This window comes from Sander lucioperca, chromosome 13 (genome assembly GCF_008315115.2).
Source record: "Sander lucioperca isolate FBNREF2018 chromosome 13, SLUC_FBN_1.2, whole genome shotgun sequence".
Lineage (NCBI taxonomy): Eukaryota > Metazoa > Chordata > Actinopteri > Perciformes > Percidae > Sander > Sander lucioperca.
Window position 1 is genome coordinate 23,262,272 of NC_050185.1, and position 138,331 is coordinate 23,400,602.

Genomic DNA, 138,331 nt, shown 5'->3' on the forward strand with positions numbered 1-138,331 from the left:
CCAGGCAAGCACAGAGAATATGGTCTGATCTATCTTTATTCTCCATGCTCCAAATGCTCCAAAATCTAAACCCCAATTTCATAGGGTACCCAGGAAACCAAGTAGGAAGTAGATTGGATGAACATGTTGAAAATGCAGCTATAGACATTAAAAGTAGGCGGGGCTATGTGGCAGCTGTGGTGTATTTATAAAGAGAGAAGAGGAAGGAGGCAGTTCCCTAAAACAGTCACAAGTACAAACACAGAGAGCTACACTGTAGTAGAGGAGGAAAGAGGGACAGAGAGAGTAAACGGACAGACGGAGAGTGAAGGATTTGGAAATCCAGGAGCTGGGCGAGAGGAAAGATCTGCTGCATTCTTGCAAAAGAGTAAGTGAGGGAGACATGACATGAGGAAGACCTAGAGGTGTGACAGAGGGGAAAAAAAGATAAAGGGAACTAAAAGAGATCCTTTGATGGTTGACAAAATAAGAAATTGCAGAAGAATTGTAACAGCAACAGCTAGCACTGATTCAGGTCAGTGCTTCCTGTTTCTGTCACAGGGGGAAGGAAGAAAAGCAACCAGCAGTTAACAAGTGATGGACAGAAAAGAAAAAAAAGATTTCTTTGAGATCATACATACATCATATGTACATTTCTTCTCTTTTAGGTATCACTGTTGTAGTAGAAAGCTTTAGTACTTTGAATAGAGGGAGTGGGGAGAGAGGGAGAGGGAGACACACACCAAAAAAGGTCTGGAGTCAGAGCTGGAGATATTGCAGGCTTGACAGATACTGCACAGCTTTGGGGAGAGGAGAATAAGGAGAGACAGACAGACATAGAGGAGGGGACACACACAACACAGGAAACAAATGTACGTGACAGTTAACTAGAAACTAGTGTGGTGGGGATAGTAAAAGTGTGGTGTTAATGTAAATGTGATTCTGTGGTTCTCAAGAGACCAAGCAGAGCAACTGTAAACCCAGAGGAAGAAGAAGAAGCTCTTCTCACTGAATCCAATACACCATGGACACTAGGGTTTCACCGCAGTTCTAAACCAAACGCATCAGGAGCCATGTCAACAGGCCCTGGCCTTTGTGCACCTGACCTGGTCGAGGGCCCCCAGACCACCGGACCCGTTGGGCTCCAGACCTTGTTGGACCTACTGGTGGGCGTCTACCAGGAGTTCTACTCCTCGTCCTTTGCAAGGGAGAAGTATGTCTCTGGTTTCCTGCAATGGGGTGAGTGTCTTCCTCTTATTTCTAGGTGTGTGTGTATGTGTGTGTGTGTGTGTGTGTGTGTGTGTACATTTTTTCCATTTAGATATTAACATGCTGACCTAAATTACTCATCCTGTTACTCAGTACATGTTAGTAACAGTACACGTTACTTAGCGACGACTTTGGTTTGTTTGTTGGTTTTCCTGATCAAGGACAATCAACTGATGCATTACCCAGAACTCACCAAACATAACATCATGTGTGACTAAGAAAACTGTTTATGTTTCTGCTGTTCAAGAGCTACATTCCTGGGCAATCCATGAACCCCATGAATTTATTTATTATTCAATTACTAGTCACTATCTTAGAGTTAACACAAGGAGTCCACTAATTCCAATATGTGTAATATAACTTGCCCATTTTGTGTAGCAGTTCAAGAACTGGACTCCTAGGCAGAAGAGCAGCATTTAAAAAGAAAGTCACAATCATGTCACTTCTAGTCAGAGATGTTCACAAGTCATTTTTTGGAAGTCCAAGTCGAGTCTCAAGTCTTTGAGCTTGAGTCCAAGTCAAGTCTCAAGTCTTTGAGGGGCAAGTACAAGTCAAGTCTCAAGTCTTTTGCCACGAGTCCAAGTCAAGTCTCTGGCCATCTGATCTGTCCCTAACACTGTATTGTTAAATCTTATGAATTCAAAGCATGTCCTGTAGCTACCATCCATACAGTACAGTAGCAAAATCAGTTGTGGGATGGGGTCTATTTAACACATCCCTCTAGCCCTCGGACCTGGTGAAATATTAACCTAAGTCTGTCACATCATATGGATACAACTATAAAGATACAATGTGCCTGTTCCCAGCATTAGCACAACACTTTGCAATGGTTAGCTTGTTACCTGTGGTGATGCTAAATGTAACGTCTCTTTCACTCAAAAAAATTTCTAATGTCGAAGTGGAAATCAAGAGAATAGTGGCAGCACCACACCAGTTACAGAAAAACATGCATCTCAGTGTCAGTCCAAATTACGCACAATAAGCAGTTTGAACTCACTGATGTAATGCCATTTATTTTCTAAGTGTTAGTAGGCTCAGTGAAACTGAGTCCAGCGCCATGGAGATCCGACTCAGAAGAGAGGTTAGTGAGGCCAGCGTCTCCGCAGCATGGATCAGTGCGCACGGATCCGCTGCGCCACGCATGGATGAAATAATGAAATAGTAAATAGGACTACAGTAACAGAAATATGTGCAGAATTAAGACAGTCAAGACGGCCCAGTGTTTGGTGGACCGGGTACACCTTGTTCACTTAATAGCCTACAAATCAACCACGGGATCAATTACACATCACATGAGTTTGCCCACCCGACACAGCGTTTGTTCCTGGGGAGATGGATCCGTGCATCTCTGTTTCTAGTGTATAAATGAAGTAGCTACGGCAGCCTGTGAATTTTGAACGGCCTGCTATATATGAATTATGTTCATATTTGATGATTCTGCAGACTGTGGGGAGTTGGCTAAACTAACGTTAACATTTTATGTTAGCTGACTCTGTGCGGGTAGCATGGATTTATTATGTTAACGGTGGGTAGACATTAACCATGGTAACTGCTTAAGCGGTGTAAGTTAATGTTATTTTTGCCTGGTTATTAAACAAAATGACTTGCGGTTTTCAAAGCAGTAGCAATACTGTTAAAATACTTAAGCAGTAACGTTAGCACACACTTATGGTATAAGCTAATGTTATGTGGGCAAGGCGGTAACATTAATGTAACGTTACAAGGATGAAAACCAGACGTTATCTAAAATAGTGGAGTAGCAATGTACTACATTGTGCCTTTATTTTAATCAGGCTACACTGCCCCTTTTCAGTTTATGCTCTCCTATTGTCTTCCTATCATCTCAGCACAAGCAGGCGGAACACAAATACCCACCATGTAGATATTGTATATTCAGTTGTTGTCTCCATAATCTATTAGGGCTGGGACGGTTACCGCAATACCGCGGCCACTTGATGCCTACCGCGGGTCTGAGCTCGTCACCGTCATCACCGCAAAAACACCATTGGCCTGCACATGTGTGCACGTTGTGTCTAATGACATGGATTCATTGATTCTAATGACATGGATTCAATGATTCTAATGACATGGATTCATTGATTCTAATGACATGGATTCAATGATTCTAATGACATGGATTGTGTCTGATGACATTGTGTCTTACATGGATTCAAGGTTTTCTAAACAAAACTTATCAAAAGATGGAGCAAATCCGACCTTTCACGAGTTGGGGAGTGCAATGTTCCATGACACATAATAACATTCCATTTGTGTTGACTATTAGGCCTATATGCGAGAGTACCTGTATAATGTCTTGTATCGGCGAAATGTCTTTGCCTTTCCTACCGTGTATTACAGTAGGAAAGGCAAAGACATCCATTCTAAGCTGAGGTAGACACATTAACGTTACAGCTGCAGTGTTTTTAGCCTAGCAGCTAGCGGAGTTTCCTTCTGTTTATAGCTTTATCTCGATAAAACGGCACGGTTGAATTTCAGCCTGCATGCACGGTTCGTAGCCTAAAACAGAGCGGCTTAAATATTGGTAGAGAGAGCAACAAGTTAGCGAACTGCCGAGTCGCCCTCTCTGCTCTCTGTCTGCTTAGCTGCTAGACGGGCTGCACTCGGCAATGTTGGCAAACTATTTTGTTTTTTTGACAAAAGAGCTTTCTGAACTGTCACTCTGACATTGAGCTGAAATGGAAACACTGTGATGCAATCTTTGTATACAGTCTATGGCTGCAAAATATGTTGTAAGGTTTAAGCCAATGTTTTTTCGGGGTAACGCCATTCACATTACCGGCAGTATTGAGAAGCTCTAGCTTGTTGTTTTATTGTTCACTTTTAACTCACTTTACATCATCTTTGCTATCTCTTTTTCCTCTCGCTTTTCCTCACAGCGGCATTCATACGCTACTCCCCGTTACCGCTTGCTCTCCTTGCGTGACCACACGGCACTGACGTCACTCACTTAAGGCACCCTGCCATTCTCACTCTAACTTACGCTACTCTCGTATACCACTCTACCACGGGAATTTCTTGCTTTTCAACCACGGTAAGAAAAAATCCATACCGTCCCAGCCCTATAATCTATAGCAGTGGTTCTTAACCTTTTCGAGTCGCGAGCCCCCAGAATAATGAGGTTGGTGCTGCAAAGCGGTGTAAACAGCTGTTTCTACGCTACTCCCCCTGCTGATTTGACTGATTATTGTATATGCTCTGATTACAGTAATACATGTAAACATATAATGCTTTTCCTTTTGACAGTTTACTTTTAGCAGCTAGCACCTAGCCTTGTCCAATGTGCTCAGGGCTCTGTGGATTCTTTGTTTGACTTTTTCTCAAACAACAGCACGCTTTCTGTGTTCCAGGACCTCCTGATTTACAAATGAAGCTCTGAATATAACATATGAAATGTACCAAACTTTACACATTAATGTAAAAAACATTCCCCAGTCTAAAATGGTTTTTTCTTCTCCCTAACCATCTGGCGAGAAATTATCTCGTGACTCCCTTGGGGGTGCCGACTCTCTGAAAATTCTTCAGTGACGTACAGCGTACAGAAGAGCACTGGAGTTATTATTTCATCCTGTTGGCACAGCCGTCAAATGAGACTAAATGATTTATACGGTAATGTAGTGTAATTATAAGAAGGTCAGTGATCTGAATGACATCATCATCTATTTCTATGTGGCCACAGTCACAGGGTTCCGTGTCTGTTTCTGTCACATGGCTGGCTCAGTCTACTGACCCAGGGTGACAGTATCTGTTTTCAGTAGATAAAGAATTATTGTTATAGGATTGTCCTATTCCTTCAGGAAACTTTTAGGTCTGAGGCAACAGTGTGTGCCTAAAGTTGTTCTCTCCTGAATTCCTCGGAGGGTGTGAGGAGGTGGGTAATGAAAATAAAAATAAAGGACTGGAAAACTTGACACAACATATAAATATATATATACTATTTTTAGCTGCACAGAACATCTCCAATTCAGGCAGTTACCTTGTTGAAGAGAAACTCCCTTATTGGCAAAGATACTCTTCTGTTCAGCTGAAAGGACACAGAGCAGCACATTGTATGTTTGTGATTTGTCAAGCAGTAAAACATGAGAATCAGGTTAAATGTTGTACTGAATATTCATTCATTCATTCAACCTTTATTTTGACTCAAAAGATCATTGAGGTGTAGTCCTTATTTGAAATGACATTGACAAAACAACACAGACAAGGATACACCATCATGATAGATAAAAAGACAATATAGACACTAGTGAAATCTAATCATGACCATCTCTCTCACCCTCTATACACTGCCTGTCTCGTACTCCTCTCTTGTCTCTCCTGCCGAAGTATATAAAAATAATTTAGTATACACACCTTTATTTTATATTTGTTTGCATTATTTTTATTTGAATTATAAAAATGTGTCTCAACCACTGTACATAATCATAAGCAAAATGTGTTATACAATAATATATTTTTACAATACTACTATATTATTACAAAAGTATGCTAGGTTTTTCTATTGTTGTTAAATTGAGCCGTAATTACTGTAATTACCAAAGAACATATTGGCCTGTATCTCTGTATAACCACACATTGTTTGAAATGCATCAGTTTGGTTTTTGTTTGTGGTTCATCATGCTAATCCTTTCCTGGGCACATTGGGCAGTACCTTCTCTTCCTCTCTCTTCTCCATCACCTTTTCTTTTTCTTTTTCTCTCAGTCTCCTCATCTTGTCCCTTGTCTCTTCCCTGCTGAGTTGAGCTTTGATTGATGGAGTCTTTTAATTTTCTGCCTCAGTGAACATTCGGGAAGAGTGACCATGCGGCCATCTTGATCAAAGATTGTAAACAAATTATGGCGCATGCCTCCATTGACGTGTGAGCTCATGGTCAAGCCAATCAGAGCCCCCCCTACAGTCTGCACTACATGTGCAGTCTGGAGCTTGTTCCAGGACACCACTGCCAACGTCACTGATATCAACGGATTCACTGAGTCTGTGGTAAATTTAATTTGTAAAACAACAATTATCAGGATGGAAAAGCAGCAGTTTTGCATGGGTTACAGAAAGCGCAATGAAGTAACCAAAGCTGTTTCTTTGTCCAGAGGTTGAGGGGAGTTACTTAGAAATGAGAGAAGTTGAGGAAGCCTGTCTTATTAAAGAGAAATGATGGAATTCAACCATGTTTGAGGTTTTCTCTTGGAGCCTTAAAGAGGCTTAGTGAAGAAAATGTTATATGAAAAAAAACTTGTAGATAAGTGTTATTATATGTCAAGGTTTGTTTTGTTAATGCGGGAGGTCTGTCAAGGCACAATCTTTCCTAGTGGATTGCTAGGCTGAGGTGGGTGACAGGTAGGCCCATTTTACTTCACCTTAGACTAGCAGTTGAACGTTTATTTGAGAAGATTCATAGATGGGCAGCCAAACTTTGGAATCCCCTAGACACAATGATTATATCAAGTTTTCCCAGAATTGTGGTTATGCCATGACACCTATGCCCAAGTAAACCAAACCAGCCTGCCTGAATGACTACCGCCTAGTGACACTTACCTCTGTAGTGATGACATGCTTTGAACGATTGGTCATGGATTACATTTGCTCTTCACTACCCAGCAGAGATGTTCACAAGTCATTTTTTGCAAGTCCAAGTCAAGTCTCAAGTCTTTTGCCATGAGTCCAAGTCAAGTCCAAGTCAAGTCTCAAGTCTCTGGCCATCTGATCTGTCCCTAACACTGTATTGTTAAATCTTAACAATTCAAAGCATGTCCTGTAGCTGTCACATCATATGGATACAACTATAAAGATACAATTTGCATGTTCCCAGCATTAGCACAACACTTTGCAATGGTTAGCTTGTTACCTGTGATGATATGTGCTAAATGTAATGTCTCTTTTACTCAAAAAAATGTCGAAGTGGAAATCAAGAGAAAAGTGGCAGCGCCACACCAGTTACAGAACAACATGCATCTCAGTGTCAGTCCAAATTACGCACAATAAGCAGTTTGAACTCACTGATGTAATGCCATTTATTTTCAAGGTGTTAGTACGCTCAGTGAAACTGAGTCCAGCGCGAGGGAGACCCGACTCAGAGGAGGAGAGGTTAGTGAGGCCAGCGTCTCCATGGCAGGTGACAGTGCGCACGGATCCGCTGCGCCACGCATGGATGAAATAATGAAATAGTAAATAGGACTACAGTAACAGAAATATGTGCAGAATTAAGACAGTCAAGACGGCCCAGTGTTTGGTGGACCGGGTACACCTTGTTCACTTAATAGCCTACATATCATCCACGGGATCAATTACGCATCACCTGAGTTTGCCCACCCGACACAGCGTTTGTTCCTGGGGAGATGGATCTGTGCATCCCGCCTCCTGTGCGCCATGGATTTCTTAGCCTCAGTGACTACTAACTATAAAATACTATTTGCCTGTTCCCAGCATTAGCACAACACTTTGCGATGGTTAGCTTGTTACCTGTGACGATATATGCTAAATGTAACGTCTCCTTCACGTTAGTGTGTGAGTGACTGACCTATTTGGATGTGTTTTGAGACGCCTGATGAAGTCCGACGTTGTTGATCCGGCATCGTTTATCTTGGTGCCACACACCTTGCATGTAGCTGCTCGCTTACTGCCACTGTTTACCAAGTTATTGAAAGCAAAACTAATGCAAAAGGCACAACTCCAGGAGGACTTGGTGTCGCCATCTGCAATGCATTTTTTGATATGTGCGCGCACATAGGCGCATGCGTTACGTTGCACATTATGGCAAAGGGCAGGGGACATACAGCTTGTCATACGTTTCCCTGTATATGCGCCAATAAAAGAAAATAGAAATACATTAATACATTTAGATTTAAAAAGCAATAATTGTATGAAAACAGGTTGTTGACGAGTCTCGAAGCTCGAGTCCGAGTCAAATCTGAAGTCTTTTGGATCGAGTCGCAAGTCAAGTCTGAAGTCTTTTGGGTCGAGTCCGAGTCAAGTCTGAAGTCAGCTGTTTGTGCGACTTAAGTGCGACTCGAGTCCGAGTCTCAGACTCGAGTCCCCATCTCTGCTGCCCAGCACAGTGGACCCATTACAGTCTCCCTACTGTCTCAACCGATCAACAGAAGACATACATCCTCCACACCACCCTATCTCACCTGGAAAAGAACAACAACCTTCTCATCATAATTCAGTCAAGACTAAAGACCAATTTACGGACCGTACGCTGGACCCTAAGCTGGACCCTAGGCCGGACCCTAGGCCGAACCCTAGGCCGGACCCTACACCGTAGTCTGACATGCACCTCTCAAAAAATGCAACTACACGTCGCGGCGACGCAGACCGCAACAACTGTGATTTGTCCACTTGGTAGCATTGCCTTTCCCCCTAATAATTTCCTTGTTCTCCTTCACCATAAACAACATGAAATCAAGGAGAGGGCTAACTTTTCCTGCTGCAGCCCTATGACCATGGTCAGAAAGCACAGGGGAGACTTTGTTTCTCCCACTACGCCTCTAGAGTCAGTACTCGCTCCGAAGCTTATCCCCATCAGTCTCTTTTACTCGCTCTGCCACATCCTTCCCACACATACACACATGCCTGCTATGCTATTCTCTTAAAGAGATACGCTAGAATGACGCAGACACCAACGCACAGGTATAAACCTCAGGCCAATTATGTAGGCTACGGCGAAGGCTCTGCGTAAGCCCTCGCAGAAGCATAAATCTGCCTTAAAGATATTATAGAGGGAAGGAAATACGCCCTCTTACTATCAATGGGTCCTCACTGGAGAGGGTGGACAGCTTCAAGTATCATTGAGGGTCTGACCTATCATGATGGATGGCCACTGTTTAACGTAGTGCGACCGCACAGGAGCAATTCTGCAGATGAATGGGGGATGAATGGCATTGAACTAAACTCTCTAGATGCCTGTATCAGGCTTTGCATTGATTCAGCAGACCTGTCCGGTTTTCTGAAGTTGTTGACATAATTAAAGAACCACTGTGTTGAGTAAAGAATTCATTCCACCCCACCAACCGCCTCACCAACACACACACACAAGCAGTGACAGCGATCACATGAGCAAGTCAATAATCTTGCCGTGTAGGCTACAATCTCTTTGACACCACAATCAAGTTATTTTCACAAATTATTTCACGACTTTTTAGCCTACACCTTGGAGAAAATACTGAGGTCTGGACCTAGGCGACCTCAATTATGGGTACAGGCATGTTCACAATCTCTCTCTTTGCTCCTCGAATCACAGCTGAGCCCCTGGTGAGGCAGGTGAGAAGAACTCGAATCAAAAGAGAAGACTTTAACATTCTGAAGGTCATCGGCCGAGGCACATTCAGTGAGGTGAGCTGGAATTATAAGGAATAACAAATTCTCTTTTAAATGAGCAATGGCATAGTGTTTTGTTAAAGGGGTGATAGAATGCAAAACCGATTTTACTTTGTCATAGTTGAATAATGACAGTTTAGTGGGTAACTAGGACAAACATAGAACCTCAAAATCTCATTGACACCTCTTTCCTCTGCAAATCTCACAATTTGAAACTGCCTCTGAAAACGGGCAAATCTCAACTAACCACCGAGTTAACTCGGTGGCTCCTCCTTATTTCCTTCTGATACTTTTTTATGCGAGAAATCAACGATGTAGAGGTCAAATATGGGCCGTTTTACGAAAATTGATGGCTAATTGCAAATTTTGTCCGACTGTGTGTCGGAGTTCAGCAGCCTGTGCTGCCTGGGTTGCTGCCTTGCCGCCCGGCCTGTCTTCCTTCACAGACCCCGGCCTGCTGTGAGCTAGATGGAGCTCCGTCACGGCTGGCAGCCCACGGTGCTCGATACCCGCGCAAAGTCACCGTTTCTGGGTTAGTGGACTACCAAACGCAGCTGCCCTGACAGAGCTCCAGGGCCTGCAGCTCCCCACTTCCTGCTAAATGGCCGGTGTGTGTGTGTGTGAGAGTGCGGTCAGCGAGCTTGTTACGCCCACAATCTCTTACCACGTGTTCCAGTTAATGTTATAATGGATATGTGTGTTGAGTTATTTAAAAAAACAATCGGGGAATTAAACGCCTTTTGTCCGCGAGTCTCACTGATAGAGCCCGCGGCTGGATGGAGCTCTATCAATGAGAGCTAGCTAGCCTCCTCCTAGACCTCTGAAATTCACAAAAATGCATTAAATTGAAATCGGACACAATTTGTTAGCTTTATAAGACCTTGGTGTAGCTGTAATATAAGTGGCGTGATGAAATTCAAATTGTAAATATACTCTAGTTATGCCGGCAGCTGGCAGCCCGAGCCCCAGTAGTCCAGTAACGGTGACTTTCATTGGGTATGGAGGTTGCCGCTTTCTCGTCAGACTGTGTGGAGCTCCTAAAGTCTGATACGTCTTACCAAATTTGCAATTAGCCATCAGTTTTCGTAAAACGGCCCATATTTGAGCTTTATATAGTTGATTTCTCGCATAAAAGTCTCAGAAGTGAATTTAATAACGAAATAGTAGACAAACAATGCATAACTTTGCAGTGTCTGAAATATGAGACCTGCTGTCTTGTCTCCAATGTGTTTGTATGTGGTTCGCTCAAACCAATTCAGCGTGCTCATCTAAATATTCATGAGCATACCATATTTGGAAGAAAAGCTCTTTTGTACAAATAGGGCCATATTCACAGGGTAGTTAAGGGCCCATAAAATAGCAATCAGGCAATTTTCAGCCCAACCAATATTACATACCCTATTAGGAGAACAGTGTGAAATACCCTATATAATCATTCTATCACCCCTTTAATAATTTGCAACCCGACCTGACTACATTGGAACTGCACTTTATATTTTAAAAAAAACATGGTACCAAAGTACTTATACCTATTACTTACCAAAGTAATTATTTTTCACGACTAGGAGATAATCATTTTTACCATCATCATATCACATTACAAGAGGTAGCTTGTCCATAGTGCAACAGTACAGTTTAATAATCTGCCCACAAATCTGAAACTTGGTGTTTGACAGAGCATGTTTACAGTGGCCTTAAAGCCTTTTTTTTTCAACCTGGACCCCATTTGACCCCATTTCCCCCAACAGACTACCAGAACCTTTTTCCCGACTCGCGTTCCACTCTTCACATCGCTATCTTTGGACAAGAAGTTACCTTGTGAGGTCGATAATGTTGTCAGTAAATTTTAATAACAATCTCAGTGTGACGGTGAGCAGGGGAAAGAGGACCCAAACGCAGGGAGAGGCAGGCAGGCAGGAGATGGTTTGAGCTTGAGGATTTATTTAAAAACCACAAAAATCAACCAAGGGAGTCCTGGGAGTAACGGCAGGCAAAAACCAAGTCCAAAAAATGAAGACAAAAGACATCCAAAAAGCAAGGGAGTAAAAAACCAGGAACAAACAAAAACTGACACAAACTAACCAGACAAGAACATGAACACATGCAGGCTGGCAGGGAACAGACACAAACGGACGCAGAACGGACACAAAACAATCTGACGAGAGACAAGGGAAACACAAGGGCTAAAAACACTGGGTAATGAGGTAACGAGGGGCAGGTGACACAGCAGGTGAGACACATTAGGAGAGACAGGGTAATCAACAAAGGCGGGAAAACACAGGAAGTAAAACTAGACAAGACAGAAAACCAGACTATCAAAGTAAAACAGGAAACAGAAATACACAATACACAGAACACAGTCAAAACAGGGTAAACAGAAACCCACACAATGAACAGGGAAATAAGTAAACAGAAATATACACAATAGAAATATACAAAACAGGATACATACAGAAATCTACAAACAAGACAACAGAAATGGAACAAAATACAAGGCAAAACACCGAAACCATAACAGTCAGCCTGTTAGTAGCAACAACAAAAAAACTTTTAGTGGACAGAAATCAAGGGTGCACAATTGCCCCATTAAGATACATTGCAGCTCGGTCTGCCCGGCCCATCCCTGTTATCTTGCTCTATACTGGACCAATTTCAAAGATTTTTGGTCACATCACTCTATTAGACACAAATGCATGGGTAAATGGGGACCAGGTTGAAAAAAAACTAAATGACCCTTTAAAGTGTAACTTTGCTTTTAACTTTGGTAACAGTGCTTGTTTTGCCACTTTTGGCAAAATAACTGCAATAATATCATTGTAAAATACACCATTCAAAGTCGACAGAAACAAAATCAAACTATCAAAAGCTGTCTTGGTCCGTCTACTCATGGTTCCAACAATCACTACTCTAGTTTGGTTGAAATAAACACTTAATTCAACCATTTACATGTGAACATAATGCTGGCTCTTTACACGCTAAAAGTATTATAAAATTAGGAGTTTGGTGAATTTGGAGCCGTTTTTGGTTAAACAAAAAGGATCTTACTCTTCAACAAAAAAGGTCTATCTCTGTAGGGATCCTTCTCATAATGTTATGAGTTATTATGTTATGTTATGTTGTCAGACACTTGGAATAGTAATCTGAGCCTGTCAGCGGCAGAAACAACACTTTTGGTGGACGGAAATTGATGATGCACATTTGCCCAATATGATTACATTGCAGCCTGGTTCACAGCTGCCGGTTACAGCATTCTCGCTCAATACTGGACTATTTTCAAGATTCTTCTTCACATTAGTCACTTAGTGTAGACACCAATGCATGGGTCAAGGTTGAAAAAACAAACAAATTACCCTTTAAAGAAATGGTTACAAAGTACCAGGGCTCTAGACTAACTTTTTTTACTAGGAGCACTTTAGCCCCTAACTAATTTAAAACAATCTTAAATCGACCTGCAATGCAATTTTTCACATTTCCCCCATTTTAACTGTATTACTGATAAATGCTTTGGTAATAAATACAGAAACTACAATCTGCTGTCTTATTTTAGTTCACAGTCACATTTTAATTAAATAGTGCGTAAAAAAGTATTATTATTGTCAATGTACTGTAATATTGCTTCATGCAGGCTCTCCATCCTTCCACTCTGTCTTTTTTGTGTTAACACTGAAATAGCAATCATATCTTAAGTGATTAAACTTCCATGAAAAGGGGAGTATCTTACTATCTAACACCCAGTGTGGGAAATATTAAGTGATGAGGGAGCCAGAGAGAGATGAGCTCATGACACTCACACAAGCACTATTTGTTTTTATGAAGTAAATAGTTATACATTTAGCAGCCTATATGTATTTACTTTTCATAGAAGCAAGTCTCCGCTCTCTGCTGTCACATCTTTATCTCTCTCACCCAAGTGAGGGAGCAGTACCGCAGTGTGTAGCAAATGTCAGAGCTGACATTAGCATTGATGTATAAATGTAAATAAATCAGTGAATGCACACGCAATTAATTGATATCCCGCAGTTGTGGTGTTGAAATAAAATCCTGTTCTTTTTGTGACGAGACCGAATACAACACTGTTGAGGTCTTTCAACACAGCTCCGCCAACTGGAAGTGCACGCAAGCCGGTTAAGACCGTAAACAAAGTGGGATGAAGAGAGGATGGCTAACGTTAGGCTAAGGCTAACTATTTATCGGCTATTACTACACAGCATTTTCCTCACCAATGTACTGTCTATAGCAAACAAAATGGATGAACTTCGGCTGCGGATCACCACTTGTAAATGGATTATGTACTGCAACTTCCACGAAAAACACCACGAAAGCGAGACACAAGTGTAGATCACAGCGTTCCTTTATTTGAATGGGGTGTGCATAAGACTGACATAACACCTGTGATGGACATGAAGGAGTCTTTTTGAATATTCACAACTGTTGTCATTAAGTGTCATTCAGTAAATTATGACACTTGTAATGCAAAGTTAGCGTTGCAAACTGTCCAAATTGTTTCAGTTTACTTGAGGTCCACAAAAAATATTCATGACACATGGTCACGACAGCCAATGTAAAAACCAACCACTAATGACAGTTTATTGTAATGTTTTCTTGGGGCTTTTCTGCCTTTAATTTGACAGGACAGCTTAAGTGAGAAAGGGGGGGAAGACATGCAGGAAATTGTCACAGGTTGGATTTGAACCGTGGACCTCTGCATTGAGGCATAAACCTCTCAGTATATGTGTGCCTGCGCTACCCACTGAGCCAACCCAGCCACAGTTTATTGTAATGTTAACACATAAAGCTAAATATTTTCTTGTCATAACAAAGACATTGACAGGTTATATTGTCTTGCTTATTGTCAAGTTGTCATAACACAGAGATTGTTGTCTTTGTTAATGTCAAGTTCTCATAACACAAACATCTCGAACAATGCTAACTTTGCTTTAAAAGTGTCATAATTTACTGAATGACTTAATGACAACAGTCATGAACATTTATAAAGACTCCATGTTCATGACAGGTGTCATGTAATAATTATGACGTGTCATCATGTCAGTCTTATGCACACCCCTTCAAATAAAGTGTTACCAAAGAAAGAGCATGTTGACATAACTAACCCTCCGTCTGCTATTGATATGTTGATTGTATTGTCTGCACCTGTTGTCTTGTTGATGTGCTGTTTTATCTTGTGGTGTGTTTTTCTAGAAGACCACAATGGAAATAAGACTTCAGGCTTCATTGATTTTATTTCTGTGATTTTTAATGTATGCAATGACTGCTGTGCAGTGTTATTATTGTGTTTTAATCATTAATTTAAATCAATCAATCTATCAATCCTCACTACACAAGTCATCACTGTTTCAGGTTGCTGTGGCAAGGATGCGAAGCACACAACAAGTGTACGCTCTGAAGATTATGAATAAATGGGACATGCTGAGGCGAGGCGAGGTACACCCACACAAACCTGTGCTCATATTCATAAACAAAAAGACAACGAAAATGGTAGGAGGTAGAAGGTTTTCTTTATGCAAATGCTGGGCTAAGATGGAAGAAAAAAGGAAAGTCAAATTGAGGCACGTGCTCTTTGATGTAAGCTGGTTGCCCTTCAGTTGTCTGTGGCTCCATCTTTCTTTCTACTTGTGGCTTTTTATCCAGTTTTCTTTGTGTTTGTGTCTTACACAGACAGCATGTTACCAGGAGGAGAGGGAGGTTTTACTGAAGGGTGACAGACGTTGGATCACAGAGTTACACTATTCCTTTCAGGATAACAACTATCTAGTGCGTATGAACACAGCCAATCAATTATGTCAAGTAAATGTTTCGTACAAATATGTCCTGCTAGTCTATAGCATATGCTGTATTTAACTAAAATTTCAGAAGATCTGCCATTTCCCCCACCCTCCCCCCCCCTCCCTCAGTACCTGGTGATGGATTACTATGTAGGGGGCGACCTGCTGACTCTGCTCAGTAAGTTTGGAGACCGGATCCCTGAGGACATGGCTAAGTTCTACTTAGCTGAGATGGTCATGGCCATTGACTCTGTCCACAGACTGGGTTATGTACACAGGTAGAATATTCTCCTCTTTGAAAAATGGTGCTCATACTGTTTTCATTTACATGTTAGTTTCAGACTGCGGACGCATACAGTTTCAAGATAAATTGTAACTTTAGTATTACCATTGCTTTTCAAATGGTTTAAGTATGACTTTTCTGAGTAATAAGCTCAACAAAGCTCACCACAAAAACCTTCCTTTAACTGTGATATGGATAGAAAACACTGAAAACAACCTACGTATGATATGTTCCATCTGATTATTGAAATCTGATGTTTCTTCCACAGAGACATCAAACCTGACAACATCCTGCTGACAGCTGATGGACACATCAGACTTGGTGACTTTGGTTCCTGTCTGAGGCTCCAAGAGGATGGGATGGTGAGAGGTGACAGAGGATACTCTTTGAGAGGGAAAAAAAATCCAGACAAAACAAACACACAACTGAACAAACATTAGAAATGCGAGTCCTGACCTTTCAAATACGTTAAAAAAAAATCCATCAGCCTACCAATTTTATTTCAGGTTCACTCATCCTTAGCAGTTGGAACCCCTGACTACTTGTCTCCAGAAATTTTAAAGGCAGTAGAAGGAGGCGGAGGTTATGGTTCTGAATGTGACTGGTGGGCTCTGGGTATCTGTGCCTATGAGATGGTGCTGGGGACCACGCCCTTCTACGCAGAGTCCATCTCTGAAACATATGCCAAGATCATCCACTTTCAGGTGTGAAAACACAGACAATGTCTTTCAGAATTCGAAGGACACTTTAAACACTGGCATATATATATATATATATATATATATATATATATATATATATATATATATATATATATGTTTTTGGTAGTGGTTTTAGCAGTATGAATGGGACTGCCCATTGGGAAACCCCAGACATTTAAATATTTTTTCTTTTTTTTTAATCCCCAGGAGTATTTTGAGTTCCCTCCTTCTGGCCCTGAGATTTCAGACAGGGCTCGTTCCTTCATCACTGGGCTCGTCTGTGAAAGGGAAGTCCGTCTGGGGAGGAACGGCTCTAGTGACTTCAGGAGCCATCCCTTCTTCTGTGGATTAGACTGGGGTTCCCTGCATAAACTCCCTGCCCCCTTCCTGCCTGAAGTATTTAGTTCAACTGACACCTCCAACTTTGACATTCTGGATGACTGTCTCAGTGAAATGGTAATGTCTTTTGAGAATCTTACTTTCCATGTCATGCACGTATGATGTAACCTAGGTTGTGTCTGAAAGAAAATGTAATATTTAATAACTGTGAGCAACTTAGTTAATAGTCCTCACTTGTCTACAGAGTCAAATTTTATGTAGCCATCTTAAACTCTATGGCCAAAGGTGTGTAACGATATCTTCATCACCACTGTCGTCGGGGTGGTCATCGTCTGTTACCATGGCGGCAGAGCCTGCACCAGGTGCTTCCATGACACTATCAATCATTATGCTTCCTCTTCTTCTTTAGTTTTGGCCTATGGTTTTTTTTTTTTGCCCCTTGGCAACAAATAGGCATTAGGTCACGAACTGGAATGGAGGGTGCATTATCTTGGCAATTTAGGAGCAATGATTCGCCATCCTGCTTTTTTCCAGTGTAACAAATCTGATTTTATTTTGTAGTAACGAGTAACTAAGATGCTTGGGGAAAGTGGAGTAAAAGTATACATTTTATTTAGGAAATGTAGTGCAGTAAAAGTAAAAGTTTCCGGAAATATAAATAACAAAGTAAACAGATACGTGAAAATTAAGTACAGTAACAAAGTATTTGAACTTCGTTACATTACAACACTGGTCAGACGCATTTTGTACTCGCACGTCTAACACAACAGGCTCTCATTTTAATCTATGCAGCTGTCTGCATCTGCTCCGTCAGACTCGCGTCTCAGCCCTGTCTCAAGGGTGTAAAACACAACCTGAAGCGTTTATTAACAATTCAAGTCTGTGTTTTTTTTAACTATGTGAGTTACCTCGAGGTTGATAACCATAAAAATAATCTTAAAAAAAAAGGGCCTAAACATTTTGTCACCTAGGCTGAGTGGAGGTGCTGTGTCTCTGTATAGACCCAGAGAGGTTTATAATCCCACAGACTCTCCCTTCACTTTTGTGAACTTTATAGAATCTCGCCTCAGTGTCACATGAATGCTTCCAGCAAGCCGGGTAACTTCTGGTGGTTACTGGTATCTGTTTTGTGTTGTTTGTTCTGTAGGAGACGCTGTCTGACGTAATGGACAGAGCTCCAATAGGAGTGCACTTGGCTTTTGTTGGATACTCTTACACCGCTACCTGGTAAACTTGAATTCGTTTATGCTTTATTTACATTTAAGAACTCTAACTGGCTTTTTTATTATGTCACTTGGGCATTGTTTAATTGGTCTCTCTTTTATAGTCAGACAGGTGCCATTGACCGCAGTCAAGACATCATGATGAAGATTGACCACACAAGGCTAAGGGACTGTAAGAATCTTTACACACTGGAGAAACTGGTGAGACATTATCAACTTAAAGTCTGTACATGTTAGAACTTCCATTTGTCCTTTGGTCAGGTTGCAACAGTTACCTTACAGATACAGCCACCTAGAATTTCCCCTCCCAACCTGCCTTTCAGCCTAGCCACTGGGAGTCTCCCCCCATCCCTTTATTTCCTGAAAGTGCATATCTAGATTCCACTGTAAACGCGCATATTCATTCAATTGCAGGGTCTCACCAGGAGATTGATCGTCCTTCACGGAAACACATGAACCAACATGTGAAGTACGCTGAAGAATTATGTTTTGTTGTTTAACACCATGGTTTGCACAGAATATTTCCCAAACTTACAGTACAGTATAGTAGTTAAAGGACAATTCCGGCGCAAAACGAACCTAAGGGTTATTAACTGTTGTGTACCTACTCTGTCGCTCTCTGGGACATGTTTTCATGCTAATCGAATGAGATTGGAGCTTTAACGAGGCTACCGCGGACCGCTGGTTAGCTTACAATGCTAGTATATAGGGCATGGGGAGACTCAAATTAAATCGCTATTTAATACCACTAAAAAGGCTCGAAACATCACCACACTTTAACGTTAGCATAATTAGGGTCCCTAAATGTGAACCGAAGCATTGACAACATTGTAAGTGTACAGATAGTTTATTAAAAACATAGATTATAAAGTAGACATCTTGAAAACCAGTCATGACTAGTTGAACGCCGTGCAACGTGGAACTTCCATAGACATTATGGGAATTCCACGTTGCACAGCGTTCGACTAGTCATGACTGGTTTTCAAGATGGCTCCCGCAAGTAAACATGAACGCGACTGTCTTTATAATCTATGTTTTTAATAAACTTACAACGTTGTCGATGCTTTGGTTCACATTTAGGGACCCTAATGATGCTAACGTTAAAGTGTGGTGATGTTTCGAGCCTTTTTAGTGGTATTAAATAGCGATTTAATTTGAGTGTCCCCATGCCCTACATACTAGCATTGTAAGCTAACCAGCGGTCCGCGGTAGCCTCGTTAAAGCTCCAAACTCATTTGATTAGCATGAAAACATGTCCCAGAGAGCGACAGAGTAGGTACACAACAGTTAATAACCCCTAGGTTCGTTTTGCACCGGAATTGTCCTTTAAACAATATAAACCCTGAATGCAACTCAAGTACTGTAAGCACAATGTTCAGGGTACTTGTACTTTACTTTTGTACTGTATTTCCATTTTAATACTATTAATACTACTATACTTCTACTCCACTACATCTCAGAGGCAAAACGTTTTACTTCACTACATTACTACATTATTAACTACATTGTTCAATACAATATAGAGCTTTACTAAAGTGTGGTGTATATTTTGTATCAATAATCTAAATTTAATAGATTAGGTTAGATAAACTTTTTTTGATCCCAAATTGGGAAATTTCAGTGCTTCAGCAGCAAAATATCAGACACACAGCACACATACAGAATATATATGAAATAATAAATAGGATAGAGTACAAGAACAAATACTTAAAAAAAAAAGAATTAAAAAAAATAGAAATTAAAGAATGTACAAACATATTTACAAGTTGGGAATAACAATGTACAACTACTAAAATAGTATTCATGAAGATGTAAGTTAAACCTATGTCTGTGCAAGTTGCACTTAGTGCAGTATTGTGATGAGTCTTATCTAACACTTAGTGATGAAGTGTTAAAAAGTTTTATTGCCTGTGGTAGGAATGATTTCTTGTAGCGGTCAGTGCGACACCAAAGCTGTAAGAGCCTCTTGGAGAAAGTTCTCCGCTGTTGGACCAGTGCGGGGTGGAGAGGGTGGTCGAGGTAATCCATAATAGATAACAGTTTGTTCAGTCACCTACTCTCCACCATAGCTTCAAATGTCACCTGTTTGCAGCCAAAGTGACATGACTCTGAGTTGTACTGAAAGTTTGTGGTGTATAAGGTAAAAAACAGGAAAGGAGACAGCACAGTCCCCTGTCGAGGCCCTGTACCACTCACCACCACATCAGACAAAACACAATCTAGACGGACAAACTGTGGTCTGCCTGTCAGGTAGCTGTCTCCTCACCTGGCCAGGTGTGATTGAAAAGCAGGGGGGCAGCTTGAAGTGTCTGAGGGGGGAGATGAGATGTGCTGCAGTGGTGGGGGAGTTGGGTCCAATGGGCTCATCGCAGGGGAGTCAGGGGGGAGGTGTGTGATCAAGGGAGGGAGGGGAGGAGGCAGTGAGGAGGTGTGGGGGTTTGGGGTGTGGTAGAGGAGGCAGGGGATGGCTGTGAGCTAAATGTGTTACAAAAGTAACAGTTTAGCTCATTTGCTCTCTCATGGCTGCCTGGTGTCTGTCTTCTTCTACCCCCACACTAGCGGGTGACACGGGAATCAATTGTCGCTCCCATCCCATCCCGAGCCCACGAAAATACTCCTGTCATATCCCGATCACGTGACTGTCCCCCGTCCTACAAAATCCTGAGAGAAAGACTCCCGAATCCCACCCCGCTCCTGTTTCGTTCCCTATGTTGTCTATAGTTATCAGACTCTGTTGCCCCCCTGTAGCATGTTTGGTTAATCGCGGTCAATTCACTGAAGTTGATTTGGAAATTTTGGCTACACTATACATGCATTACCTGCAGGCCTAGGGGATTTTATTACGTAATTTCTAACGGAGAGCTTCTCACACTCAAAACACACATTTATTGATTTAGGGTAGGTTAGAAGAATCACTGCCTTCTGCATACTAAGTAGCCTAGGAATGCCGCGCAATCTTTGGGCACACAATTTTTTAATTTAATCTCTGGCTCCGCCCCGCTCCCGTTGATTTCTATGCTCTATTCCGTCCCTATCATGTTACCAACAGTGAGATTGACTCCCGAAAAATTGTTACCCTCTACCCCACACCTGTGATCTCTTTCATCCCCGTACACACCTCCCTCACATTTTTCTGTTGTAGTCTGGCCTCCATCTTCCTCCTGTAGGAGTCTTTACACGCAGTTCGTGCTGTACTTTCCTTAGTTCCTGTCTGTCCCATGACCTAAAAGCTTACTTCTTCTCATTCAGAAGAACCTTTAGGTCACTGGTGATCCATGGCTTGTGATTTGGAAAGCAGCGTACAGTCCGGGAGAGCATGGTGATGTTTTCACAGAAATGTATGTACTCTGTGATGCAGTCTGTCAGGTTATTGATATTAATAAACCTAAATACCAAAAAGTGACTAAAAACACACACAAAATACACATACACATCAGGAGCTGCTGCAACAGGCTACCGCACCACAGCGCCATTTTGCAATTTTTTTAAATATAAAATAGTTACGCACTAAAGCTTTAAGCCACCCAGCAGTATATAAAGTCATTAAAATGAGCTCCACAACATACAGTATCTTGTCAGCTTGTTTCTAATAATTGGGCTATACTGTATGTTAACACTGAGTGAAAAACTTGTTTGTATGTCTACACTATTCCAGCTGTCCACTATTATGGATTCATAGGTTTGATTGATTTTCTATGACAGATTCTGAACTTTAAACTCATGGTGCTTTTAAAACCCTCCACGGTCTGCATGGTGTTCAGTGACAAACAGCAACTTTACTTAGAGGGAGCAGGGAGACCTGTGGATGACACATTGAAGGCCCATTAAATGCGAATAAAATGTTACACTGTAAAGGCTCACACTAGAAAAAGCGTTATGTCAATTCACCGTGGGTTTGTGCGGCAATGGGAGTGTCACCTAAATGGCCCATTTGTGTGACTTCCTGTTGTGTTATTTAACCCCCCAATGTAACAAAAGTAGACTTTATATTTTTACATTTGTTGTTTTCCATCAGATTGTTTATAATTCAACATTTCCGACTGCACTTGAAGGCAGCTTCATTTCACGAAGAAAGAGAAAAAGAAAAGAGACAGAGGGACTGGGGAAACAGCTGTTCGACAAACTCCAGTGTTTGGTGTTTTAAAACTTTCTTGTAGCAGCAATAGAGGCAGTGATGTTTCCTGTTTCCTGTTTGGGACTCGCACAACGCCTCAAAACACACTGACAAGTCCGATCGCTGATTCCATGATTGACCACGGCAGGGTGACGTTGGGTTGCGATTCTCCAAAAGTTGAATCGCTTGCAACTTTTGGCCGCTGCAGGGTTTTTTTCCGGCTCCCCCCTGTGGCCCCCCACCGCTGCAGCCTAAACCTATTCAAAATGAATGGAAAGACCTGCTCTCTCTCTTGCTCGCTCGACCACACTTAATAGGTTAAGCCTCATAACCAGGATACATATGTCCATGTAAACACATATCTTTGCGTTGTGTAGTTATCTGAGCTGTTATGTTAATTATGTTACACTACATTTATAAAAGACAATTTTATCGACGGTAAATATGTAAAAGTTAACTAATACAATAACCAGCAACTATAATTTGATCCTTTAGAGATCAGGCGGAGAAAGTCCCCAGACTCCATTAAAAATCACGCCATTTTGCAAGGGGGAAACTTTATACTACTATAATACTTTGTTTAACGCTGTCTTCATAAATGTTCATAATGAAATCTGAATGATCATTCTTCATTGCAGATAAAGTCAGCTGCTCAGATGAGTGCCGCACACGCAGTTATTTCTTACTCATATCATTTATTTCCCTCCGGTTTTGCTTTCATTTTAATGCAGTTATGTTGAATAACACATTTCTTAGAGCTTTTATGGACATAACAGAAGTTACTATCAGTAACTTGAGGCATGCCTCCTTCAGCAGTCTCGCTACCTGCTGAAGGTGATGGCCTAGTGAAGCCTCATGAAGCATCATGAATCCTTTTCTTTATTTTCTGAGCCCACTAGATGACATGCTCTGTTCAAAAGGGTTAAAAGCACAATTAATTTCCGTTTCTTTAGCCTTTTTCTTTAAACCCATAGCAATATCTAGTGGGCTTAGAAAATAAAGAAAATGGTTCACGAAGCTTCACAAAGCTTCATTTGGCCATCAATATATATATATATTATGCATTTACAGAAACATTCAGCATAATATTTTCATGACTTTAAGATATGATAATAATCATTAAAGGTATGTTCTGTGTTGGAAGCACACTTGCTCATACACATCAAATATAATTCAGTCCGTCCTGTGTACACTATGATCTAATTTCAGCCAAGGACCCAGGAAGGCCAGCCAAAAATTCTAGGTGGCTCAATCTATATGCAGCATTTATAAGACAGCTATGTATGTCATATAATGATTACACATGTTGTTCAGTGGGTTTTTCTTGTTGTGCTGGGCCTAATCTACCCATGGTTTGAATCCAGAGCCAGCGGTGGCAGCTCACAGACACTGTACCAGATTACCTGCCTGCATTGCTGGAGCTCCCGCTCACTCTGGAGCAAGGTCCTACTGCATCCACCCACACTACCACTGAGGAGGAGAAGACTGATCAAATATCAGGACTCGATGAAGACTTACAGAGGTATCAATTGACACTAAAACCACCTTTAACCAATCCATGGACTTTATTAGTTGGAGCGGGCCCATGCTGAGTACCAATTATTTTTTATCAGTATCTTTCATTTTACATATCACAATAGGGTTCATTGTCTTTCTTTGGATGACAAGTCCTGACATGCTCAGTTAGGTTTTATATATGTTCTGAAGCTTCTTGTAACTTGTTGCTCCTGATAGGCTCCACTACAACTCCCGGGAAGTCCCTACTTACTACACCAACCCGTTCTCACTCCAAACTCCCAACAAATACTGACGTATGGTCAGTGGCTCTCAGCGTCAAATACTGACGCAAAAGGCACCGTTTAGCACCTGCATGGGACGCACCTGGCAGCTTGACCACGCTGCTGTGAGATGGAACCACAGAAACCATAGAAAGTTTGGGTAAAATATGTGTACTCTCCGGTCCAATTCCAACCATGAAATGGGGATGTGAATGGTTCAGCCGCCTTTTCAGTTTGGACAGTTGGTTGGAGAATCAGAATCAGAATCAGAATCAGAAAGGGCTCTATTGCCAAGTACGTTGCACATACGAGGAATTTGTCATGGTGTTGTTGGAGCATGTCACACATACAAATATAAGAAGGATAAAAAGAATATAAACAATATAAGTATAAACATGATGAAAACAATAAAGGCAACAGAAATGAACAAACTGGTAACAGAAATATCCCTAAACCGTAACAAAACATATACACACAGTATGTATTAATAACGATAAAATAAAATTAAATAAATAGTAAAATAAGTTAAACCTCTGTGCTTTAACTGGCTACACTTTTATTATACAATTTGACTCATTGAGGGACCTCCTCAGGAAAGACAACCTGGACCTAAATAGGAGGGGTACGAGCCTTTTAAAAGCCAACTTTAGTGTCCACTTACAGAAACTTGAAATCTGATAATTGACAAAAAGATGAAAAAACACTAAATATTAATCACAGGCCCTACAACCCATCCTACAACCCACCCTACATATTTGCCAATCATACCTTTGTAATTCTGATCAGTGCCAGCCCAATTTAATTTTAATTCAATTTTATTTATCAAATCATAACAAGAGTTATCTCAAGACACTTTACAGATAGAGTAGGCCTAGACCACACTCTATAAGTTACAAAGACCCAACAATTCCAATAATTCCCCCAAAAGCAAGAATTCACTGCCTATCCCTAGCCCCACGCCCCTCCCCTTTTCATCTGTGCCTGAATCTTGTTAGGGCCCGAGCGCCGACAGCGGCGAAGGCCGTATTGAAACTGAAGGAATTATTATTATTAGGGCCCGAGCGCCGACAGCGGCGAAGGCCCTATTGAAACTGAAGGAATTATTATTATTAGGGCCCGAGCGCCGACAGCGGCGAAGGCCCTATTGAAACTGAAGGAATTATTAGGGCCCGAGCGCCGATAGGGGCGAAGGCCCTATTGAAACTGAAGGAATTATTATTAGGGCCTGAGCGCCGACAGTGGCGAAGGCCCTATTGAAACTGAAGGAATTATTAGGGCCCGAGCGCCAACAGTGGCGAAGGCCCTTTTGAAACTGAAGGAATTATTATTAGGGCCCGAGCGCCGACAGCGGCGAAGGCCCTATTGAAACTGAAGGAATTATTATTAGGGCCCGAGCGCCGACAGCGGCGAAGGCCCTATTGAAACTGAAGGAATTATTAGGGCCCGAGCGCCGACAGCGGCGAAGGCCCTATTGAAACTGAAGGAATTATTATTTTCCCGGCAAATGAATTGGCTTTTTGAGGGGCTTAACATATTTAAAAACTCACCAAATTTGGCGGTCGCATCAAGTCTGGTGAAAATTTACGTATTTTAAGGGTTTCGGGAATAGGCGCGCAAAAATGGCTCGCTAGCGCCCCCTACAATGTTAAAAAAATTGAGCCCCTGCAGTGCGTTTAACGTAGACTCACGAAACTTGGTACACATATGTAACATGTCAAGATGTACAAAAAACGTCATTGAAGCCATACCCTAAGCCCAACAGGAAGTCCGCCATTTTGATTTCAAAGTTCGAAATTAGTGCGATTTTGGCCATTTCCACATGTCGTACTTTAACGAACTCCTCCTAGAGATTTCATCCGATCAACTTCAAATTCGGTCTGTGCCATCTTAAGACATTAAAGACGAAAAGTTGTTAAAAGAAAAACTTTTCGTCATAGGGCGTGGCCGTGGCGGGGCGGCCATTTTGTGCGTTTCGCCGCCGAAACAGGAAGTCGGTGTAACTCAAGTGTACATTGTCCAATTGGCTCGAAACTTCAGGATTCATAAGAGTCCAACCCTGAGGACAAATAAAGGCCGATATTTACTTAAAATCATAGCGCCCCCTAGTGGCAACAGGAAGTAGGCCTAAAAGTCAAGCTGCTATACTTTAACGAACTCCTCCTAGAGATTTCATCCGATGTACTTCAAACTTGGTCTCTATCATCCCAACACCTTAAAGATGAAAAGTTATTAAAAGAAAAACTTTTCGTCTGACGGTGTGGGCGTGGCGTGGCGGCCATTTTGAGTGTTTAGCGATGAAAGAAGAATTTGTTGTAACTTGAGTGTACGTTGTCGTATCTGCCCGAAAATTCTCACGATTGACAAGGGTCCAGGCCTGAGGACACCTACAGGCCATATTTGACTTTTGGTCATATCGCCCCCCGCTGGCAACAGGAAATGCGCCTTATATGACAAACATCATCCGATTTACATGAAATTTAGAATGTGTGGTCTACATGTTATACTGAGCCGGCCCCTATAATATAACCACGCCCACTTACTCAGGGCACGCCCCCTTTCATAACATTTGTACCGTTTAAGGTTGACCATTGTGTGAGGTGTCATTGAACTCAGCAGAGAGTTGCTTCTTCATTAGTGATGGTTTGGCCCGCCCCCTATGCTTAAGCCACGCCCCCTTTCATAACATTTGAACGATTTAAGGTTGACCATTGTGTGAGGTATCAGTGAACTCAGCAGAGAGTTGCTTCTTCATTGGTGATGGTTTGGCCCGCCCCCTATGCTTAATCCACGCCCCCTTTCATAACATTTGAACCAATTAAGGTAGACCCTTGTGTGAGGTATCATTGAACTCAGCAGAGACTTCCTTTTTAATTGGTGATGGGTTGACCCGGCCCCTATAATTTAGCCACGCCCCTTTTTATAACTGGTGACCCATTTAAGGAAGAGTCTTGTGTGAGGTGTCATTGAACTCAGCAGAGATTTGCTTCTTCATTGGTGATGGTTTGGCCCGCCCCCTATGCTTAAGCCACGCCCCCTTTCATAACATTTGAACCATTTAAGGTAGGGTCTTGTGTGAGGTGTCATTGAACTCAGCAGAGAGTTGCTTCTTCATTGGTGATGGTTTGGCCCGCCCCCTATGCTTAAGCCACGCCCCCTTTCATAACATTTGAACGATTTAAGGTTGACCATTGTGTGAGGTATCAATGAACTTAGCAGAGTTACTTCTTCATTGGTGATGGTTTGGCCCGCCCCCTATGTTCAAGCCACGCCCCCTTTCATAAATGCTGAACCATCTAAGGTAGAGTCTTGTGTGAGGTATCATTGAACGCAGCAGGGAGTTCCCTTTTCATTGGTGACGATTTGTGGTGTCTGAGTGCCGCGCAAATGCACGGTCGCAAGGAGCGGCGACCGCCGGTGACCCTGACGCGCGCAGAGGAGTGAGGGCCCGTCCATCGCTGCTTGTAGCTTTAATTATTATTATTCTTTTTCCCGGCAAATGAATTGGCTTTTTGAGGGGCTTAACATATTTAAAAACTCACCAAATTTGGCGGTCGCATCAAGTCTGGTGAAAATTTACGTATTTTAAGGGTTTCGGGAATAGGCGCGCAAAAATGGCTCGCTAGCGCCCCCTACAATGTTAAAAAAATTTAGCCCCTGCAGTGCGTTTAACGTAGACTCACGAAACTTGGTACACATATGTATCATGTCAAGATGTACAAGAAACGTCATTGAAGCCATACCCTAAACCCAACAGGAAGTCCGCCATTTTGATTTCAAAGTTCGAAATTAGTGCGATTTTGGCCATTTCCACATGTCGTACTTTAACGAACTCCTCCTAGAGATTTCATCCGATCAACTTCAAATTCGGTCTGTGCCATCTTAAGACATTAAAGATGAAAAGTTGTTAAAAGAAAAACTTTTCGTCATAGGGCATGGCCGTGGCGGGGCGGCCATTTTGTGCGTTTCGCCGCTGAAACAGGAAGTGGGTGTAACTCGAGTGTACATTGTCCGATTGGCTCGAAACTTTTCAGGATTCATAAGAGTCCAACCCTGAGGACAAATAAAGGCCGAGATTTACTTAAAGTCATAGCGCCCCCTAGTGGCAACAGGAAGTAGGCCTAAAAGTCAAGGTGCTATACTTTAACGAACTCCTCCTAGAGATTTCATCCGATGTACTTCAAACTTGGTCTCTATCATCCCAACACCTTAAAGATGAAAAGTTATTAAAAGAAAAACTTTTCGTCTGACTGTGTGGGCGTGGCGTGGCGGCCATTTCGAGTGTTGAGCGATGAACAAATAAATTGTTGTAACTTGAGTGTACGTTGTCGTATCTGCCCGAAAAAGGGTCCAGGCCTGAGGACACCTACAGGCCATATTTGACTTTTGGTCATAGCGCGGGGCACGGTGACCCCGACGCACGCAGAGGAGCGAGGGCCCGTCCATCGCTGCTTGCAGCTTTAATCATTATTATTATTATTATTATTATTATTTAGTGCAACAGTGACAAGGAAAAACTTCCTTTTAGGCAGGCTCTTGGTGGGCGGGCGTCTGCCCGTGCTGTTTGGGGGTATGATGAACAGTGGGAATTATAGTAACAATAAAGATAATGGAACTTTGACTATACATATTAGTTGTACTAGTTCAGGGCACTGCAGGGCATAGCAGGGCACCGAGCAGGACCACGGCGGCAGCTACAACCATGATTTAGGTGCCACCCTAATCCAAGGCAAACTGCGAGGCGAGAAACATAAGGACTCCGGGGAATAAGCTCCCCAGAGCTAAATTAGTAACACTAATTGTGGGACATGCATGCACACAGATGGAAAGAGAGAGGAGCTTAGTGTGTCAAAGTAAGTCCCCTGGCAGTCTAAAACTAGGCATAACTAAGAGCTGGTACAAGGCAAACCTGAGCCAGCTCTATAAGGGTTGGTAGATGAATGTGATGACTATGAAGATAAGCAGAGAAAAGAAGGGGTGCTGTGTCTGAATACACCCTCCCCTGCCGGTCTAGGCGAACGGCACAATTTAGCACATCACCCTCCTCCTTTGCCCATCCACTTTAGCCTCCTTAATGTATGGGTATTAGGGAACAAAATTGTATTTGCAATAATTGTATAACTGCCTACAGTTGACTTTTTTATGATTACTGATTCTTGGTTGGCAACAGATGACATTGTGTTACTAGTTAAAGTGTCACCTCCTGGCTACTCTTATTTAAACAGTGTATTATACAACCCTGAGCCCAAACAAACCCCACAATTCAAATGTCAACAAATGAGTCCTTTTCCTCAACACAAAAAAAACAGTTCTCTTCAGGATAAATGAGTATTTCCTCTCAAAATCAAAACAAATCTCTTCTCTATCTATCTATCTATCCTAGCAACCCCCAAACAAAAGAGAACAGTCAAGTTCCCCGCGGGACACCAAAAACTAACCACTAACCACTATTTTAAATTCAAAATGTACTAATTCTGGACACGAGTTAGAAAACCCAAAACCACGCCTTATCCCCAGTTAACTATGACGTTTGGTCTCTCGAAGGACAGCCTCTGAGACAGGTCTGAGGAACAGCCTTGCTGTACTGTCCCTGACCATCTTCACTTCAATCTTCCTTACCTTCCCATCATCGCTGGGAAAGGTTTTTGTAACTATCCTGACAGGCCAGTGGTTTCTCATGACTTGGTTGTCCCGCAGCAGGACAAATCCCCTGCATTTTAGGCCTTTTGTTTCTCTATATACATCGTCTTTATCGATCACGATGTACTCCTTTTTCCACCGTTCCCAGAATAGGTTGGCCAGACTCTGGACTAGTCGCCGCTGACGCCTGAAGAGGTCGCTGTCATCAAACTGACCTGGAGATAAAGGATGTGTGCTTCTGGGTAAGGACAGTGGCAGGAGTGAGAATGACTGAGTGTTTTGGATCTGTGGATACTGAGGTTAGTGGCCTGGCATTAACAATCGCTTGGACCTCTGCCATGAGAGTCGTCAGAACAGTTCGAGGTTTATGACCCCGATCATTCGTTCGCAGCTGCTGCCCATATTAAACTTGTGCAAAACATGTGCATACTTGCTCTGTCAGGTAGGTCTGAATCTAATTGTTGTGACAGCCTTTGGAGTTATTTGCAGCTCCAACAAAGCAGTCTTACCTGAACTGCTTCACAGGGCCCCTGATGGCAAGGAAGTACCTTTAGCATTTGAGCATTAATGAAAATCATATGTGTGAGGATGACTTCCCACTGGTTGCTATTTGCTTGACCTCCATTTGTTCGTTGTGAAGTGACTAACCAAGGGCCTAACAAGTCAAGCCGTACATAAGTGAAGAGCAGGTCATCTTCTGCTCTTCTTGTTTGCAATGCAGCTTGTGACAGGTCACACAGTTGTAGATTGTGCTGCTGATAGATTGTTTTCCTCCAACAACCCAAAATCCAGCTGCCCTTACTGCTCCTTTGGTGAAGTGTCGGCCTGTGATGAACTTGCTCATGAAAGTGTCTGATTAGAAATGTGACGACACAATGTCTGCCAGGAACAAGTACTGGGTGACATTTATCTGACGTTATTTGTGCCTTTGCCAGATGACCTCCAACCCTGAGGAACGTACCTCATCTAGAGAATGTGTGACGTGCACCAACAACACCAAAACAAATTCCTTGTATGTGTTAAAAAACGTACTTGGCAATAAAACCCTTTCTGATTCTGATTCTGATTGAGGTACTCACGTACCTCAATCAGAATCAGAATCAGAATCAGAATGAGGGGGCAGAGTTTGCTGAGTGGGCTATGAGAACAGGCTTCCCATTCTAGATGCAGCTAATCTCTTCATAGACCTTACAGTGAGAAAGATTTTAACTTTTGCCTGGTCGAGGTGCTCTTTGGCAAGAGGTTTATTGCAGGTATGCCAGCCATGGCAAGCACTGTTTTTGGAAACTCTGTTCCCGAAACAATGGGGTCAGGTTTCTTTGTATTGTTGACTTAGTTGAGAATCAGTGAGGAAAGCAGGTCCTGTTAGCCAGGAGGATAGAGCAAGCTGACTAGCTGGGTGGCTTTTGTAGCATGATCAGCTGGGTTTAGATCAGTAGGAATGTAGAATGTTATGGATATAGATGTAGAATCGCCTTAATTTATTTGCCAAGAACCACATTGCTATCAGAGAAGAGTCATCCAATTCAGTGTCCAGCTCCTCTAGGATGGCAACTGCAATCTTGACCGCCAGCACAGCTGCGCCAAGCTCAAGCCTAGGAATGGTAAGGTCAGACTTTGGCGCAAAGTTCGCCTTACCTAAGATGAACCCCACTTCACTCTCTCCTTCTGTATTTGTCACTTTTAGGTATGCAACAGCACAGATTGCCTTGATGGAAGCAGTAACATCAGTTGTAACAGCCTAGGAATCTTGAACCCCTGAAGAGCTTGCAACGAGTTCTGCCATCTTATCAACTCCTACAATTTGTCTGTGGCACATCCTATTCACAGGTATCAGTGGTAAGCTCTCTCAGAATAGTACAGCCTTGAATGCTGACAGGCGCAGCAAATCTCAGTGGGTCAAACAAACTGTTAATGGTCGACAATACACCACGTCGTGTGAAAAGCTTTTTGCTGGCTGCCACGCGAAAAGTTTCTGTTGACAGGTCCCATCTAAGCCCCAGAATGTGTTGCATTGGAGGTGAATCTTGGCTGATGTTGAGGTCTTTTAAGCTTTTAGTGAGGTCTTAATCCAGGAAAGCTCTCATGACCTCAGTGTTAGACGCAATGTTGTGCAGTCTGAGGTTGGACTCAGCCAACATACCTTAAGCCTTCTTCAGCATGTCAATGGCCTCTATTGCACTGGAGAATTATCTAAACTCGTCGACATAGAAGGACCGCACCACAAACTGTCTTGCTTCAGCACCAAACTCCTTCTCTTCTCTACTTCCATGGCGGTCCTCTTCAGCCCATAGATGGCCACAGCTTTTGTCAGCAGGACAATTGCTGAACACATGGACCTTCATGCGGAACTCCACAACCTCGTTTTCAAGCTGGTGCTCACAGGAAACAAAGTTATTCGTGGTGATCTGCTCTGGAACATCTGCTGGATGTGGGACACAACTGCAACCAGCTCAGTCCTGAAGCGAACAAGGACCTTAAGGAGACTGTTGTTGTGATCTGGACCCCAAAGAAGCACTTGAATCAAACACAACTCTGATTTGTCCCAGTTTCTGTGTGTGGTAAGTGCCAGCGCTCTTGGTGCTTTTTCAGTGTGGGAGCTGGTTATGTGTATCCAGTGCTGAAGACTTTCTTCATGAAGTCCACAAAGTGGTCCTTCATTTCAGGTTTCTTTATCAAAATCCAGTGTGACATGAGGTGGTTGAGTGCATGCCCCTGATTGTTGGGTAGATGTTAGAATTTGTTGAGTGGTGGAATTTTGAAAGTTACTATTTTCAGGTCTCTGGTGTAGGAATTTCTTCCCTTATTAGGGATGAGGTTACAACCAATGAGGGTAGGTAGTTGGAGGGGTACTCCGACGTTAACTGACCCCACCATAAAGCCGCTGGCACTTCTCCCAGTGTTGCCAGAGCATGTCTTGATGGTATAAAGAGAAGCATTTCAATGAATGCCAATAAGTTGCTCTGGTCGTCTTACATCACATACATTTTCTTCTTCTTATCAGGATGTCCCTTCGGATAGACTTTGACCAGAGTTATCTTGGAACAGGATTTACCTTGGAGGCCTTCCCCACAGACCGCAGTGCAATTTGAAGTGGCTATCTCTGAGGCCTCTTCATCTTTCTCCCCGCCATGCTCTCACATGGCAGGTGTGTTGGACCGTGTTGCTGTCAAGGTGGGTGGACCAGCGTGAAGAGCTGAGATGTGACGATTACTGTTACACTCTGAACAGTTGATGTCAGCTTTGCAGTCTTTAGCTTGATGGGTCATTAAGGCGCAGCATTTAAAGCATATGAAATGCTCTTTTAGAAAGCCCTTTTGGTCTTCAAGCGGCTTATTCCTGAAGCTCCTGCAATTTCTGAGGGAATGTGGCTTTTTGTGGATTGGGCATTGGTTGTCTAGGCCCTTAAGAGGCTTGTTTTTAGGGTCTGGGGAGGAAGAGCTCCCAACTTCTGTTTTGCTGACCGAGGGGTTCTGAGTTATCCACTGCTTTGCTGGAAGTCTCTCAGCGCTAGAGGCTTGTAAGGCAAAGCTGTTTTCATTTCGGCATGAGTTTGCACAAACTTAACAAAGAATGAGAAAGGTGGGTATGAAATTTGATGTTCTTTATCGTATCGAGACTATCTCTCCACAGAGTTACATATTCCATGTGTATGGGGGACTGACCCACTGGGGCAGTTGACGTGGATACCACTTTAAGACTACACCACTACGTAGGGGTGGAACGGTACACAGAAGTCACGGATGTCTGAACCGAGGTTCATGCCTCGGTTCAGACATCACGGTACAATGGAGGGAAAAGCAACAAAAATGCAGAAGGCAATTTTTTTTTATTGTGCATGTCTCAGGCTGTACCACCTACAGTAGTGTCATACAGTCTATCCCCTGAGCTAGCTGCAACAGCCTGAAGTGTGTAAACAAAAGAAGACAATCAGCTATAAAACTATAAATACAGCATCTCTTATTTATGAAAGTGCAAATTACATAGAATAAACAAACAAAAAATATGTGGACGGGATGGCATGTTGTAACGAGGTTCGAGTACATATAGCAAATATGAGTGAATACGGGTGCATTGAAGATGATGTAAATGATGTAAATTCTGAATGCTTCAGTGGTTTTTTTTGGCCCTATGTGTATCTAAAGGCTGGTTAATCACTGTAGGGAGGAGAAGTTGGACAGTTTTTGTTGTGTTGTTCAGTGATTGGCACATCTGGCTGATAGCATCGGATATGTGATAGCATGTTAGATGTATTTCCACTCACATACCCGACAACTGCTGAACAACTCCGACACAGTCCTCGTCTTATCCACCACTCTCTCATCTGTACTACTTTAACTGACCCGAAGACCGAAGTTTTCGAGGCGGGAACGGCACCAGGCGGGATGTCATGAGACACGGGAGGCTCCAGGCTGCAGCCATACAGTCTTGAAGTTTTCCCAAACTTGCGATCTTAAGAGGCCGGCGGGGAACTCTTGTGGGTTGCCACCACTCGCCATTCTCGTCCTTTAGTGCTGCTATCTCTGACTCACTCACTGGACCGTCAACCTGAAAAAAAAACTGCATACATAGGCGGAGCTCGGCTAGCTTCAGAGCTAAGGCGGGGCTACAGATTATGTGTCCCCAGAACCCTTCCTCACTTGTATTGATGATTAAAGACAGAGAGGGGTACCGTACAGCGTATTGCATGATATACTCTGCTAATGAGCCCAGTACAGCCTGCTGCCAAAGCTGACATAGTCTGCAGGTGCAGGGAGGCATCCCTCTTCCTTGGGGAATCGCGAGGTGGGTCGTCTGGTGCACGCATCCTTGCATTCTCCTTTGTGTGTTGAACAGCAAAGCACATTTTCCGCTATCGAAAATGACCTTGTCGGTGAGTATAGCGGGACTCTAGGAGCGCTACAGTAGTTAGCAGCTGCTGCTACAAACATTTCATTTCCGGCCATGTGTTGATGGTGTCCATCAACACGTGTCTCCATGTGTGGGAGTGATGAATAAAGTTGGAGACAGCTGCTAAGGAGCTGACACCAATGTTTAAGGAGCAGGCCTGAGTGTTCGCCTAGCTGTTAGCGCAAAGCTGATCTACCACACGGCTCGGATTTGAGTTGATGTGAATAGACAGCAGATAAAAGACGCCCATGCCAATGCTAACTCAGTTTAACAGACAGCGGGCGCGTGTTGCTTCTCTCATTTAACACTTTCGAGAAAATTAATTATTCAAAAGGCTGCTAGTCGTGTTAGCACACAAAGCTATTAGCCTCTCACAGCTCAGTGTGAACAAGGAAGTAGAACGGAAGGAGAGTGATTGCTTTGCCCGTCCCTGCTCCCTCCAATCCCACAATGCTTTGGTTTTTTATATGGAAAGCCAACAGGGACATAATTAGGTGAGCTGTGGTGTTTCTGTCATAAGATGGCCATGACCAATGTGTATTGTGTTTGAGGCATAAACATCCAATATTGACCCTACAACCCTTAATCGTGCATGTATGGTTTTATATTGCCAGCTCATACTAGAGAGGCCCGTTACTGCTTTTCTGAAAGCTGGTCCTTCTCTTTCTGAGGGGCCCCTGTCAATAATTAAATCAATTAAATTAAAAAACAATAATCTAAAACTAAAAGAAGGGAGTGGTCGGGTCCTGGCAGGCTTTCACTTCCTCCCTCTAGTCTTAGGCCTTCGGAAAGCAGCCTCCTTGTTGTGGAGGCTGAGTGTTCCCCTTTCCAGGGTCTTACATGCAGTCATGTGCTGCTTTGCGGGGTTCGGGCTGATTGCAGACATAAAGTCCACTAACAGGCTTAAAAGACATCCCTGGTGGGCCTGTTTCTCGGCCCTCCTCCTCTCCCCACTTTGGTGTTGGAGAAGGAGGGAGATTCAGATGTGGATTTGGGAACTGTGCTCTCGTCTGAGGAGGGTGAAGTGCCCTGTGGGCAGAATGTGACTGTAAATGAAGGCAGCCCAATTGTTGATAATTTAATTTACTTCTCGGCAGGGCAGCCACAGCTGTGGATATTGCCCTTCCTGAAACCTGTCAGCGCCTCCCTCTCGGTCTATGAGAGTGCAAAGGTCCACTTCACATTGGTGCAGGTTGTACTCTGCCTGATTTTAAATATCAGGCAGGTCTAGATCCTAGAGGGTTGGGAGCATGTGGCCTTTGGCCGCTCCCTCCGGTGGATCGAGCCCTCTCTCCTCTATTTCTCCATCCATCTCAGTGCTTGGCAGGGCTGATTGCCCACAGCAGAGTTTGTGGGTGGGCCTGCTTGTTAACTGCATAGAGCTATGGCTACGCAGACCTGTTTCGGTTATTGTGGAGCCATTATGTCTCTCTACGCCACCTGGCTTGTGTAAAGAGAAAACAGGTGCCGGAAGGTTCTGTTAGTTCAGGCATAAATAACAAATAACTAAACTAAAAACTTTCTTGTGCCTACCTCTTTCAGGGGCACAGGGAAGCCGCCGCTGCACACGGGAGATTTCTGGTGGCCTTTTTAGGCATGCCAGGGGCTCTAATGGATTTAGAAACTGAACACCGGAGGTTTGCGGCAGCATTAAGACCAGGAGACCACAGGTCACGGCTTGGAGCTGTGTGTGGGTGCTATTGGCTTACCAATAAGCCGAAATATAAAGTAAATATAACCTGCACTGTGAACCGCACAATAAGCCGTGCATTGGTTGCGCAATAAGCTGCGCAATAGGTTGCTTAATCGGCCACATGATAAATTGCACAATAAACTGTGCATAATCATTGGCGGAATAAGCCGGGTATTCGGCTGGTCCACAAACCTCTTAAAAAAGCAGTTTACTAGAAGATCTCTTGTGGCAAGGTTTCCCACCTTTACCCAAAGTTGTGGATGACCCTCGTCACATGGATATCCACCCTCTTGACCAATGCAGCCATTCGAGTGGACTCTGGGGATCTGCAGGCTGGGGATCTGCAGGCTGGGGATCTGCAGGCTGGGCTATTTCTTGGTCCCCAAGCGGGACGGCGCAGTTAGTCCTATTATGAATCTCAGGGGGCTCAGGCAAATGCCTCCCTGAGATGCAAGATGCTGATGGTACAAACCTTCTCGGCAGGGGATTGGTTTGTGTAGTGGAAAGTTTTTATCTGTCATACCTATGTGTGATATTTCTTTCATATGTTATCCATCACTGCATGTTTTTTATATTCTCATCACTTTGTGAAGTATTTACTTTTATACTATATATTTACTCTGTTTTCTATATGATATCAGTTATAGGGATTCATTATAGTACTCTATAATTTTAAAAGGCAAATCGTAGCTCCTTCTGTATCCGTCATGTGAGGCCCTCCGTCTTTCTCTCATGTAGACTCCACACGGAATAGCACCTGAGAGCGAGCCAACTTCAATGTCCTGAAGCAGTCTTCTCTAAAAAAAAGCTCAAACTCAGCAGTAAAAGCTATAAAAACTCTGTGAAATCCTTTTGTCTTCGACACACTCTCACAGACTGCTTTTCACTCTGTCAGACTGTCTCCTTCTTTTGCAAAAGAATAAAGAAAATAACTTAGAGAACTCCAGCATGTCAGCCAATCTTATTTTCCAGCTTCATCACCCAACACCAATGAGATTTTCCATAACATTTGCCATCATCTACTTCGGGGATGTTTATTTTCAGATACCAAGCTGGCAAGTTCTCAGGTTTGGATTTGAGGGCCAGATAATGAGTCTCAGGTTCTGCCTTTGGGCATTTCACTTGCTCTCTGGACCTCACTCGCTGTATGATGCAGTCATTGCACTCATAATCAGCAAGGACCTTTCGCTAGGGGTTGCTGCAGCACTCTCCGCACCCCTAGTTTCCGTGGCCATGCATCATAATACAATTTTCATGTCAATATATATTTAGCATTTTGACTTCTTCTATCAAGGACTTCTTTAACTAAACTGAAATCCTCAGGTAAGCTTTGCAAAGCTGGATAACTGGACTCTTGAATGCAGAGGCTCAAACACCTCTGTTGACTAACCTTGACTTTAAAGGGTAACTTCGGGTTTTTTCAACCCTATTTTCCCATGTTTTGTTGTCTAAATGACAATCTTTGACATTGGTCCAGTATTAAGCAAGATCGCTGCAGTCGGCGGAGGGTGAAAGAAGCTACAATGTAAGTTATAGGGCAATTGCACACCTTTATTTAAGTCCACAAAAGTACTTGCTTTGCCACTGATTATTATTCTAAGTGTCTGACAACATTATGGAAAGTATTTCTAAGGAGGTCAACCTTTCGGTTAAAGAGTAAGATCCTTTTTTTAAACATAAAAACATCCGCAAAATTGCTATTGCACCAGAATCCATGTAAATAAACAGTTATTTTATCATTGTAAAATACACTTCATTCAAAGACAGACACAAAATAAAAACGATTTACAGGTGAAAATATGTTGGCTCCATACACGCTAGAGCTGTCAGTCTTCCTCTATAATACCATTTTAATTTCATTTGTTTTTTTTTTAATCGAATAATATTCAAATATTTAATGCTCATCGTTAGAAATATGTACTACACTACTCAGGCTTATGTATTGTCAATGCCACTACAAGCATGTGGTTGTTGTTCCACGTTCTGTCCACTAGAGGGACTTCCAACATCAGCCTGGCCTTGAAAGGGATCTACATAATGGCGCATTGCATTTCTGGCACGCTGCTCTCTGTTTACATTATTTTCCACCACGCACACAGCGACAAACACAAATCAACACAGAACTCTGTAATGAAACATCTAACAAGTGTATTGAACCGGCTTTGTTGTAAAGGCTAACATTGCTTGGTTAGCACAATGACATCATGTTAGAAAGCACAGCCGAAACGATTTGTCATAAGTAACAATAGTGTTAGCCACGATGCTAATGGCATTGATAACAAAGCCAAACGGTGCTGCCACTACTATTTAAGTGATTTAAAAGCAACCTGTTTCTTGCAGATTGTCACGTTAATGAGAATACAGCTGTTAGAAGGTAATATATGAAGTCAAAGCTAACTCTGACAGCAGTAGGGCAGCTAACATTAAATTTAGCTGTCTCCATGAAGCTCCCAGCTAAGCTCCTATAACTTGCGACGCAGTTAGGAAACCAGAACGAGCTAACTATTGATAACATAAGTATTTTGGCTCAGTGTATGTCAATTTTAAAGTAATGTTAAAATTATTTCCCATCCTTCTTCCGATTTCCAGCCGCAGCCTGTTACTCCCCCTGTACTAACGTTACACGGTACGTTACGTTAGCTCACAATGCCTTGTGTTTCTCACTCCCGTAACTTATTGTTCATCAGACGTGACATGAGAAGAGGGATATTAGCTAACGTTAGCCAACCTATTTACAAAAGAAATCACATTTGAATAGTAATTTCAGCATTCGAATAGTATTGATTTTTTTACTATTCGAATTATATTTGACTTTCTGAATTCATTCCAACAGCCCTAATACACGCGAAAAGTATGTTTTTTGTTTTAAACAGAGTTTGGTGGATTAAGCGATAGCGATTTCTGAGCTGTTTCTGGTTAAACAAGGAGGACTTTCCTGTTTTAAAAAAGGTCTGTCTCTGTAGGGATCCTTTCCAGAATGTTGTTGACTCTTCTGCCCACTTTACACACGCACTGAGCTATCTTAAAGGAGCCACAGCACCATTTTACAGGAAATGCTTTATCACGCTGATGTGACCGAGCCCGACCTGAACCCGGCCATAATTTCTAAATATCTGTCCGAACCCGGCCCGGCCCGTCGGGCACCGTCGGGACCCGTCGGGACCTGTCAGGACCTGTTGTGACCCGTTGTGACCCGTCGGGCTCGGTTCAGGTAACCATGCCTTAGTAGCAGGGCGTAGCAGGACGTAGCAGGGTACTGCAGGGCACTGCAGAGCATAGCAGGGTGTAGCAGGACATAGCAGGGCGCACAGCAGGACCACGGCGACAGCTGCAACCATGATTTAGGTGCCACCCTAATCCAAGGAAACGTGCTGGGTGAACAGATACACACATAGTAGATCACTCGTAATGCCCTTTTCTGAAGACAAAAAACAGGGACAAGTTTAGTGGGATGAGTACTTCTCCATACAGAGTTAGTATAGTAGTAGATGTAAGGATAAACCAAAGAATAATATAAAAGCATGTAAACCTCTGTGTTTATCATGGAACGGACTTTTCCCAAGATTCCAACTCTTTTTGCAATTTTAGTTGTGGCTGTGCTAATTTGCTTTTTCAAGAAAGAGACTTATCAAGTTGTACACCAAGAAATCTTGTAGACTGAACACTATCTATAGTAGTATTGTTTATATGTATATTTGAAGACTGATCAGCATTTCCTGGTTGACCACCAAAGAAAACAAAATGATTTCGTAATATTAAGAGATCATTTGTTACAGTTAAACCAATCAATTAACTTAACAAGTTCTTGATTTAATACTGTCACTATTTCATCCGGGTATTTATGTGATTAAAAAATAGTTGTGTCATCAGCAAATAAAACCTTATACAATATGTTACATAGATCATTAATATAGATTAAAAATAACAATGGTCCGAGAACCGATCCTTGAGGTACACCACAAGTGACATTGCGCAGTAGTTTGAAAAACGCTGAGCGTCACAAAAAAAATTGGAAAATCTTGTCCGTGTACACAAATCAATAGATTAAATTACGTGAATATTTCACCATCTGCCATGAGACTGGGTTGTGTATTTCCTGGATCCAGTTAAAAGCCTTGACATGATGTGAGAAGTTGTGGAGGCAAGGATTAGAATGCACTGCAGTGAACCAAAGACAAAACTGTGATCTTTGTAACACTATCTGGGTATGTGTGCATGAGAACCGACTTGAATATTCCTCAACTGGGAAAAGTACAGGTATAGGTGAATTATATATCTTTTATATCATGGTCTGGGTGAATACTTGATTCTAATTGGCTGCAGGGTGTTCATAAAAAAGTGTTATAGGACACCTACTAAAGTAGTTCCAGTGAAACTGACTGTTTACTGTTCTAAATTAATGTGCTACATTAAAACAAAAAGGAAATGTGAATCTGTCATTTCCAACACTGTGGTGCTTCAGTGCCTCGTCCTCTGAACACCACAGGATGGCGCTAACACACAAGCTGCAAGAAGTAACTCACACTACTCCTCTGAACTGACTTTGTTTCACAGCGAATAACGTTATCTCACATCTCGTTCACTGTTCAGGCCGCTACTTCAGGCTGCGGCCGACAGTAACATTACACTTTGCAGATAAAATTGTTTGTAAGTCGTTATATTGTTTTGGGGACAATGACATGGCTGGATAGCTAGTTTGTCTTGATGTTAAACATACTGTCAAATTATTTTTACTGATTGCCAACTGTACACAATGTTATTGACTTTGGAGCTTGCTAGCATAGCGTTAGCTTTCTTGCTCGTAGCTGAGCTGAAGGGTTCTACGAGCTGAGCGGACTATAAATATCTCCCATTGCTAAGAGTGGCAAGTCGTATCTAAGGTCTGTTTTACTGCATTGCATAAGAATCTTATGGGATGGGAATGATTGCTCCGGGAATTAGTTAAACCTTCACGCATAGCCAGGGAAACAGAGTTATTGTTTGGAAAAACTTTAGATTTCGATTGTGAAACATATTAAAATATGAATTTATGTTTAAAAAAAATAATTAAAAAAAATAAATATATATATATATTTAATTTATTTATTTATATATATATATATATATATATATATATATATATATATATATATATATATATATACACACACATTATAAGTGACCATGGTATAAATGGGTTAATGCCCATTGAGGTGTCCATTGTCAGGTATTAATGGACGACGGCGAACCGTCCGACGCACAGTTGAACCTTTACTTAAACTTTAAATAATACAGTGACATTACATCATCCCAGCCTAGAAAGACGATGAAATTTGAAAAAGTCATAATGTTTCTTTCTTTTTCAACCAGACGTTTACAAGAAGCAGAGAGGAGATATTGTGAGCTGGAGAAAGAAATGGAGAGATTGAAGAGGGAGATGCAGGACTGGAGAGCCTCCAAGGAGACAGGCAAGGGATCAACACCCTGCTTCCTTATCACGCCTTCATCTTATCTTCTTTTTCATTTAATCATGTAATTTAATTTAAACAGGGACAGGGTTTACAATTAAACGTTAAAGGGGTGATAGAATGCAAAACCGATTTTACCTTGTCATAGTTGAAAAACGACAGTTTGGAGGGTAAATAGGACATACATAAAACCTCAAAATTCCATTGACACCTCTTTCCTCTTCAAATCTCCCAATTTGAAACTGCTGCTGAAAACGGGCGAATCTCAACAAAGCTAAAAGTTGACGTCAACTCCTCAACTCCTACCTTATTTGGCTCTAGTCTCTAGTCTTTGTCACGCCCCAACATTTACATAGGCTACACCACTCACCTGAGGTCAGCTTAGTCTTCTGAATCTAGGTCACGCAAATCTCATAAATTTTATACATTGTTCGTCTGCTATTTAATTACTAAATTCACTTCTGAGACTTTTTTATGCGAGAAATCAACTATGTAGAGGTCAAATATGGGCTAACAAACGATCTGGGAAATAAACGCCTCTTGTCCGCGAGTGAGCTGGATGGAGCTCAATCAATGAGAGCTAGCTTGCTTCCTCCTAACAAGACCTCTAAAATTCATAAAAATGCATTCAATTGAAATTGGACAAAAGCGTTAGCTAAGCTTTATAAGACCTTAGGGTAGCTGTGATATACATGCCGTGACGAAATTCAAAGTGTAAATATACTATAGTTATGCCGAAAGTGTAGCGGCGATCTTTTCCCATAGGATTAAATGGGACAAATAGCCTAGCTAGCAGCTCCTCCTAAGGAGACCTCTCAAATTCACAAAAATGACTTAAATTGAAATCGGACAAAAGCGTTAACTTTGTAAGACCTTAGGGTATCTGTGATATACATGCCGTGATGAAATTCAAAATGTAAATATACGATAGTTATGCCGGAGCCCTGAGCCCCGATAGTCCAGTAACCCAGAAACGGTGACTTTCCCCTGGGTATGGAGCCCAGCGGGCTGCTGCTTTCTCGTCAGACTGTGTGCAGCTTCTGAAGTCAGACACATCTTACCAAATTTGCTGTCTCGTCTCCAATGTATGTGTATGCAGCTCATCTAAATATTCATGAGCATACCATATTTGGAAGAAAAGCTGTTGTTCCAAATAGAGACATTCCACAGGGATGCATAAGGGCCCAAAGAATAGCACCTGGGACATTTTCAGCCCAACCAATGTTACATACCCTATTAGGAGACCTTAAGGAACAGTGTGAAATAACCTATATAATCATTCTATCACCCCTTTAACCTTGTGGTACCTTGTGTAAGAACAAGGAGAGATGCATTGTATAGTTCAAGTTCAATAGTATTGTATAGCTAATCATAGGGGTGTTTTACTGAAACAACTACCACATATCCATGCAGCTGTTGATGAAATACAATGGAACTTTAAAAGTCAAGGCCATATAGAGGTAGAAATGTGGCTTTTGTTTTCATTTTGTGGAAATGTACCCAATCTTCTAAGGCCGTTTTAAGAATGCCATGTATTATAGTAACATTATCTTATCACACAGTCCCCTATGGGGTGCCGTTTGTAAAGCGGCTCACGCTGAAAATAACAGCAACATTTTGTCACATTTAGCTTCAAGCAATGTTTAAAAAACTGGTATGAATTTTTGAGGGTCACTTTTTTGCACATTTACAACAATATTTGTCAACTTAGAGATATTTTAAATAGTTAAATCCAAATATTAAATGTTACACCTAAATGTTCTAAATGTTAAATCTAAATATTAAATCTAGATCTAAATGTTAAATCTAAATCTAAATGGTAAATCTAAATCTAATTGTTAAATCTAAATGTTAAATGTAAATGTTAAATCTAAATGTAAATGTTAAATCTAAATGTTAAATCTAAATGTTAAATGTTAAATCTAAAGTCTACTTTCGAGATGCATTTTGAATGTGGATATTAGTTAAATATTTAGTTTCACCCGAAACATTTAGATTTAACATTTAACATTTAGATTCAACATTAAATTTAGATTTAGATTTAACATTTAGATTTAACAATTAGATTTTAGATTTAGCATTTAGATTTAGATTTAACATTTAGATTTAACATTCAAATTTAGATTTAGATTTAATATTTAGATTTAACATTTAGATTTAGATTTAAATTTAACATTTAGATTTAGCATTTAGATTTAACATTTAACATTTAGGTGTAACATTTAATATTTGGATTTAACTATTTAAAATATCTCTAAGTTGACAAATATTGTTTTAAATGTGCAAAAAAGTGACCCTCAAAAATTCATACCAGTTTTTTAAACATTGTTTGAAGCTAAATGTGACAAAATGTTGCCGTTATTTTCAGCATGAGCCGCTTTACAAACGGCACCTCATAGTCCTCAGTCTCTTAAGAACAACATAAATAGGAAATGGAATGAGTTTCAGACAATATGAGCCACTCATAATAAACACAGTGCTGCACAGTCCTGGCAGCATATGCTTATAATGGAAGCCTCATTCAGAACATGGTGATAAATACCCACTCTAAGAATAGCCTTGGTATGCAGGAACTTGGAAGTCTCTATAAATTAGTAGTGTCATGAGCTTTTTAAAGTGGCAGTAATGAGGGTTTTCCTGCTGCTGGATGGATGGATGACAGTTATAAATAATGACCACAATTCCAACCATGTGGAGAAAAAGCAAGTACCTTTCTGTAATGATACAAACCCTACGGTCAATGGCTTATTTCACTCCAGTCACTGTTTTCTCCATTGCTTCTTCTCTTCCTCCTTTCACACTCACACCTTCATCTCTTTCATCATCACAAATATGTACTGTTTTTGTTTTGTTCTATATCTTTGCGTTATAACAAATCGTGCTGGCCAGCAGTGCACCCAAAGGCTGAATGCCTGCAGCAGCGCTGCCGCACATCATGGGCTCTGATGTTCCTCTCTCTCCTCCAATCACAGCACTGAGTATCTGCCCAGCAACTCTTGCTCTGCCTGCCTACTGTGTGGACACACCAGGGGATGTAAGCCTATCTTTAATATACTTTCATAATCTCTTTCTCTGACTGACATGGAAAACAAAAACAGCATGTTTTATTATCAATTAATTAAATTAAAATTAATTAATTAAAAGCTCTGCAGTTGTTCCACAAGTAACTAATGCCAGGCTTGCTAATAGGTAGGCAGAGAGTATTCTGGATCACATGAAATGCCAAAGCTCTTATTCAACAGCCAAACCTATATCATTTATGTTTCACTGTTCACTGGTCTGACTTGCATGTGTTACAGAGGGAGAGTGCGCCCCCAGCCTGTCATTACCCCCTGGTGATTCCTCTTCACCGCCACTTGCTCCTATTCCACAGGGTATGGGCAAAATGCTCATTATTTTTTTGTTATTTAGGATTCAACTGATTTAGGGTTTTGAATGCAATACTAACATGTGTATGCCATTGCTATGTTTTGTAGTTGTATGTGGGAGATTATTTCATCAGTGATAGAAGTATTCTGTTTTTTTACTTATTTAGATAATATAGAAAGACAATATAGAAACACTACAGTGTTGCATTTAATTATAGAGTATTTGTCTCTTCTTAGTGTTCAGAATTAGAATCAACAAAGGGTTTATTGCCACATTAAGTTACAGCTACGTGGAATTTGCCTTGGTGAATGGTGCATACATACATAAACAAACATATTAAACATAAATATGAAATAAACAATAAATATAGAAACAGAAACAAATATATACAAAAAAGCTATTTAGCATAAGAAAAACGAGGCTGAATGGGTTGATTGCAGAATGCAAAAAATATATAGTATGTGCAATGGGCATTACTGTGTATGCAGCATTTTAATTTTGCAGGGTGTAACTAATCTTGACGCAGAATCTTGGCAGTTGAATATAATCATTTCATTCAACCCCGTTGCTCAAAGGAATGCTACAGGAAATCATTCCTGCCTGCTGCCATTAAACTCTGTAACTCATCATTAATTACTTGTATTTGTATCCCTCCTTTTTAAGTTTGATTCCTTCTCTCTCACTTGTGATTGGCTCACCCGATGCAACAACTGCATGCTAGTGGTTGCCATGACAACATGCTGGCTGTAGAGCTGTGTTGGAATGGACATGTCATAACAGTAGAGAATGTTGGACCCATAGATATAGAACAATAGATATGACATGTAATTCTGACTTGCCATTCCAGGATGGAACCACTTGGCGGCCATCTTACCAGGGTTAAGTTTTAGAATTGCTTCAATTGGAATCAATGGGGAAAGAGGCTCATGTTGTCTTTATAATCCTTATATTTTTCTACCAATACATCAATAGTGGTTTTAATTCAAAGTAATGACTGTAAGACAACTGTGCCTTTCTAGAAAGAAACAAAAAATAGAGATTTGGGTGGAATTTTGACTGATATAGCTCCAAGAGAACAAGTAATTTGTTCGATTATAAAGATAATCTCATAATTTTGCATTTATACTGCAGGTAATTTAATATTTTCAATTTTGCCTGAACTTAATATGTAAAAACTGTCTTTCGTATTCTGAATGGCTAATATACATTAAACAATATTTTTTAACATAGAAATCCTAAACAGATTCAGTATTATGGTCTATAGAGCGGTAGTTACGATAAGACACATGAGAGAAACATCCAACTGTAATTTATTAATACATTTATTTATGTGTGTAGCTTTTATCTCAACTATAAGACCACATTTCCCATCAACCCCGCTATTACCTGTTTAGCGTTTTTTTTCTTCCTGTCAACCGGCCGGCATGGAGTTAGTTTTGACGATGAGTGGAGTAGTTGAAGAGCCTCGCTAGCTTCAATGAGTTTTTGTTGATAAAGACTATAATGACTTCACCAGAACTGCTGATGGACTTGTCGCAATTTTCATTACGCTAACGTTATGGAAATTACATTTATGCGGAGACTTTGCTGCTGAAGTAGGAATCCTTTCTGGATTGAAGTTACTTTACCTCATCAAGACATGGATTATTAACTTTTAATTTGCTTTACTGAAAGGAAAATCGTGTAAAGGCATGAGGTAAGCTGACAACACTAGATGTTAATATATGATGAGTGACAGCAGGATTCAACATGGCTAATGTTTGGGGAGCTAACGTTAGCTGGTGAAAATGTAACGTTAAGTGCGGCTGGTCGGTTAGGGCTCCGTGTTGCTGGATGTGGCTAATGTTGATTTGTGTAACGTAACTTTACTCTATGTGTAACGTTACATTTTAACGTACCGTTAGCTTGCTGGATTTGTCTTGAGATATTATAAAATAGCTCCACCATCAGCCACAGTGAAACAGATTTTCTTTAAACTATTGTTTTAATGAATCAATCCGGTATATAATTTAATATAATCCAAAATAATAACCTTTTTATGTCCTGATTGTCTGTCCTCCAGGTTCACCTGCCACAGGTGAAGAGTGAGTCATACCTGCTGGTGTGTGCAGAAGGGGGGGCGCTCCAAGCCTGGAAGAGACAGTGTTATACTGAGCTCTCCTGAATGCGCTTTAAAAATGGCACATGCTGAGTTCTTCCACTATAAGAAGACAAAGGACTGAGCCCCTGATTTACGATTACTCCCTGCGCCACGACTCAGCCTCCTAAACTATCAAAATTAAGTTTTCCATCTGATATATAACGAGAAAGACAGGCCAGGCTACTGGGAGCTAATAAGGAAGGAATGATATCTTGTGAACTACCTTGCCTGCTTACTAGATTGAAAGTCACGATAGAGATGCACTGAGTGCAGAGCACACTGAGAAAAACACTCAACTTACTTTGATGTGTGATAATAATGATGTTTGAGTGACACAGAGAGTGGTCAGAATATTGTGTATCGTGTCTCTGCACCTTGCTCTTGTGTTGCACTACAATAGGCATGTTTTTGCTGTGCCTGTTTTAGTATTCAAATGGTTACTAATAATGACCATGATCTGTAGATTAACTTGGACCATACCACCACAGGTTCTGACAGTGTGAAAGGTGTGCCTCATAAATAAAGGCAAACAGTTGTGGAGTTAGGGTGGAAAGTGATATAAAGTCAGATATGAATCATAATTCAGGCAGAACAGTAAAGTCACACTTGTATAAGCTGATTGTTTCACAATGACTGACTAATTCACAGCTGTATGGCTACCAGCTGACTAGTAACATCCAATCATCCTTATGCAAGTGTACAGTGATACATTAAGACACATCCAAAAGATGTTATTTTTGTCAACCTGGAATGAAAGCTTTTGTGACGTCTTTTGCAAATGTTTTTTTAATGTTGTCATTAGTGAACATGTCCCTTTTAAACGGTGACTTGTTATGTCCAGGCATAGTCCATATAAATGGAGTGGGCGTAGCCACTGTGACGCCACCATTGGTTTGTGGATTTTGACTTAAGTTTGGCATTTGGCAAAAATGTAGTCATTTAAAATTACTGTTGACACACACACACACACACACACGGACACTGGGGAAAGGGGATGGAGGGGGGGGATAAGTAGAATTGTAATAAATAAAGGAATTAAGTAATAATAAATGATTCATAAAATCTTGTGATTATTGACCAACATTAAGCTCTTAAAGGCGGCAACAATACTGTGTTATAACCTCCGGATGGAGCTCCAGACTCAGTGATAACCTCTGGATGGAGCTCCAGACTCAGTGATAACCTCTGGATGGAGCTCCAGAATGGCATGTTGTATGATTTCTGACCGACGTTAAGCTCTTAAAAGCTGCCACAGTACTGCGTAATGGCAATTAAGTAATGCTTTACATTAAAAGACAAAATATGAAAATATAAGCATAGACATTATAACAAAGCATAATCAACAGAAATAAGAATACAATATAAGCACAAGACCTCGGACAGACCCAGGCTCTTGGTAGGTGGTGTCTGACGGTGCTGGTTGGGGGTGTGATGAACAGTGGCAATAATAGTCACAGTAATGATAATGGAACAGTGACTAAAATAGTAGTTGTAGTAATTCATGGCATAGCAGGGCACTGCAGGGCGTTACAGGACCGAGCAGGGCACAGCAGAGCATAGCAGGACGTACCAGGACCTAGCAGGACGTAGCAGGGCACTGCAGAGCATAGCAGGGTGTAACAGGACATAGCTGCAACATAGCAATAGCTTGCTATGTAGAAAGTCACATAACTGATTAGCGACTACCTTCTCAAGGATCTTGGAGAGAAAGGGAAGGTTAGATATAGGTCTATAGTTGGCTAAGACCTCAGGATCGAGGGTGGGTTTTTTTCAGAAAAGGTTTTATCATTATTAAATGACTGCAGTACATAACCTGTTAATAAAGACATACTGATTAAATCTAGTAATGAAGTCTTAACCACGGGTAATGCATCTTTAAGTAGCCTCGTTGGGATGGGGTCTAAGAGACAGGTAGATGGCTTAGCTGAAGAGATCTTTAACATTAATTGTTGAAGGTCTATAGGATAAAAGCAGTCTAAGTATGTCAGGTCTTGTCGTTCTTTCTAGCGGTCCTGCGTTTAAAGATGAACCACTAGAAGTTGAGGGCAAGAGGTGATCAAGTTTTCGCAAGGTTTGTTTTAATTTGCGAGTTATACCAAGGTGCTAGTTTCCTTTGCTTAATCATCTTTTTGAGAGGAGCAACAGAGTCTAAAGTAGTCCGTAGCACCATCTACAAAATGATCAATTTGGGAGGGACTAAAGTTAACATTTAACAATAACAACGGCATTGAATTAAATGCTGTTGGAATATCTGGTAGCACTTTATAATAACTACACATAAATCATTTATTAAGCATTAGTTACCTATTAGTTAATGTTTGTTCATTATTAATTTTTGTTCATACATAATTCATCATCAGTAAAGCGTTTGCTCACAGTTATAAATGGTTTGTTCATAGTAAATGAGCCTATCTAGAAAAATACGTTTGTAAGTACATGATTTATACTTAATAGGTAATGAAACAACCATTTATAAATGAAATAATTCCCATTATAAACCAGTTGTAAACTATTACTAAATGCTTTGTTCATCATTTGTAAAGCATTGCTCCTATGTTAATTCTCATAAAGCATTTGTATACACACTCAAATGGTTTGTTCATAGTAAATAAGGCTCTCGAAAATTATGTTTATAAATAGAAGTTTGACACTTAAGTATTGCGAAAACCATTGGTAAATTTAATAATTTTCCCTTTATAAACTATTTGTAATTTCTTTGTTTATCATTTGTAAAGCATAGTTCCTACATTCATTCTATTCAGTAAAGCATTTGTAAATACAGTTAGTAAATGGTTGGTCCATAGTAAGTAAGCCCATGTAAAACGTTTGAGTTGATGTTTTTAATAATTCATAAATGATGCATTAACCATTTGTAAATTAAGTAATTTTACCATTATTAACAAGCTACTCAGGAATGTATAAGGTCGGTTAAAACTAGGAAGTTAATGATTAACAGACTATCTAGACCTACATTGGTTCATGCCTTAAATGAAATGTTATGATTTAGAAATAGGCCTAAACTAATAGCTGGGGTGTTAAAACATCTGTTACAAATACCAATAATTTAATCCATGACTAATTCAGGAGTTACTGCTGGTTAGTTAAGTATATTGTGTAAGCCCATCTAAAGTGAGCACTTTCTATGCTTTACAAAGCATTTATAAATGAGTTGCAAAGGCTAACAGAACCTGGACACACATGTATTGTTCTATTGGACATGCCTTCAGAAATATGCCTACGGATAGTTAGTGTGTTAATGCATCTTTACCAAGCACTTACCAACACATCAATTCATGATTAACTCATGAGTTACTACTCATTAGTTGACTACATGGCGTGAGCCCATCTAAAGTGAGGACTTGCTATGCTTTACAAAGCATTTGTAAATGTTGATGTTGCAAATGAAATGAAATGCGAGTTGCAAAGGCTAGCAGATACAAAGAGACACAAGTAAAAAAAGTATTTGTAACCCTTATTACGATGTGGTAAGAATGTACATTTATGAAATAGCTCATAGTAGTGTTATGTAGTTGATCAGTGTGAATTTGGACCAGAACCAGAAGAAAACTAGATTGTTAAGAGCCAGAGAATTGAACATCAATAAAGAGACTAGAAACCAGGATAGTTTGAGAAGTGTATTAATATACACCGAAACATGGCATACATACAGATAAACACAGGTATGAAAAATAACTAAAATAATAAAGTGCACACATAACAGAAACCCTTTTCAGTTCTATGAGCTCAATTGTTCCTTGATGACAAGAGTACAGAGATGTTCAACGTTGGAGCCCATATGAGTTTGGTTTCTGTTTGCCCTACCACCATGAAGAAGGAATCCAGGGCAATCCGTCCAAGTTCAGAGTCTCGATCCTGTATCTCGCCACCCAGCCAACTGAACTGGGAATCTCTAAACCCTGGAAGTCTCTGGGATCTGAAGAGTCGATGTGATCCAATATCCCTCTGTGGACTGGACCTCCCCTGCGTAGCGTTTCTCAAATCTCCACCTGTAGATAAGGCCAAATAATTTCTCTCAATTACTATTCAGTAATAAAATCAATTGCTTAGGCTACAATGAAAATAAAATGAGGTAATATCTAAATCTCTATTCAGTTGTAAAACCGTTATTAAATGTCTTCTCTTATGTATCAAAAGTATATAAATCCCTTTCAGGTATCAAAAGCACATTTATATTAATAGGCAACCTTTACACAAAAAATTAATTTCTAATTCAAGTTTTATGGAACCTACCTTAGTAACATTAACACTATCCTAGGGCTGGGCGATATGGACCAAAAGTCATATCCCGATATATTTAGGCTGAATATCGATATACATCCCGATATTTTTTCCGCAAAGTGAGAGCAAATGTTCAGTCAAAGTCAAAGCCAAATATGACATGTACAGGGTGGGAAATTAGCACCCGCCACCAGCCAATGGTGGGTATTTTTTCAAAGTGGCGGGTGACTTTGCCTTGTATACCAGCCACAGTGGCGGGTGGATTGTAAAACATTCCTTTTAACGGATTGGACAGCTTTTGTCAAAGAATGCTGTTGCTAAGTAACAATGCACAATTCTTGGGAGTCACGTTACTGCTAATGAATGCCGAACATTTCCGGATGTTGCTGCTTCATAATAAAAACATTCAAATACCAAAATAACTTTTATTGTGAAGAACTTACAGGAAATGAAACCGTTCACAGCCGGGGGCTTGTCCACGCAATATTTCCGTCAACTCCAGACTTTTGTCGAGTAGTTATACCACCATTATAGTAGCTACACCACTTGTCACTTTTCTTTTCATACGGCACATTTAAGTTAAGGAAAATTAAGTTTGCAGTGAGCTTTGTTTCGGGGCTGGAGCTTTTTCGGGTTGTCGATGGCTTGCAGCTGGGGCTTCTGCAGCGCGCAGTTTGCCACTGTTTTAGGTAGTGAAAAAGATTTGTAGTGCTTCCACCCCTGGCTGTAACTTGTTTATGGCACTTCCTACATATAACGTGATTTTTTTGCTCATTTGATACTTTGAATCCAAACCATCTCCAAATTACTGAGCCACTGCTTTTTCTTTTACTAACGAATTCCTCTAATCTCCAATCTCCTCCGCACGCTCCGCAGACGTTGTTGCTTCCTCTATGTTTGTTGAAGAGTGGCTGAGTGTCTGTTCCTGCCCAGTGCCCCTCCCCCCTCTGTGCATGAAAGAGAAGGGGCGAGGCGCAGGGAGCAGTGCAGAGAGCTCCGGGTCAGCAGCTTGCTTGGAGCAAGGATCACAGCGCAAATTTGAACTATATCGATATATATATGGTCTAATTCCATATCACGTTTAAAAATGTATCGATATAATTGTTAATATCGATATATCGCCCAGCCCTACACTATCCTAAATAAAATTGCATAAATTGCATGTAAAAATCTCTCAAATTGTATTATTTTCCCATAACTTAAGCTACAGTGTTGTAATTTAGAGGCATTAAGACATGCATGCTTATTTATCCCTCCCTGTACTGGTAACAGTAGAAAGAATGCACTAAAAATTAGCCTCTTTGATTTACTTCACCATAAACTCCAGTTAAACAATTAAATTCACAATTTGTACTAGCATTCATTCAACAAAATACCCACAGCTAGCAATAGTGTTGAAAAGCAACATTACTTTCCATAACCAATAGACAGTCTCATTAGCCTTTTCACAGGCAATATGCAGTAGTCCGCTAGCCTTTTGTGGCTAATTACCCTATTAGCATATGAATACAGCACCTTAGCTAACCCGTTAGCACTATTAGCACTGATTAGCATGGATGCTAGCGAACTCAAGGCCTAGCTAGTGCTAAGGAGATATCAGTAGATATCAGTAGTAGTAGATAGGAATATTTTAAATTTAAGGTGAGGGAGCTTTCAATAAATTTTAGTAAATCGAAATGTAGATAACAGAGAGAGTATGAAGTCCGATTGGTACAGGATTATAAATGATTGCTGTAGTAAGACTTTAATATCTGATCTTGATAAAAACAACTTTATTAGCCTACAGGCCAAGCTAGATAATCTATATCTCAAGAAAGCACAAGGTGCTTACATTAGGTCTCGAGCTAAATGGATTGAGGAAGGGGAAAAAAAATACATCTTATTTCAGTGGATTAGAAAAAAAGATGACAGGAGAAAAAAGGCAATTAACTCATTACTGATCAATGATGTTGAATGTACAGATCATAGAGTAATATCTGAAGAGATATAGATTCTGATCTAAACTTTATTCATCAGAATATTCTGTTAATTATTCGAGCACCATTTTGGAAAGTGTAAAATCACACATCTAAGATAGATTTGGCATTTAAAGATTATTGTGAGTCTGAGATTCAAATAGCAGAATTAGAGAATGCAGTTAAGAGAATAGCTGTGGGAAAGGCTCCAGGACAAGATGGACTGACTTCAAATTTCTACACATTTTTTTGGGAGGATAAATAAGGATTTTTATTTGATGCTATAAATGACATAAGGAAAAGGACACTAACACCTACAATAAAACAGGGATTAATAACTTATACCTAAACATGGTAAAGATAATATTAACAATCTATGCTCTACTGAACACTGACTATAAACTGTTTACACGTGATTGCTGACAGGTTAAAGGATGGCATGGCACAGATTATAAGTGATACTCAGCCTGGTTTTCTTAGGGATAGATGTATAGATCTATCCCATGCTATAAATCTATACAACAATTTAAGATTGGTAATAGATTTATTAGATTATAGGCATTTGATTGAAGACGGGGTTATTTTGTTTGACATAGTTGAACAGCCATTCATTTAAAAAACATTGGAACATTTTGGATTCGGGGAAAAGTTTGTAAGGTTAATTGAAATGCCATATGAAGATATTAATAGTTTGGTTTTTCTGCCATTTGGAACATCAAAGCGTTTTGATGTTAAACGAGGTATTCGTCAAGGTTGCCCAAGCTCACCTTTATTATTCATTATTGTGGCTGAATTATTAGCGATCCTTATGAAAAACAGTCAAAACATTCAGCCACTAAATGTTAGTGGAAGTTCATTTGTCATTAGTCAGATAGCTGACGACACAGCACAGATTGCGACTGTACTGAATGAGATCTCTCTATTGTATAAAGCTTCTGGTTTACGTTTAAATATGAAAAAAATGTGAGATATTGGCTATTCATGATCACCCTCTGATTAATGTATATAATATCCCAGTAAAGAATGAAGTTAAATATTTAGAGGCAAAGGATAAGAATATCAGGGAAACATCTAATGTTAAAAAATAATATACAGAACAGGAAAACTATCCTAAATAGTTGGCTTCAGGGGGATCTTTGGACGCATTTTACGTACAAAGATGGAGTTTATCTAGACTTATATATCCAGCTTAATCATTGGATATTTCTGATCAATCAATAAATTATATGTTTAAATATGTTGAGAAAGGGAGTCTGAATGCAATTGACTTTAATCCGTGAACGGTACCATCAAATTAAAATGGTTACAGTGTTTCCTTAAAGGTGAAAGCTTTTGGTTTGATTTTCCATCAAAGATCTTCAGAAATTTTGGATGTATAGATTTTTTATTAAGATGCGACTTTGGCATTTCTAAATTACCTGTCAAGTTATCTGCTAGTCATCAACAAGTCCTCCATTAATGGAAACTATACAGCATAATTTCTCCCAACACACGGTCCCAATTTGGAATAATATTAATAAAGAGGAAATCCTTCTTTTACAAAGAACGGATGAGAGAGCTATCTGGTCCATCATACATTTATTAGACAATTCTGCTAATGTTTTAACATATAATGCTTTCACTGAAAAATACAATCTTGGTGGTACTATTGGGCAATTTAACACAGTAATAAAGGCAATCCCACAAGCAATGATTCTTTTAATGATGACTTATTCTGTGGTTATTCCAGAAATGCCTTATTAGTCATCGATGGATGTAGTTTTTTTAGACAAAAATCTACCTCAATTTGTTTCCCATTAACCTTGAAGAGAAAACACGTTCCAAGACTTTACTAATACCTCTGTAGTTAAGATAAGAACTAGTAACCTCTCTTTTCCAGTTCCACCTAAGGCTAAAGAAGTTTACTTTAAAAGTAAGGAGATTTACCCGTGTAATGACTTCTTGCGTCAAAGGTCTTGGATTTGAATGTTTGTACTTTCTGTAACTCAGACATTGAAACCATGGAACATCTTATTTTCTCAATCTACAAGATAAAATATATAAATTATGTTGTCCAACGGGAGGAAAAGGAAGTCCTTTTTTGTGTGTTTCTCTGTTGGTCCTGCCTCTCCCTGTGCTTTCCCTCCTCCTGTCTGCCCCTGCCAGCTGATCATGCACATCTGTTCCTCATTCCATCATCACTACTCTCCCGCCACGAGTTAGACAAGCTGTACACTTCATACTTTACATTGTAGCAAAGTAATTTCTTCAGTGTTGTCCCATTAAAAGATATAATGAAATATTTACTAAAATGTGAGGGGTGTACTCACTTGTGAGATACTGTACATATAGCAACACAGCCACACACATACAGCTACACATGACACACAAAAAAGTCCGTTCATTCGCAGATCTTTGACTGGGCAAATAAAACACACACACGGCGGATAGTGTAAACAACTGCTACCGTGAGTTGCTGAAAACCTTTTAAGTAGCTAAACTCTGGGTACACAACCAATGTTGTCAATGCTTTGGTTAAGGTGTAAAGCCCCTGGTGAAAGTCTCATGTAGCAAAATAGCTATTTTGAGGCTAGCATAAAAGTGCCCCTAGCACTCCCATTCAAAAGGCCCCAAAACGAAGATACGGTAAATCTTAAAAATTCCGTCCTAAATATGCTTTTAAACGAAAGTTTGACTCGGATAAATTCACAAAAAGACCCTAGGTTGCATTTTGGCGAGAGTTACGCTTTAACATATACAAAAAGGAACCAAATTAAAACATGCTATAGCTAGCTAGCTAACGCTAGCGTGATAAGAGGTAACAATGGACCTCATGTTAACTAGGTAACGTTCAAGTCCGGTAACACAACCAACGCATTTACAATTTAAAGTAAACTTACCTTAGTAAGACAAGTAGTTAAACTTATAGAAAAGCTCTGTAGTTCTGTGAAAAAAAATCCACTGTAACCGACAAATACTGTAGATCTCAAAACCCACGTCTGTACACTACCGTCGTGTTTCAACAGTGAGTATCGCTCAAAGGCGAAGTCACGTTATAAGAACATCACGGTCGTGACGTAATTCCATTTCCGGGACAGAAAACACGATTGATTTTTGTAGTAACAATTTTAAACCTCTTAACGTTCACTGTGCCGTCTACAGTACAGCTTGTGGCTGTGGCGTCACTGTAACCTCCATTCATAAACGTTTTTATAACTTTAAAGCATTAGCTAAATCTTCAAAATATACAGCCATGACACACCAATTGAAAGCTTAGACTCTCAGTATTCCATTAAGCCCACACACAAAACATAAGATGATTTATAGCAGTTACACAACTGCTACAAAGTTATAGAAAATTAAATAATACAGCGTAAACAGCGCAGCCCGTGTGTAGTGCATTCATACCTTTTTCCTTGTCTCTTTAGCCACTGCAGGGATTTTTTGCCCAAAACTTTGTTTTCTTAAATCCCCAAGAGTCCAAGGAAATGGAATATCCAAGCCATTATATCCAAAACGAGCTGTTCGCCTCACAATCTTGACGTTTCTGGGCGAATCACAACGGAAAATCGCTAAACTGTTTTAATTTCCGTATTTGTACTGCTTCCTCGCGTCTCTCCTGAGGCTCCTAGCAACTTGATGTGGGTGTCACTGCATTCTCTGACTTCTAAGGTTTCCATAGAGACCTGGTATAAGCCAATCGGTGCAGGTTTGCCTGTGATACACCAATAAGAAAGCTGAAGACTCCTCTGACGCGATGTGAGCACCACGTGTAATCGAGCGACATTTGCTCGGACCAGTTAGATTTAAATGCTCTAAGACCCGTCTACATTTTTAGCCAATGAGCAGACAAATCGATAGAGACCACATTTGCCCCTGAAATTTTAACCCTGTAATGGCTGGATCTGTGTCAAAGCAAAAACAGGGCCTCATATAATCATTTCACACCCTGTGCAATGTATAATTACTTATTTCTATATATTTATGTATATAGTTATTTCAAGTATGTGTATGATTGATGTGGATGTGTTTGTGTATTTGAGAAGTGTTTTATTTTGTACTTTATTGACTTTTTTCTTTGCATTTTTCAAATGGAAATCAGAAAAACGCACAGACATATATGTAGAAAAAAATTCATATATCTTTGAGTCTTTTGGCTTCTGGATTTTTTCTGTAGTAAGGTGAGACATGTGGCTCAGCCTAGTTTAAAAAAAAAACATAACTCTCCTTAACTTATGGTAAAAAAACTACACTACCCACAATTAACAATACATTGCCATGTCCTTACTGTGTGACGCCTAAGACAGAGCTACAGGGAGACAGGAAGCACAGCTGGTCATCCTCGCAGTGGCAGACCACGTGTAACAACACCTGCATAGGATCAATACATCTGAATATCACACCTGGGCCCCGTTTCAGAAAGCAGGATTAGTGAAAACTGAGTTTGTTAACCCTGAGATGAGGGAAACTCTGGGTTTTCGGTTTCAGAAAGAGAGGTAACTTCACCTCAGAGTCAGTTACTATGGTAACTGAGCCTGTGAACCTAACCTGGTCGGGAGCAGGTTTTCTTCAATAAACCTCGAGTTTCTCTCAGTCTCCTCCCTCTGACACAACAGTCTCTCATTTCCTTATTCATTCAGTCAGTCTGTATCAGGCGCATTTTAGACCAGTTTGTTATCAGCATGAATAAAAAACATTGTGTTGGTTTATTAACCATGTTAGGCAGACTATAAAACGTTTTTTTTTTTCTAAAAACATGGCATTTCCTTGTGTCGATGATCTTGTTGATGAAGAAGCTGCTTTACTTTGCAGGGTGTTATATGTCAAGAGATGATATTAAAGCCCCGACATTTTAATTTTCAGATAACTTCCTATCTCAGCGGTATCGTTTTTCTTCCCAGTCTGTTCCCAGTCCCAATCTTATCCGTCCTCATTTCACTAACGTCACCCATCTTGGGCATGCTTTACATCCCAATAGATCATTTGTGTCACATTAATTTTTTTTTGTTGAAAACAGCAGTTTTCTTTACAACATTGATGATGTGGAGCATTTTAGTAAAGCTTCATTACCATTATACAATTTTTTCCTTCCCTATGATTTCTCTATCATGTTTATAACTATAGTTTTTAGTTGTGCTTTTTAAATATCCCTCAATATCAGCTGCAGCAGGATAACTGCGTGGTTGGAAACAATTACAGTTACTGATATTCTTGTCTATTTTATATTTAATATATCACGTTACAATATATTTTTGTTTTCTAATTCATAACTTTGACAAACATGTATGCTATATACAGTAAGTAAACAATACACTACTTAACCACTTAATTTAAAACAGTTAAGTAACTAATGACATATTTTAAAAACATCAGGTCATCATATTTATCAGGTTCTCTTAGCGTGTGTGTGTGTGTGTGTGTGTGTGTGTGTGTGTGTGTGTGTGTGTGTGTGTGTGTGTGTGATTGTGTGTGTGTGTGTGTGTGTGTGTGTGTGTGTGTGTGTGTGTGTGTGTGCGCGCGCGTCAGTCGCGGGGGAAACGGAGCAGCCCCGCCTGCTGCAGAGAGCCGACAGATTGAAACAGTAGCCGCTGACTTCTGAGTGAAAAAAGGTTACAGCGTACATTGATGTTAAAATGTATACAGGTTGGCAGGACGGTCTGAAATGTTTTGCACGGTCTTTCGCTGTATATTTTGCTGGTAAATGTGAGATGTTCGGGTCACACACACGTCTCGTCTTCATATCAGAAACTAGAAAATGAATTTGACCCGTTCTCACTCCCGCTTGGTCAGTGGCTGCCATAGACTGTATATAAGAATTACTCTAAGTAGGCTACAATAAAACCTTTGTGAGTAAAAAGTCAATACTTATCAATGCAGTCACCTGTATAGACAGGCATAAACATGTAGAAAGCAATATTTCAATCTGCAAATAGCGCATTTTTACAAACACGCTAAAACAAAAGCTGTCGGTTTGTAGTCTAACTGTTTATCTTAGTTTGCCAGGAATCTTGAAATTTGGACAAATTCTTCTAAACTTAACAGCTGGCTGAACAAACCAAACTCTCTGCTGGAGCGGTAAAACTATGGAGGTATTATAAGACCAAAACAGACAAAATAAAAAAAAAAAAAAAAGAATAGGCATATTTGGTATAAATTCATTTTATTTTCTTTATTTGAAAGTCCGGCCTCCAGAGTGTCTGCTTAGAAAAATTCTGGCCCTTGGAAAAATGCAGTTGATGACCCCTGATGTAAACTGTTTTTTTTTTTACACTTTATAAAAATCAAATATGTTGTATGTGAGACTTGAAACCTGTCCCATCATAAAACCATTTTGTCGCATTCAGGGACAATCAGAATTTTGAGAATACGACAAACAATCATTTTTTTCAGCATCTTTCTAAAGTTACAAAAACTTTTCCTCTTTACGAATTGTATAATTTAAATGACAACACTAAGGGCCAAAACACATCTACATCGATTATAGCGCCCCCTAATGGCCGATCTTTGCTAAATTTGGTAGAGAGCCTCCGAGCGGCATGCCGAACTAGCATCACAAGTTTCGTGTTGATTGCATTTATTGTGGCAGAGATATTGCAATTGCAAATTCCCCATTCAAAAGCATTGAGTTATTGGCCAAAACAAATAAACGTTGCTTATAGCGCCCCCTAAAGGCCAATCATCGCCAAATTTGGTACAGAGCATCGTAGTGGGATATTGAACAAAGATCTCAAGCTCTTAACATTTAATTTGGGCGAGATATGATATGATACGTGTATGGTAGCTAGATAGGAAAATTAGTTTGGTCGTCAAATGCGCATACTTTAACATAGCAAAATTCCTTGGGTAGCTTTTGGTCACGTCTATCTGGAGATGCTACGTACCAGGTTTCGTGCTGATCCGTCGCACGGCCTAGGACGAGTTCGAAAAAGTTGGTTTTGCACATTGCCCGATATTGCGGAAAAAACTTTGAGCGGCAATGGGCGTGGCCTATATCATGTGATTCAGCTTGATTGAAGGAAGACGTGGATGTAAGTTATTTTTATGTGCGATGTATAATGTGGGAGTTAAAGGCAAAAAAAAACATAGCGCCACCTAGTGGTCCACATGTGTAGTTTTTGGTAGGTGTGGTCCATGGCCAATTGTCTATCTACACTGTAAATTTAAAGTTGTTCACGTTAGTGTAAGTAGTAAATTTAGACGTGGGTCCCATAGGCCATGCCCACTTTGACTCCTCAGTACCCCACTCTAGGGTTGGCCTCACGATTGGCCCTAGATGGTACCCAACAAATTTTGTAAAAATGAGAAGAGCGGTTCATGAGATATAAACTTTTTGTACTTGTAGCGCCCCCTAGTGACTCATTTTCGTAAAACGCATGAGCGACCTCCAGAGGGTCACTAGAAACATGAATCTAAAGTTTGGCGTTGATAGCATTTATTTTGGCTGAGATATGGCAAAGTTAGTGTTTTCATAGTTAGCTACACAAATTTGTTTGTGCGTAATATGCGCAATTTTTATCCTATCAAAATTCTTTTTATTAACTTTTTGTCAGGCCCATCTGGAAATGCTACCTGCAAAATTTCGTGCCAATCGGTCGCACGGTCTAGGAGGAGTTCTAAAAAGTAGGTTTTTGATAAATCGCGATTTTTCACGCATAAAAGTTTAGGCGGAAATGGGCGTGGCCTATATCACGTGATTCAGTTGGATCCAGGGAACGCGTGGATATATGGTTTTTAAATGTCCGGTGTACGGTGTGGGAGTTGTACAGGGTATATGCAGGAATCTTGAAGTTAATTTTAATACCTTTTCAAGACTTTTTCAAGAACTTCTCAATATTTTTTAATACCTCACCGCCACTTCAAGCTGTAACCATTTACATACTTTTAACTTAACAGTTTTAGTTTGTGATAAAGACTATAGACCACTCTCCAAAATCAAATAGGCTGGGATAGTAAATCAAAGCAAAGTTTATTAAAAAACAAAACAAAACTTTGCTCCACCCTCAACAACAATCATGCTGACATGTGCCTCAGTTCTTCTGATTTTGTTCTCAGCAGCTTCTCAGTTTGGACCAATTCGTTCCGTTTTTCTTTACTACGTCTTCTGAGGATGTTGGACTTCGTGATCAGTTGTGCCATTAATGTCCCAGCATTTCAGTTTTGCAACAAACTTCAAATTCGGTCTGTGCCATCTTAAGACATTAAAGATGAAAAGTTGTTAAAAGAAAAACTTTTCGTCATAGGGCGTGGCCGTGGCGGGGTGGCCATTTCGTGCGTTTCGCCGCCGAAACAGGAAGTGGGTGTAACTCGAGTGTACATTGTCCGATTGGCTCGAAACTTTTCAGGATTCATAAGAGTCCAACCCTGAGGACAAATAAAGGCCGATATTTACTTAAAGTCATAGCGCCCCCTAGTGGCAACAGGAAGTAGGCCTAAAAGTCAAGGTGCTATACTTTAACGAACTCCTCCTAGAGATTTCATCCGATGTACTTCAAACTTGGTCTCTATCATCCCAACACCTTAAAGATGAAAATTTATTAAAAGAAAAACTTTTCGTCTGGGCGTGGCGGCCATTTTGAGTGTTGAGCGATGAACAAATAAATTGTTGTAACTTGAGTGTACGTTGTCGTATCTGCCCGAAAATTCTCACGATTGACAAGGATCCAGGCCTGAGGACACGTACAGGCCATATTTGACTTTTGGTCATAGCGCCCCCCGCTAGCAACAGGAAATGCGCCTTATATGACAAACATCATCCGATTTACATGAAACTTAGAATGTGTGGTCTACATGTGATAATGAGCCGGCCCCTATAATATAACCACGCCCACTTACTCAGGCCACGCCCCCTTTCATAACATTTGTACCGTTTAAGGTAGAGTCTTGTGTGAGGTGTCATTGAACTCAGCAGAGAGTTGCTTCTTCATTGGTGATGGTTTGGCCCGCCCCCTATGCTTAAGCCACGCCCCCTTTCATGAATGCTGATCCATCTAAGGTAGAGTCTTGTGTGAGGCGTCCGCCGGTAACCCCGACGTGCCGAGGCGCGAGGGCCCGTCCATCGCTGCTTGCAGCTTTAATTTTTATTGTTATTGTTTAAAATGGGTTGTTAACATTATTGTTTAAAATGAGTTGTTGATGTTATTAATGTTATGTTATAATGTAAATGTTCATTTTAAAGTTTATTTGATCATTGTTTAAAATAAAATTGTTAAAAAATAAAAGCCTTTAATCTTTTTTAAATGTTTGAATTTGTGTTTTCTTGTTTTCCTGCTAAAATGTCGAAGTTTCTGGACCACCGAGTCTCAGCCAGATCTGTCTTACAGTGTCTGGGCCAGAACTGGGCCAAAATAAAACAATACAAGTCACTTTACAGTGTCTGGGCCAGAATTGGGCCACATAAACAAAACAAATCATTTTACAGGGTGTGGGCCTCATCTGGGCCGGAGGGACTGTTTTTGTGTCTATTTTCCATGTGTGGACCAGTTTTGGGCCGGGGTCCCAGCCAGAACTGGGCCAGAATTGTAGCAAGGATGTGGCCCTGTGGTGGGCCAGACAAATTTTGCTATGTGGGCACTTTGGTGTACACCAGTTTTGTTTGTTCTTAGAAAAAAGGAATAAATAAAGATTTTTTTTTAAAGATTTACTTAAAACACACCATAAAAAGTACAACAAATACAATGAACACTTCAAATGTAAAAACTATTCACAGTAAGCAGAAATCAATTATCAACACTATTTGAAACTATTTATAATACAACTATTATTACAACTACTATTTACAGTACATGTACATGATTATTTGGAGAACTTTTTTCTCATTTCCTCCAGCCCCTGAGGTTTTGTAAGAGTCTCTTACTTTGGACACTCTGCCACGGTAATGACTGTGTCCAGTGTCTGCAGTGCGGAACTAGCCACACTTCTACAGTGCTTTATGGCCTTTTTGTAGTGGCTCCAGCGTCCGCCGTGGTGGTAGTTTCACTGGTTTGTGGCATGGCGCTCTGAACCACAGACATGGGAATGGCTACTGGTACTAGCTGTACAGTTTGTCCTGCTGGTGTGAGGGTCAGAGGTGTGAGCAAGCTTGGCACTGGTGAATGTTGCAGAGTCTTATAAAAATGTTGTCCACTAACCTACAGCACTGAGCAGGTGCGCTGCTTGCACCTAGCAGATAACGGGTGGTGCTCTCCACACCAGGCGTTTTTGAGGGCTTCTTGGGTGTTCTGAAGCGACCACTCAAAAGTCTCTCCTGGTGTCGTGCAGCAAAAACGATCCACTGTTTGTCTCCATCAGCCAGGCTCAACCACAGTGTTAGAATTTGGCTTGCCTGCTGGTTGCTGAGACACAGAGAAGTCTGGTTTCGCAGCTCCACCAAGTACTCTCCAAGTTTGTCCATGTGCTGGTACCCCGGAATATTTCTATCATCAACAGCCTGTGCAAATGATGAAACAGTTTAGAAAATAGCAATGTAAAACCTTTACTGACACAGAGCTCTGATGACATGTTATTGATGCTGTGGATTTAATAAAATATGTGTGCATATGTACTCAAAAATAGCAAAGAGCTAAGCTCATATACATATCTAAATTTATTTCACTGACACTTATCATATATTCATGCATTGACTCCAGCCTCAGAGGATGAACTAGAGGGCAGAATTGATGCACCGGAGGCCATTGCAGATGTGCCAAGGTGGATGCGGTGGAGGAAGAAGCCTGGGTGGATGTGGTGGAGGAAGTAGCCTGGGTGGATGTGGCGGAGGAAGAAGCCTGGGTGGATGTGGTGGAGGAAGAAGCCAGGGTGGATGTGGCGGAGGAAGAAGCCAGGGTGGATGTGGCGGAAGCCAGGGTGGATGTGGCGGAGGAAGAAGCCTGGGTGGATGTGGTGGAGGAAGAAGCCAGGGTGGATGTGGCGGAGGAAGAAGCCTGGGTGGATGTGGTGGAGGAAGAAGCCAGGGTGGATGTGGCGGAGGAAGAAGCCTGGGTGGATGTGGTGGAGGAGGAAGCCAGGGTGGATGTGGTGGAGGAAGAAGCCTGGGTAGATGTGGTGGAGGAGGAAGAGGCTGAAGCCTGAACCTCCAGTACCAGCACTGTGGGGTCATCTGTGACATCAGAGAAGCCCTCCTCCTCCTCCAGGTTGTCCTCCATGTTGTGCTCCTCGACTATCTGAGCAGTCTCCTCTGAATCAGGGTGCATATCCTGCAGGGCCTGACCAGTCTGCCGGAACAGATACTGTATCCCAATAAGCTGTCCTGAAACAATAGAGCATGCATTATTGTCAGAAGTTTAAACTTAATTTCTGACACATATGTCCAAATCAGTTAATAAATAATAAAATAAATACAAACATTTCAGACATACTTACCAGTGTAACGGGAAGGTGGACAGAAATCTGGGACCATCTTCCTACTGAACAGCTTCTCGAAATTTTGGTTGACGCAGTGAAGCAGGTCACTTGAGTAGCTGCGTAAAGCAGATGGTCCAGTAGACAGGGCAGCACTACCACGGTCCTGGTTCCACCTGTGCAGTCCTTCCAGCATGTACACCTGGAAATAGAGGCTGTTGGCACTGGTCCCTAGAAATTTATTATTAAATATTAAATTATGAAATATTCTTGGACTATGCGACACATGAATCAACATGTCTGATAGACACAAACCTGGTGTGAAGCGGTTGAGGTGTAGATGGAAAGACTAACGATGTAGAGCCTCTGGCACATCTGAACATGGGCAACCGCACACCTCCCTTTGTGAGCTCCCCTGTCCTGATGTATAGAGAAACACCTGGTGGATCCTGGATGCACTTGATGTGCTTTCTCTGGTCCCTATGAGCTGCTGCAGCAGCTCCTCCAGCAGCCGAGTGGTGGTCTCCTCCGACAATGGAGAGCCAGCTCCTCCCTGGATAGATGTCTACTGATGTCATCAGTATGGCTTGTGAGGCCCTGGGAAAGAAGATGTTTTTTGGCATTGCGCAACAGAGCTGAATCAGCTGCATCCCACTCGAATATGCATGCAGACAGGCGGGACATAAAGATTGGGTACAACTGACGAGCGTCTGTTGTGCATCCCAGGGCAAGTTGGCGCATGAAGTGCCATATATCCAGTCTTATGGTGAGGTCTGGCCACCCGCTGAATCTCGCCTGCAGCTTGGTCTCCCCTACCTCAGTACAGCAGCCACAGTCCACATATAAGGCAACAGGGGGATCCACACCAGCCTGCTGTCATCATGTCCAGGCCAGCTCCCTCCTGAACGGTCAGCACACTGACAGGTGAGCCAGAGTGCTGGCCCCTTGGCTGTTCCAGCAAGCTTCTTGGTGATCTGTAGCACACAAAATGTACAGTATAGGGCGTCTGTTAGCATGATTCCGAAATACAGGCAGTAGTTCATAATATCACTAGCCTATTTTAAAAGATAAAAAGATTGTTTAACCTTTTTGGTTGAATTCATTTTTAGAATGGTGCCATAGGTAGATGTTATTCTGGCCTTGATGTCCTCCACTCTTGTTAAAATGTCCTGGCTGTAAACAGAGAGGAGCCACTTACAGCTGGGCACCACAGCTGGCTCTGGAGGCTCAGGAAATGCCATGGGCAACAGTCCGGGGCGTCGGAGGAAGTCCACACACTCTGTGGTATACCTCGCTCCGCGATGCAGCCAATCCTCTGTGTGGTTCTCTCGCAGCTGCTTTAAAACCCACGTTGGGCTGTCACCGAGGCCTCTTTCCCACAGAAGACGGAACAGATATATCAATTACAATGTTTTTAGACAATTTTGTTTGACAAGGCACGAGAGAAAAGTTACTCACTTTTGTGTCAGGATGACCAGAAATTCAGATCTGTGAGCCAAGTCCAGTTGTTTCAGGACAGTCTGGCTCCACGACACATGGGTGGATCTACATTTGGTGCAGGTTAGAGTCTCTGTCACCATATTGTAGATCCTGTCCACATCCAGGACCTATCATGCCCTCTTGTGCAGTCCGGCTCCTGTGAGTTGATGCTGTCCACAGACAGGGTTGGGACAGACCACCTTCACTTTCCACAACTTGTAGGGCATCCAGTGGATGTGCAAAAAAGCGGTCGGGAGCAGAAGTCTGGTGGTAGCCCTCTGGCTTGGGGGAAAGAACTAGAGCTACAGGTGGTCTTGAGGCTGCAGTTTTCCCTTGGGCCCCACCTTCTTTAAAATCCATTTGTGGTCTTCAGGGGGCAAGCCCTCTGACCACAAACGGGGCAGCAATGTTACAGATTCGGGTGTCTCTGTCCTGGAGTCAGCAGTCTTTGCAATAACAAAATAATACACAAACATAATTAACACTAGTAAAATACTATGCTGATGCTCTACAAAGTATTAAATATAATGTTAGATTACTTACTTACTGACACAGTGGCACACACTGCTACTGGACTGAGGACAGGCGCTGAAGCTGGAACTGTCTGAGACTCACTGAGACAGCAATGTTGGCTGAAGAACTGGCCCTTTCGTCGGTGGGGTCGTTGACTTGGGTCTGTAAAACATTCAGTCTAAGTAACTTGTATTTATAACACAATTCAAACACTCACTATTTGACTCTAATTACCTGGGTTTCTATTCTGGGCCTGGCTTTACTTAGATTTGGCTTTGCCGCATCAAGATGAGCCCCACCAAATCTTGGCTTTGTAAACTAAAAGGCAATAAAACAAATAGTCAAACTATCATTAAGTCAACAAAATGTCAAATATTCATGGTCAATTTATGAGTGTCAATAACTGCCCAATTACAATTGACAAAGTGAATGATGGTCGCTGCTTATGGCCCACTGCCCCCGGCACTCCTAGTCCCAGTGCTGCACTCTGCTGCCCCACAGTCGCTTGGACCAGACCCACTGCTGCAGTGTGTTGGGCCACAATGCCTTGCACTGGACTTGGTGCTGCAGTCAGCACCAAATTGGCTTGTTGTTTCATGGAAGAGTAGATACATCACTGATTAGTTTGTGTATTGATATGCACACACACACACACACACACACACACACACACACACACAACATTTGACTCTTACATATACCAGTGTTACCTTCTGAGTATGGAATCCACACAGACACTTCCTCACTTTACATTACATAAACACAGATACAAAAACTGATTTTCATTTGTGTAGTGACAGAGAGACCTGATGTAAATGATTTGCTCATTACATTTTTATTAACTCATTGTTATTTTTATAATTGTCATACCTGCCCAGGGACTACAGGTGGAAATTAGCAATTGTTACTATAACCTGGCCCAAGACATATTCCATTGATTTACAAGTTTAATGTCTATTTGTGCATTGTCCCTGTTTCAAATAAATACATTTCCAATTCCAATTGGATCCAAGCCTTGTATTATATTTGACACAAGTTATATTGAGCAAAATGTCTTAAGAGTAAATAACGATTAATATACTGTTCCATGAATATACTCATACCCTTACAGCTCGTACCACTTTGTCTGCCTGGGGGCTGGCCTGTTTCCCTCACCTGCAGGCCAGGCCCCCGTGCTGGCAAACTTTCTCAGGCGTGTCATCCACTCCGAGTCTCCTTTGTGTGATTTTGCCTAGTTTGATGACATCAATACACAAAAACAACTTAAGTGCTGGGACATGAAAGTCAGACCATGGGCCTTGTTATATTGTAATAATCATATGAAAGGCTATATTGTGTATATTGTGTTTGAAACACAGTTCATGAATTAACCAGATTCCCATTATAAATATGTATTCTTAGTGTGTACTGATAAATATCATTAATTAGAAAGCTAATTGTATATTTTTTAGGCAGATAGTCAGAAGACAAAACTGAGTGTTAATAGGATAGCCACAATATTTATAATCTAATGAATAATCTGGCGTTACATATAATGGATATAATATCGACATTGTCATTAACTTGTCATACTAGGCCTACATTTATGTCATCTATTCTCAGAAGAGTTAGAAAGGCCACAATATTGTAAATAACACCCTGCTTTAAAACTTGAACAGTGTACATACTAAACTAAACAGCATAAAAGTGTTAACGTTAACCGTATTGTCTCACTTCCGGTGTTCCCGTGTTACGACGCTAGTTTGCTGCTCCAGCAAAAACTTACTCAACTCTGCTTTATTGTTTAAATTAGCCGCTATTTGCCTGGATTGCATTTAAACTACATTAGTTATACTCAAGCACTTCTCTTCTCCTACAGCGACTGCCTCGCTGATCTCACAATTGTTAAAACAGTGTTAGCTACTTTAGCTTAGCTATTAGCTAAAACATTGCTAAAACATTCCTGTTTTAAAAGACCACACAATCACAAGTGTTCAATGTTATAATAAGCATTTATTATGGAGTGGAAAACATTCCTAAACCAGAGGTCGATTGATTGAAACTTCCTCTGCTCATTATTGAATTTGATCACATTGCCATGTTTTAGAAGATTATCCATTGACACAAGTTTGTCCTAAGTGTCTTTGTAACCCACCCCAAATTGTCTGGTTGTGTTTAAAGTTTTAAGCAGGGATGATATGATTTGTATGATCAATAATTGTCATCATAATAGGACATTTTGTACATTCATCCAAGCTAATTAGAACTGAAGCTAAAATATTCCTTCAGATATAATACACGAGTAAAAAACAAAGTATGAGTTTCCTATTTTTTTTTTTCACTTATTAATCAGACACAAATAGCTGAGGTTATGCCACTTTGTTTTAATCGAGTCATTTTAATTCTCAACACTTTTCAGCAGTGGCAAACACTTTGCGGTAATGCCCACTAGGTGGCAGCTGCGCAGCGCTGGTGTCGTTCTTTCCTTAGCCTGTTACAGAGGGAGAAACGGCAAACATTTAGCTCTGCAAGAAAAATAAGGAAATAACATCCTGAAAAGGGATTTATTTATTTTTTTCTTTCTTTTGATTTTGGTGTCTGAAAACTTTTATCTGTTGACATAGGTAAGTTCATATACTGCGTTTATTCCTAACTGTTATGTTGTACAAGTTTAAAACTACGATGTTACCGTACAGTTGAAATGAGGGAGACACGGTCACAATGGCCGCTTTACTAGTTCTGGAGGAAGCATGGGTTTTGTTTTCAATGTCAAAGTATTTGCTAAACTGTTATTAGTGTTTATGCATATTAGTTAAGACTGACAACTTATGTGGCCAATGTTAAATTCTATCTGCCGTGCTGAGTTTTGATTTTTAGCTCATAATGTGCCTGTGTGGTGTCGTTTTTTTTTTTTTCCTTAGCCTGTTACAGAGGGAGAAACAGCGAACATTTAGCTCTGCAAGAAAAATAAGGAAATAACATCCTGAAAAGGGATTTTTTTTTTTTTCTTTCTTTTGATTTTAGTATCTGAAAACTTTTATCTGTTGACATAGCTGTACTGTGGGACTGTGTGGTGGACTGTGAGAGCGACAGCGCGGTGCGACGGAGGAGCGGTGCGTTTCCACTCTGCTAGCCGTAACAGGAGAGAGCGTGGTGGACAGCGGACTGGACTCTGAACTTCAGGCCTGAGTTTGGATTTCCAATTCTGCTATCTCACCAGTAAGGTCTTTCTCTCCTGTGGATTTGGAGGATCGTGTCGGATACAATTTTTTTTTAGACTGAGCTCAAACAGGTACTGGGTTGTGCACAGCTAAATTAAAGAGACTATTGCTGCAGCAAAACTTAAAATGTGGTTTCTGGCTAGAACATATTTTGTTGATGAATGTATTTTGGGGTGGGGAATGGGAGTGTAATATGCGTTGTTGGACATTTTGAACAATACTATTTTCTTGAAAAGAGTTACTATGTGTTTGTGTTTTCATTCTCTGTGTGAAGTCAATAATCATCTACAGCCAAAGACAAATTAGTATTAAGTGTCAGTTAATTTGATATCTATCTTATCTTTATCCCTCGAACCAGGACATTACTAAAAGTATTGAAGTAGTGATCTCAGGCCTTGAGGTGTTTTTGCAGGTAATGTTGAAGGCTGATTAGAACCTGGTTACATCTTCACTATTTATTTTATTGTTGCTCGACCAAAAATCAAATAATGTTCCCATAGATGAGCGGAGATGAAATAATTGTGACTGATCTTACTTTGTGAATCACTGTCATCATGGCATGTCATCGTATCTTATCTTAGGGTTGCTAACATGGCTAGCTAACGTCAGTTAAGGAGTTAACTTACCCGAAATAAAGTGTTCATTGCACAGTCTGGAGTGTTCTGTGGGAGTTGAAGGATATATTTTTGTGAGAATAAGGTGAGAGGCTTTAGAGTTCATAAGCTGACCTTGCCATCTCTGCTTCTCTGGGTTATGAGAGGCCATCTGGTTTTTTAAAGTGATAAGATATTATAAAGGGAGTACGGGATATTGGCACCCAAAAAGGTCTCCTCTGACCACGGCAAGCAGAGATAACAAGGAGCAGTATTTCGCAAGCGGAGAAGTGTAGCGCAGGTTATGAAAATGTCCTTGGCTCTCACGCAACTCCCTAGAAGATTAAGACACAGATATTCAGTAATATGAACATCGTAAAACATTTTGTAACCGATGTATACTTTTGGTAAACGAAATGCAACGTAGCAAATCCCAAACAATAACAGCTTGTCTCTTTTGACCTGGGAATGGGAGAAGCCAAGGTAACATTTTCATACATTGTGCTACATCGTAGGAGCCGGCTGGAGCCGAGAAGCTCTGGACTGTATCCAAACTGATGACAGCACCGCCAGAAGATGAGACAGAAATGGATAAAAAGACAGGTTTTTAACTGGACGACATCAGATGCTGGGGAGACGCTGTTAGTTTTGTTAGGAGAGATAGACTTGTCAATATCTGATCCGTGTACACATACTTGTATTATTGCAATATCATTCTTCACTAAAGTTTGTTATAATTTTAAACAGATCAGAAATAATACTCAGGATTCGTTCAGTTTAAAATTATAACAAACTTCGTTCAACCAGTCAACGAACACTAGAAATTTGAGGGTGTAAGGTATAGTGATCTAAGTGGAGTCAGATAGGTTATTTTGGCCTTTTTTGGCCAGACCGGTCACCGGTCGCAATATCTCAAATTTCAACTACAGAGTCCAGTAATCCCTTTTAATGGCAGCTAACCACTTATGTCTCCTTTCAGTGTTTTTAGGAACATTATAAAACGTACGTCCCATTTTTTTGACTTGCTGTTATCACAGCCCCCGGCACAGCAGATAGAAGGCATATTTACTGTTTACCTCCGGTCCCTGGGCGGTCCTAAAGATGGCGCCGGCTTTAATGTGTGACGTCACATGATACCCAAGTATACGGGCACTGTGTGTATCTTGCAGTAGCGTCTCTTCTTCTTATCGCCTTGGTTACATATGTGCGGCAGAGAGCACTCTCTCTTCCTATTGGTCAATGTCCAGGAACATGTTGTAGAACATGTCACACTCAGCGGAAAAAGACAGAAAGTTCTGACATGCTAGACTTTCTGTGTTGTGGTTGTGAAGCGTCACCGATGTTAGATCGCTAATCTTTGATGATGTCACACTACAAGAGGTAAAGAAACACGTTTGTTGGTCCCGACCCTCATTATCGGGCATGACTCTGATCATTTGTCTGCGACGTGTCTGTCGGGTCAAAATCAGGCTGAATTTGTGTAGTCTGAACCTGGCATAACATAAAAGCAGAACTTTAAACTCCCTTTTTACAAAAATTATACTTGTATGTATACGTCTTGAGCTCAGATTTTAAGGTGATCACAGAGAAACTTTTTACAATTAGTGTTTTTGTCATTAAAGGCTGTGTTCAGATGGACAGCAGTGTGAAAAACCAGACAGAAGCTCTTACACTTACATAAACTTTGTTTAACATGTACTATATAAATAATCAAGTCAAGTCAACTTTATTGTCAATTCTGCAATATGTGCCATACATACAGAGCAAACAATTGTGATTATAAAAGATACAGATATAACGTGTCACAATGGAACATGTAAACCATTGACTACAAATTTACGGTGGCCCTGAGAGCTCAATGAAATGCAACCCAAGAAAACATGCAAATGAAACACTGCAAAGTTTGTAAGTTTATTTGATTAGGACAATGCACATTAATCAACATTTCTGTAAATGCGCCAGTGTTAGCCAGTTGGCTAATTTTCAACTGTAGTCCTAATTACCTAGCATGCATGTCTTTATGGTGGGAAGAAACCAGAGCACCCGGAGGAAACCCACGCAGACACGGGGAGAACATGCAAACTCCACACAGAAAGGCCCAGAACGTCCTGGATTTGAACCCAGAACCTTGTTGTTGTGAGGCAGAAGTGCCACTGAGCCACCGTGCTGCCAAAGAAAGCAAAGAAATAACCATCCATCCATCCATCCATCTTCTTCCGCTTATCTGGTAACGGGTCGCGGGGGTAGCAGCTCCAGCAGGGGACCCCAAACTTCCCTTTCCCGAGCCACATTAACCAGCTCCGACTGGGGGATCCCGAGGCGTTCCCAGGCCAGGTTGGAGATATAATCCCTCCACCTAGTCCTGGGTCTTCCCCGAGGCCTCCTCCCAGCTGGACGTGCCTGGAAAACCTCCCTAGGGAGGCGCCCAGGGGGCATCCTTACCAGATGCCCGAACCACCTCAACTGGCTCCTTTCGACGCGAAGGAGCAGCGGCTCTACTCCGAGCTCCTCACGGATGACTGAGCTTCTCACCCTATCTCTAAGGGAGACGCCAGCCACCCTACTGAGGAAACCCATTTCGGCCGCTTGTACCCCCTGGATCTCGTTCTTTCGGTCATGACCCAGCCTTCATGACCATAGGTGAGGGTAGGAACGAAAACTGACCGGTAGATTGAGAGCTTTGCCTTCTGGCTCAGCTCTCTTTTCGTCACAAAGGTGCGACAAATTGAGTGTAATACCGCACCCGCTGCGCCGATTCTCCGACCAATCTCCCGCTCCATTGTTCCCTCACTCGCGAACAAGACTCCAAGGTACTTGAACTCCTTCACTTGGGGTAAAGACTCATTCCCTACCTGGAGAAGGCACTCCATTGGTTTCCTGCTGAGAACCATGGCCTCAGATTTAGAGGTGCTGATCCTCATCCCAGCCGCTTCACACTTGGCTGCGAACCGATCCAGTGAGTGCTGAAGGTCACAGGCCGACGATGCCATCAGGACCACATCTGCAAAAAGCAGCGATGAGATCCGGACACAGCTCTCGCTTTGGTCGTACAGAGATTGGATGGCCCTGAGAAGGGACCCCTCACCCCATACTCCGCAGCACCTCCCACAGTGTCTCCCGGGGGACCGGTCATACGCCTTCTCCAGATCCACAAAGCACATGTAGACCGGTTGGGCATACCCAGGCTCCCTCCAGGATCCTTGCGAGAGTAAAGATCTGGTCCGTTGTTCCACGACCAGGACGGAATCCGCATTGTTCCAAAGAAATAACACACCGGCAAAATGAAAACCCATTCTCCAATTTGACAACAAACACATGACATAAAGAAATATACTTCCAACACAGACCACTGAGTACAAAGTGGACTCTTGAGGCACAGTAACAAAATCCCGGTCATTTGTGTTGTGTGTGTGAGAGTGTAGAGTATGTCTGGTTGGGATCTCTGCTGGCTGGATCAATGCTCTGGTAGGTGGAGTCTTCCGTGGTGGAGACTGAAGGATAGTTCTCATAGTGGCAGTCTGGGGCAACCTGAGGAAAACAAACCACCATAAAACACAGTTATCGCCCTTGAAGGGACTTTTTTGGAGGCAGGAAATGAAAAACAACAAGCTTTTGAGAGCTTTGTGCAAGAGGGGGGAGGCCGAAGTTGTATACTTACTGTAGCTACCTTTTGAAGAACATTTGAGTGATGGACTGTGCAGAAAGAGGTTTGGGTTCTGTTGCCATTTTGACTACTTGAGTCGATTGTAACTGCTTTTATTTTCTGTAAACTAACTTACTATTTTAATTTCTACTCTTGTTATATTATTAGTCCTACGATAAAGATGTTTTACTTAGGGACTGTTCGTTATTTATTTCAGAGGCCACCTAAGGAGTTTTGGGACCTTTAGTCAAAATAGACCTGACCCTCCCTTCACCAGCAATACATTTTGGATGACCCTCCAAAATGATATGTAAAAAAAGAGATGACCCTCCCCAACAATGTATTGATGCCTTCTGTACTGGTTCGCACTTGGCATACCAGACATACAGATAGTCATTGTTTTTTTACAGCCATGACATCCATGATAAAATCTCTGCATTCTCATCTTATACATCACACTCCTCTGTTATGGTGTGAGGGCCATTTCAGTAGATTTACTCACTAACATAGTTGTGGAAACTAAGGATGGGCATTAGATTAAATTTTCTTAGTCGATCGTCGGGAGAATTAACGATCGACGATCGATTAATCATTAATATTTTGATATTAAAATTAATTATTTATTTAACTTTTTATAAGTTAAAAATGCAATGAAAATACAAAAATACAGCGTGTTTTTCCTCGATGAGATCTTAATTACAAGAAGAACAACTTGTGGCAGTTAAACTGGAGGTTATAGATATAGATATAGATTATAGATATATGAGCTGCGATGCGGTGCTCGGAAGCAGCAGAACCTGCAGCTGCGTGCCGGCGTTCTTAAACAGAGACTGTCGTTTGTTCCAAAATAATAAATAAAAAGAATCATGTTAAATAATAACTTAACAAAGACATATTAATACTAGATCTGACAGGTTTTGTCAAAATGTAACTCAAAACTATCCAAGGCACGGACAAAGCCTAATAACAAAATAACCAGTAGGCTAACTCAGATCCAACTTCTGCACCAGTCTACTGATTTTTGTTGTGAAAGATAAGCATGTTGACATGATCTGGGGTCAGACGCGACTGACGACCTGGTGACCACCAGGTGGTGACCGTCAGTCCAGCTGCCGAAAACAGCCGCGTTGCCGGGATGCACAGGTACCTCCGCGCTAACTTGGCCAACCCGGGGAATCTTATTCCGTTCTTTGTAGTGAGTTTCTACCAGTCTGGTGACGGAATGTGATATGCTGGTTCTAATATCCATGTCAATGAACTTGCAGGTCCCTTGGGTAACTTTCTCTGCTCGTTGTGCATCGCAGCTCCTTCATGCTAACGCTGAGTTTATGCTAGGTTGAGACTGAGAGCAGGATGCACCGCGGCCGCCACCGACATTAACAGGCTCGGATACACTTTGTTTAGTGGTAGGCTACATCATTTGAGTCGTGGCCGTGTTGTACTTATACACGGCATCTCAGTGTTTGCAGTGAACTAAGTCGTTTTTTTTTATCAAAATGGTCCCACGACACACTTAGCTGTGTCCTCTTCATGATTACTTTTGAAATCAAAACATTAACTCGCAGCCAGGTAACTGAGTATGGAGTCAAATATTGCCCCCGAGTGGTAAAGTGTTTAATTGCTGCCACACTATGAAATTCAGTTCATTGCTTCAAGACTCACACCACGCAACGCAACTGGCATTAGTTTAATCGATGACAAATTAACGTGATTTTTTCATCAGATAATTGTTCATCAGTTACAACACGATGGAGCTACCAAAGCAGTTTTGTGTTTATATGTGCGAGCGGGATTTATTCAGTTTGGGAAGTCCCACAGTCTCTAAGCTACAATTCAAATTGTCTGGCTGACTAAATAGGGAGTGACCCATCTGCTAGCAATAGGGGCCGAGACTGAGAGAGCTACATGGAGCTACATGGATAAATATGCACCAAACAAGCCACTTTGAAATGTTGCTGTTCTCATGAATACAAAAGTTGGGTGACCCTCCCCCCAGACTAAAAAAAATTGCATGACCCTCCCATCAACAAAGAATAAAAAGACATGACCCTCCCCTTTTTTCCTCTGGTGGTCCATTCCATAAACACCGGTCCCTTACTCTGTGTCTGAACTAATTTCTGTCCTTGTGCTACTGACATCTGTGGCAAGCTGCTCAATCCAGATACTGAAGGCCCTGTTTCTAAACTATTTAGTTTATGAGCTTAAATAATAGATATTTTCAGCATGAGATCTGGTTATTTTTTGCAGGTAACCAGTGCTCGAAGTGGGCCGGTACTCACAGTACAGGCACTTCGACATTTTACTCGTAAGCGTACCTGCACTTTTTCTTGCGTACCACTGCTTCTCGCATGTAGCCGGTACTCTACCACTGACAGAGAAAGCGTCAGTGTCAGAGAGATTGACCCTAACGTTACATAAACTACACTACCCAGAGGGCACTACGTGACTTACCTCAGTTTGGAAAAGCTGTCTGATGCCTGCAGCCTGACCGTAACTGATTTAACCAGATTTTTCACTGCTGAAAACCTAAAAACTAAAAAGAGGTGTGTCGAGTTTGCTTCGGACACCACACACACTGTGTACAACACTTCAACTTATTCCACCAACTCTGCTCTGGTCGCATCTACACGTCTGCTTCTTCTCTATTTCTCCTCTGCCCCCTTCCCACACACACACACACACACACACCCCCACATGCACGGAGCTCTCTTAAAAGGAGCCGCAGCACCATTTTACAACAGCTGTCAAGAGAATGACACACACACACACACACACACACACACACACACACACGACTTGTTTAAATAAATACATAAATTTATGTTGTTAATAAATAATAAAAAAATGTTGTTAATAAATAACAATAAATTGTTGTTGTACAAATATCTCCAAGTTTTGTTTTTCATTCTAGAAATCTCAAATGTCATAATGATTTGCCAATGCAAGAGAGTACCGGCACCTTTTTTTTCCCACTTCAAGCACTGCAGGTAACAATCTATCACAGTACGCCCAGATTGGCCCTGACACAAATCCTCATCTGAAATGATGATCATCCACTGATACATCTTAGCCAACGAGAGGAAACAAAGACTTAAAGAAAGTCACCTCCATGTTTATGCCATCTGAGTTTCCTCCGGCGTTCAAACCTGTGGAACAGATATTATGATAAAGAGATATGGTTTAAAAGATTTTGGGGGCATTTTAAAATCACAGCTTAAGACAGTAAATGACATGCAGCAAAGGTCTGCAAGCTACCCAGGGGCCCCTCCCCTAGTCTCTCTAGTGACTATTAGCACATTGTAGCCAGATAGTCATTTCACCTTGCAATCTAAACAAATCCTGATAGTTGATAAAACCTGCAAACAGCAGGAAACTACGTTTTTCCCCCTGAAATGTCCTTCCACCTCCCCACCTTCATCGTGGATTAACATTTAGTTGTTTGTGAATGTTGCATGTTTCTTTAACACGTGTTAACTGTCAGTGCTGTCAGTCCGGTCTCGGACTCAAGACGTTTTTTATTGTCTCGGACATGTTAGTATTTGCACTTGGCCATTGGTCCCAAATATTGTAGTTGGTCTCGACCGAGTCCAGCAATAAATGTTTTTTTTCTAAAGTAACTTCCTCCTTTAAAACAAAACCATTGATGAACTGTACCATACCGAGACCACTTTATCAGGTCTCGGTACGCTTGTTTGGTCCACTTTTGGTGCGCATCAGAGTGTCATTGCCACGTTCTTACCTGCCCAAATAAACTGTGCCACCTAGTGCGATTCCACCGAACTAAAGAAGCAGGTGTGAAAGCGCTGAAAATCCTGAGTCAGACTTGGTCAGCTGTGAGATGTTCACATACAGAAATCCTTTCGACGGAAATCCTTGTACATTTCTGATGCTGTATCTGTCTCTTTGCTCTGTGTAAGCAGTTGTTTGAACGAGAATGTCTTTGTCTTCACATTCTTCCTTGCAGAAGTACTTCTTTCTCTCAAAGAGAGGAAAGGAAGAAAAGTAGCATGCAACGATGAGATTATCTCCAGTTGTTTTATGGAAGGTTGTTTCTTCAGGAGGATTTCCTTTCAGTAGTGCTGTTGAAAAGATGAACAGTTGGTAGTTACTGTCTGTACTCCAGATAATGATCCACACTAACACTGGGAGCTGCTCAGTTCAACCATGTTGACTATACTGTAAGTGTTTACTGCTTCCATCATCTCACCATCTGCTCATAATCTCATTACATTGGATTCAAAGAATGAAACACTTAAGTAGCTTTGTGACTGTAGATAATGAAAATAATGAAACTTTCACCTGTTAATAGCCTCTTTGCATAATAAATACGATTGTTTTATATACAGCATATTGTTATACATAGTTGGTGTTGGCAGGTAAACACCTGGGAACTAGAAAATTGCCATACTGTACCCATTAATGTAAACTTTCCTTCAGAAGTACAATGTTTTATTAGTTTGTAGTGCTGGTTTAAATGAGCATTTATCAGAGTTCAGTTACGAAAAATATAAAGAACAAAGTCAGCTGTCAGTGAACAAAGACACTTTTCAGACTTTCAGTAGAATCTCACCATCTACAACAATGATTTCAAAGTCGCTGGATAAAGATCCCACACCACACCTGTACCATCCTGAGTCAGACTTGGTCAGCAGTGAGACGCTGACAAAAACATATTCTCCATTATAATCAATGCTGTATCTGCCACTCTGATTTCTGGCAGCATTTGTTTCAACGAGAAGGTCTTCTTTTGTACATTCATTCTTACAGAAGAACTTCCTGCTTTCGGACGAATATATAAGGCATATAACTCCTATATCTCCTCCTTCAGTTGCAGTATAGACCCAGATTTGGGCTTTGACGAGCCCAGAGTTTTCATCCTGCAGAGCTGTTGAAAAGATAAACAATCATTAGTTCCTCTTCAAACCCTAACAGAAAACCAATAAAATAGAGAACTATGAAATACTGAAATAATATCGAGAGTCTAGACTTCAGCCACAAACCACAACAGCTCAGAGTGACTTCTAACATGATCTTCTGTTCCTGTTTATCAGAACAAAGGACTGACTATACTCTAATCTACATTCAGATATAAAAAAACAGTGGATAAATATAAAACAGGCAGCAGACTTTTAGTTATAGTGGCCCTCATTTATGAAAAGTGCTTACGACATAAAACAGGCGTAGGACGGGCGTACACCAATTCCTACGCAAAGCAAGGCATTTATCAATTTGAACGTGAGCGTAGGCTGCGATAAAATCTCACGTCTGGTCTGAAGGAGGACACGCGCTCTCCCTCTCAGCTGTTGCCTGGCTCTGACTCATGAAAAAAACACGAGAAAAGTAAAATGACAGAGATAACTTCCAGGAAGTTGTGTATAAATCAGAGTGTACACCACAGCCCCGGGCGGGAACCGGCGATGTGTCCGCCTGTCTTTGTCAGCATTACAGTTTGCATTTTTTATTTAAAAGGAACTACATAAAGTACTTAATACATAACTTTTAGTAACGTTACACAAACAATTAAAAACACATGCAATATGGAAACGTGAGCATTCAAAATAGTGTACATGATAGCTGAATACAAATTTTCCTCCTTTTTCTGCATGTTCACTTTTCAGCAAGCAAGATGGCGGCGTTTGTCTTTTAATGTAATGTAACGTAACGTTAGGCTGAGGACGGTGACAGTTGCCTGTGAAAAAAGCTTTTGCCGCCCATTTTTACACTTCTAAATTAAAATATCCAAAAATAATTTACCATCGGCAATGTCCGTACGTTACTAACGGTCGGTGGATTAGCTAACGTTAGTAACGTTTTATTCATAAACCTCTCGCTAAATCAACGTTAGCTACGTTTTAGCATACTAACATTTGTCGTAGCATTAACCTAGCTAGCTAGCCAGCCAATGTAGCATACGATGACCCAGATATATCTTAATAAAAAAGAAAACCGATAACTTATTAGATAACATAAATTTGAACAACGATACGGCCTTGAAATGTCTCCATTAACGACTCCTTAATGGACTTCCGACATGGCGCCTTTGTTTGGCTTCGCTGCTGCCGCTGGTTGCTCGTTCCGACTCGTTTTTTTGTTTCCTGTGCTATATTGCTAAGTTTGTCAACAAATGTTGCTGATCCAATCCTCCATGGGGGAGTGTGGTGACGGATGTACCTGGAGCGGTACGAGTGAGTTTGCAACCCTGTTCGTATGTCCGTCTGCAACTGCTGTCTGTGTGCAGCATGGAGAGGACCTAATACGACCTACGAAAAAACAGCGGAGAAAGCGAGGAAAAAGGGCAGGGAGGCAGGTTCATCTGAAAAAACTCCGGAAGCTGCGGTTCTTTGACTGCAACTCCAGACCTTCATGTCTTCCCTGACGTCCTCAGGGCTCTGGTCCCGGTGCCCTGGAAAAAACCTACGACGGGTTGCGGTGTGTGTTCCGTGCATCTGAGGTCGCTGCTGCGAGCCTCTTTCTCTGCTTCAGGTGCTCCTGCACTGCCCAGGATGGGTTGAATAAATGCCTTTTCAATTGCAAACAAGTCTCTTTTACTCAGTGATTTATTTGCTTCCAAAAACATGGACTTCATGTTGCTCACAGAGACATGGCAACGGGATTTGGAATACTATCACTTGAATGAGCTCTGTCCTGTGGATTGTACTTTTATCAGCACGCCAAGACTCATGGGCCGTGGTGGAGGTCTTGCTGTGGTTTTTAAAAAACATTTTATCTGCCAGTCAATGAGCGCTGGCACATACTGTTCTTTCGAACTACAGATTACTAAAGTTGGTCGGTCAAATACATTTTATAGTATTTTAGTTTACCGGCCACCTGGGCCAGCGGCCTCTTTTCTTATTGATTTTTCTGATTTCTTATCATCCATCATCAAGTGATCATTGTTGGCAATTTTTATATTCATGTGGATGATGATACTTGCAAAAATGGTCTTGAATTTATAAATATCACTGAATCTTGTAATTTTACTCAGCGTGTCTCTGGTCCTACGCACAGCAAGGGACATGCACTTGATCTTGTTTTTTTTCATGGTTTAAATATTAATAATGTTTGCATCGAAGATGTATTCGTTAGTGATCACAAATGCATCTTATTTGATCTTGTTTGAAATGACCATCTTCTGCCTGTTAAACGAGCGTCCTGCTCACGTTTGATTAACCAGCTTACTGTTGAGAAATTTTCAGCCGCATTTGACTCAAGCTCGGTTCTTATTTCGAATGATGTGGACGCCTGTGCACAGGCGTTTAATGATCATTGCACACTGCTGTTGGACAAAGTGGCGCCTCTTAAAATTACAGAAATTCCCCCATTCGCAGCTTGAGGCGTGTCTGTCGGAGACCTAAGCGTTTATGGAAAGCGACTCAGCTCCAAATCCATCGCCTGCATCTTAAAGAGCTCTTTATAGACCTAAATGAAATGATCAAAGGTGCTAGAGCCTCTTATTTTACTAATCTGATATCTGCCTGCAAAAACAATTCTAAAGCTCTGTTTGAGACCATTAACAACATTGTTTCCCCTGCTGAATGTATTGTCCCTGTGTTTTCAAATGTTGACTGCAACCACTTTTTGTCTCATTTAGAGCTGTCAGGGCAGGCATTGTACCTTCGATAAACCTCCATATAGTTACCCATCAGAGGCTTTCAGTACTGGATTCCTTATGCCCCATTTCCCTGAATGATATCATTAAAGCGTAACTCTCGCCAAAATGCAACCTAGGGTCTTTTTGTGAATGTACCCGAGTCAAACTTTAGTTTAAAAGCATATTTAGGATGGAATCACCACTTTTAAGATTTACCGTATTTTCGTTTTTCGGTCAAATGGCCTTTTGAACGGGAGTCCTAGGGGCACTTTATGCTAGCCTCAACATAGCTATTTTTAAAACACTAAGAAGGCTCAACAACATGAAACTTTGCTTGAAGTATCGCCAGGGGCTCTACACCTTAACGAAAGCATTGACAACATTGTTAGTGTTCACAGAGTTTACTAAAAACAAAGGTTTTGAAAGTGTAGACAATAGGAATGCAAACTATATCAGTCACTGTCGTGCAGTAGATCATGCAACAACTTGGCAATGTCATCCCAATCAGTCCGTGACTTGTATTAACCTGTCCCAGTCGGTATCAATGACCCTGCAATAAGATGTTCGCGGGTGAAACGCATCATATCTGTGTCGTGTGGGCAATACCCTCTTCAGATCGTTTGGTCAATGTGTTAATCCGAGACTCAAGTGTATTAATTTTGCTGTTACAATCGATACCTGGACCTATAAGTAGAGTTGAGTATATGAGAATATTCGTACTCAGCAAAAGTGCTTTTTCCGTACCGGATACTCGTTTCAGCCGAGTATCCGGTACGGAAAAAGCACTTTTGCTGAGTACGAATATTATACGAGTAATACGAGTCAATATCTGTGCTCGGATTGAATAAAAATCCTCATTGGGTAGCTGACTGTGTCTGCGTTCTGTGATAGGCTAGTCGTCACAGCGCCCCTCCCCTACACACATACAGATTTATTGTGTTGCTCACACAGAACAGCTCTCTCTCTCTCTGTCTCTCCCTCAGTCACTCAGGTTTGCGGGTCTTTTCCGTTAACGTTAAGGGTTTCTTCAGCTTCAGGTTTGTTTTTTACTTCGGTTTGTAGTACTTACTTATTAACCAGTAGAGTTCTGGTAAACGTGGGGTTTGTTCAGACGTGGTGCTTGGTAGAATGCGACTCGTGTTGCGTCTCTGCCCGTCAGAGATTTTTTTTCTTTTTTAAACCGTCAGCTGGCTCTAAACAGATCTGAAAAACAGCGTCGGACTATTTGATCCGTAGAACACAGTCCCCCCCGCCCCCCTCTCTCTCTTTCTCTTTCTCTCTCTCTCTGTCTCTCTCTTACTCACTCTCACACACACACACACACACACACATACCTGGTGTGGAAATAAAAAAAAAATAAATAAATAAAATCACACTGATCATAAAAAAATAAAAAGTTAAAAAAAGAAAGTTATGTTGAGTATGAAAACTCTTGTTCATTACATTTTACTTCATAATTGCAAACGCATGTGTTGTATTCATTGTTGCAAAACTTGTTCTGTATATAGTTTATTTGTTATCGTGATCAAAACCATTGATCTGAAGCTCAATGCTGATGCTGTCATGTAAATAGTTTTCTAATCAGCAATAAATATAACAATTTCTGATCAACCCATATCAATTGCATGCTTAAAATAACATACCAGTTAAAGCCCCGCCCATTTCAAGACAACCCAACCAACTTCCGGGTTAAATCCCGCCCACTTCCGGGTTAGGCCCCGCCCAGTCCGAGTACAGATACAGATACAGATAATTCATATGGTTAACAGATACAGATACAGATAATGCTGTACTCGCTCATCCCTACCTATAAGGTCAACTAAACGTTGCAAATTAGTGTCTTATTTTGCCACATCATCATTAACAGCCTGCCGGATCACTCTAAATAATATAGGCTGGGTGGATTCAACAATATCGTCACCGGCACCAGAGGAAACCGGTGTAGACTGCAATCTACCAGGTTTCGTACACCTTCTCCGGCGCAACATTTTTTTTTAAATAACACAGTAAAGAAATGTTGCTTAAGGTTGCTTAGAAAGGAATGCAAGTAATAAAATACGTGCGTGTACTGTGTGTTACTGACAATAAAGTTATTAGCCAGGCTCCTTAGAGAAAAAATGTGTGTGGAAGCAGTGCAGAGTCAGTAGACACCTCCCCACAGCAGCGCAGACCACACCCCGTTTCTAGGTCAGTGTGAAATTTGAGTCACTTCAGTCACTAGCTGCTGTGCAAGTCAGAACACACAGGAGACTGTCCACTGTGCTCAGTAATAAAGTATTCCCCACAGCAATGAAGTAGTCATTTAGCACAACGAGAAGAAGAGAAAAAAATGTACAATCCAGAGTGTCACAAGCTGTTGCTGGAGCAGATCATCTTCAACAAAAGCACAGAAAATCAGCAAACTGTGTCACTTGTCTTTAAGGAAGTGACAGGGTTTATGTACGTCAATTTGTGGTTATAAAAACACCTTATTGAATTTTTAACCTAAGCGTTAACTATGGTGTCTTATATGGGAAGGACACCTTATATCAGCTAAATAATGTATATAAATAACAGTATAAATGAAAGTAAGGTAGTAAGTAAATGGGTACTATGGTGTTTATAGGATTTAAACTTACACAATTTCACCAGTGTCACTTTTATGTTTCAAGAGCAAGGAGAGAATTTATTAAGATGACACAACAGCACACTCCGCTGTACAACACCACGTCAGAAAACACCCAGTGAAATAAGTATGTAGTTGGAAGTCAATGATAAGAAAAAGTAGATAAGTCGAACGGCGATATACTGAGCTGATACGGAGAGTTTGCAACCTCTCCTCAGAGTAGCGAGCTCAGCATACTGAAAAACTGCAAAACTTCACACATACAAAAAACCAGCAAAACAAAACAGCTTAAGTTCTCACATTCAGCACACGTAAAACAAAGAACTATCACCATCAAACAACAGACCATTGAAAATAACACACAGTCGCCCATATCACAACAAAGCAAACACACAAACCGGTAGCTCATGCACCATGATACAAAACCCCTGGCATGCAGTGGGACACACACAATAAAATCACAGAGGATGTAACAACTCTCCTAATTGTAATTTAGCGGTACCAGTTGAATTAGAGTTTACTATAGAATGTGCACAAAGCTCTGTTGTCAGATATAAAGCTTGTCCGGAATCGGAGACCGTCCTTTATATCTCAAGGAATCAAGGAACGTATATCAAACGTTTTAAACTGTCTTTATCACTCAAAGATCCAAGTAACATTTATCAGTCAAACGTGTAGACCGTCCTTATCACTCAAGGAATCAATTAACCATCCGTATCACTCAAGGAATCAATTAACCATCCTTATCACTCAAGGAATCAATTAACCATCCGTATCACTCACAGAATCAGTTAACCATCCGTACCACTCACGGAATCAATAAACCATCCTTATCACTCAAGGAATCAAGTGTTTGTTTACTGGTAGATCAGAAATAAAACTCAATGATTCGTTCAGTTAAAATATAACAAGCTTTAGTGACAAACCTAACACTATACCTTTTAAAAGCGAGGAATAATATCCTGTCTCCTTGGTAAAGCCCCCAGTTGGGGCTGTGCTGGACACTGGTCTCTGGGCATCGGGTCATCTAGCTCTATCACTACATTTATGGCACCCTGTTTTCCTGAGCAATGTTGTGCAGAACCCCACAGGCTAAATCTATGTTGCAGACTTTTTCTTATTAGACTTTTTTCTAACCCTAACCTGAGTTCAGACCAGACATGAGATTTGACCATAGCCTCCGTTCACGTCCATATTGATAAATGCCGAGCTTTGCGTGGAAATGACTGTACGCCGGTTTTACGCGTTTTCTGTCGTACGTTCGTTTCGTAAATGAGTGCCTATGTCTTTAATTACAACCCTGCTGTCCCACAGTTTTTTGTCCAGCCTTCCCATGTTTTGTACATTCCTGAAAGAGATACGTAGATGACTAAACAAACAATAACAAAGCCCAAACAGAAATGCAAAACGTCAGCAGCGGTGAAATTCAACAACGTGCTGTGTGAAAGGATACAGCAGGAAATTACATGAAGTCATTCTCGCGATATGGAATGACAACTGATTTTTTCTTTCATGTCTTCATTCAGCTCCTGAGATCCTGAATTATGAGCCAATCACAACAGCCACTGACCTATGGTGAGTCCATTCTGGCCAAACTGGCAGTGACAGAAAATGTGTCGTCTGGACCATCATTTCTATCATCTGAACTCTAAACTAAATCCTTTATTTACTTTATCCCATATCTATCAAGATGGCCGAGGTGGCGTTGGTGTGAGCACTTGCTTAAGACTCAGTCTGCATCATAAATTAGTAATTCTTGGCCTTTAAGACCCAATCGTCTGTTTTTGGATCCTATTCATTTCATACTGTTATTTTTTCTGTCCGTAACGGACTAATTTGTTATATCAAAGTTTTTTCTCATTTTTGTTTGGCGCTCTGATCCCTTTGTCCCTTGCCATGGACAAACCACCTGTCTCCAACAACAGTATCTGGGACGCAATACAACAACTGAAGTCGGATATGGTGCTACATTTCGACTCAAAAATGGACAAGATTCAAACGAGCTTAAATGCAATACATTGTTCTCTTTCAACACTTGGAGAGCAAGTTTCGGAGCTTGAACACAGAGTCGGCTCAAACGAGGATAATATAGCAGATCTGGGAAATCGCATAAAATCACTGGAGAAGGATAATGCCTACCTGAAAGACAAAGTGGAGGAAGCAGAGAACAGAAGTTGGGCCTCTAACCTGCGCTTCCTGCATGTCCCTGAACAAGCCGAAGGCCATGACACGGTGGGCTTCATCAATCAGCTAGTACCGCTGCTTCTTGGGAAAGAAAAGTTTCCAACTCCGCTAATCATTGAACGGGCACACCGTTCTCCCACTGTGTGCCGACCGGAGTCAAGAGCCTCTCCAAGGCCAATTCTGGTCAAATTTCTTAATTTTCAGAATAAACTGAAGATTCTTCGACTCACACAGGAGAAAAAGGAGCTCATGTTCAAGGGTGATCGAGTCCATATCTACCCGGATTTCAGTGCTGGGCTACTCCAGAAACGCCGGCTGTATGATCCAATTAAAAAAAAGTTCTGAGATATGGATATAAAATATTCCTTGTTATATCCTGCTAGGCTAAGAGTGATTTCTGACGGCAAACCAGCACTGTTTCGCTGCCCTGATGAGGCGGAGGAATTCCTCCGTAATATGAAGTCTCCATAACTTCTTCGGTGATATATTGTCTCTTATTCTTCTCCGAAGATCTTTTTCATTTGTTCTGTCACAGACTATTATGACGGCACAGCATGCATTTGAATTACCGGGACTTATAAATGATTTCTTAAAAGAATATACGGCTTGTTGTTGACTAAAGCTCATGCTGTGTGCTTTTGTTTGCCGTAAATTAAATTGTGACGTAAAACATCAGGACGTACTCTGTCGTACAGTCACACTGTGAATTTTGCGACAGTTGATAATTTCAAATGGTTAATTCTGTACTATAACAGGAATTTAGGCCTAATTTAATTTAATGAGAAGGGAATGACAGATTATTTTGTTTATTTATCTATTTATTTATTTATTTATTTATTTTTTCTCTCCCTTTTGTGGTCACAGTATTTAAATTGTTTTATAACTGATATATGCACAATTATAGTAAAGCGTTTCCACCTATAGGGTACTTTCAGTTTGATATTACATTTATATTACCCCTTCTAAAATTGCAAACTGAGCATTTTTGTTTTGTTTAGCTAGCTTGTATAATGTTTTTTGCTTGTTTTTTTTGCGTATGAGTGTATGTGTGTCTATGTGTGTGTGTGTCTGTATGGCTCCCTTGCAAACTGGTCCTTGCCTTCTGCCCCTCTCTTCTCTGTATACTGTGACACATCCTAACGATGCATTCTACTGTTTTATTGCCATGTCTGTGCAATGAGTACTGCTAAAGGTTTATATGTTATCCGTCTGAATATTAGGAGTCTTCCATCTAAGATTGATTTTTTAAGAGCTTGGCTTGCTTATAACAAACCTAGTGTGATTACAATTTCAGAGACGTGGTTGAATAGCAATATTTCAGATAATGAGATGAAACTTGATAATTATGTCTTGTACAGAGCTGATAGAGGCTCCAGAGGAGGAGGAGTAGCTACATATGTTTCTTCAAATTTGACCTCTGAGCTTGTTATCCCTAATGAAAACCCAAAGTATTTCGAATGTCTCTTTATTAAAATAATTTTTCATGAAAACAAAGATTTGACTATAGGTAATATTTATAGACCTCCAAATGTTTCTTCAGAATCGACAAAATGTATTCTGTCTACCATTAACTCTTTAGGTCGCCAGAATGAGCTTTTAATACTAGGCGACTTTAATAGTAATTGGCTAGGTCGTTCTTCCCTTAATGACAAGAACCTAGTTGGTAGTATTAATTTGACTCTACTTATAAATGAGCCTACTAGAGTTGATCGCAAGTCCAAGTCTTTGCTAGACTGGATTCTTGTCACCCACCCTGACAGAATCCTAAAATCAGGGGTGTTACCAGACAAAATTAAGGTACCTCGTTTTCCACCAAGATGCATTACAGTAAGACAATTTAGAAATTTGAATAGTGAGCGTTTTATTCAAGATTTAATTTCTATAAAATGGGACAGGTTTCAGCTAAGGGACCGTTCGGTATTTATGGAATGGACCACCAGAAGAAAATAGGGGAGGGTCATGTCTTTTTATATTTTGCTGAGAGGAGGGTCATCCAACATTTTTTAGTCTGGGTGGGGGGGTCACCCAACTTTTTTATTCATGAAAAGAGCAAAATTTCAAAGTGGCTTGTTTGGTGCATATTTATCCATGTAGCTCTCAGTTTCGGCCCCCTAGCAGATGGTCTGACCGCATAGCGGAGTTTGCTGGGGGGGCAGGAGGAGCACTGCCCCCTGGTGGCTCAAACGGGTAATTGTATTGTTTAAAAAATTAGTGGAATAATTACATCTGGCATGACCAGATATTAAATAAATATCTTAAATAACACTAAACAACTAAATGGTGGTAGGTAATACATCAGAGTTCATATACTGCTTTAGTAAAAAAATATTACCTGGCTGACGATGGGAGCAGCAGGACGCAAAAAAACGAAACTTACTGTTGCACTAGTCTGGACATCTTGCCGTGGCAACCTTGCAATAAAGGTTCCCTAAATGCCATGTATATAAATGTGATGTCAGCTTACTAATTGATTGCGGGTTTTGTGTAGATTTGGACTTTTATATGCTTATTCCACTTTGTTTAAACAGCGAAGTGGAGAGGCCTCGTATGTGATGCTCATATCGGCCTTGCTGGATACACCGTGTCATTTACCTTTTTGTGGATCTACTGATCGCTGTGGATTACTTTTTTTTTGTCATTGGATTACGGCAAAATACTTTTTTCTCAACGTGTCTTAACGTTTCATGGTGTGACTGCGCTTGGTTTCTGCGTTTGGAGAGGCATCTCAACAGCCTGTAGGTCGAACACTGATTGTTCACTGTTACATTTTAGTTGAATTTAAGCGTCTGTCTATCGCGTTCCAAAACAGCCGTGCCGCGATTGGATTTCATAAGGGCGAATTGTTAAATTGTTACAATGTAACTTAAAAACTTTAAAAAATAAACATATGTGTTTTGGAATATAATGTTCAGCTTCGGCAGCTTTACCTATGTGCTAAAATATACAATGACGATAGTGACAAGTCCATAGCAACCAGTGTTGAATTGGTTATATCCCAGCGTCCTTTGCTGAATGGTCTCAATGTTTTATCGTTTTATTTCCTATGAATACTAGTTTACTAGAGGAGTAACTTAGTATTTGAAGTAATGCAGTAATGCATGAAGTGTGCATTTAGTTTCCATGCTTATTGTGTTTCCACAACAATGTTAGTAAGTAAATCTACTGAAATGGCCACCACACCATAACAGAGGAATGTGATGTGTAAGATGAGAATGCAGAGGTTAACGCCTGTATTTCATGGCTGTAAAAATTAAATGCTATCTGTACTTCTTTGTTAAGTGCAAGCTTGCATGCGAGGGGCGGGTCATTCCTTTTTTTCAAATCGTTTTGGAGGGTCATAGGAAAATTATTACTGACGAGGGGAGGGTCACATCTCAACTCCTCCGGTGGCCCCTTAATTAAATAACGAACAGTCCCTAATACCCACTGTTGAAGATACTTGGAATTTTTTTTATACTGAGCTAAATTATGTAATTAATAGACATGCTCCTTGGAAATCAATTAAGGTAAAGGGTAGACACTTACCATGGATTAATGGTGATGTTATTAGTCTTTTTAGACAGAGAGACAAGGCCTGGGGAATATATCGCTTATCAAAGGACTCTGACGACTTGATTTCATATAAACTCTTACGGAATACATGTACAACTAAAACTAGAAATGCTAAATCTAAGTATTATAAAGACTGTTTAAATAATGATTTTAATAACCCCAAACAGTTTTGGAATAAAATTAACAGTCTAACTAATAAACCCACTAAAAATTCATTTTCTCATATTAGACTCAATAATGAAAATCTCACTGATCCTTCTACAATTGCCAATGCTTTTAGCGAGTACTTTTCTTCCATTAGTAGCTCAAAGCACTCAAAGTTTCCCTATCCTGAAATCTTACCAGATAACCCTATATGTTTTGATTGGATTTTGATTGGTTTGATTTTGACTGGAATAACCTCCCTCTTTTTTTGAGGTCTATTTCTACATTTGGTTTATTTAAGTCGTCACTTTTTTCTTTTCTTAAAACTACATGTTCTTGTAATTAGGGACACCAAGGATATTATATATAAATGGTTTATGTAACATTCCTTTATTTATTTTTTCTTTATTTATTTATTTATTTTTGTTCTTTATATTTATACGTGAGATGTGATGTCATCCAGTATGTTATATTTTGTCATAAGGCATATTGATATATTGATATATGACACATTAGTTGTCTAATGCATTTGGCTGATTATTTTGTCAATATACTTTAATATGTGTGCTATGTTAATTGTGGGGTCAAGGGTAGGTGAGCGAGGCATTGTTTTGTATATTGTTGGTATCTGTGTCTTTTTTGTATATGTACTGTATGTCTAATCTTGAAAATGAGATGCTACATCTCAAGGGGTTATCCTGAAATAAATTCAAATTCAATATGTCATAGTTTTTTCTCGTTTAGCAGAATTCATCCGGCTGATGTCGAGCAGGTCATTTGTGGATTGAGCTCAGGTAGTGGTGCTGGCCCAGATGGTTTGGAGATTAAGTTTATTAAAATTGCCTCTCATGTTCTTGCTTATCCTATATCTGACTTGTTTAACCTTTCCTTGTCTACATGCACAATTCCATCAAGCTGGAAATGTGCCAAAGTTACCCCTTTGCATAAAGGTGGCGACTCCTCTGACCTCAATAATTACAGACCCATTTCCATTATTAATAGCATAGCAAAGGATCCTATCTCCACACCAATCTGGATTCAGACCTAATTTTTCTACAACCACTGCTCTTATGAATCTTACCAATGATATATTTTCTTTTTTAGATAATAACATGCCTACTGGTGCCAATTTTCATTGATCTGACAAAGGCTTTCGACGTGGTTGATCACTATCTTCTTCTTGACAAACTTTTTGCTATTGGCTTCTCTAGACATTCTTTACTATGGTTTAACTCATACCTTCACAATAGACGCCAGTGCGTTTCTTATAATGGTGATCAGTCTAAATTTTTAACTATTGAAAAAGGTGTACCTCAAGGCTCATCTCTTGGGCCTTTGTTATTCTCTATTTTTATTAATGATCTTCTGCAATCCTGCTCTACTTGTCATATTCATTTATATGCAGATGATACAGTGATCTATTCCTCCAAGCCAGATAGCTTACATATTGAGCATTCACTACAGGCTGACTTTGATGCTGTTCAAAAATGGTTTTCACATAAACTTTTACTTAATAAGAAGAAATCATATACCATGTTGTTCGGCACTAAATTTAATTCTCTTTACCCAGTTAATAATTGTTCAATTTGCTTTTTGGATGGAACAACACTTGAGAAAGTGGAGGAATTTAAATATCTTGGTCTCTTGCTTGATTCTCAGCTTTCTTTTAAACCTCATATTAATTCAGTTGTTAAGAAAATAAACTGCAGTCTGAGAACACTATATCGTTCTATCAACTGTTTTACACTACAGGTTAGGAAAAGGATCATCTCACAGCTTCTATTACCAATATTAGATTATGCAGATGTTATTTATCAGAATACCTCCGAAACAAATCTTATCCCTCTCAATGTAGCCTTTAACAGTCTCTGTCGATTTGTTCTGAGGTGTCCTTATAGAACCCATCATTGCCTGATGTATGAGTCGCTTCATTGGTTAACACCCAAATTTAGAAGGCATTCTCACTGGCTGCATTTTATTTTTAAATCAATTTTCTTTAATTATCGTACTTATTTGAAACAACACTTAATCCCATATAGATCAACATATAGTCTGAGACATACTGTGTACCCCTTTTTCTTTGTTCCCAGAATCTCCAAAGAAATTGGACGACGTGCCTTTAAATTTAAAGCACCATCTGATTGGAATACCTTGCCCACTTCACTTAGATCAATTACTTCATTTGTTTTGTTTAAGGCATCGGTCTTTAATTATTTACAAATAACCTGCTCTTGTTTCTAACTTGACATATTACGATTTTTGTTGATTTATTTATTTATTTTATGAGTTGGCTCCTGTTTGTGCATCTACTAAAATAGCATCATATTTGGGATGTATGCAAATTTACTGTGTTTTTAATTGTATGTATATGGGGGAGGGGGATCAGTTGTTGGAGCAGTTAGGCTTGGGAGTGATGTATGTATTTGTGAATGTATTTTGTGTTTTAAGGACCCCCTCGGAAATGAGATGATTCATCTCAAGGGGTTATCCTACTAATAAATACATCTAATTACATCTTTGTAACTGAAAATGAAGGGGATCCATTGTGAAATCGGATTAAGTTTTCACAGAATGATTGATTAAATCATCCAGCCTGTGTGTGCTCAGCCCACTCGGCTCCTGTACATGTTGTGACTGTGTTCTCGGTGCGTGTGTGTTCTTCAGGAGTGTGGGTGTTATAGCCTAATGCTGGTGACGGCCGAGTCTGTTTGTCGGGGACAACAAGCAGGAGACGTATGTGAACGTGTCCCAGGTCAGCAGGGAGGTCTTCTCCCGGGTCTCTGAGCTGGCTGTGGACTTCATCCGCAAGCTGTTGGTCAAAACCCCCGAGTGAGTAGAAACACCTCAAACTCACGGGGCGCGCAATACTTGTTAAAGGCAAAATATCAGTCCCTCCAGGATTTCGCAATGTTGCAATCACGCCAATTCATGTGAATTCAACCAATTACCGCGAATTTGGTGCGACTTGCAATTTTGACCAATCACCGTAACTTTTCCGCGACTTCAATCAATCCCAGCAGTCCCACGTGCACTCTGAGAGCCAATGACCAAGCAGCAGTGAGAACGCGTTGATCATTTCCTTGTTTCTGATATGAAGACGAGACGTGTGTGTGACTCGAACATCTCACATTTACCAACAAAACGTACAGCGAAAGACATTTCAGGCCATCCTGCCAACCTGTATACATTTTAACATCAATGTACGCTGTAACGTGTTTTCACTCTAAAGTCGCTGAAAGCTGCTGCTGTTTCAATCCTGGCTGTCGGCTCTCTGCAGCGGGTGGGGCTGCTGCTCCGTTCCCCCCACGACTGATGCTTGCACACACACACACACACACACACACACACACAACATACACGGTGGATGCAGGGTAACTGGAGATGAGACGACACAATGTACTAAATTGAGGACGCTTGTAATTGTAAGTGCAATGATAAGTTAAAGGTGCAATATGTAATACTGACAGCTAGTGTTTAAAATAGTTACTGCAGTACAAATTCAAAATACTGGAGAGAGTCGTCTCTCCCGCCCCCTCCTCCCCTGACTCAAAGTTCACGTTGGTTGCCAGGCTGATGTTACTAGACGCTTGTCTCACATAGCCAGACATTACTCCACAGACTGAACACACTTTATTGGCTTAGAATTACAGCAACAATAGCTAAACACACTGCAAACTCACGGGCCTCTCTTTCCGATTTACAGCCCCCCTCTCTTGGCTTCAAATAACTCACCGTTGTCGGCTACAGCCGCTTACACGTTGTAAACAGCCTGGTCCTGGTAACGTTACCAGTTAGCAGGGTTAGCATGGCGGCGTTAGCCCGTCTCTAGTAGCTGTGATAAATTAGCCTGAAGCTAATTTCAGGAGGAAATTAGCCAACTCCAAATACATCTCCAATATTTACCCAGACGGGTTTGTTACGTCTCTGGTCACGCAACTATTAGAAACATGGCGTTTTTTTTTGTCAGGTAAAATCAATCTCCGTTGATCCTGTTAGTTTGTTTGCTGCTTTCATGACTGTACTAACCTTACAGCTGTAGCGCGCTGGGTTTACGTTGTTACAGGTATATCTGGCAAACTGGCCGGCAATCCTCCCTTTTTGTTATCCTAACTGGACTCCAAAACATCATGCAATACACTGGAATATACAATACATTCTTAACCAGAGAATACATTTACATGATCGTTATACAAAGATACATCAGTTTCAGATTACATTAACACTACCAATACTAATCATGGAAGAGGCGAAAAACCTGGATGGCTGTTTCTTTTACCAGGAAAATTCCTCTCCAATCCCCAATTAAACGGTGCCAGCCGGTTCTTTGGGCGATTACATTATTTGTTGTCATGATAGCATGGATCTAGACTCCTTCATTGTTTCTGACATGATCTTAAACCCTATTACATTGAATTACTCATTCACATCTTTAATAAACTTGGGTTAGGGTTAGGGTTACATTCAACTCTTAGATTAATCTCAACTATTTGTAAAATATGCAGTAAATGAGGAAGAGTTTCAAGCTAAACCAAATTTATATATCTGTGGCCGTTTAGCTCAGTTGGTAGAGTACATGTACATGTACAGAGGTTTATTCCTCGATGCAGAAGGTCCAGGATCTGAATCTGACCTGTGATGTTTTTTCTGCGTGTCTTCCTCTTTCATTTCTGAGCTGTCCTATCATTAAAGGTGGAAATGCCCTTAAAAAATTAAAATAAAACAAACACGTGTGGTTCATATAAATACACTCAAGACAGTTTAGAAGTTCTAAAACCCATGGGACACAACCTAAATCTAAATATAATAAAGCTGCAGGTCCTGAGTGGATTGATTCCAACGGTGAAACAGCTTGTAAGACTCAACTGTAACTATTCCAGAGCTCCAGAAGTCTTTTTTACAGTCAATTTAATTATTTTAGGTTTTAAACTTTGTTATAAGTAAAACAATTTGCCTGTATAAATAACCCTCTATAAATAAACTTGCTAAATGAGAACACACAGCCTATTTTCCTATTTTTAGTGGTGGGGTCTTCTGCTGGTGTAGCCCATCCTCCTCAAGGTTGTTTGTGTTGTGGCTTCACAAATGCTTTGCTGCATACCTCGGTTGTAACCAGTGGTTATTTGAGTCAAAGTTGATCTTCTATCAGCTGGAATCAGTCGGCCCATTCTCCTCTGACCTATAGCATCAACAAGGCATTTTCGCCCCCCAGGCATACTGGATGTTTTTCCTTTTTCAGACCATTCTTTGTCAATGGTTGTGCATGAGAATCCCAGGAAATGAGCAGATTGTGAAATACCAGCCCATCTGGCCACACTCAGTTTCTTTTCCATTCTGACATCTCCTGAACTCCAAAGTGAATGTCTTAACCAGGACCACACCCTTAAATGCATTGAAGCAGCTGCCATGTGATTGGTTGATTAGAGTGTGTGCGTGTGTGTATGTGTAATGAGAAATTTAATTGTTCCTAATAATCCTTTAGGTGAGTGTAAATTACATTAATTGCATTACAAGGTTGTACCTACACAAGGAGACCAGTGACCAAAGACCAAAGATGGCAAAAAAAATGGCTTAAAAACATAAATCCAGTAAGGTTTTAGATTACGTAAAAAGATTAGCATTAAGCTGCCACATCTATTTCATAAAACTTATGTAAAATGTATTCCATTTGCTTACTTCCCATTACCATACCTTATGGCAAACATTTGACTTTGACACAAATTCAAATTAAAAAATCCATTTAATTTCACTATTATAAAAAAAAAAAATTAAACATTTCCTGGTACATTTAATTGTATTTAATTATAGTGTCAATCAGAGATTAACACAGGGCATACAGATAGGGAGAGGGAGTGAGAGTGGGACAAAACCCAAAGGCATACCTACAAGATATAAGATATACAAACAGTGGATATAATGGAATGACATGAATGAACAGTAAATTATATTGCAGTGTGTCGAGCAGCAGCTGCAAACACAATCAAGAATCCACGCACCGAGGAAATCTGAGACATAAGAAAGCACAAGAACAGACTGAGTCAATATTGGAAGATTTAGTCATATGATTTAGTTGTTTTTTTAATAATCATAAAAGTGGATGTTTAAGGTTTGTTTAGTCAAACAAATAAAATTACAATGAAACTATACAATTTACCCGTTGTCCATCCATCCATCTTCGTCAGCTTATCCGGTGTAGCAGCTCCAGCAGGGGACCCCAAACTTCCCTTTCCCGAGCCACATTAACCAGCTCCGACTGGGGGATCACGAGGCGTTCCCAGGCCAGGTTGGAGATACAATCCCTCCACCTAGTCCTGGGTCTTCCCCGAGGCCTCCTCCCAGCTGGACGTGCCCAGGGGGCATCCTTACCAGATGCCCGAACCACCTCAACTGGCTCCTTTCGACGTGAAGGAGTGACTGAGCTTCTCACCCTATCTCTAAGGGAGACGCCAGCCACCCTCCTGAGGAAACCCATTTCGGCCGCTTGTACCCTGGATCTCGTTCTTTCGGTCATGACCCAGCCTTCATGACCATAGATGAGGGTAGGAATGAAAAACTGACAGGTAGATCGAGAGCTTTGCCTTCTGGCTCAGCTCTCTTTTCGTCACAACGGTGCGATAAATTGAATGTAATACCGCACCCGCTGCACCGATTCTCCGACCAATCTCCCGCTCCATTGTCCCCTCACTCGCGAACAAGACCCCAAGGTATTTGAACTCCTTCACTTGGGGTAAGGACTCATTCCCTACCTGGAGAAGGCACTCCATCGGTTTCCTGCTGAGAACCATGGCCTCAGATTTAGAGGTGCTGATCCTCATCCCAGCAGCTTCACACTTGGCTGCGAACCGATCCAGTGAGTGCTGAAGGTCACAGGCCGATGATGCCATCAGGACCACATCATCTGCAAAAAGCAGCGATGAGATCCCCAGCCCACCGAACTGCAACCCCTCTCCACCCCGACTACGCCTTGATATCCTGTCCATAAATATTACAAACAGGATTGGTGACAAAGCGCAGCCCTGGCGGAGGCCAACCGTCACCTGAAACGAGTCCGACTTACTGCCGAGAACCTGGACACAGCTCTCGCTTTGGTCGTACAGAGATTGGATGGCCCTGAGAAGAGACCCCCTCACCCCATATTCCTGCAGCACCTCCCACAGTATCTCCCGGGGGACCCGGTCATACGCCTTCTCCAAATCCACGAAACACACGTAGACTGGTTGGGCATATTCCCAGGCTCCTTCCAGGATCCTTGCGAGTGTAAAGATCTGGTCCATTGTTCCACGACCAGGATGGAATCCGCATTGTTCCTCTTCAATCTGTGGTTCGACAATCGGCTGAACCCTCCTTTCCAGCACCTTGGAGTAGACTTTACCGGGGAGGCTGAGAAGTGTGATACCCCTATAATTGGTACACACCCTCTGGTCCCCCTTTTTGAAAAGGGGGACCACCACCCTGGTCTGCCACTCCTTTGGCACTGTCCCAGACTTCCACGCAATGTTGAAGAGGCGTGTCAACCAAGACAGCCCCTCCACACCCAGAGCCTTGAGCATTTCTGGACGGATCTCATCAATCCCAGGGGCTTTGCCACTGTGGAGTTGTTTGACTACATCAGTGACTTTGAAATTGACAACAATCTCCCATCATCCTCCAGGTCTGCCTCTAACATAGAGGTCGTATCAGTCGGATTCAGGAGTTCCTCAAAGTGCTCCTTCCACCGCCCTATTACCTCCTCAGTTGAGGTCAACAGCGTCCCATCCTTACTGTACACAGCTTGGATGGTTCCCCGCTTCCCCCTCCTGAGGTGGCGAACGGTTTTCCAGAAGCACCTTGGTGCAGACCGAAAGTCCTTCTCCATGTCTTCTCCAAACTTCTCCCACACCCACTGCTTTGCCTCTTTCACGGCAGAGGCTGCAGCCCTTCGGTACCTTGCAACTGCCTCTGGAGTCCTCTGGGATAACATATCCCGGAAAGACTCCTTCTTCAGTCGGACGGCTTCCCTGACCACCGGTGTCCACCACGGTGTTCGTGGGTTACCGCCCCTTGAGGCACCTATGACCCTAAGACCACAGCTCCTCGCCGCAGCTTCAGCAATGGAAACTCCGCACTACCCGTTTGGGCTTACCAGGTCTGTCCAGAGTCTTCCCCCACCCCCTGACCCAACTCACCAACTCACAGCTCCACCCCTCTCTTCACCCAAGTGTCCAAAACATACAGCCTCAGATCAGATGAAACGATTATAAAATCGATCATTAACCTTTGGCCTAGGGTTCTCTGGTACCAAGTACACTTATGAGCATTCCTATGTTCGAACATGGTGTTCGTTATAGACAATCCATGACTAGCACAGAAGTCCAACAACAAACAACCACTCTGGTTTAGATCAGGGAGGCCGTTCCTCCCAATCACACCTCTTCATGTGTCTCCATCAATGCCCACGTGCACGTTGAAGTCCCCCAGCAGGACTACGGAGTCCCCCACTGGAGCCCCATGCAGGACTCCATTCAAGGTCTCCAAGAAGGCCGAATACTCCGAACTCTTGTTTGGTGCATATGCACAAACAACAGTCAGAGTTTTCCCCCCCGCAACCCGCAGGCGTAGGGAGGCGACCCTCTCGTCCACCGGGGTAAACTCCAACGTAGTGGCGCTCAGCCGGGGGCTTGTGAGTATCCCCACACCCACCCGGCGCCTCACACCCTGGGCAACTCCGGAGAAGAAAAGAGTCCAACCCCTATCCAGGAGCATGGTTCCAGAACCGAGACTGTGTGTAGAGGTAAGCCCCACGAGATCTAACCGGTAGCGCTCCACCTCCCGCACCAGTTCCGGCTCCTTCCCCCACAGAGAGGTGACGTCCCACGTCCCCAGAGCCAGTGTCTGCTGCCCGGGTGTGGTCCGTCGAGGCCCCACTGCCACCCGTGTGGCAGCGCACCCGACCCCAGCGGTTCCTCCCACAGGTGATGGGCCCATGGGTTGGAGAGATGGATGCCACGTAGCTTTTTCGGGCTGTGCCCGGCCGGGCTCCGTGGCAAACCCGGCCACCAGACGCTCGCTGACGAGCCCTCCATCTGGGCCTGGCTCCAGACGGGGGCCCCGGGCTTCCTCCGGGCAGGGTCACTCCATTATTACAATCAATTATCTAAAATAGACAGAATTAAGGAAATTAAATGAGTCCGATGATATGATAATACTTTTGGTATTGCCAAATCTGACCTTTAAGGAACAGCAGCAAGAAAGTCGTCTCCCCAGACATGAAGCTTCACCGTTTTCAGCAGCATGAATCAAGGAAAACTGCGGGATGAGAAAGCATAAGGACTCCAGGGAAGTCATACCCTCCGCACCTGGGGGAGATCACTCATATGAGTTTACAGTAGAACACTCATAAGGGTCATGAAAGTGCCTGCCCCGGGCCCGCGCCTGGGGGAGATCACTCATAACGGTCATGAAAGTGCCTGTCCCGGGCCCGCGCCTGGGGGAGATCACTCATCATGCACCCGGGGCCCGTAACCGAGGCCCGCGACCCGCAACTCGGGGCCCGTAACCACGGCCCGCGCCCGAGGCCTTGCGATGAGTTTACAGTAGAACAACTACCCTAACCCTAACCCTCATGAAAGTGCCTGCCCCGGGCCCGCGCCTGGGGGAGAACACTCATAAGGGTCATGAAAGTGCCTGCCCCAGGCCCGCGCCTGGGGGAGAACACTCATTATACACCAGGGGCCTGCGCCCAGGGAGTGATGTAGTTGAGAAACCAACTACTTCACTGCATCTGTCCAGAAGCCGTCATCCAGAAACTGGTCTAGCATGTGCGTCTGGGCGGAAAAGTGGATATTGTTTTCACTTCATAGAAGTTAGAGATTAAGGTTGGTTTAGTCAGAAAGAGAAATAGCAAACTCGGAAAATCAAAAAGTCAAATATAAAAGTAAAATAAAAACTAATTGAAATTAAAATAAAACTCTAAAAAGCCCACCCTGAAGACAATTTAAAAAAATTCTAAAAACAAAAACCATTTCAAAATCAACGTGTAATTTACCCATTTAACCTTTTAAAGGTTTGAAATTCAAAACTGATAGCTACAATCAAATATCTAAAATAAACAGAATAAAGGAAATTAAACACTTCTGATGATCATAGTCTTAGACAAAGCTGACCTTTAAGGAACCCCAGACATGAAGCTTCAGCTCAGCGTTTTCAGCAGCATGGACGCAATTCAAGGAAAGCTGATGCGAGATGCACTGATTTAATCTATAAAATAACAGAATATATTGGAACATTTATTCATATGATGAACACAAAAATGTATTGATACAGTATACTTTCCATCAAGGAAAGTGAGTGCCGCTGGTAAAGCAAACACTACCGAGGGCTGTTGGGGACAAAAATCACCACATTAGACTGTAAATGTAATGCTAGTATAGTATAGATATTAAGATTTGAAGATTACTTTTTCCCCAGGGCTTACAAAGCAGAAACACGTTTTTAACAATGTTTCTAACATTACTTGTGCAGAGGTAAAACAATTAAAAGGTCCAATATGTAATACTGACAGCTAGTGTTTGAAATAGTTTACGTGTTTATAGGTATATCTGGCAACCTGGCCTGGCTGTCAAACTGGGCAGTTGATAACAACAGGCCAAAACACATACAGAAATTCCGTCACGGAACGGAAATTTCAAAAAGGAGAAAATACTGGCATTAGCATTGTTGTCAGAAAAGATAGTATTTAAACTTTGCATGTTTCCTTAATATCTGATGACGCATTGGGGTCATTTTTGGATTTATTACAGTAAATATATTACATATTGGACCTTTTAAAGCGATTTTAAAAACATATTTGTTGATTAATTGTGCATTACCTGCAACAACCTGATGTTCACCCCACACTTGGTTCCTCACTCCACCAACTCTGGAGTTGGAAGGGTCCATGATGACAATGGTTTTGAGAACTGGAGTCAGGCCTTTCTCCTGAGTCTGCAGCAGTGTCTGCTTTGCAAAGCACCACAGTGATCTCTGCTGAACGAAGAAAACTTAAGCTGTAGTTAAATTGACAGTATAATGAAAGAGCAAATGTTTTGAGTTTTGTTATAATCTGAATCTGTCAAGTTCAGATAAATGTAGTGCAGTAGGCATCCAGAAAATGGTCAGGAGATCAGCATCTGTCAAGCAGCTTAAGAAAAGGTGGATATTGTTATTCATTTCATACAATTGAATCTATTAAGGTTTGTTTGATCAGAAGAAGTGAAGTTAGTAGCATGGACACTTTGTTAAGCACGGGAGAGTGATAAAAGAAATAGAGAAGATGTCAAGACAAAACCCAAAGGTCAATACATACAGCTGCAGCACAAAAACACAACCTTGAAAGCCAACATCAAACCACACAAGATTCAACCCAATAATCACAACATTGAAGTACAACGCCAACCACTGCCTTCCATCATACAGGATTCAAACCGACACGCTACAGCCCATAATCACAACCCTGAACGACAAGAGAGGGAGAGAAATAAGAGAGACAAAAATAGGGCTGCAACTAACGATTATTTTAATAATCAATTAATCTGTCGATTATTTTTTCGATTAATCGATGAATCGGATAAAAAAACATCAATCAACTCAATACATACTTACACACATACTTGTTGTTTTAGTTAATAGTTGTGTAAAAGTAAGTAACCCAAAGAGCAGATACAGACAAAACACACACACACACACACACACACACACACACACACACACACACACACACACACACACACGTTCACTTGAAGCTTATTCATTAAATTATTACCATCATTGTAGTAAGTGCAAGTTAAGTTCATTTGTACACCACATTTAAACACAGCTTAAGATGACCAAGTGCTGTAAAAGAACTTTAAAATTAAATTAAAAAGTACAACACACACAAATATATTTGTCAACAATAACTGATATGGGACAAAGCACAGAATATATACATATACAATATAGTCTTGCAAATTATACCACCCCTGCTAGGCTACTGTTATTAACAGTAGCCTATCAATAACGAGCTAACGCTAGCTTGTCATGCTTGTCAAGCTGGATAACGAGTAAACACCACACCAGCACCAGAAGAGCTACTGGAGGGACGTTACGTTTCTCACTTCAAAACGGAACAAAAGTAGGATTCTGTAGTGACTTTACCCTGCTGTTGAACTCCCTTCTTCCTCATCAAGGACTCCAACATGTTTACGTTTTAGGTGCTGAATCATCACCGTGGTGCGCCCGTGCCATGCCGTGTCGCTTTTGCTTATCTTGCAATTAACACGTTTTCGATTTATTTAGTGTGAAATGCTCCCACACCTTCGATGACTTAGGTCGTACTGATTTCTCTGCCTCCGCCATGTGTTTCAGAACAACGTTACGGGTCTCTACGGTCTCTCTATGTATCTCCTCTACCCCCGCTCTGCTCTTTTTTCTTTTTTCGTGCTGCACTGCTCCGCCCCGCAACTGAGTGTCATATTGATACAATGAATCAATAATGAAATTCGTTGCCAACTTTTTTAATAATCAAATTTTATCGATTTTATCGATTCGTTGTTGCAGCCCTAGACAAAAATAACGCAATATATAAAAACAGTGATATAATGAATGATACGAAAATAGCAGTGCAGAGACAAACTGAGACATAAAGACAAAAGGAGACATAGAGACAACTGTTAGACGGAGACAAAAGAGTCATACCGTTCTTAAACCCTTCTACCACTGATGTGTTGCCCTTTTGATGTATACCCTCCTGTTTTCTCCTCTTATGAGTTCCATACATCGTAAGCAAATGCATTCATGTATTTAAATGTATACTTCCCATCGAAGAAGCACGGCCGGGAAGGCTGTAGACCCAGTAGGAAGAACCAGAGTAGTAATATACTGTACTTAACATGGCGGCGGTGGGCGTGTCCGGAAGTGGGCGTGGTCTGAAACCGGAAGCAGAAACCACCATTTTCGTCGGCGAAACCAAAATCCCCCGCCCTCCCTACTATGATGTAATCCACAGGATGTTGGGGTTAAACCAGTCTAGTGGGGTGGTATCTTGATTTGAATGGTATTAAAAAAACTAGTTAAACTAGGTGTTTTCAAGACAGTGGGTGGGTCACCCCTCAGACAAAAGCTTGGGAGAATGTCCCCCACCTATCTAAATTATGTTGTGATGCGGGGCCACAGACATGTAATATAGTCAATATAGTCTGATAATAGTTTGATGTAACTTTAAACCAAATACAAAAAATACAAAAAAAGGTCTGTCCACACACTCAACAATTGCGCTATTATAGCCTAATAATCATGTTGTTTGATGTAACTTTAGACCAAATACATAAAAAAGGTCTGTCCTCAGACATTTTTTAGTTTCTGACTGGGAAAAAAATGGGGAGAAACAGTACTGTAGGAGCCAAAAAAGCAGTTTTTGTTTATATTTTAAGAACAATAGTTATTATTTTAAGACTTACCATATTTTGTTTATAGTTCTGATCCACTGATATTGATTGACAGCTAGGGTACTGATTGACAAATTGGCTGCATTAATGTGATAAAGGGGAAGTTAGAAACAGTGCAAAGTTTTTGGGAGTCCTAGCATTAGTTTTCAACCATCTGCGCTATTATAGCCTAATAATAATGTTGTTTGATGTAACTTTAGACCAAATACATAATAAAGGGCTATCCTCTGACATTTTTTAGTTTCCGACTCTGGGAAAAATGGGGAGAAACAGTCACAGGCGCTGTATAGGGGGGAAAAGTTAGGACAATTCCAAGGGCCCATGACTGACAGGGGGCACAAAAAATAGGTAAAAACTAATTTAAAATTATTAAACCATCATCATTCAGTATATATATTTCAAATATAATAATAAAATTAATGATCTATTTGTTTTTACTTGTTTTTGGCAGTAAAAGTTAAATATCCCCATTGACCAAAAAGTAAACATCCATATAGACTGACCACCCCCCTGTATCTGCATGAAATGGTTTGGTCCTGCCTTAACGCACTCAGTGACGGTTGTCACTGCCTGATGTGAGTCGAGTGCGGATGTGAGTCGCGCATGCTCAGATTTAAACTGTTTACGGCATAACGTGTCATACTGAAATTTGTGAAATCTATAAAATAATAAACGTTTCTCTTTACAATAACAGAAGATGGTAATCATTTCAAAAACGTTGTAGCTATCTATGACTGTTTGGTTGCTAATGTTAGCTCAAAATGCCAATCAAGTGACAGCCTTTGTTGTGTTTGATTGCTAACTTTTAGCTAGCAGTCATTTCAAAAACGTTTTAGCTATCTATGATTGTTTGATTGCTAATGTTAGCTCATACACTGTGCGTTAGCTCAAAAAGCCGTTAGCATCTTGTAGGCTACTTGTCGCAGTGACGAATGCGCGACTCACATCTGCACTCGACTCACATCGGGTAGTGACACCGGTGTTTAGTTGCAGTCAGTAGATGCGCCAGAACTACAGAGACCACAGTGTTGCCAAGTAACGTTAAATCAAAATCTGGTTTTCAAAAAAGGAAAGAGAGAGAGAGGGGAAAGACAAAGGAAAGGGTGTCAAACTGTAACCCAGTTTTTCACCAAGAAAGGTGGGTAGCCTATAGTCTGTGAGTGGTATTAACCTGTTGGCTTAATGACCATAGTGAAATAAGCTAGCTAGCTACAGACTAGTGTTAGCCTACATTTACATGTACATCACCATTTAATCAGTGCAGGAAAACGTTTAGCAAGATATTCATATTAAATCATTGTCCCTGCCCCTTTTAGCAGACTTAACAACAGATGAGTCAGCAGCAGCCCAGTCTCCCCCTAACTGTGCCCCTCCCTGTCCCAGTGAAGAAGGTAAGAACATTGTGTTCAATGACATGCCAGTTAGCATCATTGCAGGGAGTCTGTGGGGATTTCTCTGTCTTTCATTAATAATTATAATAATAATTAATTTTTTTAAGAGAATTTTCCATTTTGTCAAATTCTAGTATAGAGGTCGATTTTTGGCATTTTTTTACATAATCGGCATCGGCCAATATCAAGCCGATTAATAAGCGGGCGCATCTGCGGGCAGCCTAGTGTTAAAAACATGAATAGGCAACATTTTTTACAGCGCGCCCAGACCAGCTGCCTCCAGCCCCTCCTCTCGTGAATTCTTGCGCAGTGTGTCTCGCACAGCCACTTCAGGTTCAGACGCTACAGTTAGCAGTAGCATATTGCTGGTGTTCTTGCCTTGGGATTAACTGTACTAATAAAACCGTACAAAACACCGCGGCCACACCGCTGTGGAAGCTCCCCGAATGTCATTTATCAGAGTCTGGTTGTTACCCCTGTCTGTGGCAGTCTCATCCACTCCTATAACGGAGCTAACTGGAGCTAACCGCTAACGGAGCTAATCGTTGCTAACAGAGCCTTCAGTTCTCCGTGCCTGTATCCATTAACTGCATCTATGGACTTGAGCACGAATAAAACCCTTAATTTTATTAAATTGGCTGGATGAGTTTTAAATTACAACTAAGAGTTGTTTGAATGACAGAAATGTGCTCAGATAAGATCCTAATGAGGTCAACAGGACATGTAACAGTAGGGTCCCCAAAACACAGATAAAACACTTCAACTAATGAACAATGATCTAACAAACAAGGTGAACAAGAATTGACTTTAGATAGCCCTAGTCTGATGTGATTCAACAGGAGTTAGGAGGAAATAGTGTTGAGATTAATAATATGTCACTTTCTGTGAAGCCAGATTTGTATTCTGAGAAGTTTAATAAATGCTGCTAAGTGCACTAAACTATTTTTTCATTGAAAGGTTTATTTGACAAAGTTTATTTTCTTCTTACCTGTTTCGTTTAATATATTTTTCATACATTATTTATACAATATACAGTAGGCATATGTTTTTACATTATACATTTTTAATTGAAGTAGCCTATACAGTGTAGATTGGTGAAGTGTTCAATAAATGTTTTTGTTGAGAAATTCTGTGTATATTAGTGTTACATTTTATCTTTCAAATAGAGGTTTAAAAACAAGCACATATCAGCCAAATATCGTCCATCGGCTGACCCTGATTTCTAAAGATCGGCATTGGCATCCGCCAGAGAAAAACCATGTCGGTCGACATCTATTCTAGTACTAGTATTGAACTACAAGAAGCAAGACAGTTGCAAGCCTTTAATTCGAGTTCTGTAAAGCCTTTGATGGGACAGTTAGGTCCTAGAGATGTGGTGACAACAGCTGCGCAGAGGGGGCCCAATTTGATTTCTTTGTCATGGGGCCCAAAATTCCTGGCGGCGCCCCTGGAAACAGTACTGTAGGAGCCAAAAAGTAGTTTTTGTTTATATTTTAAGAACAATAGTTATTATTTTAAGACTTACTTTAAGACTTTTATAGTTATGATCCACTGATTTTGATTGACAGCTAGGCCACTGATTGACAAATAGGCTGCACCATAGTCATTATGAATGTGGTATAATTAATGTAATAAAGGGAAGTTGGAAACATGAGTGCATAGTTTTCGGGGTCCTAGGTTTAGTTGAGACCAAACTGTTTTTTTTTTTTAACCATCTAGTCATCCTGTTCATCTTATTTGATTTTTACCAAAAATACTGTAATCTCTGATCTATCTCTTCATACATTGTAGGCTATTCTATAAGGCCGGTTACACACTGGATGCGTTGCGCGAGAATGTCAGCCGCGTGGCGTGTCGGTTTATATTTCGGCTCCCATGTTAACAGGTTACACACTGCCTGCGTGAGACGCGTGCCTGCTAGAAATAGAACTGACGCCTATTTTTCACGCGAGAGGGTTGGAAGCGTTTCCAGGCAAAATAGAATAGGAAAATATGTTTATATGTCATTTAGACACGAATGCATATTAATAAATGACATATTGATGTTTGAAAGTCTCTAGGTTTTGACATCAATGTAGATATAAATATAATAAAAAATTTAATCGAAAAGATTTTCAAATATTGCACCTGTCATACAGAACAGGGTAGGATAGGCTACAATAACAACGTAGTGTGTGTTCTGAGTGACGGTCCAACATCAGAGAGGCTATATAGGCTCTTTACAGCTACACAAAGTTGTTATAAACAGACCATTTTCCAGAGTTTGAATCTGTCGGTGCTATGTCCCGAGATCAGCCCTCCCTGTACTTAGTAGCAGGAGCAGCGCTGCGTCAGACACGCTTCTGGTGTGTAGGACACAGAAAAACGTCTGAGACGCAACAGAAACGCCACACTCGCGCGACGCATCCAGTGTGTAACCGGCCTAATCTTTTATTGATAACTTATGTAATAACTAATGTAATAATTGTTCACTTCCATTCACTGGGCCTCCCCTGAAACAGTTTCAGTTTCCTTGGGGAGCCCCGCCTGTGTCTTGATTTGAAGGGTGTAAAAAACTAGTTAAACGTGTTAAACCATCCTACAGGGGGTGTCTTGATTTGAAGGGTATAAGGGTCCGTGTTCTGACAGTCTTTGTGAGGTAGACTGCTTTGTTTCAAGGGACCAACTTTTATTTCTTTTCTTCATTTATTTTTTGTTTTAACTTTTTAAAGTACATAAGTACTACATGTACAGTATGTAGCAATGAGGTAGAAATGATTATAAAGAATACCAGATATAAAACTACATAAGGATGGAATCAAACTCTTAAGCAGTTCTCAACTAAATGTAATTACAGAAATAGTGACAGTCTTTGAATAAAAGTGATTCAAGTGGCTAAGTTGGCATCCCTGTGAGACTCAATGCGCTTATCATAGGTTCAGCTCATGGGTTGGTTGTTACTGTGACCTTTCATCACATCTCTCAATAAAGAATAACTTTTTTAATTATAACATCTAAAGCATGTGAAATATACACCCTATCTGAATATCTGTCATTTATTTTCCTTATATCAGATCTGTCTGTATGGTGTTTTACTCTCTAGCTGTAATGCAAATTAAAAAAACACAAATATAACTTCTTATCCAAATGCCTTGTGTTACACTGAGCTCTATTGCACCTTTAGGGAGACAAAAAAAAGAAGCAAATACGTGACAAGATCTGTTGTTGTCGGAGTTATTACAAGTACTACTTAATTTGAGTGGAACATTTCCCCTTTTTAACATACATTACTCATGAACAATTGCCCTCTTAAACTTGTGAAATCTGTGCTTGTTAATGGCACTTAGGGCTTCTTATCGCCTTCTTGTCAAAAACCTTGCAATGACTATAACTACTTCTTAAAATTAGCAATTATGGAGAAACAATTATATTACAGTGACTTAACAATGCCCAGTGAGAGTACTATAAAATCGCCAATTTCAAATATTCACAGTTCACACTGGGGCATTAAGGTCACTGATATTCACAACTTCTTCAAACAAATCATCATATTCAAAAGAAAGCGGTTTTACTGAAAGGCTTCAAGGAAGTTTTCAGCTAATAAACACCACAAAGTGCAGTAACAAATAACAGAAATGTAAGTGTTTTTTTAATACCGAACATCCATGACCTGGCGCACAGTAAACACCGGATGGCCATCCACGAGTCGGGGGGGCAGAGGGGGTTCGGCCGGAGGGTTCAGAGGACATGCAGAGACAGGCTTGAGAAGGGACACATGAAACACGGGGTGCACATTCATGAACACCGGCAATCGCAGCTTCACCGCAGAGGGATTGATCACTTTATCAATAACAAAGGGACCCACATACCGAGGTGCCAGCTTCTGGGACTCCACTTGCAGGGGGAGATCTCGGGAGGACAGCCACACCTACTGACCTGGTGCATACGTGGGTGCAGGAACGCGATGACGGTCCACCAGACGCCGGTTCCGAGCTGCAGTCCGCACCAAGGCAGCCCGAGCCTCCCTCCACACGTGCCGGCACCGACGGATGTTCTCCTGGACCGACGGGACAACCACTTCTCTGCTCAGGAAAAAGGGGAGGTTGATAACCAAACATAGCCATGAATGGAGACATACCCGTTGCAGAGCTGGACAGAGAGTTGTGCGCATATTCCACCCAAGCTAGCTGTGTAGACCAGGATGCTGGATCATGTGACGTCATACACCGCAGTGCCGACTCCAAATCCTGATTGGCACGTTCCGTCTGGCCGTTCGTCTGGGGGTGATATCCCGAAGAGAGACTAGCAGAGGCACCCAAAGCTGTACAGAAAGCCCGCCAAACCTGGGATGATAACTGTGGACCCCGATCCGAAACAATGTCCCGAGGTATACCATGCAATCTAAAAACATGTTGAACCAACAGCTCAGCAGTTTCTAGGGCGGAAGGCAGCTTAGCCAGGGGGATGAAATGCACAGCCTTAGAAAATCTGTCCACTACTGTCAAAATGATTGTGTTACCTTCTGAAGGTGGAAGGCCGGTGACGAAATCCACCGCGATGTGGGACCATGGTCGACTGGGAACAGGTAGGGGTCGTAACAAGCCAGCCGGAGGCCGGTGAGAGGCCTTGCTTCGGGTGCAGACAGAGCAGGCCATCACAAAGGCTCGGGTGTCAGCCGACATAGTGGGCCACCAGAAGCGTCGACGCAGGAAAGAGAGAGTGCGGTGGAAACCAGGATGGCAGGTGAGTTTAGATGAATGACCCCACTGGAGGACCTGAGACCTGACAGGATCGGGCACAAACAACAAGTTAGGTGGAGCAGTTACAGGAGCAGGGTGAGTCTGCTGAGACTCCCTCACCACCGCCTCAATGTCCCAGGAAGCTGCGGCCACCACACAGGAGGAGGGCAGGATGGTCTCAGGTTCAATGACGGCTTTGTCTGATCCAAACTGTCGAGAGAGAGCGTCCGGCTTAGTGTTGCGAGAACCGGGTCTGTATGTCAAAGTGAAGTTGAATCTTCCGAGGAACAGGGCCCACCGAGCCTGGCGACTATTCAGTCGTTTGGCTGAACGAAGATAAGCCAAATTCCGGTGATCTGTCCAAACTAAGAATGGCTGCTCCACCCCCTCCAGCCAATGTCTCCACTCCTCTAGAGCCAACACTACCGCCAGAAACTCACGATTCCCCACATCGTAGTTGCGTTCCACAGGCGACAGACGCCGAGGCTCAGGGATGCAACTTGTTATCCTGAGGGGACTGCTGTGAGAGAATAGCTCCTACTCCAGTATCTGAGGCGTCCACCTCCACGACAAACTGCAGAGACGAATGTAGGTGGAGTAGCACAGGGGCAGAAAAAACAATGTTTAAGTGTAGTGAATGCTGTGTGCACCTTGGAATCCCAGGTGAATGAGACAGTGGGAGAGGTGAGTCGGCTGAGAGGGGCAGCCACCTTACTGTAATCCCTGATGAACCGACGATAGCAATTGGCAAATCCTAGGAAATGCTGGAGCTGCTTCCGGGTAGTGGGTATCGGCCACTCAGTCACTGCCTTGATCTTGTTGCGATCCGGCCTCAGCTGTCCCTGCTCCATGATGAACCCCAAAAAACTCACAGATGGGACATGAAATTCACATTTCTCAGCTTTTACGAACAGTTTATTCTCCAGTAGGCGTTGTAACACCAACCTGACATGTTGGACGTGTTCCTCCATGTTCTGAGAGAAAATCAGTATGTCATCCAAGTAAATGAAGATGAACCGGTTGAGCATATTTCTGAGGACATCATTCACAAGGGCCTGAAAAACAGCTGGGGCATTAGTGAGACCAAAAGGCATGACCAAATATTCAAAATGGCCGAGCGGTGTGTTAAAGGCTGTCTTCCACTCATCCCCAGCTCTGATGCGGATGAGGTGGTAGGCGTTTCTCAGGTCTAGTTTAGTGAAAACCTTAGCTAGATTCAGGGGTTCGAAAGCAGGATCAATGAGACGAAGAGAGTACTTATTCTTTACAGTTATCTCATTTAAACCACGATAGTCAATACAGGGCCGCAGAGTTAAGTCCTTCTTCACAAAGAAAAACCCAGCGCCCATAGGAGAGGAGGAGGGACGGATGAGCCCAGCAGCTAACGAGTCAGAGATATATTTCTCCATGGATTCCCTCTCAGGTTTAGATAAATTGTATAACCGACGAGAGGGAAATGGGGCACCAGGAAGAGTCTCAATAGCACAATCATATGGTCTGTGAGGGGGCAGAGATAGCGCTTTCTGTTTGTTAAAAACTTCTCCTAGGTCATGATACATGGGAGGCACCTGAGTGAGATCAGGGGGCACAGGTAACGGGGTGTTATGGACTTGACTGGGGGCACGTGCTGACTGCAGACAGTGGGAATGACAAAACGGGCTCCAACTAACTATTAAACGTGTAGACTATTAAATGTGTGGATTTGTAATTTTAACCAGGTCTGGCCTAACACAATAGGAGAGTGAGGTGAGGGAATGACAAAAAATCTGATTACCTCATGGTGATTGCCAGACAGAAGAAGGTTGAGGGGTGCAGTGATGTGAGTGATGCGTGCTAATAGGCGTCCATCCAGAGCGTTGACATCCTTAGGATCCGAGAGGAGTTCCACAGGCAAACCAGCCTTAGCCACTAGAGATGAATCGATGAAACTGTCATCTGCGCTGGAATCCACTAGGGCCATCACGGAGACGGGTTTCCCCGGAAACAGAAAGGTAGCCTCCAGCTGCAAGCGATGATGAGGGAAAGGGGTAGGAATGTCGGTGTGGCTCACCAGGATCCGTCCACTTACTGGTGAGCCGGACCGTTTAACTGGGGACAGCTTGCACAGTTGTGACCTGTCTCACCATAATAGAGACACAATCCACCACGAAGACGCCCCTGGCGTTCTGCAGGAGTGAGGCGAGCTCTGCCTAGTTGCATGGGTTCCCCCAGATCAACTTCTTTGGGTCTGTTGGGCATGAAAACTAACTGGGAAATAACCGGCAGTGCTACTGCTAGCGGCGTCACGGCGCAAGTTACGAGAACGAGGATGGTGCCTACTCCCGCTCCTCTCTCTGTTCCGCTCTCGAAGCCGGTTATCTAGACGAGTGGCCAGGGAAATCAGGGAATCTAAAGTGGTGGTTTCATCCCTAGCCGCTAGTTCGTCCTTAACCTCCTCAGAAAGACCGCGAATAAACGCTGCTTGTAAAGCAATCTCCCCCCACCCGCTCTCAGCAGCTAAAATGCGAAACTCCACTGCAAACTCTGCTACTGAACTAGAGCCCTGACAAAGAGAAAACAGTCTGTTACCTGCCTCTCTTCCCTGCACTGGGTGGTCAAAAACCTTGCGCATCTCAAAAATAAAAGCTTCATAAGACTCACAAACAGGCAAACCCCCTTCCCATAATGCTGTAACCCACTGCGCTGCTTTCCCAGACAGTAAACCCACAATAAAAGATATACGGGACTTATCTGTGTGGTAGGTGGCAGGCTGCTGTTGAAAAACTAGGGGGCATTGGAGAAGAAAACGCCCACAGGAACCTAGATCACCAGAGTACCGTTCAGGTAGGGGGAAAAAGAACCACGGGAGGAGTAGAAACGGCCGCAGAGGGGATTGCACCCGGGGATTGAGCTTCCGAGGAGAGATGAAGGGTAACTTGATCCAGTTTATCACTGAGCTGAGCGATGCAGGAGGTTAGCTGTTGAAGTGTCTGTCTGGTTTCTTGAATGGCCTGCTCATGACTTCCTACAAGCGCGCCTTGGGAAGCGAGAGCATGGCGGAGCGAGTCTGTGTCTGCTGAGTCCATTCTGTGGCCAGTTCGTTCTGTTAGGGTGAGGTCTGGACCCAAGAGTGAACACAGACTAGATCAGGGGTCACCAACCTTTTTGAAACTGAGAGCTACTTCATGGTTACTGAGTCATATGAAGGGCTACCAGTTTGATACACTCTTCTGAAATAACAAATTTGCTCAGTTTGACTTTAGTTATATATGATTATTAATGATTAATGATACTCATCTATGTGAAGACACTGATTACGTTAATGATTTCTCACAATAATTATCAACAATTGTTTAACAAGGTGGGAAACAGATAATGTCAATATTAAATTTTCATTTTTAGAACAGGCCTGAGGGCTACTCATGTGGTCCTTGGGGGCTACCTGGTGCCCACGGGAACCGTGTTGGTGACCCCTGGACTAGATGGATGGAATTTGAAAACAGTTTTTTAATGAAAGTTCAGCCGAACAGAAATCTTGCAATATAACTCAGGATGGTGGTGATCCAAATGGAGTGTAGGAGCGGAGGTAGGCAAGGCAGGCTCGAAAACACACACAGCAGGTGGCGTGGCTGGAAGTGAAGATAATGTAGACCTCCAACGTCTGCGCACAGAAAAAACAACACAGTGTTAAAATAAAGAAAAACTTCGAAACAGGTTCACTTAGAGACTAGAGCTTTTGGCCGAGAGTAGTTACCACTTGGTAGCCTGAACGAACTGGCGCTGGCTGCCTGGATCACAGGAGTACTAGAGCTGGAGCTTGATTAGTAGATCACCTGCAGCTGCGCTGGAGAGCCAGGTGCCCTGGAGGAAGCCACGCCTGCCCACACACTCCACACACTCACACACACAACAAAAACCCAAAAAAAAGGAAACACACAGCCTGAGTCACGGACAGGCCGTGACATTAATCCTTGTAAGTACATTTTGTTTTAAGTTTTTCGCTAGCCAAAATTAATAACCAATTAATATTACAGTTAACCTGAATTACATATGCACCTTGCTAACCATCAGGTCCTTATTGCAAAACTGTATTTTAATGTCTCCCTGTTAGCAACAAAATGGATTGAATCGTATCTAACTGGTAGAGAACAATATAGATAGATAGATAGATAGATAGATAGATAGATAGATAGATAGATTTTTTATTGATCCCAAAAAATGGGAAATAACGTTGTTGCAGCAGCAAAATTTCAGACACACAGCACACATACAGAGTAAACATTAAATAATAGGAAACAATATACATGAAATAATAATAGAATAATACACTAGCAATATTTAAAATATATACAATTTGGAAATAAAATGTACAACTGTTTCAATAGATATAGATAAACTAATGTGCAAGTTGGGGAGTAAAAATGTACAACTGTTTCACTAGTCATGATTGTGCAAGGTTGTGCAAGGTGCATTCAGTGCAGTTGTGATGTATATGAGTCTTATCTAACACTCAGAGATGAAGTGTTAAAATGTTTTATTGCCTGTGGTAGGAATGATTTCCTGTAGCGGTCCGTGCAACATCGAAGCTGTCTGAGCCTCTTAGAGAAGGTGCTCCTCTGTTGGACCAGTGTGGGGTGGAGAGGGTGGTCGGGGTTATCCATGATAGATAACAGTTTGTTCAGTGACCTCCTCTCCACCACAGCTTCAAATGTCTCCTGTTTGCAGCCAATAATGGAGCCAGCCTTCCTGATCAGTTTGTTCAGTCTGTTTGTGTCGCTGGCTCTGATACTGCTGCCCCAGCAGATGGCGGAGGAGAACAGAGCGCTGGCCACAACAGACTGGTAGAACATCTCCACCATTCAGCTGGTAACAACAGACTGGTAGAACATCTTCAGCATCTTGCTGCACACGTTCAAGGATCTCAGCTTCCTCAGGAAATAGAGTCTGCTCATCCCCTTCTTGTAAACAGCAGTGCTGTTGACTTTCCAGTTCAGCCTGTTGTCGATGTTGACACCCAGGTATCTGTACACCTCAACCATGTCCACATCGCAACCCAGAATGCAAAGGGGCTGCGGAGCCGTTCCCTTCCTCCTGAAGTCAATCACCATCTCTCTGGTCTTATCCACATTCAGCAGCAGTTGATTCTTACCAGTCCACTCCACAAAGTTGTCCACCAGCGCTCTGTACTCTCCCTCCTGTCCATCCCTTATACACCCAACAGCTGCAGAGTCATCAGAGAACTTCTGTAGGTGACATGACTCTGAGTTGTACTGGAAGTCTGTAGTGTATAAGGTGAACAGAAAAGGAGACAGCACAGTCCCCTGTGGAGCCCCCGTACCACTCACCACCATATCAGACAGAACACGGTCCAGACGGACAAACTGTGGTCTGTCTGTCAGGTAGTCAGTGATCCAGGAGACTGTGGACGCACCGACACCCATCATCTGTAGCTTCTTACCTAGTAGCAGTGGCTGGATGGTGTTGAATGCACTGGAGACATCAAAATGTGATTCTCACAGTGCTGCCACCGCCATCCAAGTGCAAATGAGCTTGCTGCAGAAGCTAGATGACAGCGTCATCCACTCCAGACGAGGCTGGTGAAGCCTCTCCAGCTGTCTCCTCACCTGGCCCGGTGTGAATGAAAAGCCGGGGGTGCTTGAAGTGTCTGTGGGGGGAGATGAGATGTGCTAATATGTTTCTGTGCTTCAGCTCTTGGCTTATGCACAGGGTTACCACAAGGATCGATACTTGGCCGCTTTTGTTTAGTTTATATATTAATGATTTGCCGTTTGTTTGCCCTGAAGGCCAAACACTAATGTATGCGGACGACACCGTAGTATATGTGCATGCCAAGACAAAACATCTGGCTGCTGCCAAACTCACCACAGCCATGGATCAGATCACCGATTGGCTAAATCGTTCCTACCTTCATCTTAATGTAAATAAAACTGTAGGAATGTGTTTCACAAAAAGAAAATGTAACATTGTGTCAAATATAACCATCTCAGGGCAAAACATTATGATTGTGTCACAATTTAAGTATCTGGGCATTATTATCGACTCTAATCTTGCTTTTAAAGCACATATTAAGAAAGTGTGCAATAGGGTCAAGTTTAGCCAAGCAAATTTTAAATATATTAGTAATGCCCTAACTTTTAATACTGCCAAATTATTTATGGATGCCATGATTATGTCACATCTAACATATTGTCTGACAAGCTGGGGACAAACTAACAGCTCATCATTAAAGCCACTAGCTACTCTTTACAAGAAAACACTCAAAGTTTTGGACCAGAAGCCGAACAGCTCGCATCACTGTATTATCTTAAATAACCGTAAACTGTTGAGCTGGGAAGATGTAATTAAATACAAAAACATCTGTCTGGTGTTCAAAATTCTGCATAACACTGCTCCTACTCCTTTGAACTCTTTCATAACACAACGTAACAACGTAACGTAACAACAGTCAGATCCTTCTAATTTCATTCAGGAAAAGCACATTATCCTAGCACATTATCATTTTCTGTTACGGCATTACAAAACTGGAATTCATTGCCCACTACAATCAAAGATATACATACATATTCCACCTTTACAACACACCTTAAACCTTGTGTTGTCTTCCCGTTGACCAAGAACAAGTCTTTCAGGGTCAAATTTGAAAAAATTCATGGTTAATAAACCTATTTTGTATGACATTATACCAAATATCTTTAGTTAAAAAAAGCAGAACTTATGGATTACTTGGACGAACAGTAAAGATCAGAGGATGTTTAGTGGATCAATTATCTGTGCTTGTTTGTTTGTGTGCCACTTTGTATGTTTAACATTTTTTGCTTAGGACTGCTGTTACTATAGATGTAATGTAACTCATTTTAATATGTTAACCATTGTATTTTATGATGCCTATTGTCAGCTGGAAATTAGCCGTTGAGGCTAAAGCTGCTCCTTTTACTGTATAGTTAATTAAAGGGGACTGTGATAAGATATGGAAAAAAGACTATCAATATTAGATCTAAGAATATGGATTTATTGCACAAGGTCCTCTGAAAGAAATATGAGTTCTAGGAAAAGAAGCACAGACTGTAGATAGTAGGTAGTATGTTTTTCTTTGCTTGCCAATTACATTGAATCAAGAAAGCCAACCACTTATCATTTTTTATAACAGTTAATATTTCACATTCATCGTTATGATAACGATGATTTTTGAGGGGGTTAAACTGGCCATTTTTGATTATTGTTAAACCCCCTGCCCCATCCCCCAAATGATACATTTGCGCGTACCTGTGGACCAACTCAACTCTGACAGATTGGTGAGGGGAGTGATAGTGGTCATGTAATATTGATTTATTTATAATGTATTATTATTATTATTGTTGTGAAATTAGTGTTCATAAACGAGTAATGTATGGTCTTTCAACAATTCCTTGTGAATAATATAGCAATTTACGGAAAATATTGTTAAAGCTTGTGTCATGTGGTGCCCTCCCACTGGTTGTGAATGGTTGGTGCCCCTGGGCACTGGCCCGAGTGCCCTTATGGACAATCCGGGCCTGGTAGTACTTACTTCAGAAACACATTTAAAACAGTTGTAGTATATATATAAGGCGTAGGTTGTGGTCTGTGACACCACTTACAATTCTCTCCTTTACTCTCTTCCCTGGAAACTAAAAAACACTCACATTTGACTTCATGTGAGAATGCCAAAGATGGTCGTTCAGACTTGGCCTCAGGTGTCTCCAACGACCATAACCACTGTCGTCACAACAGCCAGGAACACTAACGAACAAAGTGGTATTACCCTAACCCTAACCCTGCTTAGTCAGAATTGAAGAAGTCTCTCGGATGAGAGACGAAACATCTTCAAAGCACTTTCAACTAAGTCCAGTTGCCTTTCATTTTAACCCCTTCACTTTAAGGGTACTAATATTGGTACTGGTATTGCAATTTCTTAAAGCGATACCTAGCCCTACTCGCTAAACATGCCTGAGTGTGTACTGTACAGTAAACTCTGTAATAAAGAAACAAGAGTGTAACTTCTATAATTTCTGTCTGGGTTCCAGCTAAACAGAGAAAGCCGGCAACTTACTTTAGTGGAAATATGTCCACAAAAACAGTTTAAGAGTTTAACAGGGCGAGCTAGCTACGAGCAGAATCGAGACAGGGTAGGTGAATTAAAACAATGTCTGAGTTGAAAATGCATCTTGTTGTCACGTAAGGGCCCTGTTCATGTTGCACAGACATTTTAATTGCATTTTGTGTCTGTTAAGAGGCACAACTGCACTCTAAAACTTGCCCCGACAACTGCCGTTTTAGCTCAGGGGACGCTTGTACATGTAGCTGCAGCTACTCCGTGTTGACCGCACCGATTCGGGTCGGGTTTTTTTCAAACAAAAGTACACGCATATTTATTAACGTAATAGATTAACGTAAAAATTGGCCGGAATTCTCCTTTAAGACCAATGTGGAGAGGACGGGCAGAGGATCAGGTGTGTGACAGATTCTGACTGAGGAAAAGACTCATAGTCCTCTTCTAATTAACCAAAAATGAGACCTGGAAAAAAAGGAAGAAAAGGGACATCAGTGTTTTTAACTGTGATGAAAAGTAGTCTATACTGGTTTCTTTTTTAGGAAAAAACTGTTCTGCTTCATAGTGTAAATAGTTTGATGAGATTTCATTCTCAAAAGACACAAACATTATTATGGGAACATGCCCATGCTGGCACAATAATAATGGGCGTGGCAGGAAGTTCCGTTGTCTGAGAAAAAGGCCGCCCAAAAAGATGCATGTGTGTCTCGTGGGTGTTCATATTAACATTTACTATAGGCTGTTACACAACCAGCAAAAGACAAAACTTAAGCCATTTACGATATTATATTATTATTACTTATAAATCTAAGACTATATCTTTAGATTGCAACCTCTAAAAGAAAAAATCAGTTGACATTTGATCTTCTGTTCTATTTGAATACAGCTGTCTGTATGTAATTCCAGTGGACGGTTGAAGAATACATATGTTCTGTAATTACAAAAGAATACATTATACAGCATATGAAAATCATTATGGTGTACAGATTACCATAAATACTCAACCTAACACTGAGGACTTTGTGCCAGCTCATATTGAGATGGAATCACAACATATTTAATGCATTTTGAAACTTTAGACAACATTGATGTGAAGGTTTTACAATACATGTTTGTTGTAGCACAATAAATTACCACAATATCTGTTTACACATTTAATAAGAAACAGGGCTGAAGCTGGCTGTGTTTCAGTGTCTACTGCCACCTTCTGACAGTCTCAACTATTTAGCCCGTCAATGAAACTGTGGAACATTTGATCAAGAGTTAAAAATACTGTGCATCATTTGCTTTAGAGTTACAATCTGGAAGATGTGGAACTGTTTCCATGTGTCAGCGGAGCATGTTAGTTTAAGATGTCAGAGAATGGGCGCCAGGATAGCTCAGTTGGTAGAGCGGGCGCCCATATATAGAGGTTTACTCCTCGACGCAGCGGGCCCGGGTTGGACTCCGACCTGCGGCCCTTTGCTGCATGTCATTCCCCCTCTCTCCCCTTTCATGTCTTCTGTTGTCCCAAAAAATAATATAAAAATATAAAAAATAATCTTAAAACAAAAAACATGTCAGAGAATGCAGTAATGTCTGAACTGATCTGGCTTTAGAAGCACAATCAATTACTTTAATAGGTAGTTATGGCAACATGACAGCAGTACTTTTAACTCGAAATACCTCATAAATGCATGCAATGTTTTTGAAAAAATGTCAAACAGTGTTAGAGTAGTGACTTAATCACATGTTTGCTCATACGCAGCGCTGGAAGAAGTATTCAGATCCTTTACTTCAGTAAAAGTACTAATACCACACTGTAAAAATACTCTGTTACAAGTAAAAGTCCTGCATTGACAATGTTACTTAAGTAAAAGTATCATCAGGAAAATGTACTTAAAGTATTAAAAGTAAAAGTACTCCAAAAAATCTGTCAATCAACTAATTGTTTAATCGGCTAATCAGTTCAGCTGTACTGGACTTGTAGACCGTTATATTGTTAGGTAGTTTCCTTTCTACAAAAAAAAAATCATTTTTAGAAACTACATGTGTTTTGTCTGCATGAATCTTAATGTGTAAAGTAACTAATAACTAAAGCTGTAACAGATGAATGTAGTGGAGTAAAAAGTCCAATATTTCTCTCTGAAATTTAGCAGAGTAGAAGTAGAAAGTGGCATGAAAAGAAAAGTAAAGTACAAGTTAGGGCTGCACAACTTATCGAATTTTAATCACGATCACGATTTTGGCTTCCCACGATCAAATTCACGTGATCGAGCGATATTTAAAATGCTTCATTCCCTTCATAGAACGCTCTGTATCAAAGTTTTTTTTTTTTTCAAAGCTCCGTAAACCACTCTCTGATCACGTGCCTCCATGAGCCAATCAGAGTTGTTCCCTGCACCGCGCAGCTTAGTGTAGATGTAGACAGTCACAGAGGACAGAGTAACGTGAGGAAAATTCCACAACAGATAGCAGTCGGTCATAAGTTGTCACAAGGTTTACCAGTTTACCAGTAAACACAACATTTTGTCCCGTCTGTGTTGGTTTTCAGACAACAGCAGTGACCAGTGCTAGTTTGTGGCCGTGTTTAATCCAGTTACTACTGTAGCTAACAGTAGGCTAACGTTAGCTGCTGTGTAATGTTTTATTAGTGTTTACTAGCGCAGACATTTAAGTGGCACCGTAATACGCGTTGCTATTTCGTCCGGTAGATACCGGGCACCGGTGCCCTATTGGCACCAGATTTTAACATGCCGTTAACGTGAACAGAAAATTGAGTTGCCTGTATCTTTTCACGGCAAACGCGCATGGGTGAAAAGCGGTCACACAACAGCTGAAATGGCATACTCCTTCATAGTATCCTTAAATAAAGGAGGAATGTAGCACAATATGTTAGCATCAACATTGTCAACACAAGAGACACAATTTGTACAGCAACCCATCGTGCACTGGTGATACTGAAATGTTGTGTGGAAACACATCCACCTAATGGCATGTGTTTGTGTAAATGAAAGGGTTATGAGAAGCCTTTGTTTTCTCACAGGTAGTGAAGGCTACGTGTTGAGGTATGCTGTGGATTTGTTCCTGCCCGGTGCTTTTCACGGATGTCAGAGCCACGTAGTAGTTGCTGTCCTGGTGTCAGTTCACGCAGGGTACATGATACTAATTTCCCACTGGGCAGGAAGCGACTCCTGGTGTTCAACCCTCGAGTCACGTTGACCACAAAGCCATCTGGGACGTTTCTCGGGTGGCGGCTCCAGGTGATCAGTGCTGAGTTAGTGGTCACATGTGACAGGGAGAGCCCCTGAGGAAATAACACATGTAGATACTCAGATTGGTTCATGGATAGCATTAAACGTATTCTTAACTACAGTAACAATTTCTTTTACTTTATGTGGACTGATTCTCAACTTTACACCGTCATTGTATTGCACTGGGCTTTAAAATGATTTGTTAGCTGGAGCTGCTGCTAACTTTTGTCTGTCAAGTTGCCAAATCACTGGAAGCTTTATCACAAGATTGAGCTACATGCATACCTACCAGCTAAAAGCAGAACTATTCCTTCCTATTAATGCTCAACAAATTAATTAATTCATATTTGTTTGTCATAGACACAAAGTTGTCACATCCACATGGCATACTGTACTGTAAGAGAAAACAAAAGGAAAGCACAAAACACATGATATCAAATATCAAATGAAACATAAAACACTCTCATTCACTGATGATACCCTTTAACAAAAACTGAGCTCATCCAAACACCTTGCATATTAATATCTCTAGTAATTTACACTCAAACAGAACCGAATGTCCAGCAATTTGAAGACCATGATTAAATGGACAGTACAATATCATCATATTTGGTTTGTTTAATATTTCTTCAAGCTTAATATTGCTTTATACGTATTATTAATAGGTTATGGAATATTTACTTTAATTATAAAGGCCTTGTATCAATGACTAATTGCTTTTTAAAATATGCTACACATCCATTTAAGTGTGTTAGCATTGAGCCTGTACTGACTGTTTGAGATGTAGGGGATGAAAGACATGACGGGGAGGTTACATTACATTTGACTTGTATATGTATATTTATAATCATCCTAATAACTTGTGAATGATGATATGTAACCTACTTACAGTGAGGAAAATAAGTATTTGAACACCCTGCTATTTTGCAAGTTCTCTCACTTAGAAATCATGGAGGGGTCTGAAATTGTCATCGTAGGTGCATGTCCACTGTGAGAGACATAATAAAAAAATCCAGAAATCACAATGTTTGATTTTTTTAACTATTTATTTGTATGATACAGCTGCAAATAAGTATTTGAACACCTGAGAAAATCAATGTTAATATTTGGTACAGTAGCCTTTGTTCGCAATTACAGAGATCAAACGTTTCCTGTACACTGTAAAAAAAAAGATCGTAAAAAAACGGTAAAAAGTCTGGCAGCAAAGTTGCCAAACACTTACCGTCAAATTACAGTAAAAAACCTTACATTATTTTACAGAAAAATTCTTTTTTTAAATACAGAAATTTCCTGTAAATATTTTCTGTATTTTTACAGTATAACTATTGTAGAATTAAAACAAATTCTTGTTATAAAACATTTCTAGAATGTTAAACAACTGTATAAATCTTTATCAAAACTAAGAAATATTGCAGAAATACCTTAAAATTACATAATTTAAACGAAAACTGCTGTTTTCATACGGTTTTCTTTGGTAAATTCACAAGATTATTCAATCCATCCACAAGAACTCCCTGTTAAAGTACAGATTCCTGGATGTAAAACACATAAAAATTATGTAAAATGACTTTCAAATACCCTCCTTTAGGCATTTATTTTATGATTATCCAATCTATTTACGGTAAATTCCTGTTTAATACTGTTTTTTTACTGTACAAAAAAGAGAAGATAATGGGATAATACCTTCCAGAAACATTGTAATAATAGTCATTACTTTATATAAACAATATTTGAGAGTATTTACAAGCAACTCTCCAATATATCTACATACTTTTACCATTAATGTATGTTGTTTACTTTAAATAAACATTCATTTATAGTTATAAAAGGCAACTCTCCAATATATTTACATACCTTTACCATTAATATACGAGGTTTACTTTATATATACAAGCAAATATCCAATATATACACATAGTTTTACCATTATTGTATGGGTGTTCACTTTATATAAACATTATTTGCCCGTAATAACAAGCAACTATCCAGTATATCTACAGACTGTACCTCATTATTGTATGGGGGCTTACTTTATATAAACTGTTCTTTATAGTAATTACAAACAACTATCCAATATATATATATACTTTTACCATTATTGTACGGGGTTTACTTTATATAAACATAGTTTTATAGTAATTTAGAAGCAACACTCCAATATATCTACATACCTTTACTATTAATATATGAGGTTACTTTATATAAACATTGTTTTATAGTAACTTAAAAGCAACTGTCTGGTATATCTACAGACTTTTCCTCATTGAAGTAGGGGGTTTACTTTATATAAACATTATTTGACAGTAATAACAAGCAACTCTCCATTATATGTACATACATGTTTATTTTATATAAACTTCATTTGACAGTAATAACAAGCAACACCAATATATCTACAGACTTTTCTTATAAGTGCATGGGATTTACTTCATAAACATTATTTGACAGTAATTACTATTACTAACCAATATATGTTCATAACTTCCTCATTAGTAAATGGGGTTTTGAATGTACAAAAACCAAAAGGGCCATGTAAAAGTGCAATTGCATCAACTACTTTTACACGCAATAAATATATAATTTTTTCTGCTGACATTTTACAGCATTGTCCAATCCATTCACTGAAGATCCCTATTTGAGATGTATGAGATTTTAAGATGTATCATAACCAGAAAGTATTATAGAATGACCATTTACTGCATGCTTTACAAAGAAATGCACAATTTAAACAGTGCTATCCTTAAAGTTCACATATGAATAAACTTATGGGAGCAAAAACTGTCTGGTACATTGAATTATAGCAAAAGGGGAACTATGGGCAATTTGGGAATTCATACATGTGTGTTAAAAATGTCAGTGAACATGAACAACTCTCTCCAAAATCTAAAAACTCAAATTTGTGATGTCATCTGATATAATGTCTGGAGCTTTTCCAAAAACAATGAATTGAGAAATATTTGAAAGATGACACTGAGATCACCCAGGGGGATGTTCAGAGGTAACGGGTAGAGTTTCTGTTTCAGAAATAAAATGCTAACATAGAATAAACCTCATTTGGTTTTTTTTTATTCTACAAAATTAGTTTCACATTCATTGTCTATGAAGCAGCTTAGTAACCTGATGACATCATAGTTTGAGTCTTACATTTCTGGTTTGTGGCTTCGCCAGAGAGTAGCTCTTAATCAAAATATCAGAGGTGAGATTAAAGACCATTGCACACCAGGGACGATTATTTCGCATGTCAATATATTTTTTCAAACTGTTGTTTTTGTGACAAGTAGTGTTTACTTATGAGGATCACCAAACAACAACACGGAGGCTGCTGTCCCAACTACAGACTGTACGTCAGCAAACTTTATTACTCCTTTCAACCTTTACAATGGCAGCGTATGCCAGAAACATTCTTTCCGTTTTTACCTTTCACAATAAGCCCGAGACATATGCTACACTGTTTTGCAGAGGGAATTCAATTGAGTATTAACTGTATACTCAATTAGAGTTAGAGGAAACTCAATAAATAGCTTACAGTAGCTTAGTGTTACAGCTTTTCCTGGGACGTATCCGAAGCTAACCCCCGTCCCTCCACTCAGCAGCCTGGAAACCAGACAGGACACCTTTTGGTGCTTTTGAGGAGCTGCTGCATTTATTTGTTGTCAAACTGCAGAAAAAAAAGTTTTGATGTGAAATATTCACAGGCGATTATTTTGCATATTGGCGTCGCTTATTCGTCACGCCCCCAGTGTGTAACGGTCTTAAGTCACACATGTGCAAGTCACAAATCTTAACCTTCACCGTCTTGAACAAGTCCCAAGTCACTGTGTTTAGACTCAAGTAAGGCTGTACCAACAAAAAAAGGTGTAACAATGTTACAAATCCACGTCCGGTTCGTTTTTATTTACAAGCACAGACCAGGTAAAGCAACCGTTAACAATGCAGGGGCCCATTTCAGGAAGGAGGTTTAACAAACTCTGAGTCTAACCCTGATATCTGAGTTGATTTACCCTGAGATGGAAACTCTGAGTTTTCAGTTTCAGGCAGCATGAATGGAGCCATGATACTACGATTCACCATGGTAACAACCACAAACAAACTGGTGGGCAGAAATACTGCACATACAGCGAGTTTGAACATGTATTCAGTTAAAAAAAGCAACACAGCGGCTGCTTTAAAAGAGAGAATTTGCGTGGGAGAAAATTGCTGCTAGAGTAAATGCGTTAGTTCCAATATAGTGTATATCATATTTAATCATAAGTATAATATTACTGGTGAAATGGTATTGAACCTATAATCTATAAAAGTCCTAAGCCTACTAATCCCATTCTGAGGCTGCAGCACCATCATCAACAGAATTATAATTCATAATCTTATATTTCAAAGGGTTTACATCATTCACCTGCAATCCTGTGGAACTCCTTTTTAATGGCTCTTACTGGTTTGTGTCCAGGGAACACTACACAAACGTTTAAAAAACGTTTCAGAGTGAGTCGCACTCTTCTGACGGCGCTTTGCTACAGTAGCTTTACCAATATGCTCCGCATCACCAATGTTGTAAAGAAAACTGTTGTTTGCAAAAAAATGTAATGTGACACAAATAATGTGCTGGGATGTAGAGCATGTCCACGATGGGTGACGTTAGTGATATGAGGATGATAAGGTTTATGTAGGCTACATAACTGATAGACTGGGAAGAAAAAAACGGTACCGCTCAAATAGGTATTTATCTGGAAATTAAAATGCGTCGGGGCCTCAATATCATCTCCTGACGTATGTTTAACTCCCTGCAAAGTAATACAGCTTCTACATCACCGGGATCGTCGACAAAAGGACATTGCATGTTTTGAGGAAAAAAAAACGTTTTATAATCTGCCTAACATGGTTAATAAACCAACCCTGTTTTTTTATTCATGCCGATAACAAACTGCGCTAAAATGCGCCTGATACAGACTGCAATTATGAATGATGAAATGAAAGAGAGCTGTGTCAGAGGGAGGAGACTGAAAGAAGAAAACCTGTTCCCGACTAGGTTAGGTTCACAGAGTCCGAGGTTAGGTTACCTCTCTTTCTGAAACGGAAAACCCAGAATTACCCTCATTTCAGGGTTAACAAACTCAGAGTTTTCACTAAACCTGCTTTCTGAAATGGACCTGTCATTCGGTACCTCCATTAGCTGTATGTGTGTTTGTGAACTCCTTTGCTGCCTCCTTCTTAGCCTCTGCTGGGCTCCCTCTTGCTCTGGGCTATCCTTTTCTCAGCCATCTGATGCACGAGTCTTCAACTTCACCCAGGCTATTCAGACCGTAAAGCAGGTTCTCAGGCTGGCTGTGGGAGAGCTGTCTGGTCTGTTGATCCTTGTCAAACTGAACACAGAATGAGAGCCATAACATGGGTGAGAAAGATGTGGTAAGGTACAGATGATAACGTGTGATACTGTAGGGTGAACATCTATTTACTTTAGCTTTCTTTATCTTCTTGATCTTCTTATCTTGGTATTCTTTCTTCCATCTTGCCTAAACAAGGATTAAAGAATTAGGGTGAGATTTGAACATTACTGTAACAGTAGTATACATAGATTTATTTGTGGAGGCTTGCCAGCATTGACCACCAGGTATTTATTTATTTTGATTTACAGCAAAAATTAAACTTAAAATACATATTTAATTACAGACTGAGTGCAATTGTCTGGAGGAAGAAACACATATAAATAGAGCAGGTAGCCTATATCTTATTTCTGAGTTTGTTCAATTCCCTGTCCATTTATTTTTATGTGGAAAGCGGGAATGGAAATATTCTCTCTGGAAAGACAGAATGGTAATGTTAAGTTGGACACACTGAATCATGAGTGAAAATAACGATCACGTTCAAATTAAGATGTTGTGGTCCACAAAGCAGACGCTCCGTTTAATGTCAAGTTGTAACTTGTTGTTGTTACAACGTGTGGTTCACTGTTCATAAAGTAGAACCAACGTAAAGTTAGTCAGCTGAGATAGCTTATGTAAACTTGAGGCATAACCTAGCTAGGTGGTAACGTTAAACGGCGGGTTACCGGTTAGTTAACAGTAATGTTAACTACTAGCGTTAGGAGCAACGGAGCGTTATAACGTTTCTTTAATTACTAGTATTAGCTAGTACCCAGCAAATCAAGCTGACCTGCTAAACTGTTTAACTGTCTAGTTAACTGTTATATATTTAGCTAGCTAGCTAAAATTACGATTGGTGCATGGTTCACATTCAGGGCTAACATTACATAAGGACAGTCTTAATGTAACGTTAGCTAACGCCAGACACACTTTGATAAGGCACATAAACGGCAAATGCTAACGTTATCCCTGCTGACATTTTAAAATTGTGAAACGTATGCAAGTGTTATCTTAACTCGTGTCCAGTTGATATCTCGTGAGGAAACTGCATGTACATAAAAAGAAAAGTATTACTTTACCTTAAGTGAAAGCTGAATGTGAATCATCGTGGAGAAGTCCTGACTCCTGCGTTACATTATTATCCACACTGTCTCTGCGTCGAGATGAGTTTGACGTTAGCACAGCCCCCCATGAAGTCAAACAATATCATTGGTCAAGATCGTCTCTGCCCAGTATGATTCATCCAATGATTGTGCAACATTCAATTATTTGAATCTGCGCGCACTTTCCTGAAGCACATAGCCTAGACTAAAGAGACCATTTCTGTTTACATTTCTGTTTTTTTCAACCATTTTAAGGTCTTACATCGCTTCACGCCCTGATTATCAATGTTCACGTTGATGCTAGAAGCCTTGGTTGAACTGTTGAGCCCTAGCATCCCTTCCCAGTCTTTCACACATTGCATGTATTGCTAAATTGAAAAAAAATATATTGCACACCAATGTAAAGCTTTATTCATACTGTGTCCTCCCTGTCTTTATTCACCGTATATTACCTCAGCCCATGAAAAACTCTTTGTTCCCTTTGACCTGTAGAAAGTGGGGAGAGGCAAAATGATTTGAGGGAGCAGTAGACTGCACAATGACCTTGCATTTTGTTGAACACTGTGACTCACTTTGGGTCTTAATATTAAGAAAAATTGTTTTAACAACAATTTTAACTTCATAAGGAAAAGAACGTGTATGCTACATATTCTATTTGAAGTACACCAAATACATTAAAAAGAGGTCTGTCCCGCATGCATATTAGTTTCTGACTGTGGGGAATTGGGAAAAACAGTAAAAACGTCCCCAAATTTCTGAATTGCTTATTTTCATAACATTCACTGAGCCTTGCCTAAAACAGTTTGGAGTTTGTATTGGAAGACTCCAACGTTTTTAAAGTGGATTAACAGCCATTTATGAAAAGCCTACTCCTTCAGTTTTGAAATGAAATCACAGATAATTTCTCAAATAAGCATAATGTTTCAGATGTCCATACTGTTTGTCGGTAGGCATGACTTTCATAGGAGGGGACACACTTTCCCATCAACGCAGGGTTGAATTAAACTGTATGAGGGTTGGAACTAGCGGAACAAGTTAGGTTAGGTGGTGTGCAAGTTAGGCAAGCAGGTACATACTGTATTTGAGGTACTGGTGTGCATTAATATTGATTTTCCACCCCTTATAAAAGTGTAGCATAGCTGTGGCACAGGCAATCCATTTAACTTATTAATGTTACACCTAATGAAACACATTGCCCAATATGTGCATCAATGCCTGTGTAACCATTGCAAGTCAGTGGAAATTGTAGTGTAATTTCAGAGGCAGGGGTGGTCAGATCACCGAGGTCTTGGTGAGGCATTTAAGGTACCGGACATGCATGAATATTCATTCTACCCCACATAAGAGGGAAGCTCATGCTCTGAGCTGTTTGCATGACATAGACAGGAACAAACATCAAAAGCCAGAGTGGACACAGTATGAGACATCACCGCAGACATCAGCAAAGTAAGCAGTCAATGGAAAAAGATGTTGGGCCATGAATCTGAAATAGGCCCATGGCCTCCACAGAAGTGAAATGAGGCAAGAACATCAGATGCCCCCTAAAATATTAGGATGGTGAAGATGTAGGCTTACCCAGGCTGTAGGCTGCCTGGCTCTCTGTGTACTGTATCGTCATCCTGTAGGCCTATAGGGTTGTGGGCCTATGTGATGTGAACTGTGGCTGCACGATTCTTTTGTCAACTAATTTGCCAGACCAAAACATGATTATATAGTGATGAGCATATCACAGACTTGGACTAAAATAGACATCATGTACATCCAAGGCCTGTAGTTTAGGTTGACTCTTGTCTCTTATGCATTCCCATAACTGAAGCTATGGCTTTGTTTCCACAGATATTTAGGTGAAAGAATGTTTATTTTTACAAAGACAGATCTAAATACAGCATCTTTGTCACCAGTGGTGATTTGGTGCAGTAGTCCTATAGCTTTAAGCTTGTGTGCTGCCAAGTTGTTTTACTGTTTGTATTACCATAAATATGCTTGCAAAATACTACAGTAGTGTAGTTTCTAATATAATTACATTGATCCAACTATAATTGAGAACAATTGCTTGTGGATTTTTGCTGTGGAGTTGTTGAGGCCATGCAGTGAGGGTTCATGTCAGCCTCATTCAATGCATTAAACGGGTATGGCTGGTCCTACCTGTCTCAGTACCTCTGTTAACCCCTCTTCAAATAACTGCAAAGCTAAATACAAGTCCTACTCTATTGCTAGAATTTAGTAGACTTGCATTAAGAGACACTGGCCAGGATGAAGTTTGACAGCGATTAAAACACTAACACACAGTATGAGACCACATTGAATAAGCTAAAATGGACCCCTATACATTATACCAATATTTACCCTCTGAAGAGTCTCTGATGCATATATTGGATAGTTAATTGTAAATATTGTCAAATATTTTTACAAAGTAAACACACAGTACATTAATGGGATAAGTCTGTAGATATATTGAATAGTTGCTTTTAATCACTATAAAGTATTGTTTGTATGAAGTAAACCTGATATATTAATGATTAAAGTACAGTATATTAGATAGTTTCTTTTTAACACTATACAATATTGTTTATATAAAGTAAACCCTTATACATTTATGATGAAAAGCCTGTAGACATAATGAAGAGTTGATTGTAACGTTTATATAAAGTAATGACTATAAAATAATGGTTCTGCAAGTTATTATCACATATTGTTTTTTTGTACAGTAGAAAACCAGTATTAAACAGGAATTTACTGTAAATTGATTGGATAATCATGTAAAATAAATGCCTAAAGCTTTTAAGATACTATTAATGGGCTGTCAAATAGGGTAATTTTACATTAATTTGACATGTAAATAACTATAAATGAATGTTTATTTAAAGTAAACAACATACATTAATGGTAAAAGTATGTAGATATATTGGAGAGTTGCTTGTAAATACTCTCAAATATTGTTTATATAAAGTAATGACTATTATTACAATGTTTCTGGAAGGTATTATCCCATTATCGTCTCTTTTTTGTACAGTAAAAACACAGTATTAAACAGGAATTTACCGTAAATAGATTGGATAATCATAAAATAAACGCCTAAAGGAGGGTATTTGAAAGTCATTTTACATGTGTTTTACATCCAGGAATCTGTACTTTAACAGGGAGTTCTTGTGGATGGATTGAATAATCTTGTGAATTTACCAAAGAAAACCGTATGAAAACAGCAGTTTTCATTTAACTTATGTAATTTTAAGGTATTTTGCAATATTTTTCAGTGTTTGTACAGATTTATACATTTGTTTAACATTCTAAATATGTTTTTTGATTACAATTCTTTTTAAATCTACAGTAGTTGGACTGTGAAAATACAGAAAATGTACAGTAGATATCTGTATTTTAAAAATAAATTCTTTGTAGAATAACATAAGGTTTTTTTACTGTCATTTCACGGTAAGTGTTTGGCAACTTTTGCTGCCAGACTTTTTACCGTTTTTTCACGATTGTTTTTTAACGTTTCTTTACATTAAATTTAAGGTTTAACAGTAAAAAACCAGAAAGAGGCCTCAATTTTACACACCGTAAAATTATGTGTTTTTTTTGTCTTTTTACATAAAATTCAATGTAATTTAACTTTCAAGACCGTTAAGCAATGGAATTATCCTGTTAAACAACTATATTATCTCATTATATCAATTTACAGACTAAAACCTTAATTTAATGGGGGTTTTTTTTAAATAAAAGTATTTTTCTGTATTTTTCTGGCATTAACACTTAATGTAGAAAAAACGGAAAAAATCCGTAAAATTATACAGTGAATTCCAGTGAAATAACTTTTTTTTTTTACAGTGTAGTTTTTCACCAGGTTTGCACACACTGCAGGAGGGATTTTGGCCCACTCTTCCACACAGATCTTCTCTAGATCAGTCAGGTTTCTGGGCTGTCGCTGAGAAACACGGAGTTTGAGCTCCCTCCAAAGATTCTCTATTGGGTTTAGGTCTGGAGACTGGCTAGGCCACGCCAGAACCTTGATATGCTTCTTACAGAGCCACTCCTTGGTTATCCTGGCTGTGTGCTTCGGGTCATTGTCATGTTGGAAGACCCAGCCTCGACCCATCTTCAATGCTCTAACAGAGGGAAGGAGGTTGTTCCCCAAAATCTCGCAATACATGGCCCCGGTCATCCTCTCCTTAATACAGTGCAGTCGCCCTGTCCCATGTGCAGAAAAACACCCCCAAAGCATGATGCTACCACCCCCATGCTTCACAGTAGGGATGGTGTTCTTGGGATGGTACTCATCATTCTTCTTCCTCCAAACACGGTTAGTGGAATTATGACCAAAAAGTTCTATTTTGGTCTCATCTGACCACATGACTTTCTCCCATGACTCCTCTGGATCATCCAAATGGTCATTGGCAAACTTAAGACGGGCCTTGACATGTGCTGGTTTAAGCAGGGGAACCTTCCGTGCCATGCATGATTTCAAACCATGACGTCTTAGTGTATTACCAACAGTAACCTTGGAAACGGTGGTCCCAGCTCTTTTCAGGTCATTGACCAGCTCCTCCCGTGTAGTTCTGGGCTGATTTCTCACCTTTCTTAGGATCATTGAGACCCCACGAGGTGAGATCTTGCATGGAGCCCCAGTCCGAGGGAGATTGACAGTCACGTTTAGCTTCTTCCATTTTCTAATGATTGCTCCAACAGTGGACCTTTTTTCACCAAGCTGCTTGGCAATTTCCCCGTAGCCCTTTCCAGCCTTGTGGAGGTGTACAATTTTGTCTCTAGTGTCTTTGGACAGCTCTTTGGTCTTGGCCATGTTAGTAGTTGGATTCTTACTGATTGTATGGGGTGGGCAGGTGTCTTTATGCAGCTAACGACCTCAAACAGGTGCATCTAATTTAGGATAATAAATGGAGTGGAGGTGGACATTTTAAAGGCAGACTAACAGGTCTTTGAGGGTCAGAATTCTAGCTGATAGACAGGTGTTCAAATACTTATTTGCAGCTGTATCATACAAATAAATAGTTAAAAAATCATACATTGTGATTTCTGGATTTTTTTTTTGATTATGTCTCTCACAGTGGACATGCACCTACGATGACAATTTCAGACCCCTCCATGATTTCTAAGTGGGAGAACTTGCAAAATAGCAGGGTGTTCAAATACTTATTTTCCTCACTGTAACAGAACTGCAGAACTGCAGGGGTCCAGCTGAGTGGCTGGAGGAGGGAAACTCATCTGGTCTGATTCCACTTTGAGTCAACACATCCGCTGTGTACATCTGACCAGGGAGTAATGACCTGGGTCCGTTTCAGGAAGGAGGTTTAACAAACTCTGAGTCTAACCCTGATGTCTGAGTAGATTTACCCTGAGATGGAAACTTTGAGTTTTCGGTGATATGAGTTGGTTTAATCAACTCCAGAGTAGGTTCACGTGCGTGCACCACCACAATAAAAGGGCAGCATGAATGGAGCCATGATACTACGATTCACCATGGCAACAACCACAAACAAACTGGTTGGCAGAAATACTCATGTGCACAAACAGTGTTTGAACATGGATTTCGTTAAATAAGCAACTTGAGGTTTCTTGAAGAAAACCTGCTCCCGACCAGGTCAGGTTCACAGACTCAGTTACCATAGTAACTGACTCTGAGGCGAAGTTACCTCTCTTTCTGAAACAGAAAACCCAGAGTTTCCCTCATCTCAGGGTTAACTAACTCAGAGTTTTCACTAAACCTGCTTTCTGAAACGGACCACTGGGAAACACAAGAGGCACACAGAAACATGGCACCAAAGCAAACCTCGTCATCCTCATCCGTTAAGAGCCTCAAAAGATGGGATCAAAACTATTTGATCCCATCTTTTGAGGCACCATTTAGTGGAGACATAGGATGCTGCAGGTCTGTACAATCAATTGAAATTCTGGGTTGTCAGTGTTCTTTTGTAACACAGTGCATAGTCTGGATCATCAACGACAGTTCATTTATCAGATAGATCCACCGGATGTCCCTCACTTTGTGCTTTCTGTGTTTACTTTAAACTCTGAACGTTAAGTGGAACCTCTGAGCAACGTTACACGCTGAAAATAACAAGTTTTAAAGAAAATTTGGATCAGGCAACAAGGCAGACCTGCTTGGTTGGTTCGGTGAATGATTGTAAAGATTTACGATACACTGCTAAGAGCAAATGTTGCACCTAAACAAGTTCTTTCCAGAGACTATTTTGCAGAGACACATGCACCCTGCTGACTGCTGCATGATGAACCAGCCAGCTCAGCCAAACCTGAGAGGAGGACACGTTGACAGCCACCTACAGCTGCTCCACCCATCCTAGCACAGAAACACACACATGAAAATTCATGCAAGCATGCAATCAAACTCATGTGAATACACAAAGAGAGAAACACTTTCCAGAAGCCTTCTCTTACTACCACAGCATTAAAGAGTGTGCTCACTGGTGCGTATCAGTGCAGTGGCAGGCTGACTGTTATCGGTGTTGTTGTTGTTGGCATTACGCTTGATGGAGATGGTGGAGATGTTGTACAGCAGGCCAGGCTGCAGTCCACCCACGTCATGCGAAGCCTGGTGGCTTCGCATGACGTGGGTGGACTGCTGCCTTTCCAGAAAATCTGTTTTGTGATTGCTCCAGCCCAGGGGACCATAAGTGACAATGAACCCGCTGATCAGGCTGTGTGAGGGATCCGGCTCATCCCAGCGCAGTTCAACCTCGTTCTCCTCCACGCGCAGCACATGGAGACCAGAAGGAGGCAACAGGTCTGGGAACAGTGGCAACCTTACATGTCAAATTCATCCATTAAATAATTACAGAGTTGTCTTTGCAATACAGAGTATGCGGGGACAAATGGCAAGCTGATTGAGCTGGACTCTGGTACACTTTGGTGTGACTCTTACTGACCTTTCTCACAGTCTTTGCCTGTGTGTCGTACTCTACAAACACAGTTGTAGTTCCCTCTCTTGTCACTCCTGCAGAGGCCGCGGTTTCCACAAGGTTGCAGTACACATGGGTTCTGCACTCATGTCACAACTAAGTGCAGTTGACTTGCGAGGCAATGCAAAGCTACTTACACATCTGGCACTGGTCCCCAAACACACACCTCCATTTAGACAGGGGTTGGACTCACACCCGTCCTGCTCTGCACACATATATTTACAGTAGAATTGTATTGCTGTCCTATATAAACTGTATGCTCAAATGTATAAGCTTTGAAAGTAATGTAACAGGTTGAATGAACACAGTACCTATTACACAGTTCTGGCCTTTGAAGCCTTGAGAACAATGACACACGTAGGAGCCGGGCTGGTCCTCACATGTCCCCCCGTGCCTTGCAGGGTTCCCACAGGCATTAATTTATGTCTTAAGACAAAACACACATATACATAGGAACTACATATGTGCACAGGTGCATTGAACCTACCTACCGCCATTAAGGCTGTGATAGGCATTCATTGATCTCTGTAATGATGGGAAATGAAGATAAAGGGTATAAACTGTTGTAATAACTGGAATCTCATTTATTAGGGCTTTTCAATTTTTTGTTCATGTGTGTTACAGACCCTCACAAATGGGTGGCTGGCTCCAGTCCCCCTGAATACCACAGATGGTCTGGGTGGCTCTGGGCCAAGACGTGAAGCCTGACTACACAGCCATGGAGTATATATATATGTGTTGTTAAGGAGAACTGGAACTCTGCGTTTTTCAAGTTTTTTAGACAAGTTTTTCACTTGTGGAGGCAGCCCACAGCCAAGCTCTGTAATGAATACATTCACATTGACAAATGTCAGCATGGCTGCATAGTAAACACAAGCTCATAAACACTGGGGCTTAAATGAGCTCACCCAAAACAGACTAACGGCAACACAGGGGTTTTCTGTTAGTGCGTGGTTCAGCCTTTTATATGCTGTGTCTTTTTACAATCTTTGAACGTTGTTGAACATTGCAGGCAAGTGTTGGGATTTTACTCTTGTTTTTCACTGCAATGACCTGACAGCTTGTGGACAAATCAAGGGATTAATAACACGCATGTCATGTTGTTGTTTGCTCAGTATCTTTCAAGTGCAGTTTCAAACTATGACCGGGAAGCTCTTGGAAAATTAACGAGCTTGCCTGAGCCTTTTATTGCTCAGTCTTTGAGGTCCTTCAGGAAAACCACAGTGGCAAATGTAAATCAAAAAAGGCTCACCCTGCTCTCTGCTGCTTGCAGAGACTCCTTTAGCTTCTGTTGTTCTACGAGATTCTAAGCCCTGCAGGAGCTCCGACTTGTCCTGTAGCGGAATTGGCACAGGAGTTTATTAGTTGTCATTTAAGATGCTGTACACTGTTTTGGTTAATATCTATCTCTTTGCCTTTAACATACTTGTAGTGCCCTGGACTCAGCCTCCGCAGCTTGTAGACCAGTCCTCAACTGAGCTACCTCCTCCTCAAGGCTTTGTTTCTACCTCTCTGTACGACCTACTACTTGTCTATTTGTCACCACCTGTGAAGACTCAGGCATGCACACATAATTGGTCAACTCAGGTCATTACAATCTGGATGTAGAACACAGAAAATATATAAAAAAAATAACATGAATAAGATGTACAGTATTTTTGTATGTCTGGTCTGCACTGTGAACTTTAATAGATGACTGGGCACACATCCATCTCTCTGTATAGGCAGGGGTGGGCCACTAAAACTGTAATTGGTCCAATTTCCCAATTAGGTGGGAAAGAACATGCCCCAGTGCAAGTGGTCCAAATGAATGGGTTTGAAACACAAATTGAGAATGATAAGTTTAGCAATATAGCCAGATTAACCCATGATGTTTAAGTTAGCTAGCTATTTTCTACATTAAATATGTTTTCGCTAACAAACGGTCAGTTTTAAAAAACGAAATACCATTGGCAATTGTTAATTATTATCCTAGCATTGACCTAGCTTTGCCACCTAGCAAGTTAGTAGTGTAGTAAAGTTAAGTAAACACATATCTTACCTTTCCTGTAAATAAGAAAAGTTTCTTCATCTCTAGATGATAAACTCGAGGATCATTCACCCATCCTGATTTAAAATACATGTAAACTTCAGTGCTCTTGTATGCCTTGAGGACTTGAGACTTATGGACGAGGTAGATGTAAATGTCGCCAAAAGACATGTTTGGCAAGTTAACGACAGATTTCAGCGGGGTCAGTAGTTGATTCAGAAGTAAATACGGATCAAAACCCAAAATATCAATATTATTAGAATAGCGTTGCTTTTCTTTATCAGAGAGATGGGCGATTTTCGTCTGACTAATGTTAGCAGAGCCCGTTTCTTTGACGTTAACGTAGCCATTTCCCCTGGAATCAATTGGTGGCGCTACAGTCCTAAAGATGGCGGCCACAACAAAAAGGTCACGTGATTGATACCCATGTATAGACTTTTTTCGCGGCAGGGATCATCCCGCTTCCCAGCATTGCACGCTAGTGGGCTAGCCGCTAGCAGTTATCTGTTTCTCTTCATTATGACCACTGACAAGCAAAGAAAACAGGCTCCGCCCTCCCACAACAGCCCTGGCTGCACCTGATTGGACGAATGCTAAACGTGGGGCTCCCAGATTTCAAAACAGACCATAATGGCTGCTTGTTTGGAAAACAATCTCTTATTTTACAAAAATAGTTCATCAAAACGTGTTTCTGAAAACATTTTAAGCAAGAAATAAGCTATGCAGCAGCTGAATCTGTATTTATTTCAGATTTTTGTGAGTTTTTGAGATTCTGCTGCTCCACCAAAGCGTCGACCTATGAACTTGCGTGTGATCATCACGACAGAACGCGATAATTGGCATGGGGGGGAGGGGGGGCCTGGTCGGTGTCATACCACTCATCTGTCCAAGACACGGCAAGATTTTTTGGCAATATGTCTCTCTAGTCTGACATAGTGACTGTCGTGTAAGACAAAACAAAATGATGTAGTCTGGCATAAGAAAAACTTCTCTTTCCTGAGCAAAACCCCCTTTCAGCTGGGGTTTCAGAGGATCACATGGAACTTTCTAGAGGCAGGACATGGATAAGGTGCAGCTGATGGAATTGATCTTCCAAATGGAAAGGTGCTGTTTGAGCAACTCTCAAAACAGTCATCTACTGTGAACCTGATATACTGTATGTCACTGAGAAGGAAATTGAGAAAATCGACAGTCTTCTTCCTGATGGCCTGCAGACAATCCGAGGCACGATGCAGATACATCAGGTGAATGCTTTTCATCACATACACATTAGCTGTTTTATGCGACGGTAGTTTGATGTGTGTAAAACATTTTCTTTTGATGTTTATATCTCTAGAGTGTGTAATTTTAATATATCATGCTCCTCTAGATTAAGGTGACCAGATTTCTGAGACAAAGTCCGGGGACATTTTCAGCTCAGAAGCGTAAATACCTCCAAAACAGGTAATCCATCCATCCATCTTCGTCCGCTTATCCGGTATCGGGTCGCGGGGGTAGCAGCTCCAGCAGGGGATCCCAAACTTCCCTTTCCCGAGCCACATTAACCAGCTCCGACTGGGGGATCCCGAGGCGTTCCCAGGCCAGGTTGGAGATATAATCCCTCCAACTAGTCCTGGGTCTTCCCCGAGGCCTCCTCCCAGTTGGACGTGCCTGGAACACCTCCCTAGGGAGGCGCCCAGGGGGCATCCTTACCAGATGCCTGAACCACTTCAACTGGCTCCTTTCGACGCGAAGGAGCAGCGGCTCTACTCCGAGCTCCTCACGGATGACTGTGCTTCTCACCCTATCTCTAAGGGAGACGCCAGCCACCCTCCTGAGGAAACCCATTTCGGCCACTTGTACCCTGGATCTTGTTCTTTCGGTCATGACCCAGCCTTCATGACCATAGGTGAGGGTAGGAACGAAAACTGACCGGTAGATTGAGAGCTTTGCCTTCTGGCTCAGCTCTCTTTTCGTCACAACGGTGCGATAAATTGAATGTAATACCGCACCCGCTGCACCGATTCCCCCGCTCCATTGTCCCCTCACTCGCGAACAAGATCCCAAGGTACTTGAACTCCTTCACTTGGGGTAAGGACT

General features: G+C 41.1%; 1 protein-coding gene and 1 long non-coding RNA gene across 6 annotated transcripts; one reads left to right on the forward strand and one right to left on the reverse strand.

Moving 5' to 3' along the window:
• The first annotated feature begins 225 nt into the window (after nt 1–225).
• On the forward strand, nt 226–47,239 carry LOC116052886 (myotonin-protein kinase). 5 transcript variants are annotated; one of them, XM_031303712.2, is made up of 16 exons: nt 226–367; nt 936–1,218; nt 9,498–9,589; nt 14,933–15,070; nt 15,251–15,346; nt 15,487–15,635; nt 15,909–16,002; nt 16,147–16,344; nt 16,549–16,797; nt 17,828–17,907; nt 18,008–18,104; nt 23,382–23,539; nt 41,365–41,462; nt 44,435–44,496; nt 44,762–44,836; nt 46,894–47,239. In XM_031303712.2, exons 2-16 carry the CDS (start codon nt 1,053–1,055, stop codon nt 46,993–46,995), a joined length of 1,854 nt encoding a protein of 617 aa, XP_031159572.1. In that variant the 5' UTR covers nt 226–367; nt 936–1,052; the 3' UTR covers nt 46,996–47,239. The 5 variants fall into 5 exon arrangements, with proteins under 5 accessions (XP_031159572.1, XP_031159574.1, XP_035846823.1 ...); XM_031303714.2 differs by having other exon boundaries at nt 14,933–15,016; XM_035990929.1 differs by lacking the exon at nt 226–367 and adding an exon at nt 424–851.
• On the reverse strand, nt 23,395–45,881 carry LOC116052887. The gene is made up of 3 exons (XR_004105681.1): nt 45,627–45,881; nt 29,321–29,327; nt 23,395–23,406 (listed from the first exon to the last, which is right to left on the reverse strand). It is a non-coding gene; the product is annotated as an uncharacterized LOC116052887 (long non-coding RNA).
• Nucleotides 47,240–138,331: the final 91,092 nt, after the last annotated feature.

Coding starts and splice junctions, on each gene's coding strand:
- LOC116052886 (XM_031303712.2), top strand. CDS start 1,053: ATGTCAACAGGCCCTGGCCTTTGTGCACCTGACCTGGTCGAGGGCCCC. Junction 16,798..17,827: donor ATGACTGTCTCAGTGAAATG/GTAATGTCTTTT, acceptor TTTGTTCTGTAG/GAGACGCTGTCTGACGTAAT. Junction 17,908..18,007: donor TACTCTTACACCGCTACCTG/GTAAACTTGAAT, acceptor TCTCTTTTATAG/TCAGACAGGTGCCATTGACC.